General features: G+C 36.9%; 15 protein-coding genes across 26 annotated transcripts in view; 6 read left to right on the forward strand and 9 right to left on the reverse strand.

Moving 5' to 3' along the window:
• The window catches only part of LOC306887222 (zinc fingers and homeoboxes protein 2-like), a 14,983-nt gene extending 10,766 nt beyond the window's left edge, over positions 1–4,217 (forward strand). For both annotated transcript variants that reach the window (XM_079444807.1, XM_079444808.1), the window contains 2 exons: positions 439–3,021; positions 3,322–4,217. In XM_079444807.1, the coding sequence (XP_079300933.1) occupies positions 594–3,011 (2,418 nt within the window). In that variant the 5' untranslated portion in view covers positions 439–593 and the 3' untranslated portion in view covers positions 3,012–3,021; positions 3,322–4,217. The remainder of the gene's footprint in view (positions 1–438; positions 3,022–3,321) is intronic.
• On the reverse strand, positions 3,925–15,040 carry LOC306887243 (derlin-1-like). Its single transcript, XM_079444848.1, has 8 exons — positions 14,471–15,040; positions 11,500–11,611; positions 8,829–8,893; positions 8,469–8,495; positions 6,012–6,107; positions 5,862–5,914; positions 5,626–5,736; positions 3,925–5,436 (listed from the first exon to the last, which is right to left on the reverse strand). The coding sequence occupies exons 1-8, from the start codon at positions 14,621–14,623 to the stop codon at positions 5,292–5,294; spliced, it is 762 nt and encodes a 253-aa protein (XP_079300974.1). The 5' UTR covers positions 14,624–15,040; the 3' UTR covers positions 3,925–5,291.
• An 80-nt stretch (positions 15,041–15,120) lies between these two features.
• Positions 15,121–18,672, forward strand: LOC306887247 (E3 SUMO-protein ligase NSE2-like). 3 transcript variants are annotated; one of them, XM_079444854.1, is made up of 7 exons: positions 15,121–15,193; positions 15,494–15,646; positions 15,758–15,870; positions 15,965–16,118; positions 16,207–16,301; positions 16,469–16,575; positions 18,163–18,601. In XM_079444854.1, exons 2-7 carry the CDS (start codon positions 15,532–15,534, stop codon positions 18,272–18,274), a joined length of 696 nt encoding a protein of 231 aa, XP_079300980.1. In that variant the 5' UTR covers positions 15,121–15,193; positions 15,494–15,531; the 3' UTR covers positions 18,275–18,601. The 3 variants fall into 3 exon arrangements, with proteins under 3 accessions (XP_079300980.1, XP_079300979.1, XP_079300981.1); XM_079444855.1 differs by having other exon boundaries at positions 15,127–15,193; positions 15,498–15,646; XM_079444853.1 differs by having other exon boundaries at positions 15,121–15,646; positions 18,163–18,672.
• Positions 18,595–24,290, reverse strand: LOC306887240 (mitochondrial import receptor subunit TOM40 homolog). 2 transcript variants are annotated; one of them, XM_079444844.1, is made up of 10 exons: positions 24,206–24,290; positions 23,465–23,688; positions 23,309–23,376; positions 23,127–23,219; positions 22,239–22,340; positions 21,808–21,913; positions 21,205–21,327; positions 21,030–21,106; positions 20,823–20,925; positions 18,595–19,776 (listed from the first exon to the last, which is right to left on the reverse strand). In XM_079444844.1, the coding sequence occupies exons 2-10, from the start codon at positions 23,685–23,687 to the stop codon at positions 19,637–19,639; spliced, it is 1,035 nt and encodes a 344-aa protein (XP_079300970.1). In that variant the 5' UTR covers position 23,688; positions 24,206–24,290; the 3' UTR covers positions 18,595–19,636. The 2 variants fall into 2 exon arrangements, with proteins under 2 accessions (XP_079300970.1, XP_079300971.1); XM_079444845.1 differs by lacking the exon at positions 24,206–24,290 and adding an exon at positions 23,971–24,017 and having other exon boundaries at positions 18,599–19,776.
• Positions 24,291–25,251: 961 nt separating this feature from the next.
• LOC306887228 (putative ATP-dependent RNA helicase ddx6) lies at positions 25,252–33,916 on the reverse strand. Its single transcript, XM_079444818.1, has 14 exons — positions 33,768–33,916; positions 32,089–33,047; positions 31,880–31,943; positions 31,672–31,776; positions 31,330–31,459; positions 30,795–30,941; positions 30,207–30,301; positions 29,975–30,097; positions 28,116–28,244; positions 27,802–27,918; positions 27,303–27,366; positions 27,114–27,215; positions 26,796–27,004; positions 25,252–26,705 (listed from the first exon to the last, which is right to left on the reverse strand). The coding sequence occupies exons 2-13, from the start codon at positions 32,262–32,264 to the stop codon at positions 26,805–26,807; spliced, it is 1,452 nt and encodes a 483-aa protein (XP_079300944.1). The 5' UTR covers positions 32,265–33,047; positions 33,768–33,916; the 3' UTR covers positions 25,252–26,705; positions 26,796–26,804.
• A 4,344-nt stretch (positions 33,917–38,260) lies between these two features.
• LOC306887225 (uncharacterized protein) lies at positions 38,261–60,814 on the reverse strand. Its single transcript, XM_079444812.1, has 9 exons — positions 59,852–60,814; positions 58,523–58,628; positions 50,263–50,371; positions 42,380–42,587; positions 41,691–41,779; positions 41,437–41,514; positions 41,086–41,253; positions 40,363–40,423; positions 38,261–40,275 (listed from the first exon to the last, which is right to left on the reverse strand). The coding sequence occupies exons 1-9, from the start codon at positions 60,387–60,389 to the stop codon at positions 39,755–39,757; spliced, it is 1,878 nt and encodes a 625-aa protein (XP_079300938.1). The 5' UTR covers positions 60,390–60,814; the 3' UTR covers positions 38,261–39,754.
• A 6,641-nt stretch (positions 60,815–67,455) lies between these two features.
• LOC306887227 (E3 ubiquitin-protein ligase CBL-B-B-like) lies at positions 67,456–79,068 on the forward strand. Of its 3 annotated transcripts, XM_079444817.1 has the most exons (14): positions 67,456–67,829; positions 67,962–68,011; positions 68,516–68,829; positions 72,240–72,386; positions 72,560–72,716; positions 72,970–73,091; positions 73,217–73,354; positions 73,441–73,528; positions 74,340–74,471; positions 75,103–75,294; positions 76,568–76,696; positions 76,880–76,935; positions 77,375–77,430; positions 77,588–79,068. In XM_079444817.1, exons 3-14 carry the CDS (start codon positions 68,693–68,695, stop codon positions 77,746–77,748), a joined length of 1,515 nt encoding a protein of 504 aa, XP_079300943.1. In that variant the 5' UTR covers positions 67,456–67,829; positions 67,962–68,011; positions 68,516–68,692; the 3' UTR covers positions 77,749–79,068. The 3 variants fall into 3 exon arrangements, with proteins under 3 accessions (XP_079300943.1, XP_079300942.1, XP_079300941.1); XM_079444816.1 differs by lacking the exon at positions 67,962–68,011 and having other exon boundaries at positions 67,542–67,829; positions 68,686–68,829; XM_079444815.1 differs by having other exon boundaries at positions 67,625–67,829; positions 67,962–68,829.
• A 1,047-nt stretch (positions 79,069–80,115) lies between these two features.
• Positions 80,116–83,081, forward strand: LOC306887229 (uncharacterized protein). Of its 2 annotated transcripts, XM_079444820.1 has the most exons (3): positions 80,116–80,354; positions 80,952–81,680; positions 82,229–83,081. In XM_079444820.1, the coding sequence occupies exons 1-3, from the start codon at positions 80,344–80,346 to the stop codon at positions 82,932–82,934; spliced, it is 1,446 nt and encodes a 481-aa protein (XP_079300946.1). In that variant the 5' UTR covers positions 80,116–80,343; the 3' UTR covers positions 82,935–83,081. The 2 variants fall into 2 exon arrangements, with proteins under 2 accessions (XP_079300946.1, XP_079300945.1); XM_079444819.1 differs by lacking the exon at positions 80,116–80,354 and having other exon boundaries at positions 80,877–81,680.
• Positions 83,082–84,004: 923 nt separating this feature from the next.
• Positions 84,005–88,760, reverse strand: LOC306887235 (interferon-inducible GTPase 5-like). Of its 2 annotated transcripts, none has more exons than XM_079444827.1 (3): positions 88,450–88,760; positions 87,893–87,964; positions 84,005–85,820 (listed from the first exon to the last, which is right to left on the reverse strand). In XM_079444827.1, exon 3 carries the CDS (start codon positions 85,797–85,799, stop codon positions 84,630–84,632), a length of 1,170 nt encoding a protein of 389 aa, XP_079300953.1. In that variant the 5' UTR covers positions 85,800–85,820; positions 87,893–87,964; positions 88,450–88,760; the 3' UTR covers positions 84,005–84,629. The 2 variants fall into 2 exon arrangements, with proteins under 2 accessions (XP_079300953.1, XP_079300954.1); XM_079444828.1 differs by having other exon boundaries at positions 87,893–87,944; positions 88,450–88,635.
• LOC306887810 (uncharacterized protein) lies at positions 86,075–93,491 on the reverse strand. Its single transcript, XM_079445819.1, has 3 exons — positions 93,441–93,491; positions 90,424–92,678; positions 86,075–87,599 (listed from the first exon to the last, which is right to left on the reverse strand). The coding sequence occupies exons 2-3, from the start codon at positions 92,669–92,671 to the stop codon at positions 86,437–86,439; spliced, it is 3,411 nt and encodes a 1,136-aa protein (XP_079301945.1). The 5' UTR covers positions 92,672–92,678; positions 93,441–93,491; the 3' UTR covers positions 86,075–86,436.
• Positions 93,492–94,588: 1,097 nt separating this feature from the next.
• On the reverse strand, positions 94,589–98,296 carry LOC306887232 (interferon-gamma-inducible GTPase 10-like). Its single transcript, XM_079444823.1, has 3 exons — positions 98,250–98,296; positions 97,750–97,820; positions 94,589–97,587 (listed from the first exon to the last, which is right to left on the reverse strand). The coding sequence occupies exon 3, from the start codon at positions 97,428–97,430 to the stop codon at positions 96,117–96,119; it is 1,314 nt and encodes a 437-aa protein (XP_079300949.1). The 5' UTR covers positions 97,431–97,587; positions 97,750–97,820; positions 98,250–98,296; the 3' UTR covers positions 94,589–96,116.
• Positions 98,297–104,604: 6,308 nt separating this feature from the next.
• LOC306887245 (trypsin-1-like) lies at positions 104,605–105,910 on the forward strand. Its single transcript, XM_079444850.1, has 6 exons — positions 104,605–104,679; positions 104,773–104,923; positions 105,007–105,257; positions 105,344–105,480; positions 105,565–105,666; positions 105,763–105,910. The coding sequence occupies exons 1-6, from the start codon at positions 104,640–104,642 to the stop codon at positions 105,808–105,810; spliced, it is 729 nt and encodes a 242-aa protein (XP_079300976.1). The 5' UTR covers positions 104,605–104,639; the 3' UTR covers positions 105,811–105,910.
• A 6,379-nt stretch (positions 105,911–112,289) lies between these two features.
• On the forward strand, positions 112,290–114,331 carry LOC306887542 (large ribosomal subunit protein bL17m-like). Its single transcript, XM_079445367.1, has 3 exons — positions 112,290–112,672; positions 113,198–113,266; positions 113,372–114,331. Exons 1-3 carry the CDS (start codon positions 112,499–112,501, stop codon positions 113,630–113,632), a joined length of 504 nt encoding a protein of 167 aa, XP_079301493.1. The 5' UTR covers positions 112,290–112,498; the 3' UTR covers positions 113,633–114,331.
• On the reverse strand, positions 114,171–130,681 carry LOC306887541 (transmembrane protein 145-like). Of its 3 annotated transcripts, XM_079445365.1 has the most exons (16): positions 130,439–130,659; positions 126,315–126,389; positions 125,133–125,210; positions 124,615–124,701; positions 124,154–124,255; positions 122,288–122,372; positions 121,113–121,184; positions 120,869–120,937; positions 120,560–120,640; positions 120,135–120,213; positions 119,798–119,891; positions 118,458–118,630; positions 117,496–117,616; positions 117,212–117,397; positions 116,257–116,375; positions 114,174–116,172 (listed from the first exon to the last, which is right to left on the reverse strand). In XM_079445365.1, exons 1-15 carry the CDS (start codon positions 130,532–130,534, stop codon positions 116,301–116,303), a joined length of 1,473 nt encoding a protein of 490 aa, XP_079301491.1. In that variant the 5' UTR covers positions 130,535–130,659; the 3' UTR covers positions 114,174–116,172; positions 116,257–116,300. The 3 variants fall into 3 exon arrangements, with proteins under 3 accessions (XP_079301490.1, XP_079301491.1, XP_079301492.1); XM_079445364.1 differs by lacking the exon at positions 116,257–116,375 and having other exon boundaries at positions 114,171–116,172; positions 130,439–130,681; XM_079445366.1 differs by lacking the exon at positions 116,257–116,375 and having other exon boundaries at positions 117,166–117,397; positions 130,439–130,680.
• A 2,357-nt stretch (positions 130,682–133,038) lies between these two features.
• Positions 133,039–141,907, reverse strand: part of LOC306887253 (hormone-sensitive lipase-like) — a 30,616-nt gene continuing 21,747 nt past the window's right edge. For both annotated transcript variants that reach the window (XM_079444861.1, XM_079444862.1), the window contains 4 exons: positions 141,805–141,907; positions 139,005–139,246; positions 135,296–135,556; positions 133,039–135,153 (listed from right to left, as the gene is read on the reverse strand). The exon at positions 141,805–141,907 is cut by the window's right edge and continues 38 nt beyond it. In XM_079444861.1, coding sequence (XP_079300987.1) covers positions 134,743–135,153; positions 135,296–135,556; positions 139,005–139,246; positions 141,805–141,907 — 1,017 coding nt within the window. In that variant the 3' untranslated portion in view covers positions 133,039–134,742. The remainder of the gene's footprint in view (positions 135,154–135,295; positions 135,557–139,004; positions 139,247–141,804) is intronic.

The following is a 141,907-nucleotide window of genomic DNA, read 5'->3' on the forward strand; positions in this document are numbered from 1 at the left end:
TTGTACAAATTAAAGAAAAATGGACATGTATAGGCTAGAGGATACCTTGTTTATAGACACATTTTCAGTAACAGGTTTGTCTGCTTGTGGCTTGACAACTTGAATTTGGCCTACTTTGTTTCTTGTAATCTTTTTTTGTCATACACCAACCTAAAAAAGTTAGTTAATTCATGAAAAAGTGGACAAACCTTTGTGTTTTTTTTTTTTGTATTACACTGTTTCCATCTTGAATCTTATCAGGAGTCGACTCAGAACTGAACATATGCATGTTCTGTGTGCTATACCTCAATGTGGTGTGGTCCTTCTTGTCCTGTTTTACCCCCTTAAGCACACCAGTAATTGTTTCAAATATAGTTCATACCTCATTACCTAATGCATGAAAATCTAGTTTTGCTATATGAATACTTAATTTGTATATATATATTTTTTTTTAAATAGACTGCGTGATCTGGGATGAAGTCTCATGAAGTCTTCCATTGGAGCTGACATTCACAGTCAGCGGAATCATCCTTTACCTATCCTCCACCAGACAAAGACCTGCCCATTGCCCATCGACAGAGTCCCCCTGCACTGTACCGTCTTACTCCCTGACCATGGCTAGTCGAAGAAAGTCTACAACACCCTGCATGATCCGACCGGATGACTTGGTAACTGCAGACGATCCAGAAGATGTGGATTCCTGTGTGGACGGTCCAGAAGAGAATGGATCCTCACATGTGTCTTCTAGTGAGGACTGGACGGATAGGAAGAGTTCTGTGAACTCTACGCAGAAAGCAACGGAGCTGGAAAAACCTGAAGTGAAAACACGACCACAGAGGAAACTCCAAGGAGGCTATGAGTGCAAATACTGTCCCTTTTCCACACAAAATCTCAACGAGTTCAAAGATCATGTCGATTCCAACCACCCCAATGTTATACTCAACCCACTGTACTTGTGTGCGGTATGCAACTTCAACACAAAAAAGTTTGATTCTTTGACGGAACACAATGAGAAGTGCCATCCTGGGGAGAGCAACTTCAAATTCAAGAGAATCAAACTCAACAGTCAGACTATTCTAGAACAGACAATCGAAGGTTCAAACTGTGCCGTCATCTATGATTCCACCAGCCCTCAGTCAGGAGAGGACTTTACTGCTTTTCCTCTGAGCAAATCCAGTACTGTTAAGGTGGGCAAGCCCAAAGCAGATAGTTTACGGTTGCAGGACGACAGTCCACTGGACAAACTTGCTCAAGATCTACCGAAAAAGCAAATTACTGCAGTGAATGTGAATGGGACTGTGATAATCCCAGATGCAACTCTTAAGGATGGCCTCTCTCATATAATGCCATCCTTGCAACGCCCACCTAACTACAACTTAGTACCAAAAATCGCCGTCCCCTTGAACACTTCAAAATACAACCCCTCGCTAGATGGCAACTTGACCCTCATCACCTCCTTCAACAAGTTTCCGTACCCTACCCAAGCTGAGCTCTCTTGGCTCACTGCAGCCTCCAAACACCCTGAAGAACAAATCAAAGTGTGGTTCACTACCCAACGGCTAAAACAAGGTATCAGCTGGTCTCCCGAGGAGGTTGAGGAAGCACGAAAGAAGATGTTCAATGGAACGATTCAGCCTGTTCAACAGGCGTTCACTGTCTTACCTGCTCAGTTAACTCAGTCCACTAAAGCGTCACAGCCCCTTATCCAGACCGTCCCTTGCCATGTCCTTGGACAATCTGGCCTGGTGTTAGCACCGGTTTCCAATGCCTCAACTGCTACCGGTGCTTCTCTCACACTAACAGTGACAAATCAAATAGCACAGGGTGTCAAGAGGGCCCACACAGTACCACTGGTTGTCCCAGAGATAAAGAGACCATCAATAATTCAGTCTGTTCAGAGCACTCCCAAGTCTGTCTCTCCAACACCAAGCCTTTCTTCAGATTGTGAGAAAACCCCTGATCAGATCAGAGAGCTGACCACCAGCTATGCTCAGTGCCAGTTTCCTGATGATGAAGAAGTGTATCGTCTCATTGAGACGACTGGCCTCTCCTGGGGAGAGATCAAAAAATGGTTCAGCGATCAGCGCCATGGAAACCATAAAGCAGTGCAACAGATTAAAACAGACCTCTCTTCGAAGGACAGCCAACTGCATAAGCCTGTCGCCACACAGTTTCCCCTGCTAGAGAGAGTTAAAGGCAAATCCTCTGAGCAAATGAAAAAGTTAGAGGAGAGTTTCCAAAGGACTAGCTTTCCAACCCAGGCTGAGATAGAGCACCTTGTGGCGGACACCATGCTCTCCAAAACTGAAATTGATTGCTGGTTTACAGAGCGCCGTGCCCTACGAGACAACCTGGAGCAAGCTTTGCTCAACTCGATGGGCTCAAAAAGGCTGGAGCATCACCTTCAAAGGGGGCCACTGAATGGAGTCCATGAACAGGACAGCAGAGTCAGGGACTCACCTCTTCCCATTCTCACATCTTCAATGTGTCCAGAGGCCATTGATGGCAAGTCCCTCTGCCTTCTTAAAGACATGTTTGCACAAACCCAGTGGCCCTCACCAGAGGAGTACAACCAACTAGAAATCCAAACAGGGTTAGCTCGTACAGAAATTGTCCGGTGGTTTAAGGACAACAGATCTGCTCTGAAAAATGGGACGTTAGGTTGGATGGAGCAATTTAAAAGTCTTAGCAACAAAAGACCGAATGGACAAAACAGCTCGTTGATCTCGGAGCAGGCTCAGAGTGTCCTACAAAGGCACTTTCAAGAGACAAAGGTACAAAAAGGGGAGGGTTTTGAGAAGCTTGCAGAGCAGTCAAAACTAACCAACCAGGACATAGTCGAATGGTTCACCAGTAAGCTGGGCCACAACATGCCTGATATCAGCAAGAGCAAGGACCAACATGGACAGGCGAGTGTAGATGGTAAGAGGTGGGTTTCCTTGGCAGCTGACATTGACGGCAAAGATTACGATGCACAGAAAGTAGCACGAGACCTGGAAGTGCTGTCGGCAGAGCACAGAGTAACAGGATGAAGTGATAAAGGTAATAGTCCTTTTTTATTTTAACTAGCTGGCTGATATTTTGAATGGAGAAGGAGTGAGTTGCTTTCCCTGAGAATAGCTGCTTCTCATGATAATGTAGCAGATGTGGTTGTAAGACACCCAGAATGTCAGCAGTCTGTAATTTAGCCTTTAGAAAAACAGCTTGGCAACGAGAGAGAGGGCAGAGCCCAAATTTTGTGTGCGCTGGGAGGGGGGCAGTGTGTCAATCTTGTATTTTCTTTCAAAGCTTCATCCATAATTTATGTGAGTCAAGTGGCATTTGTTGCTTGTTCTGTTGCAGAAGAAAACAGGCTGCTATGACTGAACTAGATGGGCCTGATGATTAAGGAATGACCTCTGTTGTCGTGAATGGAACCAATGATCTCATATCTGGACTCTGAGGTTATCAGAGACTAGAAGGACTGGGAGCATCTGTGAAACACTGTCTGGAGAGTGACCATGGAGTGCCAAAGTTGGACTGCTATGTTGTTATTATTATGTTTGTTTTTTAAAAGGGCCCTTGTAAATATTTTTTTCTGTACTCAAACAGATTTGTAAAATTTTTTGAAGATGAGACTTTTGTTACGTTTATAATAGGAGTCCCAAGACATTTCCCTTGGCCCTTATAATGGAATGTTCAATCATTTTTGTGAGTGGACACAAAACTAACCCACCTGCTGGTGAAGCTGGTTTAAAACACAATGTGGTCCATGATGGCACTTAATATTTCAAGTGGACACATACAAGCGGTGCTTCAACAAAAACCATCTCATTCCAGAAAACGAGGTGATATTATGGACTTTTCTTTGGACCATAAACACATTGCCTGCACTCGTACTGTACCTTATTGCCAAGGGTACAGAGCCACACGATGGACATAATCAAAATTGAAATCAATACAATACAGAGATGCACAGCACATGTTTATTTGTAGTTATAGGCTAATTTCTGGCAATATTGCAGTAACTGCAAATTTATCCGTATCATGTTCGCTTTTCCTGGTATCCAACATGTAGATCCATGTTTCAACTACTCAGCTGTGAACTGCTTTCAGCTCGCTTAAATGTATTTCTTTTTCCTGCATCTGCTTTAGTGTCATGTTCAGACATGTATCAGGAATACAGTACTGCTACCAAGAATCCTGCTTGCTCTTTATAAGAACCAGTCTGCTGTAAGTCAATAAAACACAACCGATTGAAAGCCTGTTTCGAGTCTCGTCGTTTACACATCAGTAGCATTGCCAAAGTAAAAATTCAAAAAAACAACTCCGTTTCAATAGGAGCTACTAATTTTCTTACAGTAAGTTTCTTTTCAGGGTGCTGCAAAATTTAAATGCAACTTTTAAGGCGCCTATATCCTGAGCGTGTCTCTCAAGACACTGAAATCAATGTACTCAAATTAGTGAGCACAGTAGCTGTTTACAGTTTATTTGTAGCATCGGTAATTGAACAAGCACTCAATGAAATTGCAATAATAAAGCACTAGAAATGTAAACTGAACATTTTAGTAAAGGTTGTAGTTTGGAACATTAGTAACAAAGATTTTGGCAAGAGTTCACTTTTTATAAGTTTGATATGACTTTATCACCATTATACACCATATGCACATGAAAGGTATCTGGATTTTATAAAGCACCTTTATCCAAACAATGTGTTGAGGGACATAATATCAAAACAATGTCATTTAGTGCATACTAAAATCAAATATGTGATAAATATAACTGTGTACAAAATTATAAAACTTGGGTTTCTGTTTGCTGTCAGATAGCATGTGTACGTATTATAAGATAAATCTCACTCATCTGTAATGTGTGAAAAGGCTGGCATCTAAACATAAAACAGATGGAAATATGCATACATATTAAAAAAAAAAAAAAAGGTTTGAGGTCCATGCTAACAAACAATCTATACTGAACAGTTCATTGAGAAATTAATCAGCTACATTTGACTGTGAGCAAATAACATGAATACGCGGAAAGATGCAATCATATTATGGGAAACAATCAAAGTCCCCTGAATTTCCTACAATTACACCAACTCTGCTACTGCACATATTTTTGCAGAGTTTCTGTACACACTGTGAAACTCAATAACAGCGTGATATGACATCGAGAGTAAGAGGAAAATATGTAACGCTGGGAAAGAGCCCCGTCACTTTTCCTTTTGGGTCAGAAGAAATGCAACAAACAAACCCAAAACATATAAAATTCCTATTCTGCAGCATTGATGTTAGAAGTGTCTGTATTTATCCACTGATGCAAGAGTCAAGACTTCAGTCGTCCCCCAGCCGAAAGCCTTGACCCCAGTTATGGTGCCCACCTCCTCCGCCTCCTGGCTGCTCTTGAGGCAGAGGTCTCCTGCTTGGAGGAACACCGAATCCAGAAACCCCACCTCGACGATTTGGGAACATCTGGTACCTGAGAATTTTTTTTTATGACAATAAAAGCATAACAGTATCATTACTGCACTAACCCCTAACTTGTCACTTTCATTTAGCTACAGATGCATAAATTACTAATGGAATACAAAGGCACTTCATTCATATCAGCATTGCTTGACTCATAATAACAGGAAGCTGAGGCCAGCTGTGCAGCCAATAAACTCACAGGAACTGTGGGGTGGAGAGGAAGGACCGGCCACCCAGGTCCATGGGGTATTTGAACATCAGAAAGAAGTAAAGGTGACCAACTAAGTTCCCAATCAGCTCATTGACAACACTGAAGAAAGAAACAGTTGTTGTTGCAATGATTATTATGCGACTATGATGACTCAATGTTATACAACATTTACATCAAATGACTATGACATTTGAATATTAATCTGTAAGGGGGGAAATTCTTACGAGCCACCGATGATATAGTTGAATCCCAGAATGACCCAAGGGAGATAACAAGCCTGTGTTAGTGTGAACATAAACAGGTTTTAGTGTGAAGCATTAAAATACATCAGTATTTCATATAAAATAATACTGTAGTAATAATGTATTGAATACCTTGAATCTGGTGCCGAACCAGAAAGATACAATCGTGTCACGATTTAGTTGAGCCCAGACGTACAGAACAGACATGATCAAAGGGATCATCAGGAGCTGCAAAACACAAACGAGCCAATATTTATGAACAAATGAATAAGGAATGAAAATTTAAATGTAACATTACAGAATTGTCCTCACATAATAAAGGCAAAAGATACTTTAAAATGTCATGCACGGCAAAAACGACTAATAGGTTCCATTAAAAAGCTTAATTAACTCCATGGGAATTCCAGCAGTGCAGAAGAATGCTCAATCACACAAGGCTGTCATTCGATTAAGCAGCAGGTTTCAGATGATTTTAGAAAGACAAAAACTGCTTTGAGACTGTTTTTAAATATCTTCATTTAATGACGATTTACTCCAAATAAGAGGGGCAACATTTGCTTCTGAAGCAATTTCATGTTTGAAAGATGATGTAGGGAGGCAGGGGGCATTTTCATATTTTCTTTCATAACTCACTGACTACACTAAATCTACTGTTTTCAGCACTCACAATAAGAAATGTTTCTTGGGCACCAAATCAGCATATTAAAAAGATTTCTGAAGGATCATGTGACAATGAAGACTGGGGTAATGGCTGCTGAAAATTCAGCTTTGACATCACAGGACTAAATTACATTGAATTTGTGTTGAATTATAATAATCCCTCTAAACATTAAAATTTTTACTGTATTTTTTTACTGTATTAAATGCAGCCTTTCTGAGCATAAGCAACTTTTAGAAAAGATATGAACATACTTCATGTTAAATATATTTTTAAGAGTAAATTCTAATGTTAAAATTAAAGAGTGTTAGCACCTAGTGATGAAATAGATTCAAGTTCAAATTCAAAGATATTAAAATTTTATTACTTGATAATAGGGCTGCCACTAACGACTATTTTTATTTTGATTAATCTAACGACTAATTTTTCGATTAATCGATTAATCTAAACGACTAATTTCCCGCAAAAAAAATCAACAATTTTACTTTAAAATATTTTATTAAACCAAATGAAATCTAAATTTCTATGAAATCCTTTTTTAAAGCAAAAGTGAAGTGCAACACAGTGCAAGAAGCAGGTGTCCATCTCATAGTCCAAATCACTGAAATCAAAGTTCAGTATTATAGTGTGAGAATGACAACATATCCACGTGTTCTAGTCTAATAATACTAAACTTATAATCAAAAAACACTTTTTAAAGGACTATTTACCAGAAACATTATTTACTAGAATTTAAGTGAAAAATGTAAATGTACAGTATTTCTGAAAAAAACTTTTTTTTTTATATATATAAAATCAATTAATTGGAGATGCTTTTTATTATTAAAATTTAATGGAACAATTAAAATGGAATCCAGAAATAATGGAAAACAGAATTTGGTACAGATAAAACTGTAAAACTCAATTAATTAGACAGGCTTTTTGATTAATAAAATGTAACAAAACTGAATTGATAGGGCCCTATAAATTTATTTATTTATTTTATTTTTATTTTTTTGTGGTAATAAAAATGGATTTAAGTGATCAATAGATTTTAAAATGACTTAAAATACATATATAATAGCAATGATGCAATAATAATTAGTTCAAATAAAGTATCAAAAGCAAGAAATCATATGTTTTATTGAACAAAACTGTTAAAATACAATGTAAACAATAGAGCTAATGTAGATTACGCATAACAACAAAGGCCTGCAGGAGGCGCCGACAGCCTGATGATTGTTTTTACATTACCGTTTAATATTGACCAAGCACCATTTAATTCAAACGTACACTTAATCTTTAATATTTGTAAATTTCTTTAGGACAGAAATGCTACATGAATATGTGGAGATCAAAAAAAGCTTTTATTTTGAAATCGCGATGTATTATCCTGTGTTTGTGTAGATTTATCTTACAAATCTGATGAAATGGCGCGCGCTGCATTCCCAGATGAACGTTATAATAAACACAAACTCACAACAACATGCAGAGATGAGTTTGAGTCGCTCCACGTGTTTCTGTGGAGCTACTGTGAACGGAGCCGCTGTGAGACGTACGTGCTTAACCTACATGCATGGAAATAATTAAACTGCATCGCATATAACCATTTAATTAAATCATAGCGTTTGTGAATTCACAATTATGCTTAATGGGTTTTAATATATCATGCAGCCTTGGAAAATAGTCTAATAATGTGTTTTATGGATTCTCGTCCGTGAAATGCGCCACTTCCGGTATTTTGCCGGTTAGTGGACTGCAGCAAAATGAAGTCGACGATTTTTAATAATCGACTAACTTAGTCTCGACGAATCGCGACAGCCCTACTTGATAACTAAAATTATACTAAATACAAGAGCAATTAACAAAATACCAAACTAAACAATTATATCCTCCACTTTACTAAGTGCAGAATTTCACATTTAGAAAAAGGAAGAAAACCCCCGACTAACCTGCATGTCCATCATTAGGCCTGTTATCTGAATTATAAATGTTAAGGACATATTAAAGCTGCGTGTCAAAGGAAAATGAACATGACTGGGAAAGCTTTTTCTTGCTAAGTGGACACTGCATAGCATGAAAACCAAAACCAAATCTTCAGAGGATATTAAATAATTTAATGCAATAAACTAAAATGCTGAATTCAGCACATCACGTTCATTGAGTGAAGTCCTTCACTGTTAATGGGTATGCGCTGTACAGACAAATAATTTGATGACAATGACTAATCACTTGTTTGCATTGCACTGAATGACACATTTAATCTTATAATAAAATATTACAGTATAGTTTGTACAGGACAGAAAGGATACAACAATGCAAATCCAGTTGAATAAAAGCATGAACAAGTAGTCTGCTGGTCTGCCATCAAAAGCTCCTGTGAAAGGGAGAAGAGACGAGGAAATGTCACATCCCATAGTAATCATCAAAAAAGTTTTACACAAAGAGCAGCATTTCTTTTTAAACTCTGTACATCATAGTGCAATATGACAATTCATATTGTTAAGATGCTGTTTTATTTTACATGAAGTGGGTCACCTCACAGGGGCTGCCATTTTGAAAATTTGATTAACTGAATAATTCTCTTTATATTAGTAACCTTTATATTAGTAAAATTAGCAATTTGCCCTCATGCAATAGAATTAATCACAAATAAATTTTTACAATGCCATCAGTAAGTGAAAACTTGCAATGCTGCATCTACACCACTAGGTGTCAGTATAAAAGGCCATTCACACCAATAATGATAACTATGAAGATAACTATAATGTTAATTATATTAGCATACACACCACCGGACGATAACATTGTTTAGTTTAAAAGTGTGCTGCAGTTTTGTTGTCTGTTGCTTTAAATGCTCAATCTCTTTCAATTTGGGTAGATTCTGACTGGCTGGCAATGTTTTTTATCGTTCTGAAAGGTAACAAAAAATTGTTCTGAAAGTGATTCCAATATTGTTCCTCTGGGTTGTTATATATGAGGACAGAATGTCCACATAACACTTTTAAAAAAATCCAGCTAATAAAACACTGACAGCCAATCAGAATCCACCTGACGTTCCAAACCTGTAAAAGTTTTGTTTGTTTTCGGAACAATTTAAGATATTTTGGATGAGAACCTCTCGGTTCTCTGCAGCACTGCACAGATACGCTTTCTACCTTTGTTTACGCTTTGATTTGAACGAAAACATCATATCCTTGTGGCACGGCTCAAATCAAATCAAAGCGTAAACAAACGCAGAAAGCGTATCCGTGTGGTGCTCCAAAATGGCGCTACGCTGACGCAGAGGAGGCGAATTGTTGAATAAAGTCGTTATTTTTTTCCTTTGCGTACAAAAAGTTCTCTCATAGCTTCATAACGTTACGGTTGAACCACTGATGGCAGATGGACTATTCTGACAATGTCTTTCATACTTTTCTGAGTCTTGACAGCGTTAATTGTTTGGCAGTCATTGGGACAGTCACAAGCCTCCCGGTACTCATCCAAAATATCTTAACTTGTGCTCCAAAGAAGGAAGCTTTTATAGGTTTGGAACAACATGGGGGCAAGTGATTAATGACAAAATTTTCATTTTGGGGTGGAGTAACGTTAACCCTTTAAGCATTTAAAGTGGCAGATGACAAACCTGCAGGTAGGGCTGGGTATCGAGTTCGATACTTTTTAGGCACCGACCGAATTGCCTCGATACCACCGAGTATTGAAAAACGTCTTGTCGTTCGGTACCTAAGGGGTTAATTTCGATACCTAAGGGGTTAATCTCATCACCGTCAGTGAGCCAATAATCCTGCAGCACTAGGTGTGTTTGACTAGAAGCGGCGCGGCGCTGATTGATCAGTGTTTGACCTCCGCGAGAGCGATTATAAAGCGTACGGAGCAGTCTGCTCTCTATATCGCGCAGTTTGTTTACTACACACAGACTGAAGCTCGCGGTGATTTCAGCGTCTACCGCCTAACTAAATGAGGACATAAACACATGAACAACATCTCCAGAACTGCTGTGAGAGTCAATTAATCAGCATTTTACCATTTGATTTGAGTAAAACTTGCGTCATATCATACACACAGAACTGTAAAGGTATTCCCGGAAACCCGTCAAAATAAAAGTTCGATTTAACTTAGAAGACACTGCGGCAGAAATATATCAATATTGTTCAGCGGACAGTACATACTGCTACTACTAGGCTACTAATAAAACTTTATTATTATTTTTTTTAGTAATGATCACACAACAGTTATTAATTTTTTTAATTGTAATCGTAAACCCCCTTTGTTTGCCAAAATAAATAAACGTTGATTTTCAATAATTTAAAGCAATTAAATTAATGTTTTATGTCTTCATTTGAAAACCAGATACAGAACACAGAATTTCTGAGGAAAAATAAAACATTTCATTAGGCTATTTTAAGAATAAATTTAAATAAACTAAGTTGTTTTTATGCATTCAAATAATTAGACATACTACACCAGAATTTAATAACAATAAAACATATGGTGAAAGAAAATAAAACACCCACTTATGAAAGTGGATGAAGATTTTAAATTTCTTGAAGTCTTTAACAACCTAGAAATGATGATGTGTTTTAAAATGAACACGCACTAATGTAAACGTAGCCTAACAGATGTGTAAACTGAAAACAATTTGAACTTTATTAAAATTATTGATTTATTGTGTTGGATATATTTTGTTCCTTTGTGCAGTGGCTCAGGAGATGAGGCTTTGAGTCTGTATAAATATCAACATTAAAAAATAGTTTTTTGAGATAATGTAATCTTATTAAAACTGATTTCATAAAACTGGTATCGGAAAAAGTATCGTTCAGGAACCGGTATCGAACTCAAGGTATCGGTATCGAACATTTTTGAACGATACCGAGCCCTACCTGCAGGTAAGAATGACCGTCCAACTTTGAGTGTACTTTTAAGTCCAGTCACACATTATTTTAATTAAAGGATGTTTAATATATTTTAGGAAACAGAAACTACCTGTTTCAAGCCTTGTGGAGTACTGGTAGAGGAAATACAAATTAACTAGGTATAGAAAACCTGTCCCTGGACCAACTGGGAAATAAAATGTTGCAGATAATGGTCTCCATATCTGTTGAGAGAACACAGAAAAATTATTAATGACTTGACACACATTATCGTTGGAGATGCCCACTGATTCTGGCTTACTGAAACAGATGCATCAAAGTACTTACTGATTTAAAAATCAACAGACATAAGATACTTAAAGGGACAGTTCAGAAAATTCTGTCATTATTTACTCATCCTCATGTTGTTTCGACCCTGTAGCATGACTTACTTTGTGTTTTTGTCCATGCAATAGTCAGTGGTAAACAAAACAGTTTGGTTACCAACATTATCTTACCAAAATATCATCTTTTGTGTTCTGCAGAAAAAAAAAGTCATACAAGTTTGGAACAGCATGAGGGGAGCAGTACAGAAAACCAACAGGCACTGAGAATATCCAGCAAGCAGCATTTGTATGCAGTCACCAGCACTGCCTGAAAGTTACAGCTACCATGCTTGCACTGCAGATTTGATTCCCCACACATTGTGGACTCATTATCCATGTGCCTGAGCATGACTGCAGCTATTACACCAGACATCACGCTCTGAGAGGAACAGACACTCATCTGGTCTGTTATCCAGATTTGTTCGGTAATTCCCAGACTAGAAAAACTGGGTCAGTAAACAACAAACACACTTCCCTGCACAAATGTTTTAACACTCTCCGGTGTTTAATTTGCTCAACATGCACATGCACACCTTATCCCTCTCTACAGTCCTTGGCTGTCTCGTTCTCCTCCCTTTCCTTGTATCCCTCCCTCACTTCTAGTGCTTTCTCTCCTCCCTCCGGCACACACAGAAACTCTGAGCTAGCAGGGTTTTTGGTCTGGGGGACTGAATCTGCTGAGCAGCAACGCTTTGATGTTGGCGTCTGAACTGGCTCTGCGGTAGCCTCGCGCACTGCAGCATAAATCACGCCAGCTCACTTGTGGAGAGGTGACCTCTGTGGACTGCAGCATAGAGAAAAGTGGGTTAAAAAGCACAGCAGGATTGGTATGCCGCGAGAGGATGGGGAGAGGCTTATTTGGCCGCTTCTCAACCAGTAAATGGTTCCTTCACAAGACAAATGTGCCAATGTGAGCACCAGGTTCACTGTGACAAAAAGCTTTATGTTACCCTTGGCTTAGCAGTGTATGCTCTTTATAGTGGGTGATATCACTCATTTCGCTCAGATACAGTTTACTTCCTATATATGTGCCATAATCCAGAAGAAACCTGTACTGGCAAGATAGAGGTCATGCAATGTTAGCTAATAGTGAGCAGACAGGAGTTTAGAGCATGTTCAAAGGGAGTTGATCAATCACAGAAACACCATATAAAAAGGAGCTCACAACATTTAAGTTCCAAAATTACAACTAAAATTGCTCAACAAAAATGAAATCACAGGTTAATTAGCCATTAGCAGAGGTCAAATTACTCCGTGCCTCAATTTCAGGTGCATCACTCACAAAAACATGTCATGGGAAACAGATTTAAAGCAATAATGCTGCCATTTACAAACCAGATAAGCCAAAGAAATATCAGAGAAATCTCACTGTTAAGGACATAGTGACATGTGATGGATGCTAAACGTTACCAAAATGACCAGACAGTGTGATGTGGGTATTAAAATTTACTACTTAAGGAGTAGTGCATTATCCCACTACACACATTTTAGGACTTGTATGACAGCTTTTCAATCTTTTACATGCCACAGACCCCCAAATATAATCATCCTCTTACAAGGGACCCCCATCCTAAAGTTCAAAAGAGCTATATATTTTTATGTATAAAAAAAATGAAGATTATAATCGGTGTAAAATATTATTTGGAAAATATTGATGTATTTGTTTCACATTACTAGATTTTTCACTACTATGCAGCATAGATGTATAATTATTTCTTAGCAAAACCTTTTGAAGTAGGCTGTTTTAATCAAATATTTCATTTGTTTATTTAGTTTAATATGAATTTAATTATTATTGATTTATTCACACTGATGATCTCCACAGACTCCCCAGGGGTCCCTTAACCCCAGTTTGACAACCCCTGCTTTAAGAAGTACTAAGTGTTATGAATAAAACAATGTATATAATCTAGGCCTGTATATAGGTTTTTGATATTAACACATACAAATTAACCAGAGAAGCTCATAATTTTGTGCAATAGTAATAAGGATGGAAATAACGGATACAAATATTTCTTAGAAACATTCATCTCGTTGTTGTACACTTTAAGCCCACAAACATATTGCTTGGCGCCACCTGGTGGAAATTACTGACACCGAAAACAATAAATGTAATATTTTTGATAATTAATGATCATGGTTAATGGACGCGTAGTCGACTGTCATTGGTCGATCAGAGCAGCCTGAAACGCGTTCAATGTTACTGTTTTTTTTGTTTGTTTTTTTCTCTCTGTGGGTGCGCAACTTTTTATTCAAATTGCGTTTCCTGTGTTTCAATAATATAATAATATCACCACCAGTATAACACATTACTGGTGACGTACAGATGGAGGGATTAGGATAAATAAATTAGGGTAATGTCAATGCACAAATAGCACGTGTTACTCTTTTTTGCCATCTCTTACCATTTATATTCTGCATAATCATAAAACATCGTATTAAGTATTTGTATTCACTTCGACAACCTTTAAATAACTAACATTTAAACTTCCTAATGTACAAAAAAATATATTATATAACAAACCACGTAGGCAATCATGTGCACTGTGCATGAGATTTTGAACAAATCAGTAAAGCGTCAATCATCGTTCACTACAGCACAGTTCTCCAGGACGCAGCCCGTGTGTAACGTTACTCCAGTGCGAGGCCTAAAACAAGGCCTTGCCATCGCTGCTGTTGTCTAAACTCTCCATACTGTTTAATTGAATGTAAACCTACCTGGAATTTATGAAAGAATGCCTCCGGCCATAACACGAGGTACATAGGACTGATTAATCCCATCTTTCCTATTAGCGGCACTGCAACCGAGCCAGCAAACCAGTAACGAGTGATGAAAGGGATGTTTTTAAACCAGTCCCCGATATCTGACATCTTGCCATATGATTGGAGAGCCTGGAGATTATCTGTCTGTTCTCCGCCGATGCAGCTCAGGAAAAAGAGCAGGTGCAACAAACACAACGCAGAAATGCAGTTTCAGTCGTCTTCTATTTTGGTTACTCTGGTGTACGCACTCCTTCCCAGTTTAGTTTACATGACGTGGCCGCGCACAAACGCGTCCTTGTTGCGATTTCCCGTTAGATTTGAATGTCAAATTAACAGTCATGCAAACAAATACGGGGATTTTTCGAATTCGAAAAAAAAATGTTTATAAACGCAGATATTTGAAAATGTAGTTATGTTAGTTATCATTTATACGGGCTGTAGTAATTTACCATAATTTTGTGAAACGTAGTGAGAACTTTAAGACCGCTTTATGAAATCTCGAAAAGACTTTTATGTTGACGTCTAGTTCGAGGCGTTTTGAATCCACACTCCTATCCAGTAGGTGGCGGGAATGCATCATTTTGGATGGTCTGCCAACTGCCATTAATACCAGAAGAAGAAGAGGCGTTTTGGAACCGGAAACGGCTACTGCGTGGCGCTACTTTTGTGGAAGCTAAGGTTTCGTATCGTTTTATGTGATTATATTTGCAAAAAAAAAAAATATCATAGATAAGTAGTTTGAATGTTTTAGGGAAATTTTCGAAAACGAAAATGCTATAGCTTACCACTTAGATCAATAAATCGTTTGTAATCGTTGGTGCTAACTGAAAAATAATGACATAATTTAAAGATCATCATTCACTTCTAAAACTTTATAACGTTATTTTTTCCTTAAGTTCCTTAAGGAAAAAAGAAATGAAGTGAATGGTGACATTAATTGCTTTTCGGTTTATCATATCTTTTTGTGATCTATTGAAGAAAGTCAGACAAGTGTTGCAGTTATATAGCTTCCAAAGATGTCTCTAAGTTCAGTGCAGTCCACCTTGTCCACTCTGAAGTCATGTCAAGCAGATATTGGAGGCTGTATGGACATGGTATCAGATGTTGCGCTGGGAATAGTTGAAGCACAAGGTGAGTGATATCTGAAAGATCATGTGACATTGAAGACTGGAGTAAGGGCTGCTGAAAATTCAGCTTTCTTTTGGACGTACTTTTCAAAATGTACCTTATATTTGATTTCAGGTATGGATAACAGTCCAGCTCTGAAGAAGCTGGAGGAGATGATTCTGGAGTGCTCGAGACTGGACAGAGAAATCAACTGTTTTGTGGAGTCTGTTGATGAAATGACTGCTCAGGTTTGTCTTAACTGATTGTCACTGGTGATTCATTTAGACACACAGTCTTTGTCAAGACTCCCATTAAGCAACCTGGCCTCTCTATGTTCTGTAGGTCAGACATGAACCTCCCGAGGCCATGGTTCACCTGAGAAACTCTGTAAAGGAGCGATTCACTGAGCTTATGGCTGGAGTTACAGATGCAGACCTACAAAGGCACAGCAAGGTCGTTGCCTTCAGAGATAGTGTCAGGAAATTTGCCATGCAAGGTGAGGAACTCATCTCTTCTTGCAACACAACAAAGTGTTATAAGTGATGCAGTTCCTAATAGTATTTTTATGCATAATGTATATGCAGGAGGTCAAACTGCTGCTGAGAATGAAGAAGAGGAGCTGGATGAGGACATTGCTGTAACACAGAGCCAGACAAACTTCATCTGTCCTCTCACCCAGGTAAATGTCAGCATCATTTCACATCATCAAGTGCACAAGATGTTATAGACCTTGAGTTGAAAATTCACATTTGTAGTGCTGTTTTTGTGTTACTTGTATTGCAAGAAGAAGAAACATATAAAAAATGTCATATCATTCAAACCTTTTACCATACCTTGTTCTGACAGGATGAGATGGTCAATCCAGTGAAAAACAAGAAATGCCATCATTACTATGACCAAGAGGCTGTACTTGAAATGATTAAGGCCAAGCACAAAAATAAGAAGAAATTTCGGTATGTTGCCCTAAAAAAAGTATACAGTTATTGTGCATAATTAATTTCCATATGCAGTCCAACAGGGCTGCATTTATTTGATGAAGAATGCAGTAAAACGGTAATATTGTGAAATATTATTACAATTTAAAATAACTGTTTTTTGTTTTAATTAATATGTGATTGCAAAGCAAGTCTTCACAGTGTCACATAATCCTTCAGAAATCATTCTAATATGCTGATTTGCTGCTCAAAAAAAACATTTATTTTTAATGTTAAACTTAATGTTGTTATTAAATCTTAAACTTATACCAGTGTTACATTTAAAGCGATATTTCACTCAAAAATGAAAATTCTGTCATCATTTACTCACCCTCAAGTATTTCCAAACCTGTATGAATTTCTTTCTGCCGAACACAAAGTTAGATATTTTGAAGAAAGTTTGTAACCAGGCTGTTTTGGGGCACCATTGAGAAAATACTATGGAAGTCAATGGTGCCCCAGAACTGCTCTGTTTCCCACATTCTTCAGAATATCTTCCTTTGTGTTCAGCAGAACAAAGACATTCATACAGGTTTGGAACTACTTGAGGGTGAGTAAATGACAGAATTTTCATTTACTCATTTAATTCAGACAGAACTATCCCTTTAATATCAATGTTAACACTTATCAGTGTTAAAAACAGTTTTGCTGCTTAAAATATTTGTGGAAACTAGAGGTGTGGGATATTGGAAAAAAAAAAAAAGATATCTCGATATTTTGGGGGATTAGTTTGATAACGATTATCAGACGATGTTTTGCTGAGTGTGTTATTGTGCTGATATCTGACTACTGTGGACAGCTGCAGTTATTGATATTCTTCATATTCTGAGTGGTCAGTTCACATCACTGATATTTGAAATTGTTTTAAAATGAAAAGATACTTTAAATGTGAAATTAAAACCGCCAGCAGGTGGCAGCAAGTCACTGTTAATAACTGAGTCATTGTGACTGAACCGGATCATTTAAAAACAGTTGATTCATCCAGTTTGGAATAATTTTTTGATGGCAAAATGGAGCAAAAACAGGCAATATGGTGTCTAAAACGTAAGTCTTTTAATATTCATATTTTAATATTGGTTATTGAGCTGTTGTATAAAATCAATATTGCATTTTTAATCATGAGTTTTTGAAGAAAAATCTGCACTCTTTGTGTGTTATTAACCATATGAAATATATAATTTTCTGCCCCATATCTTCAATTTTGTGATCATTCTTAGTGCATTTTATTAGACTGAATCATGCAGTGAAAGAACACTCTAAATGTGCACATGCTCTAGTCTTCATCACGTAATGTAAGCGTGTTTTGTTTTTGCAAAATACTCGATAATGTAAAATTACATATCGTTAAAACATCAATTATGATTTTATTGCAGACTATATATATCGCACACCCCTAGAAACCACCATTTTGTCAGGATTATTTGATGAACAGAAAAGTGATTTAATTTTTTTAACATTGTAAAAGTGTTTACTGTCACGTTCCATTAATGTAACATATCCTTTGAACTGTAGTGTATAGAACAATGTAACAGCCACTGTTGCCAACTTTTCTGTCGTTCTTCACAGCTGTCCAAAGGTTGGCTGCGGAAACAGTGATGTTCAGCTGTCAGATCTCGAGTTGGACCTGGTTATGAAGAGAATGATCCAGAACCATAAGAGACAGACCGGAAAAACTTGATTTAACTAAATCAGTCCTGCAGATGTTACAGTTGTTCAGTCTATGGTTTTGCCTAAAAGTTGAAATGTTGAACTGGAGGCTTTTTTTTTTTTAACCAAAATTTGGTTCATGTTAATCTATAACACATTTATAGTTCATGTTTGTAATACAAATATAAATGCACTATGCTTGTTAATGCTGACCTTTTTTTTTTGCACTGTTCTCATATTACCTCACTGTCAAACCTCAAATCAACTAGGCATTTTATCCTGCAGCACTTGGTCAAACAGAGTAAGACTTTGTTCATCTCTAGCAATGACAATAAAAACCTGCTTCTTTTCAAAACTCAATTCACAACCAAATGTTTATTCAACATAATTGCACTGTAAAATAATTCACTAAAATCAGGCCAGGTACTCCACCATGTCACAAAGACATGAAATCAGCATGAGACATGGGCATTAAAACCATCTTAAGTTGTACAGGTTTATTACAGTGTCTGCACCAACCCTTTGACTGCGTACAACTAATTAAAACAATACAAACTTTGGAAATTCTTCCATGTGGAAAATTCAGTGATACATTTCATGTCGAGACGCATAAAAAGGACAGTCTGATTAGTTACACCCGGTCAATATGAAAGTGGCATTTGAATTTGGCCCTAAGACCCTAACAGACAAATACAGGAAAAAGACCTCATGATCAAAAGTCTCAGACAGTTCTGATTGAGTAGTTATATGAGACAAAGGGACATAACCCATTATTTAAACCCAGAGCTTCCCATGCATTGAATTTTCATAGTTGACATACACAGCATTTCATTATTTAAGTGAATTATTGAAGATTAAGTCATTTGAATTTTTACATTAAGTAAAAAAAAAAAAAAAAAAAACCGCCTGACCGCATTTATATAGACCAAAAGATTATTTTTGTTCACTGATCAAAAAATGAAGACAGCATAAGTCTTTTGCTCTTAAGAAAACCGTCTTATGAAAAGAGAAAGCATAATTTTGTCTCAAAAAGAGAAAAGGCATGTCCACATTTTCTGACTGTATCAGAATGAATCATTGTGAATATGGATACGCACGTCCTTTCAAAACACCTGTAATGTTATGCATTTCATACATCCACATGATGTGCATTTAAAAACAAACCTTATGTGACTGTCTGTTGATCAGATAACTGAACATTTAGATTGATGAGAGCTCTGCTGGACAGTCCTGCAAGCTCTTTGTCCTGGTCCGTCCATGTGAAGGTTCAACACACTAATACTGGGAGTCTGAGTCAGTTTCAGTGTTGGTCCATGTCCCCATGTCTCTTTTCACCGGTCCAAGCGTGGTGGAGGGTTGTATCTGTTGAGATTCTTGAGTCGCCACAGCCGTTCTATCCGATGGTGATGCCGAAGCCACACTGAAACTTGTTTTTGCGGTGGTTAAGGAAGGCGCCTAAAGCTAGTGATAGAGGAAGGGGTACCAGCTTCTTTTCCAGCGTCGCTCCCACAACCCAGTTGCTATCTAAAGAACCTGAAGAACAAGAAGAGGACAGGGAAGCTTAGCAATGGAACCAAACTGGAACAAACTTGAAAGTAGGTTTGCACAATTAATCGAAATAAAACCAAAATCACGATACAGCTTACTGCAATGGCTGCAATTTAATTAAATAAATATAAACACACTGTGTGTTCAGAGTGAAACACGGCACTGTGTTCTTATGTGTGAGCATCTTACTATCCACTGATGTTTGAGCGTCTCAGTTCACAGTACATTTTGTTCCATGCAAACTCTGAGTTTGGATCATTTTAATATGAATTTGTGGACGCATTATGCACTAACAATCTTCCCAAATTTGTAATGTGCTTAACGATCCCAAACTGGAACAATAGCATGAAACACTGACCAACAAAACAAAGCTTTAAGGGCTTTCTGTGGTTTTCCATCAATATAAAAGTTTGATGGTTTAACATTTGAAATTAAAGAGATTAATACAGCCATAAATATAATTGCTGTAAATTTACAGTTAAAATGTAAAATACAATCATTATTATATAATAACATATTATAGAATACTTAAATATTTTTTAAATACTTTAGTAATATTTGTATTATTTAGTAATAATCATACTCTTGATAATAATACTACTAATAAATTATATTTTTCTTGAATACTGTTTGAAATATTACAATAGTAGTATTTATTTTGTTTTTATTTAGTAATTTTTTTTATCTTTTTAGTAATAAAAGTACTACTACTACTACAACAAACAATCATTATTTAATAGCCATATTGATATATAAATTAATTTTTTTTTTAAATCAATTTAAAATCATTATGGCAATTTTTATCTGATAAATCATAATCTGGGGTGCATTTCCCAAAAGCATCGTTATATGGTCGTTAGTTCCACTGAACTCTACTGGTAACGACGGAACTTGCGACCATAGTTGTTTTTTGGAAACGCACCCCAGATTGATTCCCCAAATTGTGCAGCCCTACATGAAAGTGTGCAAATAATTCAAATCAATCTCAAATTGTTTTGAATGCAAGTGTTTTGAGAAAAGTCTTTCAATACCTTTAAAAAGCAGATTTGCTTTAGGTACATCCAACTGATAACCAAACAACACACTTGTGTCCTGCATCCGTGTGCTAGCCTCAAACTCTACCCCAATCTGGAGCTGTAGGAGGTGTTCAAATTCAAAGGAGTCAGATTAACAGATCAAGGGTCTTATCTCATGTAACAAATCTGTCATTTAATACAGCTATTTATGGTATGAAGTACCTGGTCATTGGCTTTGTGGTAATATGAGGCATGTGCACCAGCTCCTCCAACAGTCAACGTGGCGACATAGTTACTACCTGAGGATGAAAACATACAGGTCCAATCAGTACATTTAATCGAATTATGAATTTCTGCCAAACCTTAAATTGAGACAGAATGATCTGCAAATGACCACCTGTGTATCTGCCCACAAATGATGTGACGGTGCCCTCTTCTCCTGGCCTCCTGTGATAGACCAATTCACCACCCAATACCAAAGCAGGAGACAAGGACTGGAGGTAGTGCGCCACAAGGATACCTAACAGACCAAACATGAAAGTGAATTTAAGCTCCTTGCGGATAAATAGTTTCCTCATAAAACTATTAAAAAAAATTGGCGTCAGTAAGATTTTTTTTTAAAGGAAATTTCTTTAATTCAGGAAGGATGCATTATATCATATTACATCAAAGAAAAGTATCAACATTTCCACAAAAATCTAAAAGCAGCACAGCATGATATGAAATGTCACTAAATTATATGATATGATATATGAAATGAAATATGACACTAAAGACTGGAATTTTGCCATCACAAGAACAAATGACACTTTACAATACATTCAAATAGAAAACAGTAAAAAAAACAAAATACAATACATTACTGCATTTCTGATCAATAAATGCAATCTTAAAAAGAGAGCATTACAAAAATCTTACCGACTCCAAACAAACATAACATCTTGTATTGTATTTTTGGAACTTGACAGTCATGGACTACAGCAACTGCAAGATTTGTTACCAGATCCAACGAGAACATCTGGGTTGCCAAGGGTAACAGAAGCTGTGAAGTCATCACCACGATATTCTGCATCACACTGCCAGTTTACAAACTTGTGTTGCTGCGTCTGCAACACATCATTTATTCAGGCAATTAATAACAATACACTATGCAGCATTGCACCTAATTTTCCACAACAACAGATCTCTGGACAAAGCTGCAATTTTAAAGAGCATTAGATCATGTAATTGGGATTAACTTCTTAAAGCCCATGAACGGATTTATTTCTTCTCACCATATTTTCAGAAATTATTTTTCTAACAATACGAGAGAAACAGATAACACATAAGCACATAACTGATCCAACTGAAACAATACATCCGTGTCATCAAAAACTATACCACGTGGAGGATCTGCTGATTCACTTTCATAGTTTGTGAACATGTGCTTACCTGCATTGCCACTTTAGAGCGAATGCGGCTGGTAAGTTGATGGATGACCTGTGCGTTTAGACTGCCTGTGTTGTCCATGTCACCTACCATGACCGGAAAAGACTGAGGGGGGAAAAAGGTCAGGCGTTAACATCACATTCTACTCAGCATTTCAGTCTGACACAATATTGGCATAAAAATAAAGTGATTATAGACAGTGTTATTTAGTTTCACTGAGACTATTATAGACTATACTATTATACTTTGTCAATATTTTCAATTATTTACAAAAAAAAAAAAAAATGAGTGGTGTCACTGCATTTATATATATATATATATATATATATATATATATATACACATACATACACACACACACACACGATTGTTATAGGATTGTCTTTACTAACTGCCATTCAGATTACCATTTTATTTAATTGTTTCATAATTATACGACCACTGTTTTTTTTTTTTTTTTTTTTTTTTTTTTTTTAATGTCGTAATTGAATTGCTTCAAAGAGAATATTGTAAGGTTATTTTAGCATTATTGAAATACTATTATAGTTTTTATTTTTATATTTAGTTTTTTTTTTTCATAGAATCATTGAGATAATATTATAGTATTTTATTAATATTTTGAATAAGTTTTGTGTGGCATTTTTGCCTTTATTATGATAGGACAGATCAGAACTGACAGGAAGCAAAATGGGTAAGTGATGGGGACGGGATTGGGAAAGGTCCTCAAGTCGGGATTTGAACTAGGGATGTCTGTAGTGCAACAGCACTGTACGTCAGTGTGCTGCCCACAAGGCTATCGGCACTGACATTTGTATTTTTATATCTTCTGTTTTCTGTATAGCAAGCTGACAGGAAAACACTAGTCAGTTAAAAAGCAACTAAAAGACTCACCTCTGTAGGTCCTGTTTGCTTGCTGCCCACATATGTGGCTCCGAATCTGTAACCTGAGTCCCCCAAGGTGCTTAGAGTAATTGTGTGACTAACCTGAGGAAGCAAATGAAGATGTGATATATATTTGTGTCTTTTTATATTTCATTTCTATGTAGCAGAAATATAATTGTGTGATATCTGACCTGGAAGTGATTACTCAAGCCCTTGTTGACAACCAATCGTACCCCCTCCATCTGCACAGGGAAGACCTCTGAAAAGCAGACAAAACGATTATAAGTAAACACAATATAGATCATAAAACTGTAGAAGTTATGTCAGAAAATGACCCTAAGACAAACCTTTGCATTTCCGATGACACTCTTCAAATGTGCCGGGGTTGAGGAGGGAGGCCTCACCATCTGTCCCAGACTGCCCCTGTGTGCCTGAAGAGGCTGGGACTGCAGACACTGGGGGCATGGTGAAACCTGGGGGTACCGTCACCAGACCTGCGCCCCCTGGGGCACTGCCACCCCCTGAGGCTGGGGGTGGGTTTGGGTAGCTGGCAGCCAACACACTGCCCATGCTGAAGAAAAATACAAAAGTACAGTAAGATTGAAATAGCATTAAATGTTAACATTAGCTGACAAGAACCATAAGGCAAAAGGTCACGTTACTACAGTCAGAGACAGACTGGCAGTAAACAACATTTCTGTTTCCAACAAGAGCCAACTATCAAAAGCAAATGAAAACCTTCATCTCTCCCGGTTTACAAAGATGACAACTAGTCAAGCTGCGACTTTCCTGGCATGAGAGCCAGTTCTGCAACAACTAGAATCTAGCTCATTAGAGAAAAGTAGTGCACTACCATGTGCAGCTTCATTCACGCCTCATTGGCTACATAGCAGGTAAGCTAAGGTTAATGCTAGCTAACATGCTGTGACGTGAAAGAAAGAGTGGCACATATCTGAGTGAGACGCGAGAAAGAGGTTGTATTATATACTAGCTAGACAGTCGTTTCTATCCGTATATGGCGGACTAATAAATAGCAAATGTATGAATGCAATTTATGGAACTATTTGTAGGCCTCGTGCTATACTCACGTTTAGCAATGCAGTCCAGTTAAACGGCTGAGAGGCACCGGTAGAATGTAAGGGACAACCTACGCCACCGACGTCTTGGCCCGCCCATTCCGGCTGTATGAAGAGATGATTGGACAAAACACACCCCAACTGCCTGATGATTGGATACTGAGGATAGCGTCCTCGTGAGGTCATCCGAGAAGGAAATACGAGGGCCCGTGACGTATTTTTTCCACTCCTCCAGAGTTACTCTTCAAGGGTATGAGATGTACATTTGCATTTGTTATTGATACAAGCATGTTTTCGTTGTGTTACCTTAATACAACAATTAAAAATAGACGAAGGGATGTAACAAATCAGCAGTTCTTAAAAACAAAATAAGTGATCCTAGACGTTATTTAAAAAAATAAAATAAAGTGTTATTTTAGAGACTATTAGTTCTAATTCATACGTTGATTTACATTTTCCGTTTTTAATTTTAGTCATTTTGTTGCAAAGACTGGTATATCCTTCAGGAAAGCCAAAGCGTTGCCTATAATAAGCTTTTATTGCAAACAAGATTTCTTGAGAATTTTTTCCTTTATCAGAGCACAAAATCCTCATCTGAAAAGTTTCAAATCGTTGCCCTCAAGCAGGAGGTATTATTAATCTTTCTCAGAAGGGGCTTTCTTTTAGACACTTTAGCCTCCCAGAGAGAAATTGATGTCTGGAGAGTTTCTTCCATATCAGCCGAGGAGCCCCACAGTAATTTGTGTTGTGAGCGGCAACGGTGTTGTAATTTCTCTGAAACCCACCCTTTGTCTTGCTAAGCCTTGGTATTGTGTGGGTTGAGCCTTGTGGCTTTTTCCATTTTGTACCTTAGTTTTTAAGCATTTAATGTCAGTTAAGTAAATGCTACTGTGAAAAACTGCAATCTTCAATTAGATTATTTTACCTTATTTAAATATAATTTAGAAATTGTAGCTGGAGAAGAAACAGTTATTGATTTTGGACCAATTGCAACTGTGTCACTGGAGTGATAATATTAGTTTCCTTGACGTCAAGGTATTTGAAAGAAAACAAACATTTGGAGAATATGCTGGACTTTATTTTGCTTAAAAGAGAAGGGACAGGATAGGCTGGCATTATCATTTGGAGCAAAAGGCTTTGGCCATTTTCCCATGAATCCTCGCAGTAAAACATACAGCTTCTACTTAATACAACACATGTCCAAGAGACCACAATTCAACATTCAACAGGGGACACAAAAGTTTACACTTCGAGAGCTACCAACTTTATTACAGCTGCCATTTCATCACAGCATTTGTGCTGATGTTGTAAAAAAAAAAAAAACATTACTGTCTGTTTCTGTGCATTAGACACCACCAGGGGAAAACTGAATCTGATCGATAACATTTCATTGTTTTAATAAAATAAAACCTGACTATGTTTAAAAAAAAAAAAAAAAAAAAGGAACGCATATCTATATTGAACAACCTAAACTGTCCTCCAGATTTCAAAAATGCAGGTTGAAACTGAAGTCCGGCCTCACCAAACATCTGAGCTGGGGTACCTGGTTGTTGGACGCAAGCAAATCTATTTCTCACCCAGCCAATGCTGAGGTAGGTACGGTTCACTACCAACAAACTGGTGGGTCAAATAGAGAACAAGCGATTTATGGGGTTGAGGTATAAGAGAAGTCTAAATCTAGCAGGTGACAACAACAACTTCCACTGACAATCCTGACCAATGCAGAGTTTTGTTTTTTTGCTCCCTCCTACCTAGAGGAAGTATATAGTAGAGTAAGGCACTTAGAGTAACTGACTTTGAAGGGGGAGAAAAAAAAAAAGAGGGGTTGAATGTTTGATAAACGTTTGGGAAAGATGACATGGTGGCGAGTCGAAAGTTACCCAAAGAAAAAGACGAAATGTTGTCGGTTTGTATGTTTGTATATAGAACACAATCCGCTCTATATACACACACAAAGCTGTGAAAAACCAACAGAAGACCATTATGAATGTGTTAAACTTCCTGCCTGGTTTTCCCTGATCAACTGTAAAGCTCCAAGTAAAACTCATTCATTATATAATGTGCAAAAACCTTCCACATTAGGCGCTGGATAGACAGCACTAAATTTACTGCTTGTAAAGCTTGGGAATGTGTTTTTGGCACCCACTTCTGCCACTATTTTCTATTTTATTGTTCTGGTAAATGAAAGGGGGAAAAATCCTCATGAACAGCAGTTATGGACGGTGAATGGTCTTTGCCAGTGTTCTGGGTCCAAAGAATAGTGGCTTATTGTGCTCCAAATGGAAGAGGGGTAAGCATGCTTCAGTGAGTCCATTGAGAACAACAAAAACCTAATGACTTTATACTGGCACCTAAACCTGTGGCAGCTGATCACATTTTACCATGGCAGTTCCAGACCCCTGAAGCATTTGGTGAGGAAAAACTACAATAAACAAAAAAGAAAACGAGTTATCTTTGCGTCTGTCTTCAGTAGAAATTGTGCAGAATGCCAAGCATTGGTCCCTTTATTCTCCTAAAAGAAAGGGAGATATTGGTATATTGTCACGTCTGTATAGAAGAATAAGTTGTTCGGATCAGGTCATTTAGGACATGGCCTTCTTACCAGTAAGGGTTAATTATGCTCGTCTGCTTTGTGAGCAGCATCCTCTTCATCATGGTTCATGGAGTGAAACTCCGCCACGTACAGGCTCTTGTCAATGCTGCTGGGTATGGGCTTTATGTCAGTCATCAGCTGGTCCTCAGTACCCTTTAGGTTAAAACGATCTTCTGAGGTGATCAGGTTAACGGCCAGACCCAGATGACCGTATCTACCTGAGAACATACAGAAAACACTAAAATAAACTACATGTAGACACCAACAACAGATGAACAAAAAAAAAACAACATTAAACAGCCAGTCAAATCCTGAGCAGATGGTTACCTGATCGACCTATGCGGTGCAGATATGTCTCTGCATTTTTGGGGAAGTCAAAGTTGATCACTACATTGACAGCCTGGATATCAATTCCTCTTGTGAAAAGATCTGTGAGAGGAAAGATCCCACCAAAAAGGTTTCATAAGCATTTGGGGAAATCCCTGAAAACAGTTCTATGAATGTGGCTATCCGTACCTGTGCAGACCAGGTTCCTACACAGTCCGTTTCTGAAGTCATGGAAAACACGATTTCTGTATTCCTGCGATAATATAAAAATTTAGAAAAACAAAACCAAAAAAAAAAAAAAAAAAAAAAAAAAACCCACAGCATGCTCACCAAGACTGTATTTATCAAAAATACAGTAAAAGCAGCAATACTGTGGAAAACTATTTAAAATAACTTTTCTATTTTCCATTTATTTTAAAACTTAATTTCTGATTTGGTGCTCAATAAATATTTCTTATTAATATTAATGTTAAAAAACAGATGTGCCACTTGGTATTTGTGACCGTGATTATTATTTTTTTTTTATTATTTAGTCCAAAGAACATTAGACAGAAATCTTTAACATTATACATTACTGTTATTTGATACATTTAATGTCCCCTTTCTGAATTAAATTGTAATTTCTTTAAAAAAAGAAAAAGAAAAAAAAAACCTCTCGAAAAAGGGTTTAATGTATTCTGAAGCTGACCTGCATCATCTTGGCATGGATGTAAAAGCAGGAATAGCCTAGTTGCGTTATCTTCTTGGCGAGGAGTTCCACCCTTTGGGTGGAGTTACAGAAGATGATTGACTGGTTGATTTGGAGCTAGGAAATAAAAAGATTAAATATAAATGCAAGGAGAGGCAATGAAATTGTCCTAGGAGGTGAGGACACAGTACACACAAAGACAATACAGTTACTCAACTGTAGTATGCCAAAGAAGTTTTGGAATACTACAAATGGATAACTTGCAAAATACCAGTCAAATTTAAGGCATATCTGTCAAAGGAATGGTCGCTTACTCTGGAGAACAGTGTGTTGAGACAGTGCACTTTCTGTCTTTCTGTCACATAAGCATAGTACTGAGTGATGCCTTTCAGTGTCAGCTCATCCATCAGATTGATTTCATATGGCTTCTGAAGGTGTTTGCTCTACACAACAAGAGAGTGACATTAGCATGATTAAACGAGACATTTAAAAGGAACACTCCACCATTTTTCTCATTTTCCAACTCCAAGAGTTAAACAGTTGAGTTTTACAGTTTTCGAATCCATTCAGCCGATCACCAGATCTGGCGGTAGCACTTTTAGCTTAACAAAGATCATTGAATCTTGCTCAAATGACCAAAGAGTTTTGATATTTTTCCTATTTAAAACTTGACTCTTCTGTAGTTACATCATGTACTAAAAAAAAAAAAAAAGAAAAAAAACAGTACACAGAATCTCTTGGATTACAATTTGCAACTAGACGGATGCACTGTTACGTCCTCTAAAGTCAAAAATATGGGTGTTATATTAGACAGCAACTTATCCTTTGAAAATCATATTTCCCATGTTACAAAAACAGCATTCTTCCATCTTAGAAACATTGCCAAGCTTCAAAACATGCTACCTGTTTCTGATGCAGAAAAGCTAGTTCATGCATTCATGACCTCTAGACTGGACTATTGTAATGCACTGCTAGGTGGTTGTCCTGCATCTTCAATAAACAAGCTACAGATGCAAAATGCAGTGGCTAGAGTTCTTACCAGGTCAAGAAAATAAGATCATATTACCCCAATTTTACAGTCTCTGCACTGGCTACCTATTAAGTTCCGTATCATTTACAAAATATTATTACTTGCCTATAAGGCCCTAAATGGTTTAGCTCCTGCATACCTAACTTGTCTTCTATCACGCTACAATCCAACCCGCTCCCTAAGGTCGCAAAACTCTGGACTTTTGGTAGTACCAAGGATAGCAAAGTCCACTAAAGGAGGTAGAGCTTTTTCACATTTGGCTCCCAAACTCTGGAATAGCCTTCCTGATAACGTTCGGTGTTCAGACACACTCTCTCTGTTTAAATCTAGATTAAAGACACATCTCTTTAGCCAAGCATTCACATAATGCATCTTATAATCTTGTACTACAGTTATATCTGATCAAATGTACATTATTATTATTATTCTTTAGCTTGGGTTGAACAAATAATTTTTGCTTGGATGGAATAGCAGCTATGCTAATTATGTCTATTTGTTTCTCTGCTTCTGCCACGGGTAACTAGGAATTACAGAAGCTTCAGTCTGTATCCAACCCTTAAATGATCTGAGATGACCGAACACCTGAGAAAAGATAATGCCAACCCCTCAGAGGATGCCAATGCTCAGACAACATACAGAATTACCAAATTTTGCCATAAGTTAAATATATTAAGGTTCTGCAATATATAAATATATTGTGGAAACTTAATTTCCTGTAGAGCTGCTTTGCAACAACTTGTATTGTAAAAAGCGCTATACAAATAAACTTGAACTTACGAAGACTGACAGAAAATGAAAAGTTGCGATTTTCTAGGCCGATATGTCTAGGAACTATACTCTCATTCCGGCATAATAATCAAGGAACTTTGCTGCCGTACCACGGGTGCAGCAGGCGCAATGATATTATGCAGCGCCTAAAAATAGTTCCCAGCTATATCATAAAAGTTTTAACTATGCTAAAAGTGCTACCGCCAGACCCGGAGATCGGCTGAATGGATTCAAAAACGGTAAAACTCAAGTGTTTAACTCTAGTGGAGTGTTCCTTTAAATATGAGAAATAATCCTGGATATAGCAAGACATTTAACTTAAGACTAGACTGAATATATAAACCAAGGAGTTATTACAACAAGTAAAGCTCTTACCATAAACTTCTGCACACTGGTGGGGAAAGTGGCGGAATAGAGCAGAATCTGGCGGTTTTTGGGCAGGAAACTGATGATGTCCTCAATGAGCACCACAAAGTCTTGAGAAAGCAATTTATCAGCCTGTAAAAATAAATAAAAATAAAATGAATCAGACACCATGAACTTCAATTTTAGCATTCATTTAGAGAATATACTTAGTCGGAAATCTTTCTTGCATTATTTTTCTCACCTCATCCATCACAATCATCTGAGCTTTGTCAACCTTGGCCACACCTTTCTTCATCAAGTCAAGGATCCTTCCTGGGGTAGCTATTATAGCATGTACTGAAGAGACAAAAAAAATAAAAATAGGAAAGGAAAGGTTAACAGTGGGGGGGGGGGGGGGGGGGGGGGGGGGCTTGTATTCATCAAGCACATTTTGTCTTCTAAATAAATTAAATTCAACTGTCAAGATGACTTGCCCTGTATGTTATATCTTGAAACCATTAAGTGCAGGTAATTATGAAACTCCTTAACTAACATCACTTCTCTTTGAGAAACAAGGAAGCACAATTTAAGAATTGCTTAAATGACTGTGGCCTGGCAAGATGACAAGAATTCAGAAAAACAGTCAGTACATGTGACATCTGACAAAAAAAAACTTGAACATCACCTTTAAACAAAATATACTGAAGAATTTACACAAGTGCTTTAACAATATGATTGACTGTCATTTTAAATGTGTTACTTAAATTTCATTACCCACATTTAGTTTTGAAATCAAGTTTTTCTTCAAGTTTGGGAAACTCAAAGATGGTAGAAAACTCTCATCAATTACCAGTCTCATCAAGACGCATGATGTCATCCCTCAGGTTAGTGCCACCAGTTGTAGCCATAACCTTGACGCCACCAAGGTGCTTGCTCATGTTGATACTTATCTGGCTCACCTGCAGAGCCAACTCACGAGTTGGTACCAACACTATGGCTAAAACAAAGTTGGGGAGAGAGAGAGAGGGAGAAAAAGAAAAAAGTTAAATCACATTTATAAAACTAAAATTCAAAAGCATAGGGTCACCAAGATATTTTTTTTTTGTAAAGAAATTAGTACTCTGCTCAATTTAATCTGTTCTTGATGAATAAATGTAAAATCTTAGGCTTTTACATAATTACAAAATTGCATTACATCAAACTGTACAAAAATTTTAGTGTTACATTTTTTCCATTTCTTTCTTTTTTTAACATTTTTTATCAAATAAATGCATCCCTTGGTAAGCAAGAGACTTCAAAAGCACAGTCTTACAGACCCCAAATGTTTAAACTTTATAATCAATGCATTATACATAACTTATTTGCATTTCATATTATATTTCAACCTTGAACATAGTCCTTCTTCAGGTCAATCCTTTCCAAGAGGGGGATGAGGTAGGCTCCGCTTTTACCGGTGCCATTTTTAGCTCGGGCAAGAATGTCCCTCCCTGACAAGACAATGGGAATACTCTCCTCCTACAGGGACAGACAGCGTAGGGAAAGAAAAAATAAATAAATAAATAAATCTCAAGACAGGCTTATTTGACAACCATTTGGAAAGTCATAATCCAAGCAGACAAAACCAATCAACCACATTGGTTTTTTATAAATGTGTATAAGTATAATAAAAATGTGTTTAATGTGTACAGTATATAAAGGTTTGTAACAGTGTATACAGTATAGACTACCTGGATAGGGGAAGGCTTCTCCCAGCCCATTTCAAAGATGCCCATCAGCAGTTCCCTCTTAAGGCAGTAATCTTCAAACTCGTTTCCTTTGGTTGCAGTCACATCCTGTCAAAAAGGAGGATGATTAAAGTCAAAAACTGGGAAAAAGTGGACCAGCAACCAATTCAAAATACCGCCATCTAATAAGAAAACAAGTTTTTGAACTTACTGTGGTCCTCACTCTCATGTCTTTCGGTGGAAGCTGCAGGCACTTCTTCCAGTCATCACCAAACCTAGAAGAAATTGTTCATATTCAACTTTATACAGTTGTACTCGTAACAAACAGCTTAAATGACGCAATTGATGCAAGGAATCAATGTCAAAAGGAACCAGTGTCTTCAAAATATATATATAAAAAAAAAAATCAATAAAGATTACCTGATACCACCACTGCTTTGGGGTATACTGCTTCCTTTCTGGGACATCAGAGGAGTTTTTCCCGACTGTGATGAGGAAGTAAGCGATCCTGACTGGAGGTTCATGGGCTTGGACTGTCCATTCTGTTTGCTCATTGCCATGACTGAAGCAGGGATCTCTGTTCTCGCTGTAGCCATTGTCAGATGTTTTCCTCAACAGTTTCAAACAAATGAATCTTTTTGCTACTTTTCAGCTATTTGTAAAACTGTTTTACTGTTACGCTCACTGCGCTTTTGTGTAAACAGTTTCTGGTACGTACAGACCTCTTAAAAAGAAGAGTGCCTGGCGTATAACAATTGTTTATAATAAGCTCTCCCAAAAAAGGAGAAAATTATATTTATATGAATAAATATATCACAAGCCTAGAGCCAACGTACAAAATAACTAGCAAACAGGTACTTGTAAAATTCAAGTCTTGCACAAGGATTTTCAAAAAAATGCAAGTTAGCAAAAAAATCTATTAATGCTTTTCAAGTCACTTTTTACATTATCCCTGAAAATGTACAAAGTATTCACTTATTTTATTTTTTTCAAAAAATTTTTTTTTAAACAGCTGGATTGCAGAAATCCTATAGTACCCTCTGTATTTCTTTTGGTATCAAAAAAAAATATATATATTTATAAAGTATTTACATTCAAAAGCACAAGGCTCAGCTGAAGGTTTTTAATGTGCTTTTAAAATTCCCGTATTCTTTGTCATGAGGAATTTCAAACTTTGCTCAGTGTCACTTGCTCCTCTTTAACCTGCTGAAAAACTCCAAACTGAGGGATTTCAAACTTAAAGTCAATGCAGGATTACAAGTCCAAAATAAAGTTAACAATCCATAAGTGTTTCCACGCTTAACTTCACGATGTCTCGTCTTTTTTCCCCTCACTTGGTCACAGTTCCTGAACACTTAGTGGAGGAATTTCTGGATCACCTGCCAAATATGAAAGATACAACATATAATTTTTATCATATAAAGCATAACTATTTCTTGCAGGAGTAAAGGTGTAGTTTCACAGTTTGTCTTTAAATACTTTAGAACAGACGTGTTCGATTTAGATTAAATAGAACACATACACATACACATCCTGCTAGCAAGACACCCACGTTTAGCTAACAGTTTCTAACACTTATTAAAAGTGTGGAAGCACTTGGAACTTATTTGCTAAGTTGTATTAATAACACTTCTGATTTAAATCGAAACGGATTCAAGGTCATTTAACGTTGCTAATTCGCTAAAGGTTTACCGATTATATCTGAAGCGAAAAGTGTGCGTAAGAGTCGTGAGTTGTTTGCCGAGCCAAGTTAACTGAGCCAAGTTAGCCGACAAGCAGCACAAAGGTGGTTTATCGACAAAAGTTTTCTCCTTCCAGATTCAACGCGTGAGTTCAGGCAGGCAGTTCCCAACATTGAATAAGAACAACACAGCGCAGCACATTTTTCTGGGGACATGGTGAATTGTATTTACTGAGGAGTGGGATACAGGTGAACTATTTGAAAGTCTTAAAGTGCATGCTAGCTCAACCTGCCAGCGGTTACATTGTTAAGACAGGTTAGCTTAGCTAGATGCTAACAAGAGCGCAAGAGAGACCCACTATGCACGTTGGGAAAGATAAATGCCAAATTCAATTACAATTATATCCAAGTTCGTTACCTCCGAATTTTGAAGGATTTGAATCTTCGAGGATTTGATTAATTCTTCGAACGTTTCTTGAGAAATTCTTTGTTGCTGTGGCTTTTGTCTCTTCCGTCTAGAGATTTAACATGGCCGTGCGCTCAATCGATCTCGGAGGACATATACGCACGAATCGAAATCGACCAATCAGGTGACAGAGTTTGAATTTAGTGGGCGGTACCATTATCAAATCCGCCTCCGTGTATGACTTTTCTAAAAGGAAAATATTTATTTTTTTTATCTGTTTTGCTATTAGGAAAATGTTATATTCATCAAACTAAATGGAGTAACTTAAAACCCAATTTTGCTCATTTTCAAACAGACTTTAAAGCTTATTTAGAATCTATAAAGTTTTTTAAAAAATCATAAAGCCCAAAGAACCGTCTTTGCTAAATGAATTAAAAATATGCTTGTGATGCCCTTTTATTTTATTTTTTATCATTTTGTTTATTTTTTAAATTAGTATTTTATTGTTTTTTATTTTATTTAAATTGTCTCAATTTGTGTTTACAAAATGTGTAAATATGAGAAATATGTGAAGAACTTGCTGTTGAAATTTGTCATTTTGAAAGTTCAATAATAATAATAATAAAACTTCTATGTAGGCACTTTTAGACCTGTGGATGTATAGAAACACTTTTTTACACATCATAGAAGATTAAGAATATTTATTTCATAATAGATTGCTTCTTTCTTTTATTGATACACCACAATTTAATATTAAGCAGGCTCTTCAATGACATGGCAATTTTTTTAGTTCTGAAACATTTAGTCATGTTAGAAAAATAAAAAATATATATTATTGATATGAATAATTTTCACAACAGCTATATTGAAATGGTTTGTGTTTTGATCAGTGAAGTTTAAAATATGAAATATAGTCCAGGTGAAAAGTGCAAAATTTGAGGCGATATGTTCACTTCTTCATAAAAGCATGAAACTTGGTACAGTTGTACAGGTTAGGACCCTGAACATTTTCAGAAATGGAACCATGGCAAAAACACCTCGTGGTTGCCATGGCGACCATTTTACTTTCCGCCATAAACAAATAATGTATTTTGTGTCATATCTCCTGAACTTAACGTGATAACGCAGAAAAGGTGATGCCCACCCCTATGTTTTGATGGTCAAGGATTACAATGATACCATAAAAACATAAACTCTTCAGGTGAAGAGTTAATGGTGAAATCAGCAATGCGAGAAAATCACAGTATCTGAGCATCACAGTATCACAGCATTTACAAAAGTCCATATTATGGCTATTATTTTTTTCTCTCTTTGATAATTAATATTTTGTTAAATAGTATAATAAAAGATTGTTTTAATTAATTGATTATTAATTTGTTACATTTATATAGTGCTTTCCTGGGTACTCAAAACGCTTTACATGGAAGGGGGAATCTCCTCAACAACCACCAATGTGCAGCATCCACCTGGATGATGCGACTGCAGCCATATTGCGCTAGAACACCCTCCACACACCAGCTTAACTAATATTTTATTAGGGGACATACAGTGGAACGAAATGTCGTGTCTCGCAGGACCACGGTGCTACATAAATACAGACATACAACAATGAAGTAAAAAAACACTATAAACCTATACACTACTAACAGATTTAACTATAAGTATACTATATATAAGTATTTACCCTATACAAACTAAAAGAATAAAGGATAAAAAATACAACTCCATGTTTGAAGGAAGACATGATGTTAGCATGTCTTCCTTCAAACAATCCCTTGTATGAATCCTAGCTTCTCCCAAAGTTCTGACTGTGGGATAGACTTTTATACCTGGAGACAAAAGGACTAGAAACAACAGATACTGTTAGGACCTTTCCGCTGGAGATCCTGCAATCTACAAGATGTTCTTGAGGAATGCTGTTCCTTTGTTATTCTAATAGAATGGACCAATTGGTTTGCACCTTTCTAGACACAGTTACATTATTTCTTTCACAGAATGACCAACTGAACTTTAACCAATCAGGTTTCAGCAGCGGCCATTCAACTGAGACAGCTTTGCTGTCGGTCACTGCAGTCCTGTAGATAGAGAAAGCTGATTCCAAATCATCAGTTCTTCTGCTGGATCTATCTGCCACTTTTGACACTGTGAATCACCAGATTATGTCTACCACCACCGGATCTGCACTCCACTGGTTTGAATCTTATCTCACAGGTAGGTCTTTCAGGGTTTCCTGGGGAGGAGAGGTATCCAATGAACATCAAATGGTCACAGGATTTTCTCAGGGATCAGTTCTTGGACCCCTCCTCTTCACCATATACACTACATCACTGGGACCCATTATACAAGCACATGTTTTCTGCTACCATTGCTATGCTGATGACACACAGCTTTATCATTCATTTCAACCAGACAATCCAATAGTAGCTGCATGGATCTCAGGCTGCCTGGCGGACATCTCCGCATGGATGAAGGAACATCACCTGCAGCTCAAAGACTGAGCTTCCCGTTTTCCCTGCCACTCCGACTCTGCAGCATGATTTTTTGGTGACCAGCTGACCTTCAAGGACCATATTGTAAAAACAACTTGATCATGCATGTTTGCATTGCGCAACATCAGGAGCATTAAGTCCTTCCAAACAGAGCATGCTGCACAACTTCTTGCCCAGGCCCTTGTCCTTTCTAGGCTGGACTATTGCAATGCTCTTCAAGCTGGACTTCCATCAAATGTTTCAGAATGCAGTGGCACGACTGGTCTTCCATGAGCACAAAAGGGCCCATTTCACATCTCTCTTTATCTCCCTGCACTAGCTACAGGTTATGGCTCGAATCAAGTTCAAGACATTGGTGTTTCCATACAGAACAGCCACAGGCTCAGCCCCTCCTACTTCCACTCACTCTTAGGAATCTACAGCCCCTCTAGCCTGAGATCTGTAAGTAAGTGATGCCTCGTGGTAACATCCTAGAGAGGCATTTTCGTTCACCTTTCCTGGCTGGTGAAATGATCTTCCCACAATCGCAGTACTCAGACAGCAACATAGTTTTGGTCCAGATCCGGCCCGCATCTGGCCCGTGTGAAATCCATGCGGGCTAGATGTGGGCCGGATCTGGGCTGACACTGCTTGCTGTCTGGGTAATTAACAGAACACCCGACATGTTATCTGACAGCAACACTAATTTAATTCCATACCCGACCCATTTGACATAAAAACTGGGACCCGAACCGCACCTGCATTAAAGCTCCAACATGAGGTAGACAAAACTCATTAAACCTTTTATTCAACTTGTGAATAAATTTAAATACAGAAAGCAAGCAAAGACCCTTCCTTTTAATATAATCACTGCAGCTGTCAATCAGTGGCAGTGTGATTGGCTACATTGCTCAGCATGTACTAGACCAAATTGAAATAGTCTTGGTTATTGGACCCGCAACCCACCCGTGCTTGTCACCATCCCGCACCCGCTCCACACCCTACACATAAGTATTATTCCACATCAGATATTAGAGATTCACCGTGTACAACATAATCCACCCCTTGTGGACAACATAATAGACAACTCTGGCCCCAGAGAGAGATTGGAAATTAAGTTTACATTGTGCAAGAAATTATGATCCGCACTCACGAGAACAGTCTTCTTTTTCCGTTTAATTCAACAATCATCACCAATAGGGAAAGACACAAACGTTTTGGCTACCAAGCCTTCCTCAGCGTGTAAAGCAATTACATCCCTCAAATCACCAATTAATTAATTGACAAAGTGATTTAACAGATTAACGCACCAAAATAAATAAAAAAGATCAAGTAACGGAGGAGCGCGGTGCAAACGACAATGTTAAATTAAGTTTACATGAAATATGAGAATTTTAATTCTGCATCTTCTGAGATTTCATTGTAATCCTTCTAATAAAGTCACTGAATTAACTGTTTTTTTATATATATCTATGAAATATATGATAGTACTCTTGAAAACAATCTTTGAATGTATTATTGAATAAAATATTAGTTAATTATCAAATAAAGAACAAATTAATAGCCATAATATGCACTTTTGTAAATGCTGTGATGCTCAGATACTGTGACTTCCTTCTCACATTGCTGATTTCACCATTAACTCTTCACCTGGACAGTTTATGTTGCTGTATATGGGATCATTGTAATCATTGACCATGAAAACATAGGGGTAGACATCACCTTTTCTGTGTTGTCATGTTTAGTTCAGGAGATATGACACCAAATACATAATTTGGTTATGGAAAGTAAAATGGTCGCCATGGCAACCATGAGGTGTTTTTGCAATGGCTCCATTTCTGAAATTGTTTAGGGCCGCAAACTATACAAGTGTACCAAGTTTCATGCTTTTATGAAAACGTTAACATTATTTTCACATATTACCTGGACAAATAATGGAATATATTTTAAGATAAAAAGAAAATTGGACAAAAGGTAGGCTAAATAAATCTATACATAAAGAGCATTTGAAAAGTAGTGAAAAATGAAGGCATGGAAAAAGTTTCAGACAGTTTTAATGTGACCATATAACAAAAAGAAAAATGTTGATTTTTTTTTGTTTCACACATTGAATGTATTATACAAATGTTATTTATGAAGTCCACACATATGTATAAAAATATGCATTTTTTTATTCATAGTAAATTAGACTACTGTGCTGCACTTATTTGCACATTCAAAGCAAAGTCCATACATTCACATAACTGTCAGCAACATCACCTTTAAGTATCATTATGGCAAATTCACATCAAAGCCCGTGTGGTTATAAGTTTAATCGCAGCTTCTCAAGATTTTGGCAATGGTTTTAATCCTACAGTTTACGCTCATTTCCACACCTGCCTTCTACAAGTTTATCCATTTTAAGCTACTAAACACTGAGTCAAAACTTGTATTTTTTTGTGGGATTTCTTATGGGATTCTGTGTACATGGTGTCTTTGACAATAGCGGACAATGGCATTAACCTATCCTGACCTCTATAGGCATTGTACTTGGTCGACATCAGCTGTCATATGTGCATCCTAATAACACCCCTTTGAGAGCCTCAAAATGTGAACTACATTTTTTGACAATTGCAGTTTTTTGTAAACATGAATGCAATTTTATTTGTGTGTGTGTGTCGTACGAATTTGAATAACGAAAATCTGAACATGGTAAAACCAAAACGATGTCAATAAACACACTGACAACATGCAATTTCAATGGTAAACAAAAGAAAATCACAAATGAAAACAAGAAGAAAAAAAAAGATAATTCTGCTGTTTTGCTATTGAAGTATAAATATCACAGCCCTTTATAATACATGACAAAATCACCAATCATTCCAAATATATAGCAAAACACTTGGTAACACAAATATACACATTACTGATTTGGAAAAACTTCATAACATCAGATTTGAATTTTTGAAAAACGCTTAGATACATATAAATGCTATAAATCAGTCAGTATGTTGTCCAAACACAAATAATATTCAAACACCACCACTTAAAGGGATAATTCACCCCAAATCATCATTTATTAACCTGCATGCAATTCTATCTTGCAATGGAAGTTAATGGTCATGAAAAAACTCTGGTTACCAACATTCTTCAAAATATGTTCCCTAGAAGAAAGGAACTCAAACAGGTTTAGAACAACATGAGGCTGAATAAATGATAAAAGAATTTTAATTATCCCTTTAAAGGGATAATTCACCCACTAAACCTGTATGAATATCTTTCTTCTGCTGGACACAAAAGAAGATATTTTGACGAATTTTGCTTACCAAACAGGTGTTGTTAGCCATAGAATTTCATAGTATTTTTTTCCAAACCTGTTTACCAGCGAATGTTTGGTTACAAAAATTCATCAAAATATCATCTTGTGTCAACCAAAAATAATTGAAACTCATACAGGTTTGGAACAACATGAGGGTGAATAAATAATGACAGAATTTTACATTTTTGCATGATCTATACCTTTAAGATGACCAGCTGCTTAAATATCTCATATCAACTCACACCTCTTTCTTCACTGTTTACACTCACAGTAGACATGTCTGATTGGTCACTGCTGCGACTGGACGGTCGTGATTGGTTAAAGGCACCCTGTGAAGGAGAGCCATATGTGACCGGCACAGGGAAACTGGGGAATAAGATGATTTGTGTATCTGGGTAATATGGAGGTGTTTGAATACCAGTGGGATAGTAAAGAGGGTAATCTGTGATTAGCATCCTTCTCTGGATATGAGAGACAGTGGGCTTAATTTGGTCGTACCCAGATGGTAATAGATATGATGGGAAATGGAGTGCCATTCCGTAGCCTGCCCTGTTGTCCACTGCTATATTATGGTGTGTCCGTGGCAATGTTTGCAGTGTTTTTTCATTGTTGTTCATCGGTGACTGACGTTCTGAAATGCTGTCCGCTGACTGACTTCGTGGTAAAACTGGAGTCACAGGAGAAAGTGATGCACTGCGCTGAAAAGTGGGAGTCATTCGGGGAGAATGGTTGGAGCTGCCAGGGGACAGAGATCCTAAACAGGAGAGCAAAAATCGACTTAAAACTTTAAACAAGGTGTTTAGAAATAAATCCACTCTAGTAATTTTAGAGAGATGCCTACCATTACTGCTAGTTTTCACAGTGCAGTTGCGAGTGCCTCTTCCACGCAGCACATCAGATACCTTAAAACAAGACCACATACAGTATATTCTTGTTTAGAGGAGTTACAGAAGTTATGGTGATACACATGGATGGATTATGAGGCTAATGGGAGTTTTACAAGCTGAGAGGTCTGGAGTGCATTGACACAGGAAATAAGGCTTTTATAATGTAACATACTGACAGATGAATAGAGCTTGAATGTTTGATGATGTGAAGATACTATAAATGATTTTATCAAAAACATCTTAATTTGTGTTCTAAAGATGAACAAAGGTCTTACAGGTTTGGAATGACATGAGGGTGAGTAATTAATGACAGAATTTTCATTTTGGGGTGAACTATCCCTTTAAAACACAACTGTGGAATGTAAAGTTGCAATGATTATTTTTCTTTCTTACAAGAAAGGGTCTCCATGGGGCTTCATACAACTATAATTGATCTTTGGTGATATGTCCAACTCTGGTAATATTCAATAAAACTGAGCAGTGACAGTTCTATGAATCACCACTTGTAGGCAGTGTCTGCATATTATACATTCTCTGTTGAATCAATTGACTATTATAATGAAAGACTGAAATAATGTATTTTTGTCAAAATTATACTGATGAGCAGAAAAAAAACATTTTATATTGTACATCATTAGGCAAAACCAATACACTAATGCCATTCTTTCAGTTCTTACCTTTTTGTTTTTTGCAACCATGATGGCAGTGTCATTGTGGTTGTTTTTCAGACTACTGTCAGCTCCATTTTTCAGCAAGACCCTGACAATCTCTATATGTCCTCTGCCACAGGCGCTGTGTAACGCTGTGTTCCCACTGTAAGACTGAGCATTCACATCGCACCCACTCTGAAAGACACAGCACAAAGAAAAAGACACTGTGAACATTAATAACTGCCCATAACTCACAGACAAAAACTGAGTAATAGATTTAAGGCTTATTTGCTCAGCCTTGTTCTTTCTAACAGAGAAGTACAAGATAAAAATGAAAGGAACAGATTGTGACAAAAGTGATGACTCACGCACACACACCTCGATCAGAAAGATAACCATGTCAGTAAAGTTGTTTTCTACAGCATGAACCAGTGGACTTCGGCCACTCTTATTATCCTGTGATAAAAGAGTAAAAGGAGACACAATAAACAAATAGCGTGTGCGGTAAACCCTAGCGATCATAATACATAGGCTAACTCACTTCACAGAAAGGAATAACTCATGCATGAGTAAAATATAACATCACATCGGACAACATAAAAGGTAGTGGAAATGATGACAAACTCACTGACCCCAGCGTTGATTTCAGCTCCGTTCTTCAATAAGATTTTTGCTAGCTTTTTATTTCCAATCTGCACAGCCAGGTGAAGGGGCGTCAGACCTTAAATTAGACATTAAAATCTTCAGGCTGTATTCTGAATGACCCACTGAAACAAGTTTGGGCATGTTTCAGTGGGTAAAATACACAAAAACACTAATACACCCCCTCACTGTGTTTCTAGGGACTTTTTGTATTGTGACAGCAACAGGAAATATCTTATATTAAATTTCATATGCATGAATGAGTGTAAGGACTGTTTAGAAATACACTGACCTAAAAATAAAAAATAAAATAAAATAGAAAATAAAACTGTTTAGTTCAGCATAATTAATCAACATTTTCCTTTAGTAGTACAGAAGAGGTTTTTTGAGTACTATACTGTTACAAGATGGAATTATTGTGTAAGAATACACAAATAAAGCTAGATGGCGATATACTTCCCTCCTTACTGATGAACAAAAATATTCCAAAACATAATCACAAATTCATGCAGTAAAATCCATGACTAGCAGCTATTTTTCTGTCTACTGCCCCCCAGTGGAAAAAAAAAAGTTCTGCCATAAGTCATTTATAATTTTCTGAAGTGTTGCATAATCAATTATTCTACAAAAACTGACACAAAGATGCATACAATCATGTAGATCAATGTCCAGCACTTACCCTCATAGTTCCTGATCTCCAGATGGGACGAAGGGTTTTGGGGGTAGTGTCTGAGGATGACAGACAGGCAGTCCACCTCTCCGTGCTCGCAGCACAAGTGCAGTGCCGTCTGTCCATTACGGTCCAAAGCTCCAGGGTCAGCGCCTGCATCCATCAGAGCTTTCACCAAAATAGGCTGATGGGTGATTACAGCCAAGTGCAGTGGTGTCTGTGAGAGTGAGAAAGAGAAAGACAGTTTACTGATTCAGTCAAAGTATATTTAAGTATATACAGTATATTTAAGGCCCAATTGTATTTAGACCGCATACTCAATGTCAACTGTCAATATTTAAGCAGTGCATCTCAAAAATCTACCACTCTGATGTCTGATAAGGTGTTCAGGTGTATTTGAGCTATAGGCTGAGTCACATCCTGGTGTGAATTCCTGTAACCGTAGCTGCTAACCTGGAACTTGTCTAACAGGTTAAAGGTCAGTTCCACAGATCAGATAATAATGAAATAAACTGGGCTAACGCCCCTTTGTAAACAACCCTGTGGTGACTTATCCAACACACACAAACAAACATGTACAGTCAAGGCTGTAACCATGACTTGAACACCGGTGCATTTAAGAAAATAACAAGAATTTATTGTGAAGTAATTAATTTGATCTATCTGCAAATAATATTTTGGTTTAAAATATGCACAGATTAATTTTTTTATCATGAGACTGAATGATATGCTAAAAACTGATTTGTTAATGTTTCTTGTTTTGTCATATTTAATTATGAACTCCATGTATCACATAAATGACTGTGTATATTTTCAATTTAAAACTGAAATTTGACAAACAAAAAAAAGCTACTTTGCATCATATTAGGCCTACTGTTGGTCATTTAACATTTCTTTCACAAAACTATCGAGACTATCATTACGATGTCTGTTGTGGTTATGACTTTGTGTAAACTCGTTAAAGCAGAGTGATAAATTCATCGAAAAATATCAACTATTATATAGTTTATTTAAAATTTATCATATAATTTAGATACTTTAACTGACATAACTGTAACAAGCCAAAGTTTCTGTGTCTACTTTGTGAGGGAACAGTTGGTTCATCTTGGTCAAAACAATCATGGACTAGTTTATTTTTGTTTCCTTCACTTGAGGTAAAATCTTAGATTGAAAGAACTAGTGTAGTTGACAGCAGTTAAATAATAAAGTGAAAGAGATAAACCACCAAGCATAACCGACAAGAAGTGAGTCAGGATGACAACACACAGTACTAGTTTCTTCAAAGCTCTTTCATTTACTGAGGTAAAGGAAGTACAAATAAAGTACTATATTAGTCACAGCACCTGAAAAGGTACATTTTCAGGTTGTGAAGTGCATATTTTAAACCAAAATATTATTTGCAGATAGATCAAATCAATTACTTCACAATAAATTCTTGTTATTTTCTTAAATGCACCGGTGTTCAAGTCATGGTTACAGCCTTGACTGTACATGTTTGTTTGTGTGTGTTGGATAAGTCACCACAGGGTTGTTTACAAAGGGGCGTTAGCCCAGTTTATTTCATTATTATCTGAACTGTGGAACTGACCTTTAACCTGTTAGACAAGTTCCAGGTTAGCAGGACATTGATCTACTTTCAGCACCTGAAAAGGTACATTTTCAATCTTGCATCCAGATGTACACTAAAATCACACTGGATATTAGCATTTTTGCTAATATAGGAAGCTAATACTGCACACTACATCAAGTAATCTATCATTTATGTGTTTTGTTGACAAAAGAAGATTGAAGGATAAAGAGAGGTTTGTGGTTTTTAATGATACCCACTGAAGATTATGATCACCTCAGATGTACTAGCAGGTAAAGTTGGCTCTAGGCAAACACATGGAGGGGGTTGGGTTTGACACTAGAGGGAGGATGTTCCAGTAAGGCACAGTAGAAAAAAAAAAGTACAACGAGAATGAAGACAGAAATTCCTCTGGTGTCACAATGCCTTTGGCCCTCCCTTCCTATGAAAACATTGCTCCTATTTCCCTGAATCCTGTCTGACTCACCAAGCATCACAAACTTTCTGGTGTGTGTATCTGCTAGAAGACATGTTACCACACATGTAAAATTTGATGGGTTTTTACTTTGTCCTCAGATCAATTGTATTACTACAAATCTAACTTAGGAACGGCTACATCCTCTTTAGGCAAGCCCTGAAACAGGAAATTGTATAAGAAAGGACATCATATTACACTAAGAAGAGAAATTCTAGCGTAATAGTGCCTTTCTCATTTTACAGTTCCAATGAACCTGCAATAACTGACCAATAAACAACCAATAAAAGTTTAAAGAGAAACTGTATGTGCTTGGAAGAGCATAAGGGGAGAAAAGGAGGGAGCAGAGAAACACAGAAAGGGAAAGGAGGAGCCGGAAATTATTGAGCAAAGGGAGCAATGAAGGGAAGAGATGCATCAGAGAGGGAAAATCCCTTTCCTCTCCCCTGCAGTGTGTCCTCAGATTCACATTCCTGTGTGTAAACACAGAAAAAAAAAAAGAATGAATTAAGAGGGGAATGTTGGATAAATAAGGAAAGCGATTGAGGGGAAGACTCATGGCACAGATGCATGAGCCAAAAACACACTGTAGTGAACTGAAACTAAAGCCTGCATGATTTAGCACAGATGACTTGGCTAAAACAAATACTCAAGGACAAGAAAAGACAGGAAAAATAAATAGCGTACTTGATGCATGCAACAAAAAGATGAACAAGTAGTTGTTTTTATACATTTATCTCACAGTTATGTCACTCAATGCATGTGAAGAAGATTTAAAGAAGATTTAAATTTATTCATACTTGGCAGTATGTCACTTCACTTCACTTCACTAAAGAGGACATTTAATGCAAAATAAAGTGTACTTTGTACTATCCATGAAGAATTGCTTGGAACATGAAAAGTGGGTCTTGCATGCCAGAATGTAACCAGATCTAAATAAGTTTTGCTGAATCCAGTTTAAACCAGCATAAGATGGTTTTCTGGTCTAAGTCTGGCCTGAACAAGCTAGTGCTCAGCTGGTTTTAGGCTTACCAGCCATCTGGTTCCCCAGCCTGACCATCTGAAAAAATAACCAAAACCCCTCTAAAACAAACCAACGGACTTAGAGCCCATCAGTTTAGGCTAGTTTTAGTTGTTTAACAAGTTAGTTATTGGTTAACATTAACTAATAGCCAGATCTAAAATGTGAGTTTCATAAAATAATGCTGAATACCTGAAAGATCCATCTTAAACCAGCCTAAGATGGCTTTCTGGTCTTAGCCAGTTTAAACTGTTCCCATAGACTTGCCAAGCTGGTCTTCAACTGTTTTTAAGCCAGTCAGCCATCTAGTTCCTGCAGCCTGATCATATGACAAGTGCTAAAAACTCCTCTAAAACTGTACCATTCTGACCAGGTTGGGAGACCAGCTAAGACCAGCAAGCTAGTTTATGCTGGTTTTAGTTATTTTTCTTTAACAAGATAGCTATTTGGCTATTGATTAACATTCACACAAAGTGACATAAGCAAGCTGATAAGAGCATGTTTTTATATAGTAATTAAAAATTATTTTGCCTAACATGCACCAGAAAATCACAATAAAACCAGGAACATGCATTAAGAAAGCAAATTCATTTGAAATGAATGCTAATATAGCTATGCATATTTATGCCATTGTATAGTTTTTCTGTGAAGCTCAATGGGCCTCTAACCTGTAGTAAAACCATTTTTTTTTTATAAAAAAGGATAAAAAAGATAAGCATGTTACAAGGCTGCAGAAGAGTGTGTGTGTGAGAGACAGAGAGAGAGAGAGAGAGAGAGAGAGAGAGCAAGGGAAAGTCCCTTTTAATACCCTGCAAACCTCAAACACAAGGTATGTTGAGAAACAACTCAGGGTGTGAGGGGGGGGGGGGTCATGTGACTTCTCGGAATGAGGATACTTAAGTTGAGACGCATGCAGCAGCCGCTTTAACTGTGTTTGCACATATACTCATACTAGTATAAAAACATACACTTCTGTAAACTGAGTTTACTTATAGCCATGCTCATCAGCTGTGGTCTTGCTTGACTGATAATAGGCAACACCTATCATAAAAACACTTTTGTCACACACACACACACACACACACACACACACACACTGCATGCTTTTTCTCATGTGCATTTCAAATGTCAGTGCTAGTGTTGGTCATGACAGATGTGGGAGGACAATCATGTTTCACAAAAGAAAGGAGTGGAAATGGAGACATTGTGATACATGTCATGCTGGCATATAAATTCTAGTGGTAGTAATAATGATAGCTGTAGTAACACTTTCCTTGGTACCGTACCAGTCAGCTGTGCATCTACTTGCCGTTATTGTATCATTCACTGTATTTACTCGCTAATGTTGGCTTTGGAAACACCAAAACAGTAATTTTCAAGCAATGCTGCAACAAAAATTACTCAAAACTCCATATAAGCTTCAAAGACATGCTAATGCACAGTTCACATTTCTGGGGAAATAAGAATTGAACACAGGATATAACACAAAAGTTAACCTCAACAATCTGACAGAAACAAGTTTCAAACCGTGGCTAAGACATGCGCGCAGCTTCTGGTAACTGCTGGCTGCCTGTGAATGTACAAGCGTTCATGTTTGTGTGTGTGAAAGAGTGCGTCTGTACGTCAAGTGAAACCTAAACATGAATTTGAGGTGATTTTTGAGGTCTGACTAGACATGCAATGGCGGTAATTGATAATGCGGTTTGGTGGAAGTACGGGTTAACACAACCAGAAAAGGAGAAGAACAGGATGTAAAAGCCTGGGAACAGTCCGACAGGTCTGTGCACTCACTTTTTGTTGCTGACACATGAGAGAAAGATGAGGCAGAGGACACAGGTTGCGTGTGTTGTGGTAGCCATGTGGTGAGCACACAAGTGGGCAGGCCTGTACTTCTAAAAGTGCTCAAATAACCACGAGCAGTTCAGTGGCATTGCCTGAGAACAACAGTGCCCTAGGAGTAATTTCCTCTTCTGCTCAAACCTTAGCTACAGGTATCATGTGACAGTTAAACACATTTGTGGAAATTACAGTTAACCAACATATGCCCCACAGGGACAAGAATTCAGGTTTAACTAGCCTGGTATTCTTGGTGCATTAAATCCCCTAATCCAACAATCACCAACATTAATTCTCTTCTGTTCTGCTACATCCTGTTGCAGAGACCAATGTAGATCAGCACAAATTTCAAAGCTACTTTATGTCTCACTTAAAAAGGTAACATTTTACAAAAAGGTTTGATTCCTTAACTTTAGTTAAGTTTCTGTTAAGTTATAACATAAGTTTTAGTTAAGTTATAGTTTCTGTCTTTCTCACACAGAACAACCTCCTGGACAGTAACCAATCTGGCTTCAGAAGTGGACATTCGACCGAAACTGCCTTGCTTTCTGTTGTTGAAGCCCTAAGACTTGCAAGAGCGGCTGACAAATCTTCATTACTCATCTTGCTAGATTTGTCTGCTGCTTTTGATACAGTCAACCATCAGATCCTCTTGTCAACCCTATTGAGAAAGGGCTTCTCAGGAACCGCACTCCAGTGGTTTGAGTCTTACCTCTCTGATAGGTCCTTCAAAGTATCTTGGAGAGGTGAGGTATCCAAGTCGCAACATCTAGCTACTGGGGTGCCTCAGGGCTCAGTTCTTGGACCACTTCTCTTTTCTGTCTACATGGCATCACTAGGTTCTGTCATTCAGAAACATGGCTTTTCATATCACTGCTATGCTGATGACACTCAACTCTACCTCTCATTCCATCCTGATGATCCGACGATAGCTGCTCGCATCTCAGCGTGTCTATCAGACATTTCTTGCTGGATGATGGACCATCACCTTCAACTCAACCTAGCTAAGACAGAACTGCTTGTAATTTCAGCTAACCCATCGCTTCATCACAATCTCAGCTTCCAGTTAGGCTCATCTACCATAACTCCTTCAAAAACAGCCAGAAACCTTGGAGTTGTGATTGATGATAAGCTGAATTTCTCAGACCACATTGTTAAAACTGCCCGGTCCTGCAGATTTGCATTATATAATATTAAGAAGATCAGGCCCTTTCTCTCGGAACATGCAACGCAACTCCTTGTTCAGGCTCTTGTTCTGTCCAGACTTGACTATTGCAATGCTCTCTTGGCAGGTCTTCCAGCCAATTCTATTAAACCTCTACAATTAATCCAAAATGCCGCTGCAAGATTAATCTTTAATGAGCCGAAAAGAACGCACGTCACGCCTCTGTTCATCAATTTGCACTGGCTACCAATAGCTGCTCGCATTAAATTCAAGGCATTAATGTTTGCCTACAGAACCACCACTGGCTCTGCACCCCTTTACCTAAATTCTTTACTTCAGACTTATGTGCCCTCTAGAAGCTTGCGTTCTTCAAGTGAACAACGAATTATTGTACCATCCCAAAAACACAGAAAAACACTTTCAAGGACTTTTTCATTAACTGTTCCCATCTGGTGGAATGACCTGCCCAACTCGATCCGAGCAGCCGAATCCTTACCCATCTTCAAGAAACGGCTAAAAACTCATCTGTTCCATCTTTACTTGACCCTCTAACTCTAGCACTATCTATTCTAATTGTATTTTATCTATGTCTTTTTATTAAAAAATAACAACAATAATAATAATAATTATCTGTACTGCGTTAGGCTAACCAAGACTTGTAATAGCACTTGCACGTTGTTGCTCTTTTGTTGGTTTTGATTGCTTCTTATGTCCTCATTTGTAAGTCGCTTTGGATAAAAGCGTCTGCTAAATGACTAAATAAATAAATAAATAAAAATAAATAGTTAATGAACTAACAATAACATTTCATTTTAATGATTAACTATTTAATATTTTTCAAGTAATTATTTTATTTATTATAAAATATTATAAATATGATAACATTATTTATTATATATACGTATATTATTACTTTTACTATTTGTATTATATATACCAGAGGTCTTAAACCCAGCTCCTGGGGACCCACTGTCCTGCAAAGTTTATTTCCAACCTGCTTCAGCACACCTGCCTTTGTATTTTCAAGCAATATTGAGGAGCTTGATTAGGTGCTTCAGGTGTGTTTGATTAGGGTTGTAGCTAAACTCTGCAGGGCAGCGGAGGGTTGAAGACCTATGATAGTTACTATTGCTCACAATAGGCCTACATAAACTGACCTTAATTTCTAAAACTTTTTTTAAACATAAAACAAACATAAAACGTAGAAGGTAGCATTAATTTAGATCAACATTTTTGACAGTCCCACATTTTTCATAAACATATATATTAGTGCTGTCAAATGATTAATCACGATTAATCGCATCCAAAATAAAAGTTTTTTTTAAATAATATATGTGTGTGTACTGTTTATTATGTATATATAAATACACACATGCATGTATATACTTAAGAAAACATATTATATTTGTATATTAAATACATTTATATATAATATAGATTATATAAATATATACATGTAAATATTTTCAAAATATATAATGTATGTGTATTTATATATACATAATAAATATACACAGCACACACACATATATTATGTAAACAAAAACTTTTATTTTGGATGCGATTAATCGTGATTAATCATTTGACAGCACTAATATATATGTTTATGAAAAATGTGGGACTGTCAAAAATGTTGATCTAAATTAATGCTACCTTCTACGTTTTATGTTTGTTTTATGTTTAAAAAAAGTTTTAACTAAAAGTATTAACTTTTACTGATCTAGATTAATAAATGCTGCAAAAGTATCGATCATTGCTAGTTCATGATTCCTTGACTGAGTTTGCTTGTCTTTGTGTGTGTGTGTGTGTGTGTGTGTGTACACTTTACCTGTCTTAAGTTATTGAAAATGTCCAGGTCTTTGTGTGCCCGTCGATATTTTTCAATAAGCCAGTTGACCAATTGGCAGTTCTCTTTGACCACAGCGATGTGAAGAGGCCTGCAAATGCAAACAGACAAATAAACCCATGCATTATTTACCTAAAAACAACAACATGCATACTGGTGTATATGCATTAACATTAATCCACACAAACTAGCAACATTACAGTGATGTCTTTTTAATGGCCTGCACAAGTCAACCAACGAGTTCAAAAGGTTGAATGAATAGCTCTTCACCTGACAATCATGTGTATGACTCATCTTGTACACAGTGGCTCTAAATGCAACCAGTACCAGTGAGTACAGGGAAATGCTTATCTCCCTATCGTTTCACAGAAAGCCTCTCTGAGGTGAGAGTGTAGAAGTCAAAGTTTGGGAACAGGAAGAAAACACTGTGTGAGAAAGAGAGAGGGACTCTTCATGAAATGTTTTAAACTATGTTTTTTTTTTCTTCTAAATCTGCTTCCAGTAACAGCTACTTTGGTTTGAAGTCACTTCCTGCCCTCAGGGACAATGGCTCCGTTCTTTCTGTTTTGAATACTAATTATCATTATATTTACAGTTGCATTAGGGGCTTTCTGTGCTTTTCAGACTCCTCTAGCAGAACTTCCCATGAAACTCTGAGAAAATTACAAAGAAGAACCTTGCACTGACTTGAAACGCAAGCAAAATGTATTTGCAAACTATTATAAGAGTCCAACGTGTTCTATTTGCTTAGCCATTGATCACTGTAACATGCAAAACAGTATTGACAAGGTTAAGGTCATTTGTGAACATGCAAAAGTCAACATGATAGAAAGTAATATAATTTTAAAACACTTTTTAGCAGGACTAAGAATCAATCAAGGACCGCCATCAATGCAGATATAAATGTAGAATGTTCATATCTTGCATTACGAACCATAAAACAGTTCTTGGGAATGTGGCAAGAATGTTAATAGGCCTGATGGGAAGTCATACTGCAACAGCAGGAAAAATGAAAGGCGGATAGAGAAAAAGGGAACAGAGAAGAACAGGGACTCATTGTTTATATAGTCTTTTGACTCGTATTGAGTCATTGTGGGATGAAACAACCCGGAACACAGACAGTGGGACAGCAAATCATTTGAATTATGGTGCTGATTCATATTCCAAGTGATATAAATGTAAATTATGTCCTGAAAAGGAACATTGCGATTGCTTCATGTGGGTTATTCCATTGTGGCAAGATTTTGCTAATAAAACAGAGGGAATGAAATCAAATGCTAAATATATAAGCACAAATCTACATATACACAACATGTATAGGAATGGGTGGAAAAAATATAAGAACCTGACATGTGAAAAAATACACCATGCCACCTGACTTCCTGAAATACAACATTCTATTATAAAGCATTAAACCAAAAGAGGAAGAGAAGAGCCATTTAGTCAAAATGAATGCAAGCTGGCCTCACTCAGGCTTTGACCTGCCTCAGTGAACTGCCAAATCACAGCTTCTCTGTTCCTTGGTTTTGATAATAAAGCAGAAGAGTTTATTAGAAGCTTAATTCTTTCTTTATTTGTCTCCTTTCCTGTAAGTGAGCTCAGCGTCACTGTACTTAAGGAAATCTCATGCTATTTTCAGGTCTGCCGTCAGGGCCATGGGTTCAGCCCTTCTGAAAAGATGTTGCTGAGTCTTTATCAGGTCTGAGGACTGTATTTTTACATAGAACATGTGAAATTGGCCTGCATTACAGTGCAAAGGCCACATTAAAGACATAGAACATTCTCTCTTTGCAAAAAATTAAAAATAAACTAAAATCAGAGCTGTACAAGATTAACAAATCTCTGCCTATTGCAGTTTCAGTAAGCGCTGTATATGTGCAGGGGCCTTTAGGGTCAGCAGTTAAAAAAAAGTCAGAAATTGCCGTTGTCTTTTCAATTGATATTGTTGTATAAAGTCACTATTTTTGTTTTCTTTGCACACAAAAAGTATAGCTTGTAGCTTCATAACATTACAGTTGAACCGCTGATGTCACATGGACTATTTTCACCATGTCCGTACTACCTTTCTTGGCCATAAAATGTTTCAGTTGCATTGCTGTCTATGCAGGGTCAGAAAGCTCTTGGATTTCATAAAAAATATTTTGATTTGTGTTCCGAAGATGAACAAAGGTGTTAAGGGTTTGGAACAACATGAGGGCGAGTAATTAATGACAGAATTTTCATTTTTGGGTGAACTATCCCTTTAAATTTGAACAAAACAGCTCTGAAATGAGAGAAAATGTAGGACAGGACTTAATTTCATCCATCAGAATTTGATTGGATCATTGCTGTTTGCTTAATTACTATCATTTCAAGTGATTGACAGGTTGTTGGGAGGGGGGTTATTTGACTAAATCTTATGAGGATAACTTTATTAAAAAAAAAAATTTTTTTTTAACATAATTAATTTATAATAAGCACTGCTATACTGCCAAAAACACCCATATAAGAATGGTTTTGATTTCATGATGACTTTAAAAGAGAGTTCGCAGTGATGCAGATGATCTACCAATTATTGCTTAATCTTGAACTTTCTTAAACTTGAATTTTGAGACAAAAAAAAAAACATTAAACAGCAATACAAATTTAAATGTATAGTCCATCCAAAAATGAAAATTTGCTGAAAATGTATTCGCCCTCAGGTATTTACCCTCCATGGATCGTTTGCAGTGAATGGGTGCCATCAGAATGAGATGGAGTTGTGTGGATTACTTGTGGATTATTGTGACGCTTTCATCATTTGACGCCTGTCATTTGTTTGGACTCTCATTCTGACGGCACACATTCATTGCAGAGGATCCATTGGCGAGCAAGTGATAATTTTATACATTTCTTCAAATTTATTCTTTACATACTGGTTTGCCTGAGGGTAAGTACATCTTCAGCAATTTTAAATTTTTGGGTGAACTATTCTTTTAACTAAATTTTTGATTGTCCCTCCCACATTAAAATGTTTTGAATAAAAAGTAGATTAACAATTATTGTAATGGCATCACAACAACATCACAGCAATTTAAACATCACAACAAAGTATGTAAATGTACTAATTTGGTCAGGCTTTAATGCTTAATGATATTTTATATCACTTTGTGGCTGACAAAGGAAAGCCAACCTTTGGATAAACAGACCCATCACAAGCACACCAAAAGAAAACGTATAATTAAATCCAAATATTAACGTAAACTAACTGGCCATTTATCACATATTCTTATCATATGTCTGTCAGTATGTGATGAACACTGGCTTTGCTGTCACTTACTATATTGCAGGTCAGAATTTAGTTTCTCTCTCTCTCTTTCTTTTCGATAGATGAAACTCTCTGTGTTCCTGGAAGTGACTGAGAGTTAGTTAGACCGCAGCCCCAGATAAGGCTCAGGCTGAGACTGACGTAGGAACCCGAACATCATCAGAAGGAGATGAAGGGCTCACGGCAGGGCAGTGGCGCATGTGTGGCATCCTGTACAGCCCAGAAACACAAACCTCTAACATCCCCTGCAGCACACAGGCCTGCTTCTGCTGCAGCAAACAAACTCAGAGGCTGAGACAAGACATAAACAGCCTGAGCCAAACACACGACATGCAACCACTCGTAAAAAAAAACTCACAGGAAGAATCTATAAAATCCTTATAAGCAAGGTGTTTGAAGGCAACCAGGTGTCAAGGCTCTATGTTTCTCTGCATAGCCATGACACAGCCATCACGTGTAACCTAAAAAAATTGTAACCATTACCAAATTTGCCAGACACTTTTATACAAAGTGAATTACAATGCATTGAATACATTCCCAGAGAAACAAATCCATGACTTTGCCATACATGGCATTGCTAACATCATGCACTACTGTTTGAGCAACACTAACGTGTGTCGTTCCAAGCCTATGTGACTTTTCTTGAGCAAAACACTAAAGAACTTTAAAGAAATGCCTTTGTCAATATAATGAAAGTCAATGGGGTCCAAAACAAACAAACAAAAAACACAGAGACATTTTTCAAAATATCTTCTTTTGTGTTCTACAGAATCAAGAAAGTCTTACATGTTTGGAACAATATGAGGGTGAGTAAATGATGACTGAATTTTTATTTTCAGGTGAACAATACTTTTAAAGCATGAATGACCTGTCATGCAACCTTATGGTGCTTCATATAAGTATGCAAACTATGAAAGAGGAGGAAAGAAGAAAAATTAGGTATGAAGAGCATAAATGGCACAAGTATAGGAGCTTACAGTACAGAGCAAAGGGGGGAGAGAGAGAGAGAGAGAGAGAGAGAGAGAGAGAGAGAGACTGATAAGCAACAGAGAAAAAGCGGTAAAGGAGGAAGTGAAGAGCGGATGTTTGGGTTTTTGAGCCCATTCATTTTAAACACACAAAGCAGTGAAAAGAGATGAAAGAGAGAGAGAAAGACACCTGAAAAAACCGCAGTCACACAACAGACTCGCTCTCACATCAGGGTTTCCCGAAAATGAGGGTCTGTGAAGTGCTGAGAAGAAAACAAGGTGAGAGCACAAGACACCCATTGACGTAAGAGAGCACAGCCTGGGGGGGGGGGGGGGGGGGGGGGGGGTTGTCAGTGTGTGAGAAATAAAGATAGAGAATCTTGTTTTTCTGTTTGTGTAAATGCAGTTGATTGAATAGCATGATTGACAGATGTACATGTAAACAATAGACAGAAGCCAGGAAATAGGGATCTACTGGAAACCAAAACTTTGCAAACAACCATCAGCAGTGTATCAGTTCAGGGAAGAAATGTGGTTAAGAATGTGGTTAAAAAATCTAACCAAAAAAAGCCAACAAAATAGCAACAGAACTAAACATATTATTAAGAAAGCAGTTCACCATAACGGTACACCTCATTGTTTGCATGTTATTTTAAACTTACACTAGAATTTCTTTCTTCTGTGGCACATAGAAGAAATTCTGAAGAACTGTACTGGTTGCTTTTTTCCATGTAATTACAATGACAAGCAAAAGCATCATAAAAGTGGTCCTTATGACTTGTTTGCTGTATTACATATGTGACCCTGGGCCACAAAACAAGTCATGTGTAAATTTTTCGAAACTGAGATGTCTACATCATTTGGAAGCTGCATAAATAAGCTTTCCATTGATGTATGTTTTGTTAGGATATAACAATATTTGGCTGAGATACAACTATTTGAAAATCTGGAATCTGAGGGTGCAAAAAAATCTAAATACTGAGAAAATCACCTTTAAAGTTGTCCAAATGAAGTTCTTAGGTATGCATATTACTAATCAAAAATTAAGTTTTGATATATTTATGATAGGAAATTCACTAAATATCTTCATGGAACATGATCTTTACTTAATGTCCTAATGATTTTTGGCATAAAAGAAAAATCGATAATTTTGACCCATACAATGTATTTTTGGCTATTGCTACAAATATGCCCCAGCGACTTAAGACTGGTTTTGTGGTCCAGGGTCACATATTATCATGCATTCCCTAGGATTCAAACCCATGACCCTGCTGTTGCTATCGTCATGCTATACCATTTGAGATACAGGAATGCTGTATCTTCTGATTCTTTATGATTGAAACAAACCAAAGTTCTTCTTTACTGATATTCTTCCTCCAGTGGAGCAAGTCAGTGATTTTCTCTTAGAGAACAGAAACAGTGCAATTTGTGAACTAAATCATTTAAACTGATTCTGTGAACTAGGTGAAGTGATTCAATCAGGAGATCTGACTCAAAAGAATGATTCATTCAGGAATCGCTGCTCTTTTAATGAACTCTCATGAATACAACAATGAGATTATCAGGTCTGAATTAATCATATGAGCCACTTTTATAATACTTTTCAGTGCTTTTATGCCCATTTATGGCCATTTTCAAGCCTGATGAAAAGAGCATGAATTAGGCTCAGGTTGTTCCAAATCCTTAAGACTTTAGGAACACAAATAAAGATTTTTTATATTCTCTCATCATTTATTTGTCCATTGAGTGAAAGTAATAAACAATCTACATGTGTGATACTGAAAACAAAGCTCAAGCAAGCATATCTTGATCAAGATCGCCTGTTTACCATATTTGATGTGCTCTGTGTGTGCAATGATCATTATTTTTATGTGAATAAAAGCCCTGATTAAATTTGTTCATTGTATAAAGCTATTCAGTGTTCAGAGACTTACATTAAACTGCTTGATTCTTATGAATTACTTTTACTCTATTTTTATGTAGTTTTTGGAGATTTAAAATGTTGACTACATGGACTCTTAATGGAACTGTGTTCTGAAGATGAACAAAAGTCTGAAGGTGCGGACATGTTTCCTATATTTGTTCAGTGAATTTTCATAGGTGAATCCAGTCATTTCAATGCAATCGGGAATTTCGTTTGGGGCTGAAAGATTTCCCAATGCAGATTTTGCAATGTGTTCAAGTTTGTATTTGCCGCACTGACCAACAAAGTACTGCTTTGTTTGAAAGTGACTTCTGTGTAGCTGTGCTTTGTCGCTACATTATTGACAACAGACAATAGACCTTTTTTCCAGAGAATTTTTGCAGGTTTGGAATGACACGAGGGTGAGTAAATGATGACACAACGTTCATTTTTGGGTGGACTATCCCTTTATGAATCTATGCGGGATGAGTCAAATAAATATCTGCTTAGTAAAAATACGATTTGAAAAAAAAGCGCTCCACATATTTTACTTCTCAAAATTGGAATCGGCTTAATTTGCTTACTAAGCATTATACGCATACAGCGACGTTTTTAACTGCTGCTGACTAAACTTTGATATCAATATTGCGTGACACCAGGTGTCATTTTTGGAGAAGTTTCGCTCACATGAGAAATGATATTTTCACACTGAGTAAAGGTTCGGATATTACAGTAACATAGTACATGTGTTTGTGTCAGTGTCAAAGCCTAAGGGAGCCAGAATGTTCATCTCTGGCATCTCCATAACCGGCCACACTCATAAAACCTACCTCTGAAACAGCAGCACATGAAATAGTGAAAACAGTTACTCTTACTCATACCCACAAGACATACCCTCCTCCGGAATCAATCTCCCTTTCTTGCTCTCACAGAGAATCTCTTTCTTCAGTGTGGATCATCAGATATAATGATTTTGGTGGTCTTTTTGAACAGGAAATTGAAATGTACTGGGTAACAGGGGTCACAGTGACTCTTGCACGAGTTCACCCTTACATCTAATCTGATAGCAAATAGTAAGCATATTTTGGCGTGCTGTCCTGGAGGAGGGCTCCGAGCCCGGAATATGGCCTGAACCCTTTATCCCTAATATGAGATAAAATAGATTAGGGGTGAGGAGTTGGGGTGGAGGAGGGATGCTGGAAAACTGTCATTGGACAGAGGTAGGCAGGCTGCATATTTATACGCATTGTGCTCGTTATGATAGTTAGCTAAATGATGCACCTGCGCCAAATTAGTTGATTATCTGCTCGTGCGCCTCCCGAACCTTGTTAATAAAACATAATGTATTTGACTCTTGTGATTCAGCCAGGAATACAATAAACAGAAGGCATGTCTACATATTTTTAAGCACACAGTACCTCTGACTTCAGAATATTTTTAGTTTTTTTTGTTTGTTCTGGATGACTAAGCAAGAGTCACAGTGACATATCTAGGATAATCTGGAATTTCCAAAAAGCAAGCAGAAAGTACATGTCCACCCTATTAATACTCATAATTTACCTATACAGTTATTAATAATAAACCCAAGTGCAGTTTAACAATGAATCGGACCATTTAAATATATACGGTGCATATTATAAAATAGGGTTTGATCTACTTCTTCACCTGTTGAAATGCACCTGTCACTGTGACCCCTGTTATCCAGTACATTTCAATTTCCTGTTCAAAAAGACCACCAAAATCATTATATCTGATGATCCACACTGAAGAAAGAGATTCTCTGTGAGAGCAAGAAAGGGAGATTGATTCCGGAGGAGGGTATGTCTTGTGGGTATGAGTAAGAGTAACTGTTTTCACTATTTCATGTGCTGCTGTTTCAGAGGTAGGTTTTATGAGTGTGGCCGGTTATGGAGATGCCAGAGATAAACATTCTGGCTCCCTTAGGCTTTGACACTGACACAAACACATGTACTGTGTTACTGTTTCATGTACACAATTCTGTGGGATGTTTCACCATAATCAGTTCTTGAACTACAACATGCCATGAAAAGACTTTGAGACTTCTTAGAATGGTAAAAGACTCACGTGTCACCGTCTTCATCTTGACGTGTTGCCTCAGCAATATCTGCCAGCAGCCGATCTGTGCTCTCCGGTGGACACTGCCGAGGCCACTGGGAATATATACAACCTGCTATGACCCCAAAGGAGAAGAAATATTAGTTTTCAAAAAACTAAATCAAATATGCATCCCAAACCACAAACCAACAGTTGTGTACTGGGCAAACTGAAAAATGGACGTTTGTCCTACATAGAAAGTAGTTTCTTGCATTGCCAATTCCTTATGTTTTACCAACTGGAAGAAGTAGTAGCTATGACAGGATATGTTTGATAATATGCTTGGGCTCAATTTTGGACGATTGCAGTGTGCATTCATTTGGTTTAGATTATCTTTATGAAAAGATAAGAAAAGTTCAAACTAACGTTCTGCATAACACACTATCATAAAAACCAAGAATGCGGTGCTGGTAAGAGTTGCGAATGTACTGATGTCAATGTGTGACTGTTTTCAGCACATTTCTGGAAATTAGTATTTATTTATATGGTAGATTATCGGTATAATGGAGACTGGGGAGTGGTGTAAAGCCAAGGCTGTCAATGTAATCAATCAGAAATGAACTATGGTCGTTATCATATGGCCTGCCAGTGACCACCACCATCTAGCTTTTCATTTGAGCTGTGAAGTTGTGTTTAATCCACAAATTTATTTTAGGCTACTTGTTTAATTTGATATAGAAACCACTGGTGGTGGTTGAGGAGAGACCCCCCCCCCCCCCCCCCCCCATATGATTGTAAAGCGCTTTGGGTGTACAGCAATACACAATAAAGCGCTATATAAATGCATCATTCATTCATCCACATAAGCTTTTAGTCTAGAATTATCATGACTACCAACAATGGGATGATGTGGGAAAGACATAAATTCATGCATACAGTTTACAGTGTATGATGTTTTCAAACGGTGTTGCCTTGTAGCCTACTTGACCTTTCAAACGGACAGATAGCCAGCTATAGCCACATATGCGGTTTTGGTTGTATAGTGAAAAAAAAAAAAAAACAGAAACATTATGCATTACAACACTCCCCGGTTTCACCTACGTGTTAACCCACTGACACGTTTTGCACACTGCTGAACCAAACATCCTGCTGATCAGCTCTATGGTTTCGCGTTGACTGTTGCTGGCTGACTGGACTGACCATGACTGCGCAATCATATGATAGACGCACGCGCTCTACGCAAACGGACACACATACTTTCACAATGACATAACAAATTAAATTGCGCAAAGACATCCAAGTTTGCACTTAAAATCTAAAGTGAGTGATCATTAAAAATAAATATTTTTGTAAACTTACGATATGGTGTTAAGTGTGGCACGAACCGGGAGTCATTAACGCTTGCGTTATCTCCAAATGTACTAAATATCCGCTGTGGATCTGTGTCTATTTGAGACTCTGGGTTCTTCAAAACTTTTGGAGCCACGCTAGGTGGATCTTTTCTTGGACCACTGTGGTGATGATCCACATCCAGTGGGAAAGGTCGTTTCCTTGGCGGAAGTTTGGAAAAGGAGGAATCTGACGGTTTTCCTGCAGCGTTCGTCTGATTGTTCGCGTTAGGGGTAATGGGTCGGGTTTGTTTGGGACCCTCGCGCGTCCTATTTCCCCTGTCACCCACAGCGTCTGTTTGAGTCTGCGAAACTGCTCCATCACAACAGTCCTTTGGTTCAGATGGAAGAATTCCGTGTCCATTACTGCACTTGTGCGCAGCTTCCACCTGTCTTTCTGGAGTAGGTCTTGGGCGACCTTGGTCCCCCGTCTGCGCGCAGCTCCCACGCTCTCTGGTTTTGTTGGTCAGATCCAGTGGCACAGTGCGATTACTGCCACTCATGGTCATTTTCCTCAGGTAGGCGACGTATGGGTTCTAGACGAATCCTTTTATCATCATTATGTAAATCTGAATCTCTACTCGGTCCCAAGATGACTATCACCTCAGCTTGCATAGGGTAAACAACATACTTACATATGCTTTGTTCAAGATGTTTAAGCACAGCTCACTGAAGCACTTAAGTTCATAGTCTTCTCATATGCACAAAGTTTTCTGTTAGAATGAACTGTAAAAAAAAAAGAAAAAAGACCTGAATAAAAAAATCCCCCAAAATTACACATGCAATTAGAATAATTACGTTTTAGGGCAATATGTGCATAACTATTATTATCAATATTATTATTGTTATTTATTTACGCTCTGCAGTTACGATGATAACCCCTGCGCTGTTCTGTCTCTATATCTGAACTAAATTAACAGAGTCTCCCTCTCTCATTCACTCAAATTAGGAAGTAGGTGGGTAAGTGAACTGTGGGGGTTTCCCTTTCAGCTGTAACTGAATCGCTCGCAAGACACCCATTTGAGACACGATTCAAAACGCGCTGCCGATATGTTTGCAGTTTAGATGGAAATTTAAGCATTTATTAGTAGGTTACTGTGTAATTTATAATTAGTATAACTTTATTCGTCGTATAAGCTCAAAGTTTCGTTTTGGGTGCTTGTTGTTGCTGGACGGGAACATGGAATCGGTTTCGGTTTAGTTGTTCAATTTTTGGCGTGTTTGAATCTGTCTTTTGAATCTTTCTGATTTGTGTTTTAATATCTCAAAGCAGATGATTGTGTCGCGAGCTGTTGGAGAACAGGTGTGTAGTTTTTGCTTTCCTTTCAGCAGTTTTTTTTTTTTATGTTGACTCTGGTGCCTGGTATAGGAAGCGGGCTGGATCTCCGGCGGGGATCTCCCTCAGCTGTTGTCGGGAAACCTGCCAGGCTCAGCCTTCTGTCTTCCTGTATTTAACCACATTCACATCGGACAGCGGATCATTAGTGACTGATTCAACTGATAAAATATGGTCCTTTTTTACATTAGAGATTAGATTTATGATTCAAACCGATAACAACAAAACATATCTGACTTTCATGTGCTATCTCAGCATCTTATCTGGAAAGCACCCCCATTTTGATCAGATCCCTAGCCCAGATAATAATTTTTGGTTCCTAGAACGTTCTGAAAACTAAGGTTTGTGGTTACAAAATAGAACCTAAAGAGAACATTCCCATTTGGAATGGAAATAACCAATAATAATAATAAAATGGAAATAAATGCAAACGTAAGGACAATGTTTTATGTTTGCTGGGAGTTTGATAGCATCCATCTATCCCATTGTACAATCAAAAAACCTTGAAAAAAGACAGTATCAGATTATGTGCAAATAAAAACCTTCATCATACCCCTCTCTTTCCACCTACACCCCACTAGCCTTAGTTCCTCCTCACACCAGGGGTTTGGAGTTACCTGGGCCAGTTTGGGACTTTCCTTCATTGTGGGGTTGAGTGGGTATGGAACTGCAAACGGAAAAAAGTTATTTGTGTTTAAAGTCCCTAAAACACCAAGAAGAGTGGTGGGCCTGAATTTGTCAGCTGATGACATACAATACTGTCAAAATGCGGAATCACAATTAGTTTAGTTCCCATGGGCCAACGGAAGATCAACAAGAATATTCCAGGATCTGCTAATTAACTTTTTAAATTGAATTGAGCACACAATTCAATTTAGCTTTAGGTTTGCTGCTGCATAATCGAAAAACATTTCACAATATAACTGAAATATAGGCCTAATAGGGACATGAGGGAGAGAAAAAGATAATAGACCTAAACGCACAATGTTCATGTGCTTGATACATTAATCCAATCTATAGACAGGCATATGGTCTATTTTTCTATTTTAATTTTTAAGTATTTTTTTCCCAAACATGTTCCATTTACATGTACCACTCTTACATTGCCTACAGAGGGGAAAGAATTGCTATGCAATCGAACCTATAGTAGGCCTAGTCAATTTGTACAATTTTAACCATATAATTTATTCTGCTATACAAAATGAACATGGCGGACATGTATTATGTAGCAACAGAGAGTGCAAAATCGTTCATTAAGAACTCTAATAGCATGTTGCACGTTTTTTCAAAAGCTGTCTGGCTCTTCTATCACTGTCACAAGAGTCACATACTGATGATGCTGAAATGCAGTGAAGCAGCGCCCTCTAACGATGAGAGAAAATTTACATTTAAAAAAAATTAAAATAGCTCAAGTATTATCTCTTGTACTACACAAATACATATTATATGATTACATATGGAAGAAAAAAATCCAGATAAAACATTATCTGACCTAATTATCTGATCTGTTCTGTTCTTAATGATTCATAAAAACATTTAATTCTCTCCTCTGTCCCCCTCCTCCACCTCCCACCACTTTGATAACCGCTGATGACTTTGCCTCTTTTTTCACAGACAAAACTAGAACAATCAGCAACCAGTTCTCAACTCCGCAGGACCTCCGATCAACCACATCCACTGCTCCAGCTCCCATCTTCTCCTTCTGTCCCCTCACTGAGGCAGAAGTATCCAAACTTCTCCTCTCCAGCCATCCTACAACATGTCCTCTCGACCCGATCCCCTCACATCTTCTCCAAACAATCTCTCCCACACTCTTACCGGCACTCACACACATTATCAACACATCTCTCCTCACAGGCATCTTCCCCACAGCATTCAAGCAGGCTCGGGTAACCCCACTGATCAAAAAACCTACATTAAATGCTTCTCTTTTAGATAACTACAGACCTGTCTCTCTCCTTCCATTCATAGGGAAAACACTCGAACGAGCTGTCTTCAACCAGCTCTCGCGGTTTCTTTCACAGTACAACAAGCTGGATGCTAAACAGTCAGGTTTCAGGAGTGGCCATTCAACAGAGACTGCGCTACTCTCAGTCACTGAAGCCCTGCGAACTGCAAAGGCTGATTCCAAATCGTCAGTCCTCATTCTGTTGGATCTCTCTGCTGCTTTTGACACTGTCAATCATCAGATTCTCCTGTCTACACTCTCTTCACTGGGCATCACTGGAATTCCACTTCGCTGGTTTGAATCCTATCTCACCGGTAGATCCTTCAGGGTGACCTGGGGAGGGTAGGTATCCAAACCACATCAACTGATCACTGGAGTTCCTCAGGGATCGGTTCTTGGACCCCTCCTCTTCTCCATGTACACTACATCGCTGGGTCCCATCATACATGCACATGGCTTCTCCTATCACTGCTATGCCGATGACACGCAGCTCTATCTCTCTTTTCAACCAGATGACCCAACGGTAGCTGCACGGATCTCAGGCTGCCTGGCGGACATCTCGGCATGGATGAAAGAACATCACCTACAGCTCAACGTGGCAAAGACGGAACTTCTGGTCTTCCCTGCCACTCCGACTCTACGGCATGACTTCACGATTCAGTTCGGCTCATCAATGATTACCCCATCAACTTCGGTCAGAAATCTTGGTGTAATCTTTGATGACCAGCTGACCTTCAAAGAGCACATTGCAAAGACTGCTCGTTCCTGCAGGTTTGCACTACACAACATCAGAAAGATCAGGCCCTTTCTGACAGAGCATGCTGCGCAACTTCTTGTCCAGGCCCTGGTTGTTTCTAGACTGGACTACTGCAATGCTCTTCTGGCTGGTCTGCCATCAAACGCAATCAAACCTCTACAAATGATTCAGAATGCAGCGGCACGACTGATCTTCAACGAGCCCAAAAGAGCGCATGTTACACCTCTCTTCATCTCCTTGCACTGGCTACCAGTGGCAGCTCGCATCCAGTTCAAGTCACTGATGCTTGCGTACAGATCTACCACAGGCTCTGCACCCTCCTACTTCCACTCACTATTACGAACCTACATCCCCTCCAGAAGTTTGAGATCTGCTAGTGAGCGACGCCTTGTGGTACCATCACAGAGAGGCTCAAAATCACTCTCCAGAACATTCTCGTTCACCATTCCTGGCTGGTGGAATAATCTTCCCACCCCTATCCGGAACGCCGGATCTCTGGCAACCTTCAAGCAACAACTGAAAACTCATCTCTTTCGGCAGTACTTGACTTCATCCTAAACTTAAAAAAAAAAAACTCTCCACCTACTAGTTTGTACTTATTTGAACAATGACTGAGACTTGGTGTTACGAGCACTTCCTCTGTCTGACTGCCTCTTCAAGATGAATCGCTTTTTGTATTCCCCAATTGTAAGTCGCTTTGGATAAAAGCGTCTGCCAAATGACTAAATGTAAATGTAAATGTATAAATGCATCTACTTTCAGAAGGCCAAATAAACTGCTTTTGCTTTCATCTAGAAACACACAGTGTCTCCCTGACATTACATGGCTTCATCAACAATACTGCGGTTACTGAAACCACGCCTTCTTTCCTCGCGTGAACATTTGGGCTGCATTATGCAAATATTTCCACATCTTGACCTCAAGATGTGGGGGCATTTTAGTTGGGCGTGCCAGAGTCTTAACTTTGATAAAGAATATCTCTTTGGTTTTGAGACTTTAGTCTTTGCAACTTATGCACAAACAGCTTGTAACTCTCCAAAGAGAAAGGAAAACTTGAAATCGCATCATATGACCCCTTTAATGTACCTGAATTAAGCACTAGTAAAAAAATTAAAATACATTATAGTATTTAATGTGAGACCACTATCAATATTACTTTATATACAAAATATAGCTGTGGAACAGTATTGGTGTCATTTCCACCACAACACTGTAATGTCCCTTTAAAAAGATTATGTGAAAGATTGTTTAGGTGGTTTCTATGGAAATGTTCAGTGACATCAGAGCACATGTTGGACATGGAGGGAATTTCAATTTTCATCAACAACAAATGAAGAAAAATCAAGGTAAATATTGCTTGATCAGTTAATATATTCTACGTCATTTCCAAATGTGGGGCATATAATACCAGTCCCTGTAATGTGAATGTTTCCAAAGTATAAGGAGAAGATGCAAACCCCCGATGCTTTATTTTATTTTGTTCATTTTGATGGTTATGCATTATAAATTCAAGATGGGTTTAATATATAAAATCTGATTTAAAAGCATTTTTGGTGCAAATGCGTAAAATTGCTTCATCTGTTGTGATTAAAGCTTAACAAAGCATGTTGTTTTAGCGATCTAACTGCAGAAGGCGCTAGCAGAAGAAATGTGGAAGCAAGGATGAGAAACAGAAGAATAGGGCTGCGTCCGAAATCGCATACTACTTGTGTAGCTACTACATTTGAATTCAAACGTACTTCTCGACCATTAAAAAAAGTACGTTCTATGAATGAGGGTAGTATGAATGGAATTCGGACGTACTACATCCGCCATGTTCATGTTGTCACGTGTCATGCGTCGTCACAACAGCGCGAAAATTGAAAGAGCCCACTCTACTGCGCGAACATCAGCAATGTTACTCGTAATTATTACCGCTTTCATCTGCGTTTTAACTTGATTTCTTCAACAGCTCAGAGGAGATATAGGTCAGCTGCTCGCAGATCACGCCTTTTATTTTGTAATAGAAAATCAGCCAGTCCTGGCATTGGGCAAATTACACTCTGGAGTGGTGTACTGTTAATCAAAAGTGAAACTTTTTTGTGGAAACGGAGTTTTCGTTTTATAACTATGTGAATTTACAGATAAATATGGTTATATGCAAGTTCATGAAAGGCTTTTATTTTGTTATTCCTCATCAGTTCTTTTCATATTATTTGGAAATTCTACATTTAATATTACTCAACATTTGAAGTCATTTTCATTTTATCAGACCGTTTTTTAAACATTTGTATTATTTAAAATGTATTTATTTATTAGTTCATTCATTCATTCATTTATTCATTCATTATTACAGAGAAACTGGCTTAATAAATAAATGAATATGGGTGGTGATGGCGCAGTGGATAAGACACATGCCTTTGGTGTGAGAGACCCGGGTTCGAATCCACTGTGAAACACCAATGTGTCCCTGAGCAAGACACTTAACCCCTAGTTGCTCCAGAGGCGTGCGACCTCTGACATATATAGCAATTGTAAGTCGCTTTGGATAAAAGCGTCAGCTAAATGAATAAATGTAAAAATGTAATGTAAATGCCAGAGATCGCTTTTCCTTTGATCTGAGTTTTTACAAGCTATTACCGCAAAGCCTAGTATAAGCGCGCACCACAGAATAACGTGGCGGCTAGAATGACCGTGTTTTTCGAAGTGGAGGCTGGCCTAACCGCAGTAGAATTCTTGAGTGGCATAAGTTATTCTATTTTTAAATAACAGCTGTATATTGAGATGTGGTGGAAATTAAATTTGTTCATTGCAGGTTGGAAAAAATGTAAAATATTATCAATTTCTCTTGTAATCTAAGTTTATCCTCTTACAGAACTTAAAACTAGACAAATTATTTAAATTTATGAGACTGTGTTACGTGACTTTTGAACAAGTTTTTTTTATTCAACTTCACAAGGCTAAAAGTGCCCCAGTTGAAGATACGCCCAAATAGGTAAATAACTAAGTAAAGTTATTGCATCGTCAGAGAACAGTATGCCAATCAATTTTTGTCCACTAGAGGGCCACAAAGAATCAATTGTGAAGTAAATCTCAAGAAACGTAGTCAGCTAGTACTAGCTGTCAGTTGCAGTTTAATATAGTCCCTAATAGTTCAATAGCTCAAATAGTATATATTAGGCTAATTTATAATATTAAGTATAGAATTTGAATGAATTTATTTAACATTATAGCATGAAAACATCAATAGTAGGCCATATACATTTTAGTATTAATTATGTAATAATCCAATGTCATTTTAAGGCCAGCCCTAAACTCTCCCTCCCTCTATAGTCATTTATGTATTCAGGAAGTTGTTCACACATTATCGTCCAATACACAACTATTCAAACAGTGTCCCAACTGCACACAGCCCATGCTGCTCAGCTCTCTCTCTCTCTCTCTCTCTCACACACACACACACACACACACACACACACACACACACACAAAGAAAACAAACCTGTTTGTCTGCCTGTTAGCTACCCGGAAACTGATCAGAGAGAGAGAGAGGGAGAAAGAGAGGTGAATGTGTGCAGCTGAGTTCCTGTCCATAACCACCGTGAGTGCCTCTTCAAAATTTAGGACACAGAGATATACTCAGACAGACTGAGAGAAAGCATATGGATGAGAGAGATAATGAATGAGCAAAAGCACTAAATGTCTGTATGGGTGGAGTGATGGTGGGGCCTGGAGGCCGGTAGATCTGAGAGTAAAGCTTTAGTATTTCAACTATTTTGGTGTCACGGTTTTGGGTTTCTCTTTGCTTGTTTGCAACATCTTTGTAATGGAGACATGGCAAAAGGACCCATGACTAGAACTTCGCACCTTTTTTCGCTGAAACCAACCTGCATAGTTTTTTGTCAGGTGTTGCGCATGTGCTGTTTTGGGTAAGTCAGCTTTTCTTGTTCTGCTCGTGAAGAATGTATCTTGTGAAACCAATGTGGCAATGATGACAAACATCTCTCATCACTTCTTCTCACTTCATCTGACCTGTGGACCTTGACATGGACAACACAAAGTTTTTAAACTGGATTATTGAACATTGAAATTATTGAAAAGTTTTGCAGTGGTAAGATGACTGTTCATTTTGAAATCATCATACTTACAGCTGCATTTGAGCCGTTTTTATCATTATAGCATCATCAGAAATAACAGGACAAAGAGTTACTGGGGAAGTGGTTTTCAGATAAATCATGCCACCTAAAAATAGATTACTTTTCTGTGAATAATGGGGATGCAAATTAACCACTTGTTATTGTATCTGGTTGTTTGAGAAGTTATAGTTTTAGAGGTTTTCATCTTTTCATGCTAGCTCTGCAAAAAAGGACGTTTTCCATAAACTCAACTTATCATCAGGTGTTACATGCATAAAAGGGGATATCTGCATCAACTACACTTTAATTGTGTGAAGGAAATTATTGTTTTTTCAACACTATTTTCAATGACTCGATTCGGACACATGTCAGAATCTTAACTAGCACTCCACGTGTGACACATTGGATATATCTCATCTATCATGGCAACGGCTAGACATTCTAGTCAAGCTCCTGACACTTCTCAATCCGTGTCCCAGTCCCCCACCAGCACGGACCGTAAACATCTTGATAAAGTTCTCAGGAGACTGGACAAACTGCATAAACTGAGCACCGACCCAAGGTTGGGTCTTAAAAACAGCCCGCCATATCTTCCCGAGCTAGTGTCGGAGACTGCCATCCATCTGACAGAAGTATGGGCTCCCTACAGGGGTTCCATGATGGCCGTGCCACGAGGGGATGAGGGTGATTATCTGAGGATCCATATTCGACAACTACTGGACAAGGCAGACAGAGCTGTGCTGCTGTTCAAGGAGGGCAAGGAGAAGATGTTTGAAGAGACATCAAGCTACAGGTAAGAAAAAAGCCAAGCAGCGCAGAGGTCAGTGTTAGTCTACGTACTGGACTCGGTATGTGTGTTCTTCAGGTAGCCACATTCAAACATCTCAGAGATGATCATAAATGAGTGGACTGAATGTTATTAAAAGTTTAAAAAACTGGCACAAGGTATATAGATAATAAAGCAGATTAATCCTGTTTGTTTTAGGTAGTTACATTAAGATTGTGAATAATGTTTGCTGGTGATATATTTGAGATACTTTGTAATAATAAATTAATAAAAAAAAAAAAAAACAGAAATGCTTAAAAACACTCTCTAAAAATTCAAAATTTGTAAGATTAGGTACACACACACTTTTATTAGAAGAGTATATATGGCAACACTTCTCTTTATTGGTCCACCAACAGACATTTTACTGACTATAAGTAGCACATACACTCTTTAAAATAAAGGTGCTTCACGATGCCATAGAAGAACCATTTTTGTCTAAATGGTTCCATAAAGAACCTTTAACATCTGAAGAACCTTTCACAAAAGGTTCTTCAGATTATAAAGGGGTAAGAAAGAGATGGTTCTTTAAAGAACCTCTGACTGAATGGTTCTTTGCGGGACCAAAAATGGTTCTTCTATGGCATTGCTCTGAAGAACCTTTTAAGCACCTTTATTTTTAAGAGTGTACGGAAGTACATATCAACCCAGCTCTAACCCGAACCTAACAGTCTACCAGTCCTCTAAAGAGGGTTATTTGACACGTACTTGTAAATTAATGAGAGTTAGCTGACTTGTAGTTGCAAAGTTACATAGTGTAATATCTTAAGTGGATTATTAAAATAAAGTGTAATCATATATTAAATTATAAATTAGTTTGTATTTGCATGCATAAAAATGGATATCTGTATCAACTACACTTTAATTGTGTAAACAAAGTGATTTAGACACGTCAGAACCTTAACGTAATAGATATAAAAAGGTAAACCGCTTATGTGTGTGTGTGTGTGTGTGTGTGTGTGTGTGTGCGCGTGAGTCCATGTGTGTGTGTGTGTGTGCGTGAGTCCATGTGTGAGAGAGAGAGAGAGAGAGAGAGAAATTAAATTAAATTGGTTAACAGGTTTCTTGAATAGATCAGAACTACAATGTTTGTTTACCGGAAATTTACCATATAGCTGGGACAGAAATGCAATTACTTTTTTGGTAACTTTGAAGAATCTGTAAATGTTAGTACTACTTTAATTCAAGACGTATCACCACTTCTTTAATAATGGTTCTATGGTTTTTGTAACGGTTAACAGTTTGTTAAATGTCTTATTTTAAAAAAAAACTGTCAAGAAGAAATACATTATAGTACATTAAGAAATACATTAACTATTAAAACTATTTAAATAGTGGTAGAAAATTAGGTCATCAAATGAAATAGCAACACTGATTAAACATCACGCTACATGTACCCATAAATAGAATTACAATGTTTAGCAAAAATGTCTGTCAAAAGAATGTAGATATAAGTATTGACATGTCCACACACGTATAAAGATGCAAATCAGTTTTGCGGGGGAAAAATGATCCTAGTAAAAAAAGTTCCTATAGTAAACCTTAACAACAACTTGACTGGAATAAAACAGCTTATTTTCAATCTTAAGAAACCAAAGATAGCAGTCCCTATTTAGACTTTGTTGCGAGGCTTTACCAAGTTTCTGGTCTGCTGTGACTACTAATGACCAGTGTGTATAGTGTGGCATTATCATGGAAATGGAGGAAACTTTCCTCTGGCAATGGAGGCCAGCAGTTTAATGTTATGTTTCGGCACAGCAGTGGCCGTTCTGTTAGCTTCCTGATCACAAAACTTAACTTTATTATTAATCTTATTATTTTTATTTATGCACGGCAAAAAGAGAGAATGAAATATGCTCCTCAAATAATACATCAAATTAGAGATGAACATAAAATTCCTGAGACCCAATAGATAATATTTGGTCTACTCCTCATTTATCTCCAAGTAACAGTAAATAGCGGGCTTGTTTGCAATGTCTGCAAATTGTTTACCTTCACTTCTGCATAGCAAGACCTACAAGTCACAACTTTTTTTTTTTACTTTCCACTTGAGCGCCAATGTATTCAATATTTTACATAGCTTGTCACAACTGGATCTTTAGTGCTGAGAAAATTCTGAAAGAATACAAGCAGTACCACTATGTATGCAGACTTTACACACATTTGATATGCTGACAAAATACATACATAATCTTAACACCATGTTTAATATATTTGATAAATAGATATAGTGGGTCACACCCCATTCCTCAAAGTTCTGATTTTTTATTGAGAAGCATGAAATAGCTTCTTATATCTCTCCTGTAACCAATTAATTGAATAGATTCACTATAAGATAGAATGGAATGACCACACAAACCTAATACAGTACATGTGGGTAAATGTAGCCATTTCATCTGCTTTGTGATTGCTGGGCAGCGATGAAACCATGTCAACATGGTTAGTGGACAGGACAGTATGTGGTGGAAAATTTAAGAACCTGACTAAAGGAAACTTCAGGCCTCAGAAGCGCTGTACTTTCTGTTAGCAGCTCAGATAAAAGGTAAGACAAAATGAGGGCTTTGTGGCTAAGCTACTAGAGATAAAAGTAGAAACAAAGCGGTCATATTGTCTGAGTGGAAACATCTGTTGCATACAAGCCATGGTTGGTCAGTTTAGCACCCAAAGACTGAGATAGTATTTTCTTGTAGAAAATACTCCAATAACCATTTACCACAACAAAAAATACACATATTATATTACAATGAAAAGTTGAAACATCAATTACTTCACAATTTTTTTTTAAAACAATGCATATTACATCTGCCCTGCTGTGTGCTTTTTTTTTTTTTTTTTTTTAAATAAACACAATATATATATTTTCTGTATATTTACACTTAATATAAAGATTAAATCTGCAATCAGTCAATTATGTTAAATCAGATTGTACATTTATTGACGAGAGTATAAGAGATGAGAGGTGCCAGTCTGTGCCGTGCTGTGTAGAGGATGCTGATGCTACCATGGCAACCTCTTTGATCAATTAGTAATGGAAAATTCTGTCAGCCCGACCACAGCCACTCAGGACAGGATGCATCAAAGTACTACTTCCTGTTTCTAAAAGTTAGAGTGCATTGTGCTTATGCCAGTCTTCTGTTTCTTTTTGGGTGTATGCAACTTGTTAACATGATTTTATAACACATCAAAAAACAATTATCACATGTACACAAAACAAAAAAGCTCCACAGCTCTTCTGTGCACCTAGTATTTCTGCCACCTTATACAGACAAATGTGTTTTACTATGTAATATTTGCCTGTGTAATATTTGTGCAACACACACAAAATATGTTTATTTTTTTCAAATGTAAAAAAATATTACATTTGTTTTCTTTTTCAGGAGAAATCTTACTAAGTTATCACTGCTGTTCAGCCACATGTTGAATGAGCTACAAACTTTGTTTCCTGGGGGACGATTTCAGGGTGATACTTATAGAATTACAAAGACAGAGGCCAAAGACTTCTGGAGGAAAGCCTTTGGACACAAGTATGACAAAAATTATTTACTTTGATGTGTATTGAAGATTCAAACCCTACGCATCCATTTTTGGGCAGTCAACCCCCCCCCCCCCCCCCCCCCTCTCTCTCTCTCCCTCTCTCTCTCTCTCTCTCTCTCTCTCTCTCGCTCTCTCTCTCTCTCTCTCTCTCTCTCTCTCTCAGATGTATAGTGCAGTGGAACATTTTTAAACAGCAGCTGAGGAGGGTTCATTACTTTGAAGAGGGAATGGAGGCCATGGCTTTGAAGTCCACAGTTGATCTCACTTGTAACGATCACATATCCATCTTTGAGTTTGATATTTTCACCAGGCTTTTTCAGGTATCCTAAGCTTGAGGACAACTTTTGTTAAAAACAGCAGGAACATTCCATGACTTATATGTTTGATAAACTAAATCATATAAAATAAATCTAGCATGAAAAGTAGATCATTTTAACATTTATATATTATAAATGTTAGTTTCAGGCCTTCTACTCTATTCATGGAACGTGCCAGCAATAGAACATTACCTCCTGGTCCTTTCATTCCCTTCCTTACATTTTATTTGAGTTTTTTTGCATTTGGTTCCTTTAGCCCTGGTCAACTTTGTTAAGAAACTGGAATCATTTAGCAGTAACTCACCCAGGATACATGGCGTTTCTCACCTACGACCAGGTCAGGGTCCGACTAGAGCACTACAGACATTGCCCTGGCAGGTAAGACAATAGCAGAGTCCAAATGAGCTAAGTAAATAAACCCAAAATATTATAGAATTCTCATCTAGGTTTAATCTTAGAATTACAGTGGCTTAGATCTGAACTCTTACTGGTTCTCTTCACAGCTATATCTTTCGTCTCAGTTGCACACAAATGGGTCTGTGGGCGATTGGTCATGTGACCAGTGATGGCAACATTGTGCAAACCATTCCCCAAAATACACCTCTTTACCAAGCACTCATACAAGGTTTCAGGGAGGGCTGGTGAGTTCACAATCTAATAGACAAAAAGCACACAGACGTTATAATGTTAACATAATCTGGATGATATAATCATATGATATCTACAGCTATTTATATCCTGATGGGCGTGATGTGAACCCTGACCTCACCAGCCTGTGCAGTCCGTCTCACAAGGGTCGAGTCAAAGTCACAGAGGTAATATATACAATATATACCTCAACTATATAAAAACATTTATATAGTTGTTTTGTGTTTATATATAAAATATAAAAACATTTGATTTCAGCTAATTTATTTACATATATAAACAAAAATTATTCAAATGACAAAAACAACAAAATACTAAAATAAAAAACTGATTCAAAATATTAATAAAAACTATAATAGTATCTCAATGATTTTTTTTGGATCACGTTACAAGAAAATGTAATGATAATAATAAAGATTATGTAATGATAATAATAATTACTGTTGTATTATACTACATTGAATTATTGCCTATTTTTTTCATTGTTAATGTACACATTACACTATCCTATATGTGTGCCTCTTTTTTGCATATGTGTCGTAAAAGCTAAATTGTGACCCTGGACCACAAAACCAGTCTTAAGTCACTGAGGCATATTTGAAGATATTTTGAAAATTTTCTACCGTAAATGTATCAAAACTTAATTTTTGATTAGTAATGTGCATTGCTAAGAACTTCATTTGGACAACTTTAATGTGGTTTTGTCAATATTTTGATTTTTTTGCACCCTCAGATTCCAGATTTTCAAATACTTGTATCTCGGCCAAATATTGTCCTATCATAACAAATACATCAATGAAAAGCTTATTTATTCGGCTTTCAGATGACGTATAAATCTCAGTTTCGAAAAAAAATTCCCTTATGACTGGTTTTGTGGTCCAGGGTCACAATTAGAGTTTAAAATATACATTTTATTTATCTCTAATGCAAGATGCACTTTTTTCCTCTCTCCTTTATATGTTGAATTTCTCTTTTTAGGAGCAGTATGAATTATACTGTGAGATTGGCAGCACATTTCAGCTCTGCAAAATCTGCACAGAACGAGACAAGGACACTCGCATTCAGCCCTGCGGGCATCTGCTGTGTCAGCCCTGCTTGACTGGCTGGCAGGTATATCTTCTTATTGTGCTCAGACCTCAACCTCCATCTCCCATTCACACTTGCATTCACACTCGCAATCAATCATGGTTAAGTTACACCTAAAAACCCACATTCAGAACAGCTTTTCCGTTGTGGTGCATATATATAAACATCATAAATAGAACTCATTAGACTACAATTATTTTACTGGAAAGAAATCAGTAACATAAACTGATAATTAAATGCTCACATAAAGCAAAGTCATTCAGAAAGCAGTTCCACATGAAATATAATGTTTGCCGCAGTGTCATGCAGCAGGACCTGACATTTTGGCTCAAGTTTCCTGCCTGTGTTTGATCAAGCATATGTGTGCAGTGTGACTGATTTTCCACTTCTCTCAAGTCACACTTCATTGCATGCTAAGATAACATTTACCCTAGAGAATGGAGGACGTGATGCATTTCTGCTGCCCTACATCTTACAATGTAACACATTCAAAGACAAGTGCAACTCTCATAAGATGTCAAGAGATAAGCAAGTCTTTCTTGTGGTGTGATGTGCAGGAGAAGGATGCCCTTGGGTGCATTGAATAAGCCTCTGTGCATTAAATAAGTATGAGAATTTGCATGTTGAAAGTTGTGTCACTCCCTCTGATGTGCAGAAGTCAGACGGGCACACGTGCCCCTACTGCCGCTGTGACATCAGAGGCACAGAGTCCGTCCTCATTGAGCCCCACCAGCCAGCGAGAGACAGGAGGGCAGGGGGGAAGGAGGAAGAGGAGGAAGACGAAGATGAAGAGGAAGATCATGAGGATGTGGAGCTGGTGATGAAAAAACTGGCTTATATGAAAAAGGTGAGAGTATGTAATATTGGAATCTGGAAATCTTTGCTTGCCAATCTGAAATTGCCTTTTTTTTGTGGAAAATTTCATGAGATTTTACTCTTATATGTGAACTCTTGTGTGTTTAAAGTTCTTAAATATACATTGTCCATTGCTTGTATTTTTATATTATCAACCACATTCACACAAAACGCCAAGACCTCTAGACCTCACACTGTCCTTTCAAACAAAATACATTTACATTAAACCAACTAACAGGTATCCAATTTATGAAATTATTCAGCAGTGCAATGTCTAGATTATAGGTGATTGCATAATCTGTTCTATATCAGTTATCAGCCAATATTAGAGATTTATACATTTGTTAATAGATATTTAATTGTAAATGCTCATTTCCAGTTTTAACATTTAGATTACCTTTGTCACCACTTATCTATAAAAAGATAACTAAGATAACGTTTAATTTTTTATTTTAATATTTTAATTTTTTCACACAAAAAACATGCTGCATTTTGTGCTGCAATAATAAAAGGACACATTTAATTTATAATTTGTCTTAAATTCAATTTGTAAAAAAAAAAAAAAAAACGTGAATCGAATCGAATCGTGACATTTTAGTGAATCGTTGCATTTTATCGTTACACCCTACAAAATTTTATTTTAATTTATGCATGTAAACAGAATTGTAATATTGACCAATTGTTAGCTAGTAGCCATGATATTAGAATGAATATTGGCATATCCCCAAGTGCTAGAATTTTAAAATTGGTGCATCTTTGAATAAAAACGAATCGAACATTTTGTCAAGTCAAGTCACCTTTGTTTCTGTAGCTCTTTATACAGTACAGCTTGTGTCAAAGCAGCTTCACAGTGATAAACAGAAAAGAGCAGAATCAATTATGGAACTATTCAGATTCTGCTAAGCAGCTGTAATATGTGTCATTATTTAGCTCAAGTCAGTTCTGTGTTGGTTCAGTTCAGATAGGGCTGTACGATAAATTGTATTGTATTCATAATCACAATTTTTGACTTTCTCGATTTATTAAGCATAATTGTCTTAAATATTATCTGCTGTTTTTAAAAACTGAAACTAGAATACTAACTTTTGTATTCTCTAGCTTTTTTGTATTGTCATATTCTCTATCATACAGTAAGTTGCTTTGCTATGAAAAATGTCTGCTTATGCAATAAATGTGAATGTAATTGTAGGTTTGAGTCTGTGCAATCCTTCAGTTCACTCTGACTTTAATGGTTGTTTAATCTCATTCCTCGCTCACTATTTCAGATATCACAGGAGGAGTATCAAGTTCCCCGTTCCAGTCTGTCACCTCCTCCCCTTCCTCCCAAAAGACATTCACTCACCCCGTGTCCATCTCCCAAACCCCCCTCCAGATCCTTGAGCATAGGCACACAGGTCAGCCAGTCTAGATTCATCTGTCTGTCTGCCTATATTTCTATATTGTTTTATAAATCATGTTGTGGTTGGTAACCTAATTATGAAAATGTTACTTTTGTTAAGTGCATAGTCCTTAGTGGTGAGTAAGTAAATTTAGCGTAATTATAATAATGAGAATCAGTTATCATTCTCTCTCTGCAGAAAGTCAAACACGGTTCCTGGTCAGAAAACATGCTAAGACAAACTTCCTCAGATAGGTAAGAAATGTTATAAGTATTATTTTTGACAACATAGTACACATGGCTAAGATTCTCCTTATGAGTATGTGGCAATAATGCATGAATGCATGAATGCATTATATCCTCTGCAAGGACACCTGTGTGAACTTGACGGTAACTGACGTCATGCATCCACTAAAAATAAACTTGACAATAAGTGGTCAAAATTCATTGCATAAATAGTTAAAAAAAGTTAGCTACCATGCTGCTTTCAGATGCCACTTGGTTTGATAGTTTTCACCTAATGCAGCTACATTTCTCACATTTTAAGAATGCCTTAAGTGTCCAAATACATTTTGGAGTTACTGTAGTTATAGTCAAATGTTTGATGCATTAATAAGTTATTAAATTAAAATAATAAGTTTGCAGAATAATGTCTGTTTCTGTGATCCTTTTACTGCTTCTTAATTGGATTCAGAAGTGAGGAACTTTTGGAAGACTTCCATCCCTCCTCTTTGCCATATGTCAGAAACAGTGGGTATCATAACTAACTTTCATTCACCTCTTGCATGCTTATCTTAACTGTGATATTTCTTACATTAATTATCTTTAGAATACTTGTGAAACGTGTACTGACATCTGGTGGCAGGATTTGAAATGACATATCTGATGAAACATAATGTCTGTGTAGGTGGGGTGCCCTGGGAAGGGCCTTCAGAAAGTGTAAATAGGAAGAGGAAAGGGAAAAGAAGGGACAAGGAAGAAGAAGAGCACGACAGAGGTGTGGCGGATTCAGCGTCTCCCTCAGGAAGTCACATTCATGGAGAGATAGATGGAAACACTTCATCCTGACAGGGAAAATCACCTCAGACTTCAGACTGTAAAGTATATTGGCAAGACAACGCAATCTTGTGATGTCTGCAACACTGGACAACCAAAATTATTCAAAAGGCTCAATAGTCACCAGATTCAGAACATACATGCATGTAGGAATATTAGCTCCATTGACCTTTGCATTGACAGCAGAAAACAAGCATCTTACTGCTCACACCTTTTTAATACATTTTCAATTCTACCTCATGCCTACTAAATTTTTAGAAAGCAAGCACTGTGTTTTGACAGACCACAATGAATAAAAAATGTTGAAATAAAACAAACAACGTTTAATAATATTTATTCACTGCCTAGAAAGTCTTTCAGAGATCTGTCCAATAAAGCAATGTTTTTCCAAGGCATGCTGTAAATGAGAATTATAACAAATGATTGCTCCATACTGTTTTGACTTTCTCATTAAAGATCTATAGATCGTCTCTGCTGCCCTCTGCCGGATTGAGACAGAACTCTATTTGTGTTAAAATAATGGAGTGGCCTATTTCTGTTTGTTTAGAAGTGGTTGGGATTTACCTGAATGCATTCTTCTTAACGAGTTTCACATGATTTGTTACAGTTACAGTGATAGTGTGACAAGTTAAGTTAAGTTAAGTTAAGTTAAGTTAAACCTGAACTTCAAGCCATACAACATGTGATCTATTGCTGGCCCATTTTGGCAATAATCTGAGCAAGTAAAATCATAAAATCTTACATAAACTCTTTCTATTATGTATGACTTAGTCATCATGTAATCATTGGTTTGGTGTCTGCACTAAAACTGAAAGATTGTCAACATTATTTTGGAAGATATAGTTAGGCTATACTAGACATTACACACATCAACACACTAAATGATTCTGGTTGCTGTAAGAAATTAAGCTGGCAGAAGAAAGACAGACAAGAAAATATATTTAAATAAATAGTTCCAGTCCTGTTATCTGTAATGTTGTTAATATTTACCATTTTCTTATGATTATATGATACATAGAGAGCATATTGGGGAAGTAGGCCGAGCAGGTAGCTTACAGCGACATGGGGGTTAATCCTGGGCATTTAATAACCCAGCACAGTTCTGTTTGCTAATATTACTTTTTCAATCAATATAACAACAACAACAAAAAAAAACAAAACAATGGTTTTATATATACATAGAGTACAAAAACTGAAAACAGGCCTTTATTTAGAATCAATGACCTGGATGCAGTAGTATATCTAAACACAAAATAATAACTTTAAACTTTTAAACAATAATTTGCATACAGGCCATTCTACAGAATTGGTGCAAACTACTGTCCCACAAGCAAAAATAAAAATAAATAAATAACATTTAAAAAGCATTTAGGGTTTCAAATCTTAGATGTTTACTAAGATCCTTCTATTATCTATTGAAACCCACAATAATATTTAAAATATCAGTAAACTTAATATATAAAATCATCATTTACTGGGTATTTTCAGTTGGGAGGTGGCAGTCCTGAACCCAACCCCTAAATTTCAGTTTGTGAAGATGATATTGAAATATTTTTTGTATATTTTTCCATTGTTATTTTTAAAAGGATCTAATTCTTTTAAAGACCGAGTTTAAAAAAAAAATAATTTTACGTTTTCTTTGTAAATTATGAAACTTTATGTAACAAATGTGTCCCACATTTTTCATGTCACTACCGAAACAATGTTTTAGTCCATTGGCCAAAATTGCTTTTAACTACAAACCTAAATTTATGAATATGAGTTATTCCTGTGTCCCCATCTCTCTAGCTACAAGGTGCGAGTAGATGGGTCCCATCATTTTGAGGTATGTGTTCTGGAAAGTCTGGAAAATCTTTGTAACTTTAAGGAATGTCACTACCTTTTTTTCCCTGCTATTAAGCACACTTTTTTGGAAGTTATTCCATAACATTTAGTTTTTATATGTTTACCACTGTTCAGAACTGTGCTAGCTAACCATGTGCTGATTATCTTTGAGCTAGGTTCAAAAGTATCTAAAATATACCAAAACAGTCACTACCAAAACATTTGGTGGAGTTTCAGTATGTAATTGTTGTTGATTTACACATTCAATAATTTTATTTTATTTTTTAAATAAAATAGCAACAAAAAAAAAAATTGCAATGTAGATGTAAGCAAAATCTTAACAGGGCAATACAACCCTTCTAATTAAATTATTATGTGTTACGGTAGTGACAAATTTGGGGAGAGGACAAATATTCCAAAACTTTATGAAAATACAATATGAGAATTAACTGCACGCTAGAAATATGTAGGCTACCTTGGATACAATTTGCATACATACAAATTATTTTTCAGATGCGCTTTCCGAACGTCACTCCCTCCTCCCTCCTCCCTCCTGCTGGTGCTTTATGTGAAATCGCGGGTGTTTACGTTTGTTATTTGGCGTGAAGAAACGAGGTCGTGTTCGTAAGGTTGGCAGTTTTTAAAAGCAATCTCTAAACAAAGCCCGAATATGACAGTATTTTAATTTAGTTAATGTGTTTTGCGCACATTACATAGATTATCCTACTACTTTCGATTTCCTTGGATTTCGTGGGAACTGAAACCAACATAAACAGCAGCGCAATGGACAATGGGTTTGTGGATTTATGTGTCAATCTTTTCAAAAACACGACAACTCTTAAATATTTATGTATGCGATGTTATTTTCTTACGTTTCACTTATAAGACCGTCTAGTTGACAAGTAACGTTACACAGTTCCTATCAAAATTCAGTAATGTTGCGCTCATTTCAAGTTAATTAACTTGGGCCGTTTACAAATGAATGCGGTTTTGTGCTTAAACGTCTAATAACTTGACACGACGTCTTAAAGTGTAAAAAAGCAGCTAGAAGCGAGGCATAGGTGTCAACTGTTAGATCAAGTTTAGCCTATCTACAAACATTAAATGGCAGCGCAGTGGAACGAGAAAGCGGTATTTGTGAACCGTGTAAAACATACTAGGCCTACTAGAGGCATCATTTCGGCTTTCTCGGATTCATTCATAAGTCACACAAAGCTCATATTTGAGGCACCTTTAATAGAGTGTCGAGAGATTTCTCCAGAGGAACCCATTTTTACAGTGTAGTTCACTGGACCTCGGACTACACAAAGAATCCAAGCACTCCAAATGATGTTCTTTAAAAATGTTATTATATATATAAAGTATTGACAGACTGTCATGTTTTTCTATAGATTGTACATGCCAGCTAAAATACAAGAGGATCACTTCAACAAAATCAAGGATGTGTTTGCCTCTGAAAGCCCTAAAGAAATTCCCCACCGGCTTATATCTATTTTGGAGGTTTTTGACCGTTTTAAGATAGATATCGCTGTGACTGGAGAGTCTGGTGCGGGAAAGTCTTCTCTTATCAATGCGATCCTCGGATTGAATCCTGATGACACTGGGGCTGCCCCAACTGGAGCTGTGGAAACCACAAAGCAATCAACCATGTATCAGCATCCAAATCTCCCACACGTCAGACTGTGGGATCTTCCAGGGATGGGCACCCCTTCCTTTGCATCCAAGAGTTATGTAAAGACAATGAACTTTGACTTATATGACATGTTCATGGTTGTGATATCAGAGAGAGTCAGAGAAAACAACATGCTGTTGATTGATGAAATTGTGCAACGAAAGAAGCCATTTTATTTCATTAGAACAAAAATCGATAATGATGTGCGTAGGAAGAAAAGCAAATTTTCTAAACTACGTGCTTTGGCTCAAATGAGACAAGACTGTGAGAAATATCTGAAGGAGAAGAAAGTGGACCCCCGTGTGTTCCTAGTGTCATCCCATGAAACAGAAAATTATGAGATGCAGAAGCTCATGGACACTTTTAAGGATGAGGTTTCTCAGCTTAGAGCAGAGATATTTTCAGATTTTCTGGACAAGATGTTACATGGAGGATGGATAAAGGCAAGGTGAGTGTATAATTACATGGTTGTAAATTGTCCTGTAACTATGTTGGTTTCATTTGGTGTTTAAACATTTTTATACCATTTTTATGAAAACATTAAATGATGTGACAGTTTAAAGTAGAAATCTGAAGTATTGTAGGATAGGATAGTATTTTCTTGCAAAAAGTACTCCTATAATCTTTGTTTTATTTATTGCTTCAAAACAAAATTGATTTGCTATTTTATTGATTTATTGACCTTGACACATTGTTACAACTTGGGTCCTCCCTATGATATAATTTCCTGTTCTGTTTCGAATAAAAGATTAAGTACTTTTAGACTTTTTAATACCCTGAAATATGTATTACCCTGTAATACCCCAAATTAAAAATCACAATTAATTTTAATTCAGAAATTAAAACATTGTTATCATAGATGAGTTCACTGCATGTATGACTGATATATTGAAAGTATTTCTGAATAAAATAATAAAAATAAAGAGGGCAAACAATGAATGTTTCAAATATCATTCATCCTAACATTCATGTAATTTCTGTCTTTTATTACTTTAGGTATGCTACAAATCACATCCAACAGACTGGGAAACTTGAAACAGAGGACATCACAGCATTGCAGGATATGTATAAGCGTACAGGCTTTGGAGCTGCGAAAGTCAGTGTTGTTCTGGAGGCTTTTAGTCACTTTCAGCTAGATGTTGCAGTTTTGGGTGAGACAGGTTCTGGAGTGTCCACTTTGGTAAATGCCTTAATTGGGCTGAAGAATGAAGAGTGTGGTGCAGCTTCAGAATCCATCAGCAACCCAGCAATGAGTCTGGGATACCCAGATGTCCGGTTCTGGGACATATCCGGTGTAGAGGGAGTCATGGATTACTCGATGTATGAGATGAAACAACACTTGAATTGTTATGACTTCTATATCATCATTGTATCAGACTGGCAGAAAGCACGGCATTTAAAACTAGCCAAAGCAGTTGAAGAATTAAGGAAGCATTACCTCTTGGTCCAGACCAAAGTAGACCATCATCTACAGACTCAAAGTGAGTTGTACTGTAATGAGAATGAGATACTTGATGGGCTTCGGGCACAATTTACCCAGGCGCTTCAGATGGCAAAACTGTCTGAACAGCAGATGTTTCTTATCAACAGTCTTGACAGATGTACATTTGACTTTGTAGGTTTGGAAAGTGTACTCTCCAGTGACCTCAACACTGTCAGGACAAGTGCTTTTTCATATTATATAGCAAGAACAGTAAAGTAACATAAGTAACAAAAAAACAAAAACAAATGTGAGATATGATGCAGCATTAAACTGCTTATACTGACTTGATTTCTGTTTAATTTAAAGTTAAATATTCAAGTTTACTATAGTATGGCTGCTGTTCTCGACTGGTGTGCAATATATATATATATTAATAGAATTAAATCTTTAATTGTTTAATATACTGTATAATTCTGTATTTTTCTGCATTTTGCCACATTTTGCCACAAAAACCACATTTTGCTGCAATTGCTTTGTCCTAATTATTGCAAAAGAATAGAAGATATACAGTTGGGAAACAGAGAATTATTTTATCTAATTAATTAATTATCTGCAGTAAAAATATGCGAACTGATCTCAATACTATTTTAATATATGTTTGTAATAATTGTAATAACCGCAGATTCTCATATACATATCATTTCACAATTAAGACTGTTTCTTGTTTAATCAAATGTTTAAGAAAATGCACCATGCTTCCTCTCTTGTTGTGCAAACCATTAAAAAAAGTTTGTAATGGACTATAGGTAAGTTATACTATAACATAATATTTAGTTTTTTTTAGTGGACCTGAAAATCATAGAAATAGTTTTAGTGAAACTGTTAATTAATTTGTTGATAGTTTGTTCCATATGTACTTTCCAGGTCAACTTTTTATGTGTCATGTTGTTATAGGTAACAACACAAACAAATACTTCTTCATTCTATGCCAGGTATCAGTGATAAGAACTGGACTAATCTATAAACGTGACACCCAACTCAACAACTTTGTCATACCTTATAAAATGTCAAAACGTTCATCAAGTCCAAATGCGTCATAAACCTGATGAACGGTCCAAAAATAAACCTGTAAAGAAATGGTTGTACTTTTTTTCTTTCCTACCTACACTGCATTAATTCACACGCCATCTGCTTTCTAATACTGAACCAATTCCTCTAAAAATTCAGCAGTTTAGCTGCCAATATATCCTAAGTTTGTGTAAGCATAAGGTACCACAATGAAACAAAAAGTGATGCTTGGCTGACAATTATATATTTGTTAATGGAAATAATGACAAGAAAACTTTTTTATATTAAATTCAGACTCTGTCTCTGTTTATAATAAAACACACATTTTCAATAATAAATGCAAACCCCTTCAAGCCTGGATGTAGTAACACATGTAGTAAATCCTTAAAGTTAACACCTGCCACTGTCATTTATTATAGTTTGTTTCAATGAGTGTAATTTCATTAACAATGTGCATAAAACAAATTCACTTAAATTAAAAACAAAAAACAATAGAATATAAAGAAAATATATGTTGTTTAGAAGAAGGTAATATAAAGAGATTCTGAACAATGTATGCATTGTAAAACAAGTTAAACAATCAATGAGATTATTAGTGCTCATTTACACAACTGTATAATACAATTAACTGACAGAAAATTTGCACCAACCACCAAATTCCCACATACCCTTAAACAGTACAAAGTCACACTTTTCACCCATTTTTGTTTTCTAAATGCATTTCATTCTAAGTATTCCATTTAGCATGCACTATTACAAAATGTGAAGAACGTAACTGGACGATATTCAGTTCTTTCCAACCATTTAACTGCAAGTGCAAGTTACCCAGTGCAGACCTATGGCCAATAAACATTGTAATTTTGGTTAAGATTTTGGTGAACATCTCTTTGCTATACCAGCTTGATTTTATTCATCCAAACCTGCAGCTCGAAGGACCTGTCTCATGTCATTTATCATGTCATTTAGTGCCCCATGCAAGACAGTGTGTGTTGATTTGAAAGCCTCGGCCGCATTCATAAAGCTGGTTACAAGAAATTTAGCATCAAGCAGATCCTCTAATCTTTTCACTGGTTTCGTCACAGCTGTACGAGGCCTAATTGTCATTTTGTCTACCACTGCTAATGCTAAAGGAGACTTTATAGCTGATTTCAGCTGTGAGAGAGGCTTGTTCATTCTCTCTGACAGTTTGATGAGTGATTGCTCATTCAAACCCAAAACGTTATGACAACTTACGAGATAGGTCATCAAAACCGTCTTGTCAATGGCCAGAGATAATAAAGGGGATGGGATAACGGCACCTAGACTTGAGCCCAGTGCTGCAAGCCAAATAAGCTTCTCCATAACTTCTTTTTTCTTCTCTAGCATAGCCAGAGAGCACACAGGCAAAGACTGGACAAGAGCAAATCTCTTGTATTCTGAAAGGTCTGACTCTAGGGTACCTACCAGGTCTTGGAAGTCATATTTTCCCAAGTCATAAGAGGATATGAGGAACACCTTGGGGTTTCCTAGCTCCTTCATGTTTCTGTGGCAGTCCTCTCTAATCGTGGAAAGTACCTGCTGCTCATCAAATTTTCTTGTCTTCGCCACTGACCGAATGTCATTATCAATCTTGGTCCGGACAAAATAAAACCTCTTCTGCTTTTTTTGAATCTCTTTGGCCAGAAATACATCACTTTCCTTGAACCTCACTGAGGAAATGATGATAAATAAATCATATGTCTCAAATTTCACTTCCTTGAGGAATTTGGTAGCCTTGAAATTAGGCATACCAGTACCTGGCAGGTCCCACAGTCTGACATTTGACTTTGTGGGATGGGTGTACATGGTAGCTACCTTTGTTGTTTCGGTTATTCCTGTTGGTGAAGAATTGTCATCATCATCATTCAGACCTCGAAATGCATTGATGAAGGCAGACTTTCCTGCTCCTGTTTCCCCAGTCACTGCAATATTCAGAGTCACACTGTCAAGACTGTCCAACTGCTCTTTAGCCTTTGCAACAGCTGCATTTGGGTCACTTTCTCCCACTCTCTGCAAAGCTCCAGAGAAATCCAAGTCAGCAGAAGAATCTTCTGTCATTATACCTTGTTAAATTCTCCACTGTAAAAAACATACAATATTATAGTAGGTATAAACCATTGCATGGTTAAGTAACTTTACAATAGTATGACTTTTCCTCTGCTTCATGGACAGCTGCGACTTTATTTGACATAATTATGAGTTTACATCTCACATTTATGAGTTTATATCTCACAGTTGCAAGTTTTCATTGTTACTGCATCTTTATTTCTCTCATGTAACGTTATATCTCACAACTGAGACTGTATATGTTTATCACAAAAAGATTTATAAACACATTTTTATTTTTATTGTATGAGATGTGATTGTGATAACAAATACATCATTATGTGAGACTGAGAACATTTTCCAGATTTCAGCATAGAAAATGTAAAATATATTTTAATTTAACATGCAGCATGAGATTAAATAAAAGTACAGTGTCAGTGATTGTAATCTACTCTTTGAATTCTGTAATGTATATTTAGACACGGTGATACTTAAATCTACTTCATAATCAGCACACGATCTAACAAACATGCTATGGCCATTAAGTCCATAACAGCAGCAGAAAATGCATACATGCTCTATAGTAATTAAATCAACCAACAAAACTAATCAAAGACCACATTTTTAAAGAAACACATGTTTAGGACATCTATGAATTAGTGCATAGTGTGTCCAGCTCAGCCTCTTTCCTGATTTTTCGAGCAACGTCTGCCAGTTCATTTAATCCTTCTCTCAGGAGGTAATAAGTAGTCCCGAAGGATATTCCTGCAGCAGCAACACTTCCTACACCTGGAAGGAGACTTGCAACATATTCAATGGTAGCAAGGGATGCAAGTGCAACAGAGACTTGTAATCTGGCAGTTGCTTTTTCTTGGATGGCAGATGCCAACTTTGATTTGGCCACATGTTCCAGCAAGGGCTTGTTCACTTTTTCTGAAAGCCTTGACAGTGACCTTTCATCCAATCCAAATGCATAGTAGCATCTTGTGAAGAAAAGCAACACAATGCCTGCATCGCATGCTACTGATAGTCCAGGCACAGGGATGACTGCTATACCAGCAGAGGCGAGAGATGCAGCCCAGATTATCCCTTTAAACATCTTGATCTTCTTCTCGAGAGATTCAGCAGAGCACACTGGCCAGGCTTGTAGAAGAGCAGATCTCTTGTGTTCTGGAAGCTCTTCTTCCAGAGTGTTTTGAAGTATTTCAAAATCATAGTTCTCCAATTCAAAAGATGATATCAAGAAAACTTTGGGCTCTCCCAGTTCTTTCAGGTTTTTCTGACAGTCCTCTCTTATTTTGCAAAGAAGTTTCTGCTCATCAAATCCCTTTTTCTTTTTCTCTGCTGAAATGTCATTGTCGATCTTGGAACGAACAAAGTAAAAGTTTTTCTTCTCTTTTTTTATTTCTTTAGATAACATGACATCATTCTCCATGAACCTCTCTGAGCTTAAAATAATGAAGAAATCATAGGTGTGAAACTTGACATCTTTCAGGTATTTATTTGCTTTGAAGTTTGGACTTCCTATTCCAGGCAGGTCCCAGATTTTCACATTTGGCACTGCAGGATGTTCATACATGGTGGGCTCCATTGTAGTTTCTGTGACTCCAGTAGGTGCTGCTCCATCATCATCATCATCAGTTAGACCTCTAAGTGCATTTATAAAGGAGGATTTCCCAGATCCCGTCTTTCCGGTCACAGCAATGTTAAGTGAGACATTCATTAACTGGTCAAATGTTTCTTTAGCTTTTGCTGTGGCCTTTTCCACAGTGGACTCGCCTGATGCCTTTACTGCCTCAACAACAGCAGGGTCTTGACTTTCCATGTTTTAAACTGTAAAAGTTATAGATGTATGAAGTATGTTTACTTCAACATTAACTTATTCTTGAAGATTGATTGCTAATCATTTCTGTTGCAATAATGATGATATTTTTCAGTAGTGTTTGCTTTGCTCTTCCTAAGGTGTCAGGGTCTGCAATAGTTCTGGTTGATTATGTTTTTATCAAATAACAATTTAGTAATAAAACATTTTTTTTTACATAACAAAAATAATGAAAAAGCTATAGCATATGATGGTTAGATTGTATCTGCAGTATTATACTGACCTTTTTTTGTGGAGAGCTTTTATCGTTGTATTTCCCTGTGTGCTCCTCTTATCTGTCAGGTTAAAAATTAATCTAATTTTTAAAACAAACATTACGGAAACATTATGGATTATTTTCTTCAGCAGTAAAATGAAACATAAATTATATTGATTAATAAATACATATATTCAGTTTTATAAAAAAAAAAATACAGAAATGTAGGCTATTAAAATATAAATTTGGCAGTTAAATTATATATGGGTTAAGTAGACTACAGCTACACTAAATGAAAAGACGATGAATCATACAATAATAATCATAAATGCTTAATATAGGAATACGACTGTAACTAATAGCCTATATAGCCTAACTATAATATTTATATTTAGCGGATATCAAAACTTTTGTGAACAGACAAATGCCCCCCCCCCCCCCCCCCCCCCCGTTTTTTTTTTTTTTTTTGGCTATTTGCATAAAGCAATTCATGTAATTTTAAAGATACTTAGTGACTGATATAATGAGGAACATAAATAAAGCAATTAAATAATGAAACTGGCAACAAATAGTAGCCTACTTACGTTTATTTTTGGGTTCCAGCAGTAGTAACCCAGTGACCCTTCACTTACAGAGATGCTGGGGAAAAAAACGCTGTAAAGTTTCTATAGGTAGAAAATGAATATAAATGAAAAATAAACCAGCTGCTAAATACCGAGCTGCTACTGTCACAGTTTCAAGAACTTCTTTTCTTCTTCCAAGTTCACGTCACAATAGGCTACGTGACGTGCTTACGTTGGGAAAACGAAACTTACAACAGGGGCACGTTCAGGCTCACACCCACCTGTACTCAACGTTTTTCTCCGGTTTCTGGGTTGAACAACATGTTTCCTGTAAACGGTATGCAACAGGGTTTGAGATATGTTTTCTCTTGTTTGGTGGGTGTGTCAAAAATGCCAGCCCAATCAGCAGCAACGTGTATATAAACCATACGGTATTAAAGAGACAGCTCGCACAATGGGTCCAAATGACGTTATTTAAAATGTGTCCGCTGCAGCTCGGTATAGGCAACAACTGAAGATATTAGAAGACATGTTTGTCGTAAGAGTTTTATAGTAACATAGCATATCACCATGATGATGATGGTGAATTTGTAAGTAAATGTAATTAACATCTAAATAAATTCACAAGAGCAAGTATAACGTTTGCACATGTTTATTTACATTAAAGGCAAGATAATAAGAGCACAAGTATAGATCTGGAACTTCTTTAAGTCTCTAAATATGTAATAATTGCAATGCATTCTGGTCCACATCCTTTCCTCAGGAAGGTGTGCTAGACACTGATTAATGTAACATAAAAATACTATACATATTTATATATTTTGCTATTGTATTGTGGAGTGACACTTTCATAAACCTTTCTAATGGTAAATATTACAATATCATAGCACAACAGCAGTGATCAGCAATAATAATAAGCCTAATACTCACAATAAAAATAATAAGGTCATATAGATCATAACACAGTCTCGGAGGTAAGAAGTGGATTATACTTCAACTGAAATGTTTGTCTTTTCATCCTGAAATGCGAGGCAAATGTTGGATCACAATAATTAACCACAGTTTCCACAAATCTCTTCACTCGATATAGGGATGTTCTCTTTTATTCTGGACGGCAAGGGCAGTCAGTGACTGTAACATCGAGCGTATTTTGCAGTATTAAACACGTATTTATACCGATTTGATCAGGCTAAATGCATTAGCAAAAATAAGCATAATATTATTTTGTCTTTTGTCTATGATGTATGAGTTACACCGTTATGATTTTTCAAAGTTGTTAATAAAACAATGATAATTTTGCTCTATTCATGGTTTCGATTTCCGCCTCGTGAATCCTGAAACTGTAAAAAATAATAATAAAAAAAAATCTCTAACACACTATTTGGTTATATATTAAGCGACTAAGGAATTGTCTATTGCAAAGCGTTTAACCATGCTTCAGTTTTTGTGGCTGCAGAGTACAAACGAGTAGCCTAAATGTTTTATAATAAAAGCCACATACACTGTTTAATTTTTTATTTATGTATGAGACAATAGCCTATACATCATTAAAAATCAAACAGAATAAAATAAACAATGAAAAATTAAACTGGCAGCTAATTGTGACCATATTCCTGTAATAGCTTTTATATAAAAGTAAATAGTTTATAAACAGAGGACATACAGAAGTATCTTAATTTCTACACACACTCAGCACACAATCTAACAAACAGTACAATTAGTCCATGAAAATGTTTATAGGCATCTTTTATAGGAAATAAATCAGTGAACAAAAGCAATTTAAGACATACATTTTTAAGATAATAAAGAAACACATGTTCAGTTATTAGATGCATGCAGCTCAGCTTCTTGAATGGAAGCAACATACTTAAGTAGGCCTATGTTATGAGTGTATTGTGACTGCACACAAAATGTCAAAAAGGCTTAACAAAAATGACCAATGGCATGACCTCTTGACTGATCCCAATCTGTGATTTTAGTAGATATCAGTCAGACCTGCCACTTTCAGCACTTCTTTGGCTGTATCAGCGAGATCCTGAACGCCTGCTCGCAGAAGGCTCAGTGTTGCAGAATAAGACATTTCTGCAGTTTTCTTACTCCCTACAACAGGAACCATGCTCCATGCAAATTTAACAGCTGCTTCCCTGTTTGTCAGTGCTGATAGCTCCTTATTACTGAGTTTCTTTTGCCCAATAGCAATCACTAGAGGTGACTTTCTTACAGATTTGAGGGATGGATTGTTGACTCTCACCGAAAGCTTATCTATTGATTCATCATCCAGACCGAATGCATAGTAACACTTGGTGAAGAAAGCCAGCAAAATGGCAGCATCACAAGCTATGGAAAGACCAGGCACTGGAACCACAGCAATGGAACCAGAAGCAATGGCTGCCGACCAGGTTTGCTTCATAAACAGTTCGATTTTCTCATCTAGAATCTTGGAGGAGTATATTGGCAAGGACAAAATCAAAGCATCTCTCTTGTGAGCAGGTAGCTGTTTCTCCAGTGTGTCGACGAGGGTTTGAAAATCATATTTGTGCAATTCAAAAGAGGAAATCAGGAAAATTTTTGGTTTTGGGTTATCCATATCGTTAAGATTTCTATGGCAGTCCTCACGAATATGTGAGAGAACTTTCTGCTCATCAAAATCTTTCCTTTGAGATTCTGCTAGAATGTCATTGTCAATCTTCGAGCGGAGAAAGTAGAACAACTTATTCTTCTCTTTAATTGCTTTAGCCAGCATGATGTCATTTTCTTTGAATCTCTCTGAGGAGATGATGATGAAGAAGTCAAAGGTGTCAAGTTTCACCTCCTTTAGATATTTTTTGGCTTTAAATTTGGGACTTCCAGTCCCTGGCAGATCCCATAATGTTACATTGGGCATTGTAGGATGTGTGTACACTGTTGATATCATTGTTGTCTCAGTCACTCCTGTGGGAGCTGCATTGACGTCGTCGGGTTTCAGACCTCGTATTGCATTGATAAAGGTGGATTTTCCTGCTCCAGTTGATCCTGTAACAGCGATGTGAAGTGTGACGTTGTCCAGTTTTTTCATTTCTTCTTTAACGCTTTCTGTTTCATAAACATATTCAGCAGAAGAAGGGAGTAAAACATCAGGTATTTCATATAGATGCTCCTCTTCTTGCTTTTTAGGTGTTGTGTTTATACTTTCCCTCTTCTCAGTGCTTTCTGATTTTAAATGCATGCTCTCTTTTGCTTTACACGGAAACACATTATCTGTGTCATCTTGTGACTTCTTGGCATCTGGACACACTGCTCCACTGACCAATTCTTGCTTCTGTATCTCCGTAACCTCCTCACTTTCCTCGTTAGTAGCGACTTTATTTAATGGTTCACTGAGATTAGTCTTATTAGGTTTTTCTGTCAAAAAATCTTTTTCCATTATAGCAGTTTGTGGCTCTCGAAAATGGTCTGTTTCGACACTGTCAGGTTGTTTTGTTTTGTGAATGTCTGTAGCTTTTCCACACTCAGTCATTTCCTTTGTTTCCTCATTTGTCATCGGAACTGAAATGTTTGGTTCTCTTTGCTCCTCTTTATTAACAGCCTTCACATGTTGTTGTTCTGTGGTCACTTCACATGGTTCCTCAGCCTTGGTTTGCTCATTTTGCTCCTTGAGACATTTTGCCATCTGTATCATGTCAAAATGACACATTTCAGCTTTTTCTGACTGATCTTGAGTTGTTTCATTTGTTATATCTATAACTTCTTTCTCTGCTGGCTTTTCTTTAGCACTCTGCTTTTGTTCTCTCACATGTTGATGTTCTGTGGTCACTCCACATTGTTCCTCAGCCTCGGTTTGCTCATTTTGCTCCTCAAGACATTTTTCCATCTGTATCATGTCAAAATGACACATTTCAACTTTTTCTGACTGATCTACATTTGTTTCATTTGTTATGTGGATCACTTCTTTCCCTGCTTGCTTTTCTTTATCACTCTGCTTTTTTTCTCTCAGCCTGTCTCTTTCCTTTATATCATTAAGTTTTGATTCAACAATGTTTAATGAACTACTTTGTTTTGGTTTCTCTGGTTGTTTCTCCATAGTTTTAATGAGTTTTGATTGGACGATTTCTAGGGACTCCAACAATTCTGTGTCTCTCTGTTGCGCTTTCAACACTATGTCCTTGTGAAAGGATTCAGTGAGGTTATCGACTACTTCTATATGATCAGGATTTGTGTGGATTTTGAGGAAAGGATCCATAAAGACGTTGACTTCCTCTGACATGATGACTCTGAAAAAGCAAAGCAACTGGGTAAATGTCACGAAGTATTCAGGCGTTTTTACTGGCAGTGAAACTTCTAGTGAAACGTTTGTACATTAGCTTTGCAGTAGTAGTGCCTTTATTTTTAAAGCTAATATTATTAATTCAGTCTTTTATCTTGTGATTATCTTAGATTAATGCAGTTATTTGGCTACACTAGAGGTCGCTGTCTACACATAGCCATGTGTAATTTAAACGAGTAGTTTACAAACCATTGTATACAAAATATATAACGATATCACCATATAAATTATCATATTATTATCATATAACGTTATTATGATATAAATAAACACTTTATATTTTCCCTTTAAATTAAGCCAATATATTTCATGTATTGAGACTTCTCAGTGTTTTTCAGTTGCATTTAAAGGTGCACGGAGTCTTCTTTTTAATATTGTGCTGACATCTAGTGGAGTATAGGCTATACAGTATCGTATAAATGCAAAGGTAAATTTTCAAAAGCATTTATAAGAACCACTGTAGAAATATTTAATATTTTACAATATTTATATTTCAAACAAACAAATACACAAACCCCTACTTTTTGTACAATAAAACAGCATTATTATAAATAAACATCTATAGGTTTTCCTACTGCAATAATAGCTTATGTAAGGCATTGCTATGTAAATCTTTCTAATTCTTCAGGATTAATTATTTTATATGTGATCGATACAAACAAAAAGCAGTTAACTTTTCTTTTTTGCATTCATAATAAGACAAACTCACCTTATCTGTGCACAGGTGGTTATAATATCTGTATCTCTGCATGTCTCGAATGATGTCGTAGCTGTTTATGAAAAAGGTGTAGGTGTGGATTTAGGGTGTGGTTTAGAGAGCATCTGAGAACTGAGGCTAAAGATCTAGTCAGAACTACTGTATTAGAAAACTGATATTTCCTCAATTAAATATGAATTCAGTGATATGCTGTCAATTAACACAGAGAATGGTCTGAAAATTTGTAAAACAAAACAAAAGTGTTGATACACTTGATACAGAAGTCAACAGAGTATTACTTGTACTGCATGTGTGTGTGAGTGTATCCATTAAAAAATATATGCTAACCATATTTATATGGTTATATATCTATTTTGTCTGTATGCTATTTCCAAAAAAACACAATTCCAAACATGCATGAAAGTTGTTTAGCAGGAAGTGTTTTACTGGAAGCAGATCATTTTGATTATTTTTTTTTTTTTTTGGAATGCATGTTATGTGGCAAATAGCATGCATGCATAACTGAACATATTGTTTTACATTACTAGAAATGTCAGTTAAAATGTTTTACATAAAACCACAATTTTTTGCATTCTGGCAGGTCACATTAATCAAAGACACTCTGTCAGACCTGCATGCTTTCATTAAGAGTAATGTTGATAATGCATCAACAGAGTTTCAAAGGCATGTTTCAAGCATGAAGCATTGAAAATGCTCTGCACTTTATTTTTTCAGAGGAATTAATAAAATTCTTTAAAACTTACATTATGTTTCTTTATGTTTTACAAACTTGTGTGTGTGTGTACAGACATATAAATCAGATATGTGCCAATGCGAGTGTCATGTAGGCAGATTGAATTAGAGTTGCCAATGTGAGGTAAAGGGGCTGCAATTCATTATTAATATTCTTTCTTAATTAATGATCCATTCTTAATATTTGTGTATATATGATGCAATGTATTATTCCCTCTTGTTGCACATGTAACATGCTGGTAAAAATGTGCTAAAACAGAGTTAAGGCTCGGGTGTGCATTATTTTTCTAATAATTAAACGGCCCGTCGTCAATTATTCCTTACATAAATTATATGACAGTGCAATATTTCAGGTCATATTTAATTCCAGAAGTGTTATATCGCTATTTTTTTTTTTATTTTTTTTTATTTGACCTTTATTTAACCAGGAAAATCTCTCTGAGATTAAAAATCTCTTTCACAGGAGAGTCCTGGCCAAGAATGGACAGCAGTTACAGTCACGACTTACAGATTGAAACAACAAATACACAAATTGAACAGTTAAAAACAAGTACAGATCAATGAGTCTTCTTCGAGTGACCGAATAATAGATTTAAAATGTTCCATAGGCACCAAAGTTTGTAATTTCAATTTCGTTTGGAGTAAGTTCCATTCAAAAGGAGCTGCGTACATAAAAGCCCTTTTCCCCAGTTCAGTTCTCACAAATGGAACAGAAAGAGAAAAACAGTTATCAGACCGGAGGGAATATTTCCCAACACTTTTCTTTTGAATTAGACAACCTAGATACAAAGGCAACAACCCCAGAATAGTTTTATAAATGATTAGGTAATAATGAATTTTCCTTCTAATAGACAAAGATGGCCAGGATACTCTATTATACAATATACAGTGATGAGTTAAAGGTTTGCAATCTGATATAAATCTCAAAGCACTGTGATAAACAGCATCCAGAGAAGAAAAAAGTTGAGAGGAAGCAAATTGATACACCACATCACCATAATCGAGTACCGGCAAGAAAGTAGCAGAAATTAACCTCTTTCTTACATTAAAAGAAAAGCAAAACTTGTTTCTAAAATAGAACCCAAGCTTTATTTTTTATTTTTTATTTAAATTAGTTATGTGAGACTCAAAAGATAATTTATCATCGATAGTGATGCCAAGATATTTATATTCTTTCACCAACTCAATCACATTACCTTGCAAAGTCTGGATTACCTAATAGCCTATGAAATATTTAATATTATATATTTTTATCTGTAAGAGAAATATGCAATATTCCTGAATACAATTCAGAATGACATTTATGCTCATATTGCTGATCAGGTTTGGATTTTATCTCTTGAAATTGGTGATGGTCAAATGTATAAAATCTCTCAGATAGGAATGAATGATGTGAATACTTTCCTCACATGTTGGCTACATATGGAATTGCATATCAAGTCAACAGGCGTATTTATGATGACGCTTCTCATTCCTGACTTTATTCCATACAGGTGAGTTTTGGATAGAGATTCTGCTGCTTAGAAATCTAAAATCATAACTAGATAAACGTGGACATATTTTGTTTACATAATGGACAAATCTGTAAACATATAGTTCTATAATTCTCATCGAAAAGCCTCAGTAGTCCTGCAGGTCTAATATGGTTCAGTGTGCCACTTTTCTTTAGAGTGATGACAACTTGGCAGCACCTACTGTATATATTTTATGGAGTGCCAAAATGACTGTTCTGAAAAAAGAGGGGTTTTCAATTGTATTTGTAAAAGAACATAAACTGACATGACATTCTAAACTGACATGACATTCAGATTTCAGTATTTTATTTGAATATAATTATACAAAAAAGAGTACAATTAATATGATTACTTCATATTTTCTGCATTAACAGAGCTATTATATGATTTGTAAGCCTGATCTGAGGTTACTTTTTGCGTATTAGGCAAGTTGTGAGACAGAAAGAACACGTTTGGTGTCTTCTGCCATCTCATTGAGTCCCATATTAAGCAGGTAGTGCACAGTAGCGACGGCCGTTCCTCCTGCCGGTAGAGCTCCTCCTGGCAGCAGAGCCATTACGGTCCCCAGCGTCTTGGCTATAGCAATATTTGGTTTAGACAGCATATCAATCACAATATCCTCAGTGGCCCCCTCTTTGAAGCGTGATGTCTTAGCAGCTTTTAGCTGCTCCACCGGTTTGTTCACTCGTTGTGATAGCGCCTCTAGAGCCTGATTTGATAAACCAAAGCAAGTGAAGACTTGCTGAAAAAACTTCTTTATGATGCCATAATCACAGGCCAGTGACAATCCTGGGATGGGAGCTATTGCTGCGACCCCAGCTGCAAATGCATTTAGCCAAATCATTTTCTTGTAGTATGTTTGCTTCTTTGTGAGGGCCTCTAGAGAATAAACGGGCAGAGCCTGAATGAGAGCAAATTTCTTGTTCTCTGGAAGTTCATCTTCGAGGGTATTGATCAGCTTCTGAAAGTCATATTTTTCCAAATTAAATGAAGAGATTAGGAATATTTTGGGTATTCCGACTCTCAATAGGTTCGCCTTACAATCCTCTCGAATGTTTTCGAGCAACATCCGCTCATCAAAAGTTCTTTTGTGTGACTCAGCACGAATGTCATTGTCAATTTTAGTGCGAACGAAATAAAATAGCTTCTTACTTTTCTTGATCGCTCTGGCCAGCTCGATGTCGTTTTCCTTAAATCTTTCAGAGGTGACTATGAGAAAGAAGTCATACGTGTGGAAATTGACATCTTTCAGGTACATCTTTGCTCTAAATTTTGGACTACCAATTCCAGGCAGGTCCCAGATCTTCACGTTTGGCATGGAGGGATGTGGGTACATGTTGGGCTCCATGGTAGTCTCAGTTGTTCCTGTAGGAGCTGCGTCCTTATCATCATGAGGAAGGCCTCTAAGGGCATTGACGAAGGAAGACTTCCCTGCCCCTGTCATCCCAGTTATAGCAATGTTAAGTGTAATATTCTCTAACTCCTTCAGTTTACTTTTCAGTTTGTTTGTTTTCTCTGCAGGTGGAGAGTCGATTATTTCCTTTAATGAGCTAAGAGAGTCTGAATCTTCTGTTTTCGATATGGCATTAGACAATATGTCTACAAACTCTCTGGAAACCACATAAACGTTTTGGTTTTTGTCTTCTTCCTCAGGCTTTTTAATGTCTTTTTCTTTAGGCTTGTCAGGACATTTCGATGGTACATTTTTCTCACATTTTTCCAGTTTTCGCAGCATATTTCTTGGACTGATTGTTGGATATTTAGAATTTGAATTGAAGTTTTTTGGTCTTTAGTCTCGTCTACGCTGAATGTTTGTGATGTAGATGATGATCCAGATGACTGCCTGGAGCAATCATCTTCATTATAGGGATTTTTAAAATGTCATGGTAGCTCTATAAAGAAATAATGAATTAATGAAATCATATTTGATTAATAATAAATTAATAGTGTTAGACATAGAAAAGTACCTTATATAAGGATGATGCATGTTACACAATTAAAAAATATATATATTATATATAAATGTATAATATATTTAAATTTTTTTAACCCACCGCTGTGAGCTGCGAATTCTCAGTTCAGCCTCTGGAAGCTTCAGTACTGTCCACTGCAACATATATTGGGACTGAAACACACAGACAAACATCTCACTGATATGGTCATTTCATAACAGATATGAAAAGAAAAAAAAAATCAACATGTTGCATCCGTATCTTACATAAAAACACAACATAAATTGAGTTCAGATGCAAAGCCTCTAAATGCCGTCTGAAAGTTTCTTCTAAATTGAGCATTTTTATCAGGCTCCTATATTTATGTTCAGTTATTTCACTTTAATTGCATAGAAAAGGACCTATACATTGCCATTAGAGTAAAATTACTGAACCTAAACATAGCAGCCTGATAAAAATGTTAATTTTAGATGAAAATTTCAGATGGCACTTAGAAGCTTTTGCATCTGAACTCTTCAATGAGATATTTTTTGCAGAACTTTTGTTTGTATTATATAATCCAATGAGTTTGTATTATATAATGCAATAGAAAGTGATCTTACCTTTGGTAAGAAATGAGTAAAGAGCCTCATCACAAAGCCGAATGAGCTGTGTTAAATGCAGAACGAGAGTTTCATAGACTTCAGGGCGTGTTCTTTATTAAGAACTTCCTCCTGACAGAAATTCCCTGTTCCAGGTTCCATGTTTGTTTATTATTAAGTTACTAGAGAATAGGATTTGTGACTTATCACCACACAAACAGGACTGGTGGAATTTCTTTCCATATGTTTTATGTGATGCCCCCTTAGACCAGAGCAACCAATCAACTGTATAAAATTAATAATTTTTTTCCTGCCTTTACCCCATGTTCAAACACAAAGGCATGAAGGATCTATCAGCATGTTCTCATAATTTGAAGTACCTCAAGGAGGATCGTGAGGACACGAGCAAACATGTATGATATGTGCAAGCAATCAACAGAATCACTAATATGCTGTTTGCAAGAGCTTTTATTGCAGCTAAGCTTTACCTAAACCCAAACTTGACCTTAATAAAACAGCTTGTATGCAGCCATTGAAACAACAGAAGACCCGAAAGCAGGAAATTGTTTGGATATATTCAGACGCAGAATTAAAACTGTAAATAAAACTTTTCTGTCTGACTTGACAGAAGCAGGTAGACACAGCATTCCAATTGTGCACACTAAATTCTCAGAAACCTGAATGACATGTGGACCACCTACTGCAGATGTGCGTTCTTGAAGAATTCCAAGTATTTATTAACATATAATGAACTCACAAAGGGGTTCGATTAAGTACAAAACACAAAAATCATCGAAAACACAAAAATGGAACACAATATCTGATCCAATCTTGAATGCATTGTACATCGCTTTAGATAAAAGTGTTTGCTATATATAATGTCATTTCTTCAAGCTACAAATGATTAAAGAGCCCCATCTAACTATGTCAAATTATCTCAAAGAGACATACTTGTTCTTCAACACAAAGACAGTTTATGCTGAATTGATTGGATGAGGGCTCTTTCCTCCTCAATATACAACTAGCCTTTCTAAAATGAAATAAATCATTTGTAAACATGCATTTGAACCTTTTCAACTCTATCCTAACATCTAATTATCTCCTGTATAACCCTACATGTAAATCCTAGGCTTACAATAATTCCAAAATTCCTCCAACCCCAATCACAATCAATCTTAAATGTAAATTATTTTATTCCCATTTTATTTTTCAGCATAATTTCAATCTGAAGCTACTTTAATTACTAACTATTCGTTTCATTGTATTTATTCTTACATAAGCACTGAAAGAACAAATAATTCTCATATTGCTTGTTGTTTTTCAGGTTATGATCTGCTGTCAGTAACATTTCACACAGGGAATATACATAAAAAAACACCACAAAACTTCTATTGACTGCAGTGGCATGATTGATGAATAGCTGTCAAATTTAAATCCCACTGTTATGAAAGTTTATATCAATAACATATTTTGCAGTTTCGCTACTCAGAAAGCGCATGATAGCACCTACATATATGTATGTATGAAAGCATCTTGGTTTCTTCATTACAGATTATATGCAATGGTAGATTAACATAGATTTTGAGAGATGCATAAACATTTTTACCACCCACATAAAAACTTGGTGGATGCTATTTTGAGTCACAGGCTTTGAGAATTCTTTCAACATGTTACTGTTCAGGTTTGTCTTGTGGCTGCCTTTACAGTCAATGACGTGGATCTTTGCTACCGTAAGCCTATTATCAAATCATTCAGCCCTACAGGTGTTGTGATCATTACATTTTCAAGAAGATATAGGAATTTCTCCATCATTTGCCTTGATGCAAGAACTCAGTCTCAGACTTCAGTCTACTAGACTGAAAAGACGTCATCTTGACTGAACCTGAAATACTGTAATCCCTATGCACTTTTACCCCAATAGACAGAATAAATAGCATAAATAATTTAACATGAATAAAAATAAGGAAGGTCACAGATGATCATGTAGACAACCATTTTAACAAACTGTACTTCTGTCTCTCATAGTCCTTTCTAATCTAGCATCTTTCTTTAACATCTACTTCTTAAGTACCTTTTACACTGTCACTAAGAGAAGACCTTAAACCACTTATTATAGACATAAATAAAGCAATAATGGCTTTAATAATTAAAGTATCATCAATGCAGTACTACATCTAACCCCATGACACAAAGGCAACTATAATTAAACGAGAGATATAGAATGCTGTATCCGTGTAAGCACTAATGGTAAAACCACTGGAAAAGTATGAACTGTGCTTTCACAGACATCTGAACCGACAAGTCTCAAAAAAGAAAACTCATAGGGGAATTCACTAAGAATGAATTGCATCTACTGACATTGCTGCATGTACTGTGTTTGTTGTTTTAAGGCTTTATTCCCTCACCTTGCGGGTTGGTTCTGAGCACTAGGAAACATTTTTATATAGGCCTACTTCAATAATGCAAAATAACTATAAAGCAGATACAATAGGTATATTGTGTTTTTATTGTGGAAATATATGTCTTATAAGCCATCTTCAGTAGCACACTTTAGCCTTTGTGTGTGTAAAGGCCTACCCTACGTTCTGGGGACAAAATGTCCCCAAAATTTCAAAGATGGCAATATTCAAAATCCTTGTCCATGCATATTTTTTTGGTCCCCATGAGGAAAATATCTTATAAATCATGCAGAATGTTTTTGAAAATCTAAGTTTAAAATCAGTTTAAAAATCAAATGTCTATGGAATTTCCCCCTAAAACACGGAAACCTATGATATGTGTTTTAATGGACAGCAATGTTTCCAGGAAAAACGTTTAACCACAAACATCCATTCTTTATTTATTTATTTTATTATTATTATTATTATTATTATTTATTTTTAATTTTTTTTGCGCCAGGAGATTCTGTCTTAGGCTGCTGCTACAAACTGATGTAGCCTATTAAAAAAAACTGATGTATTTCTGCAGGCACATCCTTATTAAGTTTCACGAAGAGATCAACTGACACCTGCTGCATGTGCATTGTACTACATGTTCTGGAATTTTGCTTGTGCATTGCCTTGAATACCGCTGTGGAAAGTATGACTTATATTTTCAAAAACATCCGAACAAACTGGTTTGTGACATGAAAACTTTCCATGGGAAAGTCACAGTAAACTTCACTGTTAGAATCTAGACTTCATTAGCATTTTAAAAGAAATGTGCGCTAAAAATACTATATCCCTTTGCTTATAATAGATAGCCTTCTGTGGACAGTGAAAACAGCGAAAGGAACAAACGACGCAGTTATTGAACAGCTTATTTTACAGTTAGTTGATTGACATCCATATTTTGCCTAAGTTTTATTCTTTGTAAACTGTTAATAACAGCTCAAGGTTAATCTGAGAAGATCTTATATGTCTACACATTCCCTTCGCCATACAAACAGATTAAGAGCACATTATAGTATATAAAGCAACTGAAAGGAATACTTTGAATCTCATGAGTCAATTCTTTCCTCTAAATTTATATTTGAGACTAGTTTATGTTGAAGAACATGTGCTCTTTATGAGTACCCTTTTCTAAGAAATAATAAGATCACTTTTGAGAAAGGAAAATGTGCACATAATGTTAGGTTAACTGCTGCCTGCAGTCTAATGGAGAGTCTCATCAGGGAATCACATCTTAAAATGAATGGCACATAAAAATAGAAAAGCTATTCTGAAGAATGTCCGTGGAAACTAGAGAATGGCAAGTAAAGACTGAAGACTGAATTTTTGGTTCATAAATGATTATTAAGTTACTCCCCCAGGTTGTAAAGATAATAGAAATAAAGTTCTTGCTTTTCACACAGAGAATCATTCTGTCCCTGGATTTGTCCTTTGACCAGAAACAACATCTGGGTGTTTCCCAGCATACAGTAGCCTACACATTTCTGTTTGGTAGTCTGAAGCCTTTTTATATTTTTATGTTTATTTTGTTCTTTAAGAACCCACTAACCCACCTCTCTTCAAAAATAATTCTTAATAAAACACACATGCATGTGCGTGCGTGTGTGTGTGTGTGTGTGTGTAAAATTTGCTTTTAATTTTCTATTAAACTATGAGAATATTTTGATTCCACTCTGTGACAATTTCAAAAATCTAATAATCATAACAAATTTAGCTGTGTATTCCTCTGTCATGCTAAGATTTTTGGGTGAGCAAAACACTATACTGAATGAGGGTTCTAAGCAGTGATTCTAGAGATTCTACAGTGACTTGATGCTGATCAGTCTGTATATGTAGCATATTGCTCTGTCTCTGCTGTCGCCATGTGCACTGTCACTAGACACCACAAGCTCCAGTGAGTTAAAGATTTGTCAGTTTGTTACCAGTTGTAAAGTGTTAAGATTGTTTGTTGTTCTCATTCTTTCTTTCTGTAGCTTCAGATTCTAGCTGGGCTCAGTGTCGTTCCCATACACTCTGACTGTGACTGTGCTGTGTGGCATACCTTAACACTAACCCTAACAAAAAGGACCTTAACAATGACAATATACATGTACGATTTATTCCACTAATCCTTGTTATCCTTGGTTGAATTTACCTTATATTAAAATTGTGACTACCTGACCTACCTGAATGTAAGAATCAATAAAGAATAAAATGTTCATGTAAGATATTTATGCATGTTTTTCTTTATTGTAAATAATGCAGGAAAAAAATCTAGTCTCTTTCATAAAGAAAAAAACAGATAAAATGTACACTATCCATCTGTTTTATTGTTTCCAAGGAAGTAAGACTAATGTCATGAACACTGATGTTAACTGTGTGAAGCCAGGAAAACTAAACAGAATATCATAAGCAAAGGATCATTTACTCTGCCATTAGCAAAATGAAAATGTTAGATCTGTGCATCTATTCTTTCCAGGTGACTTGAATGTGTGTCAGGCCTTAGGGCACAATATTATATAAGTAATTTTACAATAATTATAAATTAAGCATTTTTAAGATAAACATCTGTACTGTTCTGTAATTAAGTAAATGATTAATAGTCAAAATCAAAATCTTGGTCATTAACATTGCAGTTGCCTTTGACTAAACTGAACTTCATATCGTACAACTATCCAAAGTCAAAATGTGAAATGACAATGGGATCAAATGTATTTCCCATAACCTTTAGATAGCATGTTTTAGGTCATGTGAATATATACGACATGTACTGCACATGTACTGTAAAAAAAGAAAGAAAAAGAAATTAAGAAAATGCAGCATAATTATATCTCACCTGCTGAATTTTTTCTGTTAAGGTCTATTCATCATGAGAAAAATAAAATCAGTTAAATGCAAAATCATAAGTCCTTATTTATGCATTTCTTGTTTTTCTATTTTAATTAATTATTTATTTTAATTGATGAATGTTTTAGTAAAATATACTAAGATACTGCAAAAGTTAACATTTAATAATTTTTTTTAATTTGTAACAATTTCAGTTATTTATAATTTGTAGTGTAATTTACTACAAATACATTCTAATTGCACATATAATATAATCTATAGCTAAAAAGATTTCAGCATTATAAAAAGCACAAAAAATAGTAGCATGAAGCACAAATAATGATTGTATTTGATTTAACTATATAAGCTGTAATAGTATCAACAACATAAACAACTTTGTTTAGCAGTGAAATCATTTACAAAGACAACTCATGAGTGAAATAAAATTTCACAAACAACATCAACAAAAAATTAGCACAAACATAGTAAGCATTTTTGTTAAGTGGACACATACTGTAAATTTAAACTGAATTAGTAAAAAATACTCCAACCAATCTATTAACTTCATTTGAGAAACATTAGCAGGAAAAATGCTCTGTTTTCTGACTAAACTGTGAGACAGGCTGGGACACGTACAGACACAAAACTTGGGTGAGAAGATGGACAGCTGATCAAAACTTCTTTCAGGGTTGGAAACCTGCTGTCAAGGTCACAAAGCCTAAAATATACATATTCAACAGCACAGCTGCTGGATCTCCCTGGTTGTATCAAAAACTGACATACAATTTCATCTACACTGTTTAAAAATGTAATTTTGTGTTCTAATTAGTTTCCTATAATATTAATATTATTGTATCGCAGATGGATTTTCACTAGCTTGTTAAGGAGGTTTTGGCTTTATATTTTGTGAAAATTATGACAAACATTTTTAAGTCTGAAAATATGTATATCTTGATATTATATATTTTCTATACGCCGGGTGCCAGTGCAACCCTAACATGAAGTTTTCTCTTCATGGAAACACAATGATAGCGTATTCTTTATCAGACTTCAGACAGGTCTTTTGGAGCTGATTGGTTAATGGCGGAGCACTTGGGCGTGGATCAACAGGGTGACAGTCCCATAAATGCTGCCAGTGAGGAGCAAGACGTTCATCAAGCAGGTTCAATCAGCAGTCATGAGGTCTTTGGTGTTCCTGGTGCTCCTTGGAGCTGCCTGTGAGTAGAGACCCCATTCACTGATTCACTACTATTATAAATTTCACTCTTATATAGTCAATATACTGACGATACTCTCTCTCATTTGTGTAGTTGCTCTGGATGATGACAAGATTGTTGGTGGATATGAGTGCACACCCTACTCCCAGCCCTGGCAGGTGTCTCTGAACTCTGGCTACCACTTCTGCGGTGGCTCTCTGGTCAGCGAGTCCTGGGTTGTGTCTGCTGCTCATTGCTACAAGTCGTAAGTGACATCTTCACAAAGTAGTTTACATATCAATCCATGGGTTTCCTTGGTTCTGAATAATATTTGACTTTGTCTTTCAGACGTGTGGAGGTTCGTTTGGGCGAGCACAACATTGTAGTTAATGAGGGATCTGAGCAGTTCATCTCCTCTGAGAAGGTCATCCGCCACCCCAACTATGACTCCTGGATCATTGACAGTGACATCATGCTGATCAAGCTTAGCAAGCCCGTTACTCTCAATCAGTATGTGCAGGCTGTGGCCCTGCCCAATGGCTGTGCTGCCGCTGGCACCATGTGCAGAGTCACTGGCTGGGGAAACACCATGAGTTCCAGTGAGTGTCAGGATCGTTGATGCCTCTTCCTTCACACTTCATGTCCATAGCACTTTGGTTAACTTAATCACTGTTATTCTTTGTAGCTGCTGATTCCAACAAGCTTCAGTGTCTGGAGATCCCCATCCTGTCCGACCGCGACTGCGACAACTCCTACCCTGGTATGATCACAGATACCATGTTCTGCGCTGGATACCTGGAGGGAGGAAAGGACTCTTGCCAGGTAGAGGATGACAAGATATACTGTTGTTGCACAAATATTAATAGCATCTTAATAATAACCAGTTGTAATGTTTGTCTTCTTCAGGGTGACTCTGGTGGTCCTGTGGTGTGCAACGGTCAGCTGCAGGGTATTGTGTCCTGGGGTTATGGCTGTGCTGAGAAGAATCATCCTGGTGTCTATGCCAAGGTAATAAAGCTATTTGTTTAATAATTGTCACAAAGCAATATGTTTAGTTTAATATGAAGCACTTATATGATTTTTATGAATTCTCTTTTCTTCAAGGTCTGCATGTTCAGCCAATGGATCGCCGACACCATGAGCAGCAACTAAAGCTGATTTGACATCACATACAGCCTCAAAATCTGCAATCCATCAGTTTTTATTTGTTTTGGAGATGATAAACCTGTGAAAATAAAAGCATTTAAAATATTCTGCTTTTTCCAAGTGCTTCATTTATATTTGTTAACAAGCACTGTACTTTAATGGGCTTACATTTAAATGTATCGTGCTGGTAGCAAAACGCAACAAAGTGCCTATACTGTACCTTCTGCTGATACAATTCAGCAGAAGGCTAAAGATACAAGTTGATTCTAACATTTTTAATAATAAATATAATTAATATAAAATAAATGAATTAAAAAATGCAATAAATATAAATCATAGATACAGTTATTTAATCAAATAGACATTGGAAAAAAGAATTTCTAGGAATTTCTGATAAAGGACTGTTCAAGTCAAGCGGCTATGAGTATTGATGATTGTTAGCATTGACATAAATTGTCAATTGTCTTCATAAAACAGATTCAGCATGTTTCGGTGACAACTGTATCAAAACTATTCATTAAATTATTTATGAGGTTTAATCTGAATAACAGAAAGTAATGCTGTCTTCAGATTTTAGATTTTGCTGTGTTTACAAATGCAGTATAGTCTAGTCTGATGACATGTTGTGTGACTAAAATTAGTTAGTATAGGCTAACGTTACACATATGTAAGGGAAACAGGTCAGTTTAGCTCAAAGGAAATTATTTCTTTATTTCATAGGGAATTTGGACAGAATCACTGTTTTATGGCTGATCACCGAGTCGGCCAGCGGTTCACTGAACGAGCCATATAACATCAACTGTGCAGTGGATATTAAAATCCTAAATATAGTGAAAACACTATTAATTAGAACAGTAACAAGATGAGCAGTTTAAGACATTAACTTGTAAGCACAAAACACAAAATACTTCTCTTTTCAATATAAATAAGCCTTTATTGGATAAATCTAAGACATACAAGCTAATCTAACACCTAAACATATGCACTCATACATTCACATGTTGCAGAAAGAAAAAGTGAGGAAAGAATGAGTTTAAGAGAGTGAAAATGTGAAATCCCAAGTTTATAGCAATATGTGCAATTACTTACAGCCATTAATCATTTAATTAATACTCGCATTGAGTTCCTCAATGAGGCTAAAACTTATATTAAATGCACCAGTTCAGCTAGGATCTGGAGGTACTTGCATTGCTTGATTAGGGAGCTCCCTTGTTGTCATCATTGCAGAAAGAGGCTTCCCAAGTTTGTTGATTGGCTGGAAGTCCAGTAGTCATCTGAAGTGGCATCTTGGGAAGCCAATGTTTGGGCATTGACTGAAGATGCTGAGTTGTAGGCTGGTTGAAGTTTTGATGCAAGCTCAATCGGAGTTAGACTCAGAGACACGGCTTTGTGGCAAAACTTAACTCAGAACGCAAAACTCTCAACAGAAAGAAAAGAAACTAAAGTAAAAGAATAAAAGAATGTAACGAGACTAGATGGTTTTTCTTCTCATTGTGATTAAGCAGCGGGCATGCAGGCTGAAGCACGCTGGAACGAAGCTCGAAGAATGCAAAAAGTGATGGCAAAAAGCATGGCTAAGAGCAGTGGTGGCAAAAGAGGCAGCTAAAAACAGTTTTTTGTTGGTGCCCTGAGCTTTGAAGCTCGGCTGTTGGACACATCCCAAATGGTGTCTTGACCAATTAGACATTGTCTTAGTTTGGGGTGTTACTATGTTTCTCCTCACAATACATAAATCGGCATGCTATCTTATCAGTCACATGGTCTGAATCATGGACATGATTTCTGTAACAAGAATATAATGCATTTTACAAAGTATTGATTGATGAATTGAATATGAATTTTCAAACTCATACATACCCAACATGAATATAAACCTATAAACCATTCAATAGTTATTCAAAATACATACACAGTGAGTGATTAGGACATGATAGTAAAATGTGTGGGTTATATACATAATATTTGGTTATGCATAGAAATTATAGTTGCTCATATAAGTCTTTTTAGCATCATTTTGGTGCATTTATACATGTAAAGTCAACAAACGGCTGTCTCTGTGGAGTTCTGTGAACATGAGGACATGTTCTGTGAAGAACAAAGAGGTTAAAAGGTCTCATAAGGAATCTCAGTCTTGTCTTTGTCGGCTAGGTGGGGGAAGTCAATCCAAGGAAGTCTTTAGCACATGATTTCTATCATGGATTTACATGTGATGGTCATGCTGTGCATTTCTTTCACAATTACTATTGGTTACCTGCCCCAAGTTTGACAAACTCCTTCCTGAGTTGGAATTGTCCATAAGTATTATTTTGTTTATGCTGTGAGAATGCTCAAAGCTGCTAGTTGGTGGACATGCTTCAGACTCGTGGTGCCAGGGTATCGTGGACAGATTTATGATGTTGTCTTGTTATCCTGGGCCTCTTTGTGGAATTTGGCTCTTTGGGTTGTTTCAACCATGTTCTGATCAAATCTTTAATTGTCTGATTCAACCCTCACAATACTCACACATTTTGGATTATATAGATATGATTGAATTATTATGTAAAATATTATTTTAAATTATCAAGATGACAGGCTGGACCAGCACATGATGGATCGGGATCGGCGCATTCCCTTCAAAACGAAAGTAACGTTAATCCTCTGCATCTTCAGCAGCTCAGATGTCTGGAGTAAATGACGACTGCTATATTCATTATTACATCCAACAACAAAACACCTCAATTGCTTAATCGGAGATATTCTTGTCTTACCCTGCACATGTTTAAAGAGGCAGCCACCTACAACAACCACATAGACCTGCATGAGTACACTGAAACTGTGACTGCTTATATCAAAAAGTGCACTGATGATGTGAAAGTCACCAAGACCATCACCACACGTGCAAACCAGAAGCCATGGATGACAGCAGAGGTTCGTAGGCTGCTAAAGATGAAGCATTCAGATCAGGAGATAAAGCAGCCCTCAAAACAACAAGAACCAATCTGTCCTGTGGCATCAAAAATGCAAAACGGCCATATGCTCAAAAAAAAATCAACATTCACTTCACAGACAGCAGAGACACACGGAGCCTGTGGCAAGCCAATCAGACCATGACTGACTACAAGCCCCCGCCACAGGCCTGTGATGAGGACACATCCCTCCCTGATGCACTCAACCACTTTTATTCACGGTTTGAAATGCAGAATGACACACCTGCACAAAAACTGCCCACACCTCTCAACGACCGGGCGCTCTGTCTGTCTCCAGCCGACATAAGGAAGACCCTATCTAGGATTAAACCACGCAAGGCTGCGGGTCCTGACAACATACCTGGCCGTGTTCTGAGAGACTGTGCTGCACAGCTGACAGATGTGCTTACAGATATCTTCAACACCTCGCTGAGCCAGGCAGTCGGCCCCACATGTCTCAAATCCACAACAATCATACCGGTACCAAAGAAATCACCTGTGTCCTGTCTAAATGACTACCTTCCCATAGCACTGACTCCAATCATGATGAAGTGCTTTGAGAGGTTAGTCATGCACAACATCAAAACATGCACTCCCCAACACACTCGACCCGCTCCAGTTTGCATACCGTCCAAACCGCTCTATGGACGATGCAATTTCCTCCACCCTCCACCTGGCTCTTACCCACCTAGAAAATAAAGACTCCTATGTTAGAATGCTGTTCATTGACTTCAGCTCGGCATTCAACACAATAATCCCACAACAGCTCACAAATAAACTAAACCTGCTGGGTTTACAGCATCGTGAAGGACTCCACCCATCCCTCCCAGTCTCTTCCAGCTCCTACCATCAGGAAGACGGTACCGGAGCATCAGAGCCCGCTCCGCCAGACTGCTCAACAGCTTTTTCCCCCAGGCTGTTGACCAACCCGCCCCCCTCTGAAACCCCATGCAAACCCCTACCTCCTGAAACATGGACCACCCCCCACACCAAAGAAAAAACTGCATGGAACTTTTTTGTGCAATTCGAAGTGTGCTACACACAGGTGAGTGGGCCTGTACAAACCACCTGTAGTAAGACACTCTCCTCTATGTGCACTAGACACTTTTCACACACTGTTGCGTGTACACAATCCCACAAATACCAGTGTTGGGAGTAACGCGTTACAAAAGTAATGCATTACAGTAACATATTACTTTTTGATGTAACGCAGTAGTGTAAGGCATTAGTAATCAATTTTCAGTGATATTTTACTCGGTACATGTTCAGTAAGGCTTGCGTTACAACACACTTTTAGCCCCCAATTTTTTTTTTTTTTTTTTTTTTTATTAATTTAAAGTCGGGTTCCGACTTTTTTATGTCCCTAGGCCGGGCTTCGGGCCAATATTCACGTCAAAGTTCAGACGCGGGCCGGTCCTCGGTGCTTCTCCTTATCTTTATATTTTAGAAATCCATCAATTATTGATGAAAAAAAATTGCCGCGCTGGTGGAAACAACATGAGTCCGTGCTGCCGAGACTGTCAAGAGCGTGTCCCGCAGCAGCAGCGAGCCGTCAGCACAGCTAAAGAGTTCTGCATTCAAATACACACAATAAAGCAAAAGCCCCAGCAAAAGTAATTACCATGAATGTGTCCGGGGGAAATAGTAAAGATTTGCCATCTCCTCATTAGATGCGCCTTTAGAGAGAAGTGCATCTTCACGGATAACGATTGTATTACATAGTTTTTGTTTTTGTTTTTATGTATGTCGTTAAGTAGTAATTTAAAGCTTTCTATTGATATATTTATCATGTCTGTGTGGCATGTATTCGCTGTCTTTCGGTTCATTTTTGTGAAGCGCTCCTGTTCAAGATAAATGTTGATATTGTGAGTGCACACAAATAAAAGTAGACCCTTTACAGTTACGAATGATGTATTACTCTTACCTTTATGAGCAAAAAATATGGCGTAAGTTGTTTCCATTGAAAAACAAAATTGCAATTGATTGTGCTGGTGCCTCCATGTCCTGCCCTTTAGCTTCGACTCTCCGCACAAACTACTGATGCAGCGCACATTTATAGGTTTAAACATTGTTATATGCTTGAACTGTTTTAGTATATCAACAGATTTTATTTTATGCAAGTCATGATGATTTGAGAAGGTTAAATTGATCAAACACAAACTATGATCAGCCTGCCGGTCTGTAGCTGGTCGTTACTTTAAGAAAAAAAATATTTAATGAACAAAAAAGGCGAAATGAATGAACTTAATAAAAAGCCGAAACGAAATATAAACACTTTGTCATTAAGACAGGGCTCTAGTACATGTTGTCATTTTATAATGTTAAGTTCTACTTCTGTAGATATCTCTCTCTAAATGTGGAGAAGACGAAGGAGATTGTTGTTGACTTCAGGAGAGTACACATTCAGCATGCCCCTCTGACATGCCCCAACGGTGCGACTGTGGAGAGAGTGAGCAGCACCAAGTTCCTGGGTGTGCACATCACATCATTTCGTTCCACTGTATGTCCCCACATGTAGCGGAATGACAATAAAGCTCAACTTGACTTGACTTGACTTGAGTTGGCACAATGGCGTACAGCTCTCAGCTCACTCAGGGCGGGTCTAAGGTAAGACAGCCTTGTCAATCAACTCTCGTGGGAGCGGCCTGTACAGAACTACATCATTTTGACAGGGCTCTCAGAACAGTCTGAATTGAGAAAGGGGATTTTAAAATAGGATAAAAAAAAAAACACTGGGTGGATTTTTATCATTATAAGATGGATGTGTACTCACACACATTTATGTCCAAACAACTTGTAAAGTGAATTTTGCATCTGATGACCCCTAACAAAATATTAATAGGAGAACAAAGTTGTTAAATTTTATGATTTGACTATATTCTACTCTCCTTCAAATTTCATGAGCAGTGCATGGGACATAGCAAAATAACATGCATCCTCTACCTTATGTTAAGTTATCATTGCAAATGAGTTATTTATGTACAGGACACCAAAAGGCACCCTACAGTGATATTGACCCATATAATAACACAGACTCACATTAGACTCTATCATTTACTTAGACCTTCGTCTCCTTCCAGTTCCAGTCTGCTTCCAGTATGTATACAACTTGATAGCATATCTCATAACTACAGTGGCCCAGTAGTACACAACACACAACGAAATTGCCACAACACAACACATGGGACTAATTTAGCTGTGTTGTGCTAATTTTGTTGTGTTGTGGCTTGTTTCCATTATTATGCTAATTTCATTGTATTGCAGCTTGTTTACATTGTTGTACTAATTTCATTGTGTTGCGGCTTGTTTCCGTTGTGTTGTGTTAATTTGGTTGTGTTGTGCAGTAGGCCTACTGAGCCACCGTAGATTTTTTTACGCTTAGACCACATACAGCAGGTTAAACATTTTCTGAATAAATGACAATAAATTTTAATTAGTCAGGATGTACTTAAAATTTGATTAATAAAACTAATTTTAGAAGGTAAACATCAGCATGACCATTGACAATATATGCGGAACCTTACCCAAGTCTTGTTTTTCATTCCGGACTCTTGAGACCGACGCACCATCACACATGCACTTCTATGCTTCAGCTGTCACCTGAAATTAATGCGTCTGCTATTCTCTGGTTGATGTAATCGCTGAACACAGAAGTGCTCGTCTGAATTTTATTTATTTTTCTAGTATCTTAACGTTGTGTAAGAAAGGAGTTTTGTTTTCTGGAGGAGTGTCCTTCACCGCCTGTTGTAATGCGACTCACCCTGCGGGCGTTGATTTCTCATGGCCGGGTGGCCCGTCGGATAGGACTCGGACCTGAATCCAGAATCAACATGCTTCGGAACATACTCACAGGTCTGGTTCGACACGAGAGAATAGAGACTACAAGAGCCAGAGCCGACGAGGTTCGCTTCTACGCGGAAAAGGCAAGTACAAAACCCCGCTTCAAGTTTCAGTATCTTGCTCTTCCTATATCTAGGAGTCCTCAATCATAGACATTTTTGACTATTTAAAATCTTTTTTTATTTTTTTTATTAAACTGCATCTGTTTCATCTAGGACTTTTGATAAATATGTTGATGTATAATTGTTATTTGATCATGTAAAAATAAGATGAAAATGATAATTCTGATCCCTAAACTGTTACTCTTCTGCCATGAGATGGGCAAAAAATTTTTCCCCGTTAGAATTAATTGGGATTTAAAAGTCAATATTCTTGGGATTTAAGACAAAATTATATAATACTGATGGAAAATGTTTTTTTAAATATTGAGGTTACGTTAAAATTGGCCAAAATAAGGAAAATCGGGTAAATGTGACAATGTGAAATGTGTAAAATTTTAGGGAAAAGCATTTAGAAATGCTGTTATAAGTTAAGTTTAAATCTTAATGTACTCTTTAAAACTAGAATGCTTATCTTGTTCCTGTTTTGAATTTCTATTTTCTTTTTAGTTGATTGATTATGCTAAAAAGGGAGATACTAATGAAAAGTCAATGAAAATGGCTGATTTCTGGCTCACGGTAAGATATAAATCCTTGTTCTCACTAGAATTTATATACATTTACTACATATAAAATGTATATTTCTCATTTATAACACTTACATTTTTATATTTCTCCATTCAGGAAAAAGATTTGATCCCCAAACTTTTTAAAGTTCTGGCGGTAAGATTTGAGAATCAGACGGGTGGATATACACGCATGGCCCGCATTCCTAACAGGGAGAATCTGGACTGTGCTTCAATGGCTGTACTGGAGTATAAAGGCAACCCTTTCCCGCCACTCTTCCCCATGAAACGTGTCAGTGAACTGAACTTGTTAAACCAACTTCTGAAAGCATACAGGGAAGAAAAAGCTCAAATGGTGTCTGAGAAAAAGGACTTATAATCTTTAATCACTGTATTTGTATAATATATTTCATGTAATAAACCAGTATACATTTAACATATCATTAAAGTTTGCTCTGTGTTGTGTGGTTGGTTGATGCTTAACATATCTGTGACTTTTTAATCAATATATTCAAAATTTATATCACTGAATGAGACGTCCTGTAACTGGTCACAAACATTGTTTTTTCACCATTTTTAATTAGGCCAACTGTTTTGTCTTCACTACGTTTCAGATGGTCCTAAAGAATGGTCAGTGAATTTTTGAAAATACAAATATTCCATATCACGTATAATGAGGTTGTTATATGACACTCTGGACACATTACAAAAGATTTAAAATAATTGTGTATAGTATGTTACACAGCAGGACTTAAGAACAGAATGTAAAACTACATTTTTTTTAAAAAAAATGTTTTCAGCACAATGGCAATTATTTGTTCAGGAGTAGTTTGTACTTCAGAACTGTAGGATAACAATTACTGTAGCTCCCTTTATTACTAATCAAACTGCAAAATGAAACACACAAACAAGCCATTGTTGTAAAACAGACCATTTTAATTTGGCAAAAAGGGTATGCACTGCCAAGTCATTTGACGCTATTAAAATGAATTCAGTATGAACAGTACAACAGAAATGTGCTTAACTGAATCTTTCTGTGCTCCCCAATGTGATGTGCTAATATATCTATCATACATTCAAAAAGTGTGCTCTCTCGTCTTTGCTAGGTGTGCACACTCACTGAAGAGATGGAAAAATCACAGCAAAGACTTTTAAAATCACCTTTTCTGATGGCTTCCAGACAGAACAAGTTCGGTGTTTATTAAAGAAATGGCTTAAGGCCCAAGCACATCCATTAATACAATCAAAAAACAATCAAACCACAGGAATCTAGATTTAATCATTCAAGTATGGTTCTTCTTAAAAAAAAAATGTCATTATGTACATAGCTTCTAGGATTATATGTAAAGCAGGTCAATTTCAGATGGTGATTATATAGGATATGTTGATATATAACATAAATAGGACCCAAAACTGGTTGAAATAAAAAAAATAACAGCAGTGATAAAGGACATTTTACAGGTAAAACCTTCACATTTTACCTGTACATTTGTCTTTCACTGTATTGCATTATGGTTGCATTTTCACAGGTCTCTGATGGTAATGAAATAAGTGTTTCAAAACAGTAAAGTGCTCCATGCTGTCAATACAAAGTGTTTCTGTAGGAGTAGAGCTATATTTTCATCAGACACTCAAGTAAACAAACCTTAAAATAACCCCGGCGGACTGAATGAATTTACTTTCTACTCACTGACAGAATAAAAGATCTCCATATCCGCTGAAGACCGTTGTGAGGGTTATTAAATGTACAAATGTGTAACGAAGTTTGCAGAAATTGAATCTGAACTCAGAACTGTTCAAAGAGTTTTTGAACTCCACACACCCCTGCACAGAATTGACAATACAGCAAGACTGAGATAAAGATGAACTATTCATCATCCGCTTGCGATAAATATTCTCTACATACTGTAACTATAAACAAGTGCGTACTGCATACAAAATCAAGACCGCTAGTTGTGAAGATTAGGCACACCCAAAATTACATTGAATATATCAGAATGTAGACAAAGCACAAACATGCATGGTTTACAAATTCTGCCTAGTTGTTCCACAGTTAACTTGCCATTGCAGTTTACCATCAGTTTGCAAAGTCTCTAGCTGTATTCGCTTTTATTCAATGTGAATAAAAATATATAAACCCTAAAATATCTCAACTTTACAGACAAAATGTGTACATAAATTCTCAAAACATTAAAAAAAAAAAACGTAGTGAAGGAGATGACTACTTGGTTCTGTTGCATTAAAATGGCATGGAAATACAAATATTAGTGGCACCACTTGAAATGAGCAAAGCATTAAAAAATGTCAAAGAGCTCACTGTACTGTTACTGTACACATTGCTATCCTACTGTCACATTAAGCTTGAAATATCTATACTCTAGATTCACCGTTGTCTCCTGTCACTATTGCACTGCCTGTATATAATCTCTGTCATCTCACTGAAATATTTATTGCTTCTTATTTTTTAGGGGCTGTGTGAGCATGTTATGCCCCACTCTCTCTTGACGTTCTGCAGATTGCGTTTCTCTTTACAAATTCAAAGATATGGATGTTTGGTAACTTTTTTGAAAATGGCTTTGCTTTTTCACGCTTGCCCTATCCTAATCTATTTAAATATTGAACTCTTTTCCACCTCATAGATGTTTGAAAGTAGTTTCCGCATGGCCTGTTCCTCTATGGCCCGCTCTAGGCATTGGAGCCCATCCCCGTGGCCCCTTGCATACTAAAATACTCTGTGAAGTGGGACGTTAATCTAGGAGGAGGGGGAGAGTGTGCGGAGCTGCGTGGTGGTATGGGAGGAGGAAGAGGGGAGAATGTAGACGACTGGTCTGCCGTTGTGGTGATGATCTTGTGCTCGTTGTTCCTTGGCACTTCCTGTCCCTTCCGAGCCACTGTCTCATCTATTGTCTTCACAGGGTCCTCAATAGGGAAACATTATGCGGACTACATGAAATAACACTATGAAAGTACACTCTTAAACAAACATTTGCTGAATTTACTCACTCTCAGGCCATCCAACTGATTTGGAGAAATGTAGCATCACTTGCTCACCAATGAATCCTCTTGCAGTGAATGGGTGCCATCAAAACAAGTGTCCAAACAGCTGGTAAAATCATCACAAGCTCGAGTCCCACAGTTAATGTTGTGTGAAAAGAAAAGTTGTAAATCCATTATTAAAACATTTTAAATTTAAACCATTGCCTCTGGCCAAAATAACACTTCCTCCAGTGAAAAAGACCATACTCTATCCTTTCACATCAAAATCTACCAACATTCTGCATTTGTTTAGTTTTGGACAGTTTTCACTTTTCACTGGTACTTGATCTGTGCATATTTCTCTCTTGATTCAGATGAGACAACAATGTTATGGATAGAGCATTTTGGACTTTAGCAAATTTTGGTATTTTAGTCAGATAAAGTGGTTTGAAATGATTTAAAAAAATGTCCTAAAGATTGGTTTATTACAAAAATGCAACTTTCCACTACGCAGCTTTACGGGATTACTTATGGATTATTGTGGTGTTTTTAGCATCTTTGTGAACTCTCATTCTGACGGCACCCATTTACTGCAGAGAATCCAGAGGTGAGCAAGTGATGTAATATAAATTTTGAATTTGTACATTTCTCCAAATCCATTACAGTGAAGCAAACTCATCCACATTTTCATTTTTGGGTGAACTTTCCCTTAAAAATTCTTTATTGGCATCTATGTTTCATGAAGAACCTTTAACGTCCATCCATGGAATCTTTCCATTGCACAGGTTTTTTAAAGTGGAAAAAGTATTAGATTTTTTTAAATGTTCAACACAATCAGGAAAATGGTTCTTTTAACCAAAAATTATTCTTTAATGGACCCTTTATTCAAAAAGCTGCCCAGCCTAATTATATTATCATCAAAATAAGTTTACTTACATTCAGATCATTGTTTTTCATTCCCATTAGAACATCTACTACTCACTGAGTGGATGGAGAAGAGCTCTGTGAAGTTTGGCTGAGAGTCTCCCAGGAAGGAGCTATTCCCATAGGCATGATGAGGGAAGCTTTCTGCCCCCGTGCCTTTAGGACTGGAGAGAAGGATTCCTATCTGTGACGTCCGCACGTGGTATGGAAAGTTCTTATTGGCTGCTGACGGACGTGTGATGGCCTAGAATGACAGGATTAGTCATACAGGGTATTATCATATTATTAGCCTAAATAAATGAAGTAACAAAAAACACCACCGGAAAAAAAAAAAAATCATACCAGGAAGATGACATGGGCATAGAGATGGATGCCGAGTTGGATGCCGTTCACAATCTTTTCTCTGGCCCAGCGAGAGATGCCAAAGTTGGCAATCAGAGCCATGACTGGCACAGCAAAAAACCTATGGGTGAAAAAGTAATGGATGAAAAGAGGAACATATGCTTTATACTGTCAGTCTTCTTTACAGATTTACAAAGGCTGTGGAGAGCTTTGACTCAAAGTAGTTGTGACAAACAATTTCAGTCTAGTCTCATAAAAAGAAATGTTAAAAATGTGAAATGTTAAAATAGTTTTACTTTGAGTTCACATTTTCAATGATTCAAACCCATGCCTTTGATATTAGGAGTGTCACTCTCAGACACCTTATAGTCCGTGAGGTGTTGAACAAAATTTTAACCTGGAAAAGTTCTTGCCAAAGCTAAATTTTGTACTTTTAATACATTTGACTATTTTGTATGATGAAAACATATTGTGTTTACGGCACTATTAAAGTAGCGTCACATCTTTTGTTTCCATATTGTGACGTATCCAAGTGAAACCAATTATCGGGGAAAAAAAATGTATTACAGGGAATTTATTTTATTCTTTGGTTGTTGTTTCAATTATAAGTGAGAGATGGGGTTTAAGTATAAAATCCGGCATAAATCACAGAAAGATTGACTTGACAACATTTTGAATTCAAAAGTACCAAAAAATAAATGAATGAATAAAACTTAAACATGCACAGATTAGTCAGTAAAATAAATAACACACATTTAGAATACATATATTTTTATTTCATGCTGAATGAAATGGGAGTAAAAGTGTTGATGTTGGTGTGAAAACAGATACTGTTTCAAATAAGTATGTTTGTAACAATTTATGTTCCCTCTAGCACATTCATGTTTTTTCAACAAACTAATTAAAGCAATGGAAAGATATAATAGTATAAGCTTCTGGTTTTGTATAACAGCAAAACTCACCACAGAGTGTACGCAGTGAAGAAGGGGATGTAGAAAGGTTGTTTTTCAGGGTAGTGTTTGAGGGACACCAGCACAGCGTAGCAGAACCATACGTAGGCAAGCAGCTGCAGACCCATTAGACCGTACCCTGCAGGGCTGTCATAAGCATACAGCACCTCGCCTGGATCAAAGAACTACAAACACACACGCAGTGGGAGTGGGAACAGGGAAATCACCGCCCTTGGCAACCCATCTGTATGACTGATGGTTTTAAACTCGACCATGGCACAATCTGTTAGGCTGCATAAGTGGAAACTGGCAGAACATTCCTTAAATCCAAACATCTAAAGCTGCATTAGAGCAAAGGGTGACATTGACACAAGACGCAACAGGAGCTCTTCAATGATACTGCAAGAGCTTATCTGGGTCATTCTCTCTCTCTCTCTCTATCTATCTGTCTATCTGCCGGGTTCCATTACAGCACACTACAGCAGCACGACATGCTCATGCTAAGTAACTTCATCTCACAGCCTTACATTATGTATAGAGTGGAGTAGTTCTCTGGTGCAGCGTGAGAAACTGCAGCTGATAGTGCTCAAAGATGACGAGTGCTCAGACTTTTTATGCATTAGGTAATATGGAAATTAATAGACATTTGAAGACATTTCTGGTATGGAATGATCATTTTTCTGTGGTTATCTATGCGCCTTTTTATATTATTTGCCTGCATCCATCATTTCAACTTAAGTAATTGTAGAAAATTACAATCAAAATCAAAATATTTCTGAAAACTAAATTACAACATACCAGTAATTTTTTCCACATTTTATTTGGTAACACTTTATGTATTATATATTATAAAGAGTTAATTATGGGTACAGTGCATTATAATTGTTCATAATGTGCGTTGTAATATATGATATTTTGTCGCAAATGATTATTAACCGAATTTAAAATGCATAGTGTAACAATGAATCGATAAGTGTTGTAATGTATTACCTGTTTATATTACATTTATTCATAAGATAGTACAATACATTATACGGTGAAAATAAAGTAAAACATTTTTTATTATTACAACTGTTTTCTATTTTAATTCATTTTAAAAAGTAATTTATTCCTGTGATGGCAAAGCTGAATTTTTAGCAGTCATTACTACAGTCACATGATCCTTCTGAAATCATTCTAATATGCTGATTTAGTGCTCAAGAAACATTTCTTATTTTTACCAATGTTGAAAAAAGTTGTGCTGCTTATTTTATTTTTTTGTGAAAACTGTGATTTTCAAAAAAACAACAAAAAAGCAAAAATTATTGTCAGCTTATTGTCAGCCTAAAAGAAAAAGGTTAATCAGATCTTACCTCCGCTTCATATATGAAGAGGATGATGTATGTGATGGTGTATACTGTCATATAAATGGATAGTTTTACAGAGCCACTGTGACTTATTCTTGCCCTGGAAATCAAAAAAGAGAGAAACATTATCACTACGTCATCATCTTTGAAAACATTGGTCAAAAGACATGTAGGATCACCTGCATACCTAAAGAACATCAGCACCAAAAGTAAGTTCATTCTTGAATTCAGCACATAGGCCTACTCAAATTTGGATACGCATTTGTCTTGACATCTGGGTCACATTAGCATGATTATCCTTGTAAATCATTACCCACATTATGTGAGAAGTAAAGCCTCCTACCTGGTGACTGTGAATCCCTTCCCCAGGAGAATCAGCATGAGCAAGAAAATCAGGAAGCTCACAGAAAAGAGTAATTTCCCTAGTGAGAGGAAAAGAGCCGCAGAGAGTTACATAGGTGACCACAAGTAGGTTACCAATCAGGTCAGCATTTAAGAATGAATCCAGTCACAAGCACACAAATGTGTGACGCTAAAGCTGAGTTTAGATAATGCATTGTAATACTGTTTAGCACAATATTATAATACAATATTTGTGGTTTCAATACAATATTCGTGGTTTCCTCTATTTTCCTTAAAATAGAGGAAGATGTGTACATTTTTTGTAAAATAACAAAAAATAACCCTTGAGAATGATATAAGACCACCCAATCGGGGTTTATTTTCCGATAATAAGTATCTGACTCATTCATAAAGTGTTTTTCTTACCTAATATCTTGAGGCTGCCGTTCCCAACGCCATCTCTGGCATAAAGGCCCCAGTAAATGCAAAAGAAAAGCAGGCTTAAGACTGAAAGGAATCAGAAAGTAAAGGATGCCAGAGATAAGAGAGAAGAGAGAGATAAGTCACAGCAGCAGCCGTGAGAGCACAGAGGAAGAAGTTGAATGTGGGGAGGAGATAAGGATGAAAGAAAGAAGGGATGACACAAGAGATATTGTTATGCATCCAGCGTCGCAAAGCCTAGTGTCATAAAAATGTGTGTGCTTGTGTTTATCTATACGCAGTGGCCTTTCTCACCCTCCACTCCAGCCGCAGTCATAAACATCTTATAGGTTGTATGGAGTAGCTGTCTTCCCTTTAAATTATCTTAAAGAATTACACAAAAGAAAAAAGACAGAGGAGAAATTAATAACCAATGCAGATAGACTCATAGTATCTGTAGGTCTGTTTATCTGGAGGAGATGGCTAAAAATATCTTTTAATTTAACACTGAATAATAAGACTTGCAGGTATTTTATAACTCCAGGACATGGAAACTCACAAGCAAAATAACAAGACAGAATAAACACAGTGGCAAATACAACCAAGAACGTGATGTCTGTCTCCAGGATGCCTGAAACACATAAAAAGAACAAAACAAGAACTATATTCAGTCACGATATAAACATGATAAATGTCTTGAAAAATTGTTCACCCAAGAATTCTCATCATTTACTCTCTCTGATTCCAAACCCATGCACATAAAGTAAAGACAATAACATGATGAATTTGTTGTCATAGATGTCAAAAGTTATTTGTCTTGATCGTGATATGCCAAAGGAGCATTCGCATTTTACATATGAGATTTGAGAGCTGTGGTGGAGTGGAATATTTTTAGTCAGCAATGAAGCTCTTATCTTTTTTATTACCCAAAGCTTTTATATAACTGTATAACTTCAAAAGACTTGAAGTGCATCCCAATTTGCAAGCTTATGCACTATTCTATACCGTTTTGTAGTATAAATAGTGTGAGTAGTGTGTTTACACTGAAAATTCCAAAAGGAAAAAGTGCATTTTAAATACCTGGATGATGCACTTAAATAACCAAAAAAAAACAAAGCATGGAATTCTGGACTCTCTCATGCACTCAACAAAACAACCTTGTACAATTCACACACTAAACAGTTGATAATGCATAAGTATATAGTGTATAAGTGCATAGTTTACAGCGTACAGTATTAGGTGCACAACTTTATAGATGAATATAGTGCAAAATTTGTATAGACTACTTGTAAGATGTTTCCCTTTTTAGTCATTTTGGAGCTTGAAAACCCCGGGCCCTGGTCACCATTCACTTTCATTTTAGATGGTAAATTATACAGATTCGAAAAACATTAAGGGTCAGTATATGATTTTTATTAGTTTTTTTATCCTGATAAAATTGTATCATGGTTTTCACAATAATATTAAGCAATTTATTTAACAGTGATAATAATAAGAAATGTTTGAGCACCTAATCAGCATATTAGAAACTGCAATCAAAATAATAAATTACATTTTAAAACATTAAAGTTATTTTAAATTGCAATAATATTTCACAATATTACAGTTTTTACTGTATTTTATTTAAATAAACATATCATTGGTATAAAAGACTTATTTTAAAAACGTTAAATTATTTTGCCATGCTTTCATGTAATACAAAATAAATTCCTCTCACTTTCAGTCATGTCTCACCAAATTCATCTGCAGAGAAATGCTGGGTCCAGAAGGACTGTCCATTGGTTAATGTCATTTCATATTCTAGCTGCAGCCCCTCTCCCTGTGTTGCATGGTGAAAGAGAAAAAGAGGGAATTTGGAGGAGAGAAATGCAGGAGGTGTAAAACAGAGAGAGAAAAAAAGTGATTGGGGCGCTTCAGAGACCATACAAACATAGAGTGCACAAACAGATCTTTGTCCTATAAAAGACTTCAAAGCAGCACAGTTTCTAACTGTTGAGAGGATTTTGGCCTGGCTTAATAAAAGAGAAACACTTTGATTTCACTTGGCAGGAAAAACCCATTCCCTCTCCCGCACTCCAAAAATGTGAGGTGCATGAAGCATGCCCTATCACCAAATCAATGTGGCCAGAGATGGAGAGGAAAGAGAGAGAGCGGGACAAAGATATAGAGCTGGAGAGGGACAGAGAAAAGGCTGTTAGATACAAACAGAATGAGCATGAAAGGCTGAAGTCAGTAATCAAGTGACTGGAACAGAAATTACAAGATACAGAGGTATAAGACTGGCCAATGACAAAGGAAGTAAGAGAAAGAGAGGAGAAGATAAATTGGCAGCAGACGCAGAGAGGCTCCCTTAGTGACGGAGCTCAGAGACTGTTCTTCACTTCAGTCCAACAGGATTTAGCCCTGCGTCCATCAGTCTGCCTCCATCCATGAAAAAACCCTTTACGTTTTGTCCCCATTTATCTGGCTAAAACCCTTTCACATCGTGTACCTCTCCAACACTACATGTGCATCACTTCAAGCAGCTACAACAAGAATCACCCACTGCCTCCTGAAGATGGCCCAATGCAGAACTGAGCCTCCTCATCTTTAAAAATTCCCTTTAATAACATTCCTTACAATCAGGTCAAACGAACACTTGCTATGTTTCCTACATGCTATATATGCAAACTTCAGTGCATTTTGGATTGTACAGTAAAGTCAGTCATAATAAAGAAGGAAGCTGTGGAAAAAGCATATATTTTAGATGTATCATACAATGTCTTTTTTAAGCATATATTTTATTCTCATGGGACTATGTAAACACACACACACACACACATACACACACATACATACACACACATATACATACACATATACATATATATATATATATATGTATATCTCAGTTGCAATGTCAAAATGATCTGTTTCTGTATTTGTATATAAATAAATGTGGGTGAGGCTTCAACTGGAATTGCATCAAAATGTAATGAAAAGTATATTTAGACTAATCCGTTTAGCAAATATGCCTTGTATAATTCATAATATGAATATACTGTACTATTATAATATTTATTCATATTTTAAATAAGCTTGTATTTAAAATTTCCATATTCAGTTATTATTTAAGTTTTAGTAATTTTGTTAAGTGTTTTTTAATATTTAGACTTCGATTACATTTCTAATTTTTGTTTAGGTTTTTCATATAATATTTACATTTTTAGTCATTTAGTCAACAAATACCAACACTGCTCAGTATGTTTAAAATATTACCATAAGCATTTTAAAATATAAAAATGAGATAGTATGATATTTTAATCTTTGATTTTCTCAGAAGCTCACAGTAAAAGGAGACGGCAACACAGCCAACCGATTTGAATTTCACACAGCTCTCATTTTCATTCAGAAGATACAATTTTAATCATATGCTTCACAGACTAACCATTATGCTGTTTGATATGTTCATTAAAAATTTGTTTTACCCTTGTACTTCTGTATAATTCGGTACAATTAGTTATTCATTCTGTGGTCATTAATCATGCCTTTCTGAATACGGTAGTCTGCTTCACGCACATTCCTAGTTCCTCGTATTTTGTTTACTGTATCACCACTCACCCCACACTTGCTGAGCGCAATGTACCACCATCTCTCTCTGACAGAACGAAAACTTCGACCTCCTACACAACTCAGCATCTCTTCATTACCGTCACCTTCCACCTGACAGAGGTAGACACAAAGACATAAGATTGTAAAGAGAAGCAGCTCTTCATTGTGCAGTTGTTCATTACTGATTCAACAGAGAACAGTTCCAATTTATTGTTGATGTGTGTAATTTTGTGACTGAACCATTAATCAAAATATGTAAATACAGTGGCATGTTTTGAATTATGTTTGTTTGGTTTAGCTCAACCAATGGCAGACAGGGGATGTGTTAGGGAAACCAGTTTGAAAACAATTATTTTTGGTGGTGCCAATGGTGCAGAACAGCAATTTAACTGTAATACTGTAAACATACTACTTTAAGCCTAAAGGACACACAGACACACAATCACACAGACTAATAGCTTTTTTCTTACCATACAGCCAGACCAGGTGTAGCGGGTGGTCAGGTTGATGACCTGGTTATTTTCAGGCCTCAATACCGACTCTTTCTGGTAGCAGTCCTGTAGAGCACATAAACCCTCCATTAACAAACATGCTCTCCATGGGATTTCAAACACCCTGTAACAATAAAAAGAGCTGAAGTACTAAGTAGCAGATTAGTACTAGAGGAGTGTGATGAAGAGCAGAGGCTTCCTACAAGCACTTTTTCTTAGAGTCCCGCAATGCAGATTCTGCCACAGGGAGGGAGAAAATGTGTTGGATTTAAATACGCACATGCATTGACACTCATGTCTTTTTGGAGACTGGATTTGGACTTTTAATCCACAGAACACTGCTGACATTTCTCCTTTAATCCTCACACTTTCTACTGATGCGGAATGCACGCATTCATGCTCGTGCTCTCTGTTTGATCACACTCACACACGCAGTCTGTCAGTACACTCAATATTTTCACACACACAAACACAAAGTCTGACAGTGTGTGTCTCACCTTGTCCGGCCTCTTGTACACAGCTGGCCACTGAGAGCTTTCATCAAAGTAGAGCAATATGTTCTGACAGCATCGGGACTTTCAGTGAAAAACAGGCATAGAGGGAGGAAGAGAAAGACAGGATAGATGGATAGATAGACAGAGAGGGGTGAGATTAATACGTGAACTGTCTATGCCATATAGAAACTATTGGACCTATATAGAGAATGACTGACAGAGAACGAAAAATTAAAGGCACATCCTGACAACATAATTTAATGGTCAAACTTTGTAGAACTTATTTTTGTTTTGTTTACCCAAACATTTGGTATTTGTAATGAAAACAACAATTAAGATTTTAGGTAGATATTATATTTATGCTGTGAAGGGCTATTTATGATATTTATTTATTTATGACATTTATGTTGTGAGAGATGCACAATATTATAATTCTAGTCAAATCATTGTCAATTATTATGTTCACGTAATCATGTAATAGGTAATTGTTATCTATCATCTATCTATCTATCTATCTATCTATCTATCTATCTATCTATCTATCTATCTATCTATCTATCTATCTATCTATCTATCTGTGTGTAAAACACAACAAACAAAATATATTATTATTCTAGTCAAATCCATGTCAATTTTTTATATAATTTATCTAATAGGCAATAATTGTTACAAATATTGTTAACAATAATTGTTATATATATATATAATTATTGCCTATTAGATGAAAATTCATAAATATCAATGTGGGTGTGTGTAAAACACGATAAACTAAATATACATTTAAATGCTTTTAAACTGAATCTAGGCATTATATTGACAAAAAGGATATTCATTTTGATATTTGCTAGTGATTACAATTAACAGTGTTATTAAATTATTAGTGTTTTTAAAGATAAACTGTAAAGAATTAAATGACAGCAAAGGTAATCTAAATGTAAAAACAAATGAAATGAGCATGCATAATTAAATATCTTATATCACTGAATCAAATCAATCAATCAATCAATCAATCAATCAATCAATCAATCAATCAATCAATCCAAATCAATCAAACAGTAACTGGTGATACTTATAGGCCTAAATGTGCTCCTGATGTATCATGCATCCATGTAAGTATTTAAGATTTTGTACAACATTAGTAATCTGCTCATGAGTAAAAATTCAAATACAGGTCTTTAAGTTTACCTTGGGGTATCGGAACTTGAAGTTCAGTCGGCCAAAATCAGTCAGGAAACAAAATCTTGTGAGGAAAACCCAGTCCTGTGTAGAAGAGGGGAGGGAAACAGAAGGGAATCAAAATAGTTATGTAGCGGCTGTGTCTGGATGGTAACCTTCATTCTGAGTGACATTCATGAGCTGTTTATTTGGAGTCCCGCAGCAACCATACCCGCGCCAGCAGCAAACGCAAATCTCGTGAGACTTTCACAGAACGGCTTCACCATTCAGACATGACATCATTTAGCAGACAAAGCAGCTTACAGCACATTTATCAGAAGCACATATCCCCTGGAGCTTGCTCACTGACACAACAGTGATGGACCACTGCCTACAGCAAACTTCTGCTTCCAAGCCCTGAGCTTCACACCCCAAAAACGTCTTATCTAATCAGTCTTATCTACTATAAATCTGATATAATGCAGCGATAACAGTTTAAAAATCTTCATATCACATTATACTGTGACAGCTGAAGGGTTAATAAGTTCCTGCAGTGTTCAGGTCTTCAGTCTGGTCTCATCTCACACACTCTTTTGAACTTACGCTGACAGACACACATGCAGTCAGTGAAGTGTAAAATGGCACTAAGTGCGCTCCAGCTCTCAGCCCCTTGTCCATATTAACTTCTCCCTTCAGTGTCTTCTGTTGGTGGTTTCCATAACAACAGGTTTCCTTGACAATACAGACACCAGCCTTAAGACTCTGACCCAGAACTGAGCCCAAATAACCACGTCACATGACCAGGCTTCTGAAAGACCACCTTGTTTCTCTCAAACAGAATCACACGTTAAAGAGCACCTATGGTCAGTCAGCCAGTTAAAATAAAAAAAACTAAAAAAAAAAAACTGATACAAAAATCATGGCAATGCACACAATGCACTTTGCAGCTTATATCACGACTGAATGTCCTCAAATCCCAGTTTTTACAACCAAAGGACTTCACAACATTGTTTCTGTCCTTGTTCACATTCCCATCTGTCATGTTTCCCTTTTGATTGTACAGTAAGATCTATTTTTTGTCCGAAAAATTCTCTCATTCCCTTGCGGTGGTAAAAAATATTGAGGGTTCAGTACAAGTTAAGCTCAACTGAGAGAATTTGTACCATAATGTTGATTACTAGAATAAAAAAAACTGACTCATCCCTCATTTTCTTTAAAAATCCGGGTAGCACTTTATTTTATGGTGTCCTTGTTACACGTTACATGTACTTACTATTATAAAAATTATGCATAATTATATGCTAAGTCAAAACCCTAAGCCTAACACCTAACCATATAGTAAGTACATGTAGTAAATTAATATAACTTAAGGACACCTTAAAATAAAGTGTAAGCAAAATCTGAATTATACTGAGGCATTTAAAGTGGATGAGTAAAGAATACTTACCAACCTTTTCTTTGGTATATAAAGTAATATCTAGTTTTACTACTACTATTGTATTCACTCGTGGATTTTTATGCAAAGAAAATGAAATCTTTTAGGTCATAAAAAGTTATTTTTAGCAGGTCTTTATAGGCTGTGTTATACATTTATGCATAAATGTATTTTTCCTTCATTTTATTTCCTTCATGTTCATTCAATGTAATGAAATAAGTGCTGCAATAACTTTTTGCAGCACAGCTAGTCTCACTGTTTGCTTCAGACAAATATATTTTTTGCACTGTGTGTCTATCAAATAATAGCCAGTGGTTTTCATTAGGCTCAATGCAATCTAATAACTCTCCCAACAGCTATTAAAAAGTTTCTTTTCTATGTAAAGTTTTATCCAAATTTACTATTATGTAGCTATGACAATGTAATAGTATAATGAATGTAAAGATGATTTAATAAAATAACTTACTTTTTTAAAATAACTTAAATTACATTTCTTCTTTTAAAGTATTATACTATCTTTTAAGTACAAAACTATTTAGTATTGAAAGAGAAGATTGAGACAGTTGTGCATTTGTTTACAAGGGTAAACTCAAAACTAGCGGCTGGCTGCACAGCAGAACTTGTATGTTGTGGTGCAGAATGGGCCATAAAAAGTGTCACTATTAATCCCTGCCATCAGTCTTTTTCCCCCCACAGATACTTCATTGTAATACAAAGTCATTGAATCAGCCAAAGGGAGGGTGAGAGACACGGCACACAGACACTAAATTAATCCAGCATTATACCTAGATGCAGTATCCAGTCACTTCACCGAATCAGTGGTGGCCTCACCTCTCACTGTCTTTCCGGATCTCTGTCCGCTCGCTAAGCCTCATTAAGAATTAATTACCAATCAACTAGGCATGTCACCCCAGGTCCACTGGGCTTTTAAATGATTCATTACTTAAGTTACACAACGGAGCACCGCATAAATACACTCACATGCGCCGACACACACATACACTAACACACACAATACGTCGAGCTGAATGCCCGTAAAAAAATAGTCTTATATGCCTGTGGCAGTGTTAGTTACCCATAGGCGGTTACCTACACAACACTCTGGATAGACTCAATTTAGAGGAAGGACTACACCCACACACACACACACACACACACACACATATACAGTACATAGAGTCAACTAAAATTGAAAGCATAAAAAATATGTTACTTGCAATAAAATAAACTTTAATTGAAATAAAAAAAACTTATTGCAGCTAGTTCAGCTTTTTATTTCAGCAATTTTTCTCATTTTCATAACGTTTGATGTACTTAATGTACTAAAATAAGAAATAAAATTAATATAAACTATATAGACATAAAAACAAAAACTAAACTACAAAAATCACAAAAAACAAGAAAATTACTTTAAAATTACTTTAAAAACTTAAAAATTAAAATGGAAAATAACAAATAGAAACTGATTCAAAATATTATTTAAATACTAACACTGAAAAGATTAGAAGACAGACAGACAGACAGACAGATAGATAAACCAGGCAGGTGCCCCTGCAGATATTCAACATACACAAACAAACATGTTGAACCTCCCAGTAAAGTATAAAGTGTGTGTGTGTATGCGTCCATGGCAGTGTAAAAGAACGACCTTGTAAGGAAATAAACAGAAGTGAGATTAATGGACTATTTAACCATCTCATACAGCGACCTAAAAGAGAGCAGGATCAGCACTTGGATACAAGCAGAAACAGGTTGTTGTTACATTACCCACAGCAAACACAGGACGGGACACATCTACAACTGCCAAATTTATTTGGAAGAGACAAACACATACTTAAATCATAATTTAATCAATTAACTCGCTGCGTAAAAATCGACATCAGTGAAATTAGAAAAAATAACCTGTCTATGGAAGTCCTAGGAAACATTTTAAGCAGTTCTTTATAAGCTGACTATATGCTTTTTGAAAAATAAATGCATTGTTCCCTCAGTTCTTTTATTTCCCCCATTTTTGTTCATTAAATCATTCTGTTGAAATAAATGCTGCAATAACTTTTTGCAGCAAAATCAGTCTCACTGTTTACTTCAGGCCAACGTTTACTTTGTGTATCAAATAATAGCCCGTTTCCCATGAGGCACACTGCAATCAAAACACCCAACAGCTATTGAAATTAAGAAAATGATGTATGCCAAATAAAGACACACTTCAACAGCAATTTATGACCCAAATCGTCTATTTCCAAGAGAATTTTTTGCACCGAGTTCGTGTTTGAATTATGTCCACTCACATTAACACACATCACACACACTCTCGCACCTTTATAAGCACAGCTAAGCAACATTAAATCTGTTTGGACACCAGCATGCGATAACTGCAATTCCACAATGCTGTAATGCCACCAGAAGAGCATCTTGGTCGACACACACCTGTAAAAGCGGATGGGATAAGTTAAATGTCGGCAATACGCCGTTTAAAATGTGTTTTTCGTGCATGGAGGACGAATTACACTTTCATCGGCTCAATAGCAGCGAGTGCAATGATTTTGGCAAAGCATATCAAAGCATCAGGCTTCCAGATGCGCGCGAACGCGGAGGGGTGAATACACACTTGCCATAAGAGCCCATTAATAACAGCCACCAGGAGATGCGCAGCAAGAACGCCGGAGAACTCCAAACCATTACCAGCACAAGAGCAATAAAACGTAAACATTATACTCACCTCTTTTGTGTCAACGATACCTCTGACGTATTTCCCCAAAACCGAGCCGACACATAAAATACTGGACACCACAGCGAGTCCTAATACTTTCTCCATCTTCACCTGTCCACCGTCGCGTTTCTGCGCTCTCCTCCCGATGCTGTGCGTGTGTGTGTGAGAGAGAGAGAGACGGAGAGAGCAGGAAGGCTGGCGGAGATCTGCCAGACGCGCGTCCACGTTTTCGCCTCAAACGCATGCATCCCCAGAATTCCCAGCCGGGAGCGCGCCTGGTATCGCACGCGCGCTGCCGATATTTTATTGCGACATAATAACATTTCACAAAAAGTCACATTTCTATCGATTTAACCCCTTCCTTCACAGATTTAATTCGGTTTATTAATCATGTTTTCTGTGTTCTTTCTCTCGCCACACTACAAAAGGTAGCTAAACCCAGAGATGCAGAGAAAATATTTATTCAAATATAAATCAACAGGGAAAATACATACTGCAGAAAAATACTCTGTTATCACTGTAACATTCCCACAGTCCTCACAAGTCTCAAAAATACTCTGTCGCGGAAAAAACAACAACTTAAAGAGTATAATTATGGTCTCTCTATACAATAAATGTCATCTATGCATACAGTACATTCACAGGTTTGCACTTATGGTGTCTTTACATGAGGAATAACAACAATAACAACAACAAGAATATCAATCATAATAATTACTATTATTACTAATATAATACTATATTATTGCAATTATAATTATTATTATTTAAATAATTAATAAATATTACTAAAAATAATCACATAATCATAAAGAAAACGACTCAGCCAGCTGAAAGCTCCATGCAATCCTACATGTGACCGTGGACCACAAAACCAGTCATGGGGGCAATTTTTGGAAATTGAGATTTATAAAACATCTGAAAGCTGGACATATTTTAGACAATATTTGGGTGAGATACAACTATTTGAAAATCTGGAATCTGCGGGTGCAAAAAAATCTAAATATTGAGAAAATCGCCTTTAAATTTGTCCAAATTAAGTTCTTAGCAATACACATTACTAATCAAAAATTAAGTTTTGATATATTTACAAAATATCTTCATGGAACATGATCTTTACTTAATATCCTAATGATTTTTGGCATAAAAGAAAAAGTGATAATTTTGACCCATGCAATGTATTATTGGCTATTGCTACAAATATACCCCAGCGACTTAAGACTGGTTTTGTGGTCCAGAGTCACATATGCTGCTGTTTACATTTAACTATAAAGTGCTTATTTGCAGAGATTGTCCTGAAAACATCAGGAATGACTGAACAACAAAAAGTTTGCCTGGGACATACAGTGCAGTGCAGTTCTTCTGGATTTTGTATTACTCAATGACGGCAGTGAAAACGAGGAGAGAATAGACATCAGCACCCTCGCAAATGATACTGCAGTGGTCATTACAGCCTGCACTTAAAGTGCATAACATCACCATCAGTGGACTTCAAGAGGACAGGAGCTCAAAACCACTTGCAGCAAATCCATTCTAATACAACAAAACACCAACCTACTGAGTCAGTGACACTGACTATTAGTCTTGAGAACAGATGTAAAATGCAGTGACAACTCAGTGGGCTTGTGTCTCTGAGGGGAGATGATGCAGCACAGTTTCGCCTCGGTAACACAGGTATGACCATTTAAACAGGACTAAATTAACATGGTGTTTTATATAACACCCTTGAGATGAATGAGTAATCTCTCTCTCAGGGAGGCAGTTAGAGAGTCACACACACAAAATGTGGTAGAAATGTTCAGCAGTGCATTCAAGGTTACATTGTCCAAAATCTTACAGAGGTAACTCGACTGGAACAGATAACCAGAGGGCGTCAGAGAGTCTTATCGTTCCTCTCCCAGTTCTAGCTGTTTTAGTCATGGTTCCATGAAGGGACTACACACAATGGCCTTCACATCTGCAAGCACAATGGCACTGAGAAGCTTTTCCATGCACCACTATAACACAAAGTACGACAAACAAGTTTCTGAACATGCACATACAGAACCAAACTGATTGAAACAGGAACCATCTGACAAAAATACCCAAAAGCATAAATGACTAGATGTGTGTAACATACGCCAACAGAAACGGCAGAGTAACCAAGATTTGCTATTTCAAATCTGTCACCAGAAAGGAGCAGCTCTGACACGGTGAAAAGAGCAAGCAAGCAAATCTTTTTATATCTTGACACTCTTATAAGCTAACTCTCAAGTGCTGCAATCAGCAGTAGATGGAGCATTGTTTTCTCTATGCACATAGCTCTGGGTTAATCCAATCATAGACACACTGATAAAGAAGAGGCCTTTGCCTGGGATATATAAAATCCCAAAAGACATGTGGGGTTGTGCCACTTAGCTGAGCGAAGCTTAAAATGACAGCAAGTGGCGTTATAACTTGTTTCATAATAAAGTCGACAATTCTTTAAATAGGGTATGTGCGCTATATAAACACACTTTAGGAGTTGAGGCCACTAGCTGTCACTCAGCTAAACTGTGCACACAAAGGCCCAAACCTCCCATACAGCACTAAACTTTATGGAGTGGCAAAACGTTGGCCATTTTTTTTTTGGAGAGTCAATAGAGTCAATTAGTGCCAGAGAAAGAGGCGACCTGATTCAAATAGAGACACGCTATCACAGCGGTATGCATCACACATGTGCAGGCTGAAAGAATTCATTGGCTCAAGGTTGCTGGGTGTTAAGGGAGTCTGCTTAAAATACCTCTAGGATGGGGTGGGTGAGAATTGAGGAGTGTGCTCAAAATGGGTCAGTGTGCACAGGGACAGACGACATGATTGTTAACAGAGGGAAACAAGCTGACTGAAGGAACAAGGGATAGGGAAAAATAAAGGAAGCTTGCGCCGACATGTCAGAGAACGACCCGGAGGGAAAGGCGGTGATGGAGTGTCCAGTTTTTTAATCAGTATGCATATATTGTTGCATATATATATATATGTTGTCTTTTTTGACAAACAAACTAATCTATAGTATAACTGTACAGATAAATGTGATTATAGTACGAGTATGATAAACAAACAAATTTTAACGAGTCAAATTATGCCACTTCAACACCACTTGAGACTTAAAAGGGAAATTCATCCAAATACTGAAAATTCTGGCATTATTTACTCACCTTTGAGTAATTCCAAAACTGCATGACTTTCATTGTTTTGTGGAAAATATTCTCAGTTTTTTTTTTGCCCATACAATAAAAGTCAAAGGAACCCACGTGATGGTTTGTTTAGGACCCTAGTGGTTTTCATTGTTTGGGCAAAAATAACTGAAACGTTTTAAAAGAAATAGTCATACAATTTTTAAATGATGTGAGGGTGAAAAAATTATGACAGAATTTTCATTTGTGCTTATCTAGCACTTTAAAGCAAACCAAACAAATTCACCAAGCCATTATGAAGATAATATATAACAAAATGGACTATTATTTTAAGTATAACAAGACTGGACACCATATAACACAAGTAACACTATATCACAAATTCGGTGCGGTTTTGTGTAACTTGAGCTTTCCTTCCACAGAGCGCTTGTGGGAAATTTGATCATGATTAATTGCATTTAATAAACACCCAACTCCATGAGGACAAAGCAGCATCAGAAATCCTATTCAAACACTACTCGCACAGGACGTCCTCTAGGAGCCGATAGGCAGGTAGAGTAATAAAGGGTGATTAACATACACAGTAACACCATATTATAATTCAGTGTCATAAATAATTCAAAAGCTACTATTAAAAAAAAAAGTCAACCAATAATAAATGCTTTTATCAGTTATCCCCAGGATGCCTAGCAGCAATGCATTCTATGGAGTTTAAATTGTAGCACACAGGTATAATATTGAATCACAGTTTGTAGACCGATTTCATTAACGTATAAGAACAGTTATAGTGCTATAAGGAGTGAGGTTTGGGTTTATACATCCATTTGTAATGTCTTTCAATGACGGTAATGTGCTGGGATGTTTTTGTTGAAGGCAGGATATTAGTTTTTGTGCTGGTATAACGCAACAAAAGGCAAGGTGGTAAAGGGAGTGCATGTGCACACAATCACATTTGAGTAATAAACCTGGAGGTGTTCTAATTTGTACTTTAAGTATTTAATTATAGAGTGGATAGTGTCTTTCATACATTTTAATTTAATAGTTGGTTAATTGCTGTATTTTTCTCTCGATACTCTCGTCTGCTATAATCACTGCTTTATTCACATAATATGACCTTACTCTACCGATATGTATCTCTTTTGGTATCATTCACGCCAAAATCTAAGCTGGAATCTTTTCAGCTTCGGGTTTAGTGGGAGGGTAAAAACCAGCAAGCCCCTCCTCATCCACAACAGAGGACCCTCCCCCAACAAATAGCCCCTCCTCCTCCTCCTGCACAGTCACTTGTGAAAGCTGAGTGTGGTCTCTTTTGGTAGCAGAAGGCTTCTGGTTGGTCCGTTCCAGTTTGCGGTGCTTGCGCATCTCTGGGGGAGGGTCTTTCATGGTGAAGACATCCCTGATTCGCTCCATGCATACGTTAGTAGCTTCCCGAGTCTCCCTCGAGAGCTGAGACAGACTGAGGAAGCCATGAGGAAGGTCATCCACAACACACAGGGTCACTGGCTGACCGATATTTCGCAGCCTTTTGGCAAACATCACAGAGTCGTCTAGCATGGGGTCCAGATGACAGGCCTGAGAAAAGAGGGATGAGACAGATGGTACAAGACACAAGACAAAATATGAGCTTATGACATGAACGTAAATCCTGAAAATAACTTTATTCCACCACATCTTCTTGAATTAGTCAACTGTAAATGACTTTGGTCAGACTTACCACTATGTGTACTGGAGGTAGTCCCTTTAGCATGCTATCTGGAGCCAAAAGAGGGGACATGTAGGGGTTTCTGACAATGGGAGAACTCTGCACGTTCATCTCTGCTAATTGCTCTGAACGCAGAGGCTCAAAGCCCTCTGGAAACTCCCGTGGTTTCTCAGAGTCCTCCTCACCACAAGGGGGTGGAATGGCCACAAATGAAAAGGATTCTGATACTGAGGGATCCACTTCTTTGCAGAGGAAGAAACTCACATCCTCAGGCTAGGAGAGATAAGATATAAATACAAGATAAGGCTGGATCAACGACTGATGATTTTGTAAAATTATTTACGCAACCATTCATATGCTTAAACAACTTTTCTATATTATATACAGTGGGGCAAATAAGTATTTGATACACTGCCGATTTTAAGTTTTCCCACTTACAAAGAATGGAGAGATCTGTCATTTTCATTGTAGGTACACCTCAACTGTGAGACAGAATATATATAAAAAAAAAAAAAATCCAGAATGATTTTTGAATAATTCATTTCCATTTTATTGCATGAAATATGTATTTGATACAATAGAAAAATAGAACTTAATATTTGGTACAGAAACCTTTGTTTACAATTACTGAGGTCAGACGTTTCCTGTAGTTCTTGACCAGGTTTGCACACACTGCAGCAGGGATTTTGGCCCACTCCTCCATACAGGTCTTCTCCAGATCTTTCAGGTTTTGGGGCTGTCGCTGGACAACACGGAGTTTCAGCTCCCTCCACAGATTTTCTATTGGGTTCAGGTCTGGAGACTGGATAGGCCACTCCAGGACCTTTAAATGCTTCTTACGGAGCCACTCCTTAGTTGCCCTTGCTGTGTGTTTGGGGTCATTGTCATGCTGGAAGACCCAGCCACGACCCATCTTCAATGCTCTTACTGAGGGAAGGAGGTTGTTGCCCAAAATCTTGCGATACATGGCCCCATCCATCCTCCCCTCAATACGGTGCAGTTGTCCTGTCCCCTTTGCAGAAAAGCACCCCCAAAGCATGATGTTTCCACCCCCATGCTTCACGGTTGGGATGGTGTTCTTGGGATTGTACTCATCCTTCTTCCTCCAAACACAGCGAGTGGAGTTTATACCAAAAAGTTCTATTTAGGTCTCATCTGACCACATAACCTTCTCCCATGCCTCCTCTGGATCATCCAGATGGTCTTTGGGCAAACTTCAGACGGGTCTGGACACGTGCTGGCTTCAGCAGGGGGACCTTGCGTGCGCTGCAGGATTTTAATCATGACGGTGTAGTGTGTTACTAATGGTAACTGTTGAGACTGTGGTTCCAGCTCTCTTCAGGTCATTGACCAGGTCTTCCCGTGTAGTTCTAGGCTGATCGCTCACCTTTCTCAGGATCATTGATACTCCATGAGGCGAGATCTTGCATGGAGCCCCAGTCCGAGGGAGATTGACAGTCATCTTGAATTTCTTCCATTTTCTAATAATTGCGCCAACAGTTGTTGCCTTCTCACCAAGCTGTTTGCCTATTGTCCTGTAGCCCATCCCAGCCTTGTGCAGGTCTACAATTTTGTCCCTAGTGTCCTTAGACAGCTCTTTGGTCTTGCCCATAGTGGAGAGGTTGGAGTCTGATTGATTGAGTGTGTGAACAGGTGTCTTTTATACAGGTAACGAGTTCAAACAGGTGCAATTAATACAGGTAATGAGTGGAGGATAGGAGGGCTTCTTAAAGACAAACTAACAGGTCTGTGAGAGCCAAAATTCTTGCTGGTTGGTAGGTGATCAAATACTTATTTCATGCAATAAAATGGAAGTTAATTATTTAAAAATCATACAATGTGATTTTCTGGATCTTTTTTATATTCTGTCTCACAGTTGAGGTGTACCTACAATGAAAATTACAGATCTCTCCATTCTTTGTAAGTGGGAAAACTTGAAAAATCGGTAGTGTATCAAATACTTATTTGCCCCACTGTATACTCTATATAATATTACTCTAGTCTTCAGTGTCACATTCTTGAATTCACATTCTTGGGGGAAGTCGTGGCCTAATGGTTAGAGAGTCGGACTCGTAATCCAAAGGTTGCGGGTTTGAGTCTCGGGCCAGCTTTGGATAGGTTAAATGCAGAGCACGAATTCCGAGTATGGGTCACCATACTTGGTCGTATGTCACGTCACATCACTTTCTTCAGAACATTCTAATATGTTGCTTTGATGCTCAAGAAAAAAATTCTTATTATCAATTTTGAAAACAGCTGTGCAGCTTTTTGTGAAAAAAGTGATAAATTTTTCCAGAAAAATATAGATAATTGAATACATTCTTGCTGTATTAAAAATATACATTTCTAAAAAAAAAAACACTGTATATTAGCAGTATATTAACTGTATAAATACATGTCTAATAAATTTTATATTAATTCACATAAATTTATTATAATTGTTTATATACATTTGTTGAAAAAAAGAAGAGAAAAATTGCTTAGTGTTGAAAACAGTTGTGCTGCTTTTTGTGGAAACACTGATACATTTTTCAGGATTCTTTGATAAATATAAAGTTCAAAAGAACAATTTATTTTAAATATAAATATTTTGTAACATTATAAAACATCCTTTACTTTTTATCAATTTAACGCATTCTTGCCATATTAAAAATATACATTTCTTTAAAAAACACTGTATATTAGCCATATATTAACTATAATTAAATACATGCCTGATATAAATTATATATTAATTCATATTCACATGTCTATATACATTTGTAAAAAAAAAAAAAAACTTTTTTAGTTATTGCATTTGTTACATAGGATAGTGGATATTTGTAAGGAGTGTGGAAGAAGGGAGGAATGGGTTCAGGAAAGGCTGAGATAACTCATTTGGACAAGGCAGGAAAATTTAGCGAAACTTTTTCAAATCCTGCAATTATTCACACATCTGACGTAACGGCATCATGGGGTTCTCTGCGGGATTTTAACACATACTTGAACAATGGCATGCAAAATCCAAATGACATCATTGCACCATAATCCTTTGCACCTTCTCAAAGTTGCGCAACTAGACTTAACTCTCAGCATTAACCTCTCTCACTTCACTAAGCCAGACTGAGAGGAATACAGTGAAATAACTGTGTGGAATCCAAACAAAAGCAAAGTGATTTATTTGCACGGAGTGTACTGGACTAAAATAACCAGATCAACAATTGACTGCAAGCTATTAAAATCAGGCAGTGTTAAGAGGCCAGTTAACAGCCTGCGTTCTGCCACAGCTCTGACTCTGATGCTAATTTTGGCATAACAAACTCCTGTTTTTCTGCCACCGATAGCAATTTGATACTCTTTACGAACATCTGTGCTGCACTCCAGCAAACATACCAGATTCTCACTAACAATGGAGCTGTCTGTTATTTAAATGTTATGTTTGACTATGATATAAGCAACACCATTAAACTGTTGAAGGCTAGGTCATTCTCACTCGAGATAACAAATTAATCAGCACAAATATTGGCATATGTTTCACACGCTCATAAAGCCATGAAAAACAGCCTGATGGATGCTGTGTAGCAGAGATTGGCATCCTAGTAGAATGCAAATCAGCCTGTTGATTAATATGACTCACTGCTGCAATCTGTAAAAGAGAGACCTTCGACACCGCAGGAGCTTTAGTGACACGGTGAAAGCAGGAATTTGATTAAACCCTTCTTAAGCACTAGATGAGTAGTACCTTGCTCTCGGGTGTCAGTGTGATGTCAAGGATGGAGTTGTCTTTGGCTGTAGTGGTGCTAAGGTGGTTGGCATTTTTCTGTACGTTGCTGGCACCGCTGTTAGCATGTGTGCCCAAGTCCTGGCACGTCTGGCTCTTCAGAGACCCCTTCTCCAGGGAGTATTCAGACGCCTTGCCAGACACTGGAGGGTCTGCTTGAGAAGAGGTCAGAGACGCTTCTGAAACACTCTTTCTTACAGAGTCTAGAAGGGGAAGAGTAAATATTTAGGTCATTTTTGGTAGTTATTTTAACAAGAGATGTAATTTCAAAGTCATTCTGGATATATAGATGCTTTATAATCACATATATTGACTGATGATGCTCTCATGTTATTGTTTTCTTAGATAAATGTCTACATGACATATTAACAGGCCCAAAATGGGAAGGCGGAAAAAAACAAAACCACAAAACTAAGGTAATTCTGAATTCCCAAAGCAAGTTAAGCAGTCAGCAAGAAAGGAAATTCCTCATAAAAATCTCATACAAATATTTCGTAATGCAAATACGCAAAAAGGCCAAATGAGAAAGTAAAGAAAGTAGTACAAATGGGCAAAGGGTAGGAATTTTAAGCACAAGGGGTGGGGGTTTACAAAGACCCTCACACAGACATTGGTGGAGGCTGTTGGCGAGGAAACAGTTGCCAGGGAGAGGTAAGGCATGTGACTGGCTGATGTGAAGTGTGTGTGTGGCATTAAACAGACACTCGGGAAAATATTATATGATCATACAAACTGACAAACACATATGACTGACAGACACACCAGTCACAACACAGCTGCATTGCTCATAGCCATAATCTTGTGAAAAACTATTCTCAGCAATGTTAGTATAGTGAATAATGAATTCATGGCCATCATGAGGCAATTAGAATGCTTTGTGTTGTGTGACACCACACTAATGATGCCTTTTAGCCACACTGCATTGACATCCTGCACAGCCCTACTCTTTCTCTCTCTGTGTGAGCTAATGAACTCAAATGATATGAGATCTGGGGTTGATAGTAGTCCATTTAAACCACTGACTTCAAAACCGACGGGCATTTGGCACAGTATGTGAAGCCATTATAAAGAGCTTTGTTTGAGATGGTTATTATCAGATTTTCAGTTCAGCCGTGTGACTATACAATCAAAACAGCAATAAAAATTAAATGAGAAAGAATAAATATGCAGAGGCAATCAGAGCAGAGCATTTCCGACAGTTTTGTTAGAAATGCTAAATACATTGGTACAAATAAATTGGTATCAGCAGCTATCAGACAGCTATCAACCTTCCACGGTCATTAAGATTACCTTTGCGTCATCTAAAACTCACTTGAAATTCAACTTTAAAAAAACAAATTATTAAATAAGAATGTTATATGTAATCTTTAGCAAATTACGAAATACATTGTAATGTTGCAATGCCTAAATTCACTTATAGCATTTAAAATGTTGATTTTAGTTCTTATGGCCAGTTTTACTAAACAGGGAAAATTAGCGCAAGAGCGCAATTCCAAAACCGCGCCAATGGGTGTGGAAATTTCTGCAGGTGATTTACTAACAACACGCAAATGAAAGAACACAGACATTTCATTTACATATCGACCAAGGCAATATACCAAGCGCAGCACAAATTAGCGTAGTTGCAAATAAAGAATAAAGAAATAAAGAAGCCACAGTATGTTGAAAAGAACCGCAGGCCAAAAAATGAAAGGTTGCAAGAAGTTTTGATAGAATTAGTATTGTGTCACTCCTAGTTAAGGGGTTCCAAATCGTCTTTTATTTTCTGAAGCAAATTAAAAATAACATGGCTTAGCAAACGATATGTTCAGATAATGTGTTCACTTCTGGCATTCTAAATAAATTAATACGTGTAGAAAAAATCCTCTCTCTTCTACCACCCGCTCTCTGTTCTCTGCGGTAACTCCCCCTAGCAACAACAACTGCAGCCATTTCAGGAGCAAAACAATTTAAGACATGCTTTTTTGGGGCTTTAAATAATGGCGCAAATGTTAGTAAATTTCGTTACGTCATTCATTTGAATACTCTCCTCCCATAAATTTTGCGTCTGAAAGGGAGACTCCTAGAAATGCATATTCAATAAGGTGAGGTGCAAAACACCTTTTCAGCACTAATTCGTCACTGAGCATCTTTAGTTAAATCTGACAGCACTATTTTAATGTCGGTTTAAAATATGGTTTGCGCTGGCACAAGTTGTTAGTAAAACTGGACCTTAGTTTTTTTGTTTTTATTTTGACAAAATAGTATAGAATTATATGATCATTTTAATAATCTTAAAATAATTATTAGCTCCTTTGTGTCTTCAAGGATTTTAATATTGTTGCATCTCTATTTATTTTTTTTTTTTATAATTTGAAATCATTCAGTAAGCAATCAGTTACAACTGCAGCAAAGAAAGAATGGCAGCAACCAATCAAAGCAGGGGTTGGCGAGGCTACATTTCTGGTGATGGAATACTATGGGGAAGACCACAGAGGTCAAAGGGTTACCAAGTTAGAAACACTTAATACAAACATGACTGCTGTAGAGAGAAGCAGAAAGAATCATGTGGTTGTGGCACCATAGGCAATTCCCTAGTTCCCTAGGACTTCCAGGTATGATTCATCAGCCTGCTTAGATGACGGATGTAGACTGAACTGGGGCCTCCATTGAGAAGTATTCAGTCTGCACATGCTCAGAACCACCACTTTCCACAACACTATCTGTGATTTAAACACTCAGCACAATGAGTTAGAAAACACAATACATCTAATTCAGGTACCTGCACTCCCTCTGTCAAGCAATGAATGGATCCAGTTGGAGGCCCCCTGTTTGAAGTCTCTGAGCAGCAGGGCAGTATCTCTCCTCACCATGCTCAAAGTGCT

The sequence above is a fragment of the Barbus barbus genome (genome assembly GCF_936440315.1).
Source record: "Barbus barbus genome assembly, chromosome: 21".
Taxonomy (NCBI): Eukaryota; Metazoa; Chordata; class Actinopteri; order Cypriniformes; family Cyprinidae; genus Barbus; species Barbus barbus.

Excerpts from the sequence above, each read along its gene's own strand:
- LOC306887243 (XM_079444848.1), bottom strand. The coding sequence starts at position 14,623 with ATGTCAGATATCGGGGACTGGTTTAAAAACATCCCTTTCATCACTCGT. Across the intron at positions 8,894-11,499 it reads CTCCACAAGGCTTGAAACAG|GAGCTTTTGATGGCAGACCA; the intron begins GTAGTTTCTGTT and ends TCCCTTTCACAG. Across the intron at positions 5,737-5,861 it reads AACTATATCATCGGTGGCTC|TGTTGTCAATGAGCTGATTG; the intron begins GTAAGAATTTCC and ends TTCTTTCTTCAG.
- LOC306887247 (XM_079444853.1), top strand. The coding sequence starts at position 15,532 with ATGTCTCTAAGTTCAGTGCAGTCCACCTTGTCCACTCTGAAGTCATGT. Across the intron at positions 15,647-15,757 it reads GGGAATAGTTGAAGCACAAG|GTATGGATAACAGTCCAGCT; the intron begins GTGAGTGATATC and ends ATTTGATTTCAG. Across the intron at positions 16,302-16,468 it reads TCATCTGTCCTCTCACCCAG|GATGAGATGGTCAATCCAGT; the intron begins GTAAATGTCAGC and ends TTGTTCTGACAG.
- LOC306887240 (XM_079444844.1), bottom strand. The coding sequence starts at position 23,687 with ATGGGCAGTGTGTTGGCTGCCAGCTACCCAAACCCACCCCCAGCCTCA. Across the intron at positions 23,220-23,308 it reads GCTTGAGTAATCACTTCCAG|GTTAGTCACACAATTACTCT; the intron begins GTCAGATATCAC and ends TTGCTTCCTCAG. Across the intron at positions 20,926-21,029 it reads ACCACAAAGCCAATGACCAG|CTCCAGATTGGGGTAGAGTT; the intron begins GTACTTCATACC and ends CACCTCCTACAG.
- LOC306887228 (XM_079444818.1), bottom strand. The coding sequence starts at position 32,264 with ATGGCTACAGCGAGAACAGAGATCCCTGCTTCAGTCATGGCAATGAGC. Across the intron at positions 31,777-31,879 it reads ACATGAGAGTGAGGACCACA|GATGTGACTGCAACCAAAGG; the intron begins GTAAGTTCAAAA and ends CCTTTTTGACAG. Across the intron at positions 27,005-27,113 it reads GCACCGCATAGGTCGATCAG|GTAGATACGGTCATCTGGGT; the intron begins GTAACCATCTGC and ends GTATGTTCTCAG.
- LOC306887225 (XM_079444812.1), bottom strand. The coding sequence starts at position 60,389 with ATGACCATGAGTGGCAGTAATCGCACTGTGCCACTGGATCTGACCAAC. Across the intron at positions 40,424-41,085 it reads TGGTTGCAAAAAACAAAAAG|GTATCTGATGTGCTGCGTGG; the intron begins GTAAGAACTGAA and ends TCTTGTTTTAAG. Across the intron at positions 40,276-40,362 it reads TGTGAAAACTAGCAGTAATG|GATCTCTGTCCCCTGGCAGC; the intron begins GTAGGCATCTCT and ends TCTCCTGTTTAG.
- LOC306887227 (XM_079444815.1), top strand. The coding sequence starts at position 68,459 with ATGGCAACGGCTAGACATTCTAGTCAAGCTCCTGACACTTCTCAATCC. Across the intron at positions 73,092-73,216 it reads TACAGACATTGCCCTGGCAG|CTATATCTTTCGTCTCAGTT; the intron begins GTAAGACAATAG and ends TTCTCTTCACAG. Across the intron at positions 77,431-77,587 it reads TTTGCCATATGTCAGAAACA|GTGGGGTGCCCTGGGAAGGG; the intron begins GTGGGTATCATA and ends ATGTCTGTGTAG.
- LOC306887229 (XM_079444819.1), top strand. The coding sequence starts at position 80,938 with ATGTTTTTCTATAGATTGTACATGCCAGCTAAAATACAAGAGGATCAC. Across the intron at positions 81,681-82,228 it reads GGAGGATGGATAAAGGCAAG|GTATGCTACAAATCACATCC; the intron begins GTGAGTGTATAA and ends TTATTACTTTAG.
- LOC306887235 (XM_079444827.1), bottom strand. The coding sequence starts at position 85,799 with ATGACAGAAGATTCTTCTGCTGACTTGGATTTCTCTGGAGCTTTGCAG.
- LOC306887810 (XM_079445819.1), bottom strand. The coding sequence starts at position 92,671 with ATGTCAGAGGAAGTCAACGTCTTTATGGATCCTTTCCTCAAAATCCAC. Across the intron at positions 87,600-90,423 it reads AGAAGTGCTGAAAGTGGCAG|ACCCTGCTGTTGTTGAGGCA; the intron begins GTCTGACTGATA and ends TGGAAAGTCAAG.
- LOC306887232 (XM_079444823.1), bottom strand. The coding sequence starts at position 97,430 with ATGCTGCGAAAACTGGAAAAATGTGAGAAAAATGTACCATCGAAATGT.
- LOC306887245 (XM_079444850.1), top strand. The coding sequence starts at position 104,640 with ATGAGGTCTTTGGTGTTCCTGGTGCTCCTTGGAGCTGCCT. Across the intron at positions 105,258-105,343 it reads GGGAAACACCATGAGTTCCA|CTGCTGATTCCAACAAGCTT; the intron begins GTGAGTGTCAGG and ends TATTCTTTGTAG. Across the intron at positions 105,481-105,564 it reads GAGGAAAGGACTCTTGCCAG|GGTGACTCTGGTGGTCCTGT; the intron begins GTAGAGGATGAC and ends TGTCTTCTTCAG.
- LOC306887542 (XM_079445367.1), top strand. The coding sequence starts at position 112,499 with ATGCGACTCACCCTGCGGGCGTTGATTTCTCATGGCCGGGTGGCCCGT. Across the intron at positions 112,673-113,197 it reads TTCGCTTCTACGCGGAAAAG|TTGATTGATTATGCTAAAAA; the intron begins GCAAGTACAAAA and ends TTTTCTTTTTAG. Across the intron at positions 113,267-113,371 it reads TGGCTGATTTCTGGCTCACG|GAAAAAGATTTGATCCCCAA; the intron begins GTAAGATATAAA and ends TTCTCCATTCAG.
- LOC306887541 (XM_079445364.1), bottom strand. The coding sequence starts at position 130,534 with ATGGAGAAAGTATTAGGACTCGCTGTGGTGTCCAGTATTTTATGTGTC. Across the intron at positions 126,390-130,438 it reads GTATCGTTGACACAAAAGAG|GACTGGGTTTTCCTCACAAG; the intron begins GTGAGTATAATG and ends TCTTCTACACAG. Across the intron at positions 125,211-126,314 it reads TCAAGTTCCGATACCCCAAG|TCCCGATGCTGTCAGAACAT; the intron begins GTAAACTTAAAG and ends TTTCACTGAAAG.